Source organism: Stegodyphus dumicola, chromosome 7, assembly GCF_044657685.1.
Source record: "Stegodyphus dumicola isolate Sdum_Otavi_A_Nest chromosome 7, ASM4465768v1".
Classification (NCBI taxonomy): domain Eukaryota; kingdom Metazoa; phylum Arthropoda; class Arachnida; order Araneae; family Eresidae; genus Stegodyphus; species Stegodyphus dumicola.
Genome location: NC_140774.1, coordinates 112298990 through 112443168, shown reverse-complemented (window position 1 = coordinate 112443168; position 144179 = coordinate 112298990). Strand labels below are relative to the sequence as shown.

General features: G+C 32.9%; 1 protein-coding gene across 2 annotated transcripts; it reads right to left on the bottom strand.

Annotated features, from left to right (window-relative positions):
- Window positions 1-36814: 36814 nt before the first annotated feature.
- On the bottom strand, window positions 36815-136295 carry LOC118198065 (flavin-containing monooxygenase 5-like). 2 transcript variants are annotated; one of them, XM_085820728.1, is made up of 3 exons: window positions 136204-136295; window positions 42090-42735; window positions 36815-39549 (listed from the first exon to the last, which is right to left on the bottom strand). In XM_085820728.1, the coding sequence occupies exons 2-3, from the start codon at window positions 42723-42725 to the stop codon at window positions 38650-38652; spliced, it is 1536 nt and encodes a 511-aa protein (XP_085676854.1). In that variant the 5' UTR covers window positions 42726-42735; window positions 136204-136295; the 3' UTR covers window positions 36815-38649. The 2 variants fall into 2 exon arrangements, with proteins under 2 accessions (XP_085676854.1, XP_035225544.1); XM_035369653.2 differs by lacking the exon at window positions 136204-136295 and adding an exon at window positions 114698-115063.
- Window positions 136296-144179: the final 7884 nt, after the last annotated feature.

Here is a 144179-nt window from a genome sequence, read left to right as displayed (position 1 = left end):
GTATCAGTAACATCATTAGTAAAATATTGGTCATTTGAATAACGGCTTTGAAGAAGTTTCATTGTTATTAGATAATAAAAGCATTATATACATTTATGTTCATCAAATGCCTTCACAAGGAGTGAAAATAACAAAGCAGTAAAGTCGCTGAACTCTGGTAGTTCAGTCTGGCTTTGTGTTCAGGCGAATAGGCTAGCTACATGGGTATTTCCTGATTTCCTCAATGTGTAAGGTTCATACCTTGCCAGTGCTACTTAGAAAGTCTTCCATAAAGTCATCTTTTATGAAGAAAGCGCTCGTATAATTTACCATAATCACAGAAATTTTAAAGTAATAGCTTTAGTTCTTAGCACAAATTTTCCTTCTTGCGACTACTGCCTCTCCAAGATGCTTCAATATTTAAGAGAATATAAATGAACGTTGAACATCACCTGTTTAAGGTAATCAGTTCCATAAAAGACCAAAGACGTTTGGCTTTGACAATATGTGTAGCAATAATCCAAGATTTGAATAAACAGTCTAAATTAAAAGTAAGAAATAAGGATACATAATTATCACAGTTGGCAAGTAATTAGATATTCCAAGTGAACGACTACTTTCGGGTGGTTAGAGATAGCAAAGGAGTTCCAACAATTAATAAAAAAATTAAAGTTTTGAAATCAATTGTATTTAATTTTAAAAAGCGTTTTAAACGCAAATTGAAATTAACATTGGTCCCGAACGTAAGATTTTATACCGTTATAGAAAACTAATCATTTAATTATAATGGTTTTTAAAACAACATAATAGTAATTACTATTTATCCTTTAATTCGTATTGTTAAAAAACGTAATACATCTTCAGGTTTACCTCATTTTCTCAATTTTACCTCAACTTGATATTTATCCCATTTAATTACCAAAGAACTTTTCCGTCATATCAAACTGCCTATATATATATATAATCCAGATATAGCAGTTATATAAATATCAGGTAATCCACAATCAAAAAGGAAGAACAAAAATGAAATTTGAAACAAAAAGAAAAAAAATCAATAAAATAATATAAAAATAGTAATATAATATAACAGAAGATTGAAAATTCTTTAGTGTTTTCCAAGTAGCAGCCGAAAAATTTCAGCAAAGCCTCGTTTCTGAATTATATCTGCATGTTTATAAAAATGCAAACAAAAGCAAACTTAAATTAAATTTAAACAAGTGTAAGATAATTTGAAATGTAACGTAATTTAAAATTTAAGTAAATTAAATTTATTTAAATAAAATTCAAAAACAGTATTACAGAATTCCTTTTTAAAATTTTATTTTAATGAATCACCAAGATATAATCTGCTTTGACATAGCTCATCTGTACAAATAATTCTGTATAAAAATTAAGCAATAAAAATTAGAACACTACAATTAGAAAACAGAGAAACAAATTAGCTAATTAAAATAATTTGAAAAATTATTATTCGTTTAATAAATGTTAAACCTACGAAATGACAAAACTGCTAAAGGACTATTGTGAATCGAAAATAGTTAAAATTTAAGAAAATCTTCTTAAGTTAAAATTTAAGAAAATGAAATCAAATTATTTAAGGAGGCAATTTTCCTAAAAGAAAAAGGTGTATTTAATTATGGCAAAGCACACTAGGGCTATCTGTCTAAGGGGAGGGATGCCTTCGGGGAGGACTTTCTAAGGGAAACTGGCTCGTATACACGTTACACATGGGCAAAACCATGAAAACACCCATGCAGCCAGCCCGTTCGCGGGATTCGAAACTCGGACCGAATTACCAGTGCTCAGCGACTTTACCGCTCGGCCGCTGGTGGGCACTTTTCCTAAAAGAAAAGCCTCCAAAAAAAAACTTTTAAGATAATTTTACGTAAACAAAATATTTTCTAATTGAAAAAATAAAGGAAAATTCTAAAATGGCAATAAGCTAAAATTTGTGAAATATAACGAAAGGCAAGCTCTGTTTGTGCTGAGTGACTTTAATAATTCATATTATATATATATATATAGGAGTTTCCTATATGCATAAAGTGAACTTTCTTATTTTTTAGAAAGTATCTAAAGAAATGAAAATTGTCTTTAATGTAAAGTTATCGTACTTTCGGTATTAGTTTCATACAAAAGCAACTAAAAAGATAGGTCATAAAAACAATAGAAGACTATCATCTCCCGTCACTCTCTTTTAGATCGACTTCAAAGATTCATAGGAAATGAAGAATTGTACCTTACGTTAAATGTATCCGGTTTTTAAGATGAAAAACATATAAAATACATAACTAAAAAATATGATGTGTACACCACATGACTTTCTTGTACGGAATATTAAATTATACGCAATTTTCCTGAATTTCATTTAAACATCTTGAATTAACTGTTAACTAATTTTGAATTAAATGTACGTCTTCCATAGCGCATAAATCACAATAAAATAAATGCACTCTTTAAAGTTCAGTATATTAATTTACCATAGCGATACTTCGGCGCTAGGTTCACTTAACAGCGGTGCATTTCATTCATTCAATAAGTCAGCGTACACAAAAATTATATCATCTGAAGAATTACTCCATGCTCTCTTCAAATACTAAAATAAATCTAAAACGATGCATAAAAGAAAGTAAACAAATAAAAAAGAAACAGTGCTTCACAGACGATTCAGCGCCGCTTACCTAATGCGCATGGTTTACTAATTAATTCAGTTCTCGCTTCGCGACAAGGCAAAAATACATAAAAATTCATAATATTTTCATTAAATTTTGAAAGATATACAAAAACATAAAACACCAAGTACAGTTGAAAAAATTTAAAAAGCAGTTTTTGCAATTAAAATTAGTTTCTATGCAAAAACAAGCTAATAACTTAAATGGTAATTCCAGAATGAATTTAGCATAATTTAATTCGCAATAATAATAAGACGTTACTTTGCTGTTGGGGAGCTTAGTTTCTCTAAATTGGCAACAAATCCACTATTCTGCTAAGTTTCATATGTAAACAAATATGGCTGCTATCTAAAACAAAAATTAGGCTTAGCTGTGCTTGAAAAACTTTTAAACTGTTGATAGTTCCACAATTATATCATGCAGGTTAAGTAAAGGCATAAAAATCTTAACAAGAACAACATAATTCAATCCTTTTTAAATCAAAAAATGCACAATTTACAAACGTATAAGAATAAAGAAACTGAGCACAGCCGAGTAACAGAGTGAATATATATATTTATATACTTTTGGTGCGGCGATTGCAACCAAAATGGGATGTGCACATCTACATATTATAGCAGTCCTATATACAAAATTTCAATTTTGAGGCTACTCGTTTTTGAGTTATGCGAGATACTTACGTACGCCACGAAAAAAATCTCTTCAGAATTCATTTTAAATCTGTTTTATAATTGTTTTAGGAAAAAGAGTCCTTTATTTAATCCTTACGTACAGATGTCACACAAAAACATCGTTAATTTGCATTCGATAGCTGTCAAAATGGATATTTTCGTTGAAATATGACACCCGAAATTTTTCGCGATTTCAATACTTCCTTACTTCCTTTTTACTTCGTACAAGGAAGTAAAAATTGACAAAGTGGATTGAGTAAATGGGTAATACTTATTTTTCTTACTATAAATGTAATACTAGTCGGAAGATTTACCGGTTTGCTTGAATATATCAAAGCATACAAAGACTTTCTGCCTAAAGGGATGAATGTCTTAATGAGAAGCGTGAAGAGCTTGCTGAAGGGAATTCGAATGTTTACGGCACATATGTAAAACACAAAAACACAGTTGTAGCTATCTCTGTCTCCAGGATTCGATCCCAGATCTAAATATCAGTGTTGAATTGTCTTGTCAATGTGGCTACTAGTAGACTGTAGAGCTAAACTGCCGTTAATTTTCAAAGAACTAAATTGCCGCTTGTTTACATAACGCCAATTTTTTAAGAATGGAACTAAATTGCCGCTAGTTTTTATAACACAAAGTTTTAAGAATGCAACTAAATTGCCGGTAATTTTCATAATATTAATTTTCAAGAATAAGACTAAATTGCCGCTAGTTTTCAGGAATACAACTAAATTGCTACTATTTTGCTTAATATTTACTAAGATTTATTTCCGTTATTAAAAAAAAAGTGTTTGATTTTTTTTCAAACTTTGCATCATAGTTATCCTAAGCCACAAAGTGCAGTTCAAAAATTTTAAAAATAAACATAAATAATTAATAAAAACATATGATATCTATAGAATATTCTTTTCAATTGCTTATCAATAAGATTTGGTCTTTAAAAAAATATTTTGGACTGTTTAATAATTAAGAGCTCTATATTTTATTCAGTTAAAAAAACTGAAATCGTACAATGCTAAAAGTTATGCTTATACACGCACATAAAATAATAGAAACACAAGAAAGTCTTTAAGGAAATACAGCCCAATAAGAAAATTAATAGTCTTTCTCAGATTTGCTTTAGATCAAGAGCGTATTTCTTCCCCTTTTCTTCATTTAATAAGAATTTTCATTCACGTAAAAGGAATTTAAAATCTTAGAGAGATTTTGGGATTTTTAAAACCTTTACTGAAAATTTTAATTTATTTTTTACTATTCCTTTCTATTTTGGTTCCATTTAATTTTCGTTTCCTCGCGTTTTTGAGCAAATTTACATAAATAAGAGAAATCTAAATAGATGCATAAATTCACACGTTCAATGAGATTTTACACTTTTACACAGATTCAAGGCATGGCTTACGTATAAAGCAAATGATACCAAATGATAATTTGAAAATATCAACACCACAACTTAAACTAGGGGAAAGAAGACTAACTAAAAAGAGTGTAAAAATAAGAATATGAAGGAATTAGAATTGTTGAAGGGGAAAAAAAAACTTATTTTATTTGGAAATACTTGTTGAAGCTTGAAATAAACATTATTATGTTTGCTTATTTTGAACTTTCGTAAAAGAAATTATAGATAATTCTTCTAAAAACCGAAAAGTTCTAAAGAAAAAAATAATAAAATAAGCCTTGAGTGTGAATTATTGCCAAGTTCCGGTAAATGATCTTTTAAAAGTTTTTACAATGTAATTCATGTTGCATCAGATAATTATGCATGTTTTTGAGACTAGAGCATACATTAAACTGCAAGTTCCGGATTGATATGTGAATTCTTTAAATTCTCTCAGCAGTTTGCGCTTAAAAAACGATATTTGCTGGTTTTACATTATAGAAAATATTTTGCATATAAGCTCTGATTTAACAAAAAAAAGTTAACGATTACCTGCTTGATTTCTTGAAATAATTTTTAACAGGTGAACCCACAGCTAAAGATGAAATGAAAATGACTATTCAAGCCAGAGCTTCTATTCAAGGCATTGACTATTCAAGGCATTGACTATTCAAGGCAAGCTATTTGCATTCGGCCTTCCTTTAAGCAATATATTTCAAAAGGGAATACGTTACGATAAGCGTAACTTACAATGAATGTTTAAGAGAACGTTTATCATATTGAACAGTACTTGGTAATTAAATAATACATTTTTTAACCTGCATTCCTTCGACATTTGCATTTAGACCTAAAACTGCATTTACCAAAGAGATCGTTTCATTTTAATGACTTCACCTTTAAGTGAGGAAACAAATTTCTCGCCAATCTGTCGAAACTTTCAAAGTAAAGATGATCGTTAATAGTAATAGTACTTATAACAGCCAAACTGCAAGAATTCTTTATAACAGCTTTTAATAATATATAAGATAAACTGCAAGTAATTTGCACAGTTATTGTTATGTTGCTATGGTTAAGAAAAAACGTTTAAACGCTCATGCTGTTATATATCATTAAGTATGGTATGCTGCTCTTAAGCTTTTATTTTTTGGGTTTCTTTTGATTATGGAAAAGCAATCGAGAGCTTTCTGGATAATGGAAATGATGATTTCATGGAGGACGTTTTAAGGTAAAATAGCCTGTATTCATGTTACACATGAGGAAAGCCACGATAACGCCCATGCAGCCATTTCATTGGTAGATATTTGAATCCCGGACCGAACTACCAGTGTTCAGCGAATTTACCGCTCGACTGCTGGTGTTATCTTTAGCTTTTATTAGTATTGCATTTTTCGTTTTCAAAAAATGTTTGTTAGTTACTTTGTTTCCTGGGAATTGGAATCGATAATTTCAGAATGAACTTTAGAAATTTTGCTACTTATAAATATTATAGGGATTTTTAAACGCTTTTCTTTCAGCTAAATTAAACGGATTTTCTCCCCCGCACTAGAAACTTTGGAACTTTGGAACTTTGCGGTTATACTGGCTTTCAACAGGAAATTAAAATCCTGCTCTTGCCAGTTCCTGATGTGATCCCATGTGGAGCCTGACAGAGTAGAAACCTGAAAGAAATTTTCTCTCGTAGAGGTAGAAGTGTGCTGGAGAAAAGTATTGGTTTGGTTTACTGAGATTACAGCAAAGCACACTAAGGCTATTTGTCTAAGGGTCACTAGAAACCTAGCACTTAAAGGCTCTTGAATTGTCGTAGTTCATGGTGGGGTTGAACCCAGGCCGAACCAGGGCTGTCTGTATGGTTTGCTTTCCATATTTTCTTTCATGCACAAGGCATATCTGTAACATAAATCGAACCAGTTTCTCGTAGGAGGACCTCCACGAAAGCATTCATATTCTTAGGAAGATAGTCTTCAAACTGTTTTCCGTATTTAGATAACCAGATAGCTTTTCCATTATAAAGATAACAGACGCTAAGTAATTTTCTACTCTCTCTCTCTCACACACCCACACCCACCAAAAAAAAAAAAATACGTCAACGTTGTTGGAGGCCATAATTAAATTAAAGTTTGGAATGTGCTTATGAAAAAATTTATTTTTCCTCGTTGTAATTATCATGCTGGCACATGTACTTTTGAGAGGAAATTTAGTGGCATGTATTGTTCTATAACGAAAAGGGTGTGATGAAACTATATCCAATTCTGCGATGCCTTCAGTAAAGCAAAGATGTAATTAAAAAGTAGTTACTAAATTCTTCATTGAAAATAATAATAAAATCCTTCTGTGAGTAAATAATAATATTTGTGCTCTCCTCTCTTTAAAATTTCCTAAAATTTTCTGCGAGACTTATTTCATACTCACGGGCAAAAGACAATAATTCCTTCCAAAAAATGGCATTTTATGTGGCGCTATTTTAATTGTTAGCTCTGTTTGAGTTATCCTAAATGTTAAGAAATATAGCGAGACTTTAATTCATAATTTATGTTTTGCGAATCAAACTCCTGAATACATACATATATATATATAATGTTAGAAGAGAATAGTTTACTTATGTTTAGTTTAGTTAAGGTGAGAACCTTATGAAGAATTTTAGAAAGTAATATTTAAAGTAGAGTATCAGCACTCCGAAAGTGGTTCACACCTTGGAATTTTATTCCTAAAGCAAAGATTGTATTTAAAATGTAAACAGGATGAATACAACTAAGAGATTTATTACAATTATACGTAGAGCTAATATATTTTCATGGACAAAAACAACAGAACATGCCAGTTTATGAGGCAGTAACAAACTACATATATGAATAAAATTTCGTTGAACAAAACGAGGAAATACGCTCATTCTTAAATGAAAATTCTTAAATATTAATAAAACAATAATTGCATTCAATTAGAAAATGAAATTTTACATTTTGTGTAAAATTTAGTTATCTGAAAGAAAGGAATGCTTTGAAAAATTTTCATAAAAATAAAAACAAATATTAATCAAAATAGGTTAATAAGCAAGTTTTACTTCTGAATTCACAGCAGATCAACAGATATATTAATTAGACCACTGGTGACATTAATAGTGACTTAGGGTTAGATTTACCTTGAAGAAAAACTGTATTCGTCAAATAATACTAATTGCAGTACAACTGGCAAACTATCTACTACTTGGCGATATTTATCTCCTCATTTGGTGATACACATTTACATCAAAGTAAACTTTACTAAAACCTATAAACTTAAAAGATGCACGAGGTTTGTAAAAGAAATCGGTATAGAGCAAATCATCTATGTATAACTTAAATAAAATTAAATAACATAAGTAATTCGAGTAAAGTAAAATTTATGAAAGAGCGAAAGAAAAATTATAACTCTTAGGGAATCGAATAAGGTAATTATACGAATAGCGCTTTATATATAATGCATAGCTCTGCGGTCAAAAGAGAAACTGAGTTCAAACTTATAAATGTAAAAACGTTGCAATACCAGATATGAAGGGAAAAAATTAAAACACTGGGGGTACAAAACAGACGCGAAAACTTTGCGCGGCATTTCAATTTTGGTCTACAACTCTGCCATATTCAATTTCCGCATTGCTTAATTTCTATTAGAATATGTTTTCTCTTCTTGTTTGTATGTCGCCATTTTTTTTAGTGTTAAATAAAAGTTATTGCTGTGTTCCATCATTGGAGTTGCTTCATTTCGCCAAAGAAGCATCACAGTCTTAATTATTTTGGAGACACTGACCGAGATCGAATAATCGTGCGTATTTTTATTTTATTAGTTCATCACTGAACATAATATTAGTGATACCAGATTATTACTTAATGTTTATATAGAATTGCTTTATGTTATTAGTTCATCACTGAACGCAATATTAGTGATACCAGATTATTACTTCCTGTTAATAATAAATTGTCTTATTTTATTACCGTATTTGATATTCATTTTAGTTGTCCAGACGGTAGATATATATATTGCTCTATGTTATTATTCTTATTTTAATCACAATTAATGTGGTACAGAGAATGAACTTCATATAATTTAAATATTTCATTTTTGAGGTATACGTACTTAACAAAGTGCATTTAATTTCGTGATTCCTGACTGCATTAATTAACTAAAGTAATTGAATTGAGCTATTTTGAGTAAATATAAAGAACACAGTGTTCGTTTATTTTAAACATAAAAAAATGTCCTACTTGGGAAGAGCTCGTAAGGAAGATTTGCAAAATCTCGCGGCTGAACTAGGAGTTCATGTGACTGCAGATATGGAAATAGTCGATTTAAAACAGAAAATTGTTTGAAAGTAGTGATTATGATAAAGTATTCATCAAAGGAGTCTTAGACACAATAATAGAAGAACGGAAAGAGAGGGATAAAAGAGAAAAAGAGAGAGAGGAAAGAGAAGAACGGAAAGAGAAAGAGGAAAGGGAAAGAGAAGAACGGAAAGAGAGGGAGGAAAGGGAAAGAGAAGAACGGAAAGAGAGGGAGGAAAGAGAAGAACGTAAGAGACAGGAAGAAGCAGAAGAGCGGAGAAGGAACGAACAGTATGAATTAGAGAGATTAAGACTTGAAGCAGAGACAAAGTCTCAAAATACTGGACAGATCCGGCCGAAAACGGAGCTGCGTCACCTTATGCAGAAATTCGATGACAAGAAAGGAGATATCAGTCTATATTTGCTATTGTTTGAAAGGCAAGCAGAATGGGCTAAAATTGATAAAGAAGAATTTGTATCTCATTTACTAGGACTACTTCTTTACGAAGTAACCCAGTTAATAGCTAGAGAACCCTCCGATAAAGCTAAAGATTATGAAAAATTTATTGTTAAGACACGTGAAAAATTTATTGTTAAGACGGTTTAAACTGAGCCCGGAAAAGTTTAGGCAGAAATTTATGAAACATCAAAAGAGTACCGAATCCACATGGGTGGATTTCAATTATGAAATAGAAAATTATTGCAAAGAATGGGTGACTGGTCTAAGAGTTAAGAGTTTTGATCAGTTGCTAGATTTGATGGTGCTTGACCAACTTAAACGTCGAGTTCCTCCTGAAATTCGAGATCATTTTCTTGATGAATGGGTAGAGATGATTTCATCTAAAGAATTAGCTGAAAAACTTGATGCCTATGAAAACGTTTGCGGAAACTTTCAAAAAAGGCCTGTAGTGGATCAGCAGAAAGAAAGATACAATGCACTAACTCAAGGTAAATTGAGTTCAGATAATAAAAATAAAACTAAAAAAAAATTGTCATCAGGATTTAATTCGCAAAGCTGGTTTCATAGACCTAGAAGTCCACGTCCAGATGATAAATATGAAAAATGAAAAACGCCACAATGCTATCAGTGTGGGTCCTATCAACATTTAAGACCCCAATGTCCAAAACTTAAGAATAGTACTGAATCTCCTGCTAATCTTTACAGAATTAGTGCAAAATCAGAGGATAAATTTCTATTTCCTTATACTAGCATGGGTTACGTAAATGGTCATAAAATTCTTATATTAAGGGATTCAGGTGCTAGTATTGATATAGTTTGTCGCAAATAAATCACGCCGGAAATGCTGACAGGTGAAAATGTGTGGGTGCAACAGCCATTAGATTTGAATCCAACCTGTTTACCATTGGCTGAGATCGAACTAAATTGCGATCTTGGGCGAGTAATAACTAAGGCTGCCATTATTAGAAATGAACTCGACAAAGGGAGGTATTTATTAGGCAATCGAACTTTTGCACTGTTGAATAAACAAAGAAAGGAACCTGATAGTCATCCTTATCAGGTTAATGCCGTCTCTACTAGATCTCAAAGGAAAAGAAAAATAGCTGAAGAGAAGATCTTGGAACCGATGAAGGAAGAAAATAAAGCATCCAGAGATGTCTTTGAAGAAGTAAAATCACCGGAATTAAACGTGGATGATGTTCACGAAAAACTGGAAAACGATAAAGAAATTAATATTGGGAATCATTTTGCAATGCAGCGTTATCATCATCTTTCGGCTTTTGATTTAATATCAAAGCCACTACTAATAAACGAAGAAAACAATTGTCGAAAGCAAATGACAAATGAATATTATCCGAAAGGCACAGATGAACTGAGGAAAGGCTTTGTTGTGAATTATAGCCGAGGAATTGGTGTCCACCATAGAAGAGATCTAGGCGCCGTCAAGGAAAAACGGAAGACTAATTTGTTCATTTTGCATCTTTTTCTACTTAAATGTGGTATAAAAATATTTGTTTAAAACTTAAAAATTTTGGCCTGAAATTTGGAAACTTATAAGAGAAATTATCTTTTCTCTTTAAGCAATTGAGCAAGCAGAGCTTATTTAACTGTCAAATTTTACAGAACTTTTCCCTTCGGTAAAAGTCTCTCCGTTGGGGGAGAGGTTTTAACAGCTTTAAATAATATTAAAATCTTGTAGTTTAAATAATTTAAATAGATGAACATTAATGTATTTGTGAATGGCAATATTTGAAACCAGACTCGAGTGCCTCGTGCGACTCTCGCATGAAGAATGTAATTTATTTTTAAATGTTAGAATATGTTTTCTCTTCTTGTTTGTATGTCGCCATTTTTTTGAGTGTTAAATAAAAGTTATTGCTGTGTTCCATCATTGGAGTTGCTTCATTTTGCCAAAGAAGCATCACAAGACTCACGAAGAAATGTATCGATAAAGGATTTATGTTGATCAATGTTAAAATTTTATTAAATATCCAACTTTAGGAACAAAATAAAATAGTTACTGAGGTATATCTATTTTGCAAACAAAATATTTCTCTGTAAATTTTTCTTGAAATAATCTATCTTCGTAAGTTCTTTTTTTTTTTTTTTATGCCTTTTGAAGGTGTTTTATTAAGATTCTGGGAAATACAACTCTGCCAATATACGCTTGAAATAGTCAAAAAATAAAAAAGTAACTACACCAAAAAGTAACTACACATATATGAATGTAACTACACCGAATTCCGCGCAAATGCTATGCAAGATTAATTAAAGTCATGCACAAAATGAATGCGCATCTATGATCGTGCATTCGGCTGCGGTAAGTGTCTAACAGATGTACTAAAATTGACACAAAATTAAAGTTTTATATGACATGTTGGAATGTAAATTTTAACATGCATTTGAGAAATGCGAAACATTTGCAAAGAGCAATTGACATTTGATAAAACTAGATTTTGCCGTTAAAAACGTTTTTTAAAAAGAAAATCGACGATTATTATTGAATAATTGATACTTGTTGAAAGAAAATGCTACTATCATTAGATTTTTTTTGGTGCTGGAAACAGTGTACAAGTTGGAGTTAGAGCGATATTTTGTAAGCGAGAGTAGTAACCGGAAGCCCAAAGGATGCCGCCATGACGTAATAGAACAATGGATGACGCAACGGGGCGTGGACTCCGCCATCTTGGATCACGTGACAACCGGAAGTGACGTAGATGGATGGGAGGACGCAATCGAGTTGAGTTTCTTTTTTATGGTGTGGCAACGATTTTATGGGTATTTTTCAGTTAAGTTACAATGAATCCGTTAAAAGTATTCCAAGTTAACAAATTTTTATTTTCCAAGTTGGGAAAAAGGCGATAAAATTTCATTTCTATGGTTGAATATTAATTCCATGTGTATTATAGACTTTAAGTTCTCCTGCACAAAATTTCACTATAATTCAAATTTAAAATAATACGTTACAATGTGGATATTCTTCTCTGTAGTTAAAATATAATTCAATCTTCTGTACCTTGTTAAGAGAGTAAGGCTGTGATAAGTTCAAATAGAGTCGTGTTTATAAAATTCTGCGGTAAATAGTGGAATCATATTAAGAATCCGAGTGACGTTTTCACATGAAGGAAAAATCAAGGTTCAGTGTATGTTTGGTGATTTAAGTAGGATGTGTGCAAGAAAATACAAGATATTTTTGTAAAATATTTCAAAGAGTTAGCAAAATTTGTGTTAGTAGTGTAAATGAATCTTACTGAATAAAAGGGAGTGTTCTGAATATATATGTATAAATGTCTGTAGAGTAAAATAAGAAGAAATGAAGTACTATTGGTACTGTTACGAATTTGGTATTTAAAAAGCTAATGTTAGTTCAATTATAAATTAAATGGTTTTATTTCTCGCGCAGTGCAGCGCGTGACGAATATTAAAAGAAAGCTAAGCCGGAAAATTGAAAATACAAGAGCGCGTGCATTAAATAAATAAATATCTCTTTTTGATTTCGAGAAAGTACTGGAAAATTCTAGCGCGTGATTTTAAAATCTTATAAAAGGAGGAAAACATCTCAGTTTGTAGTAGTTGCTTAGTTTGTTGTTGTTTAGAAAACTACTGTTGTTGATTACAGCGAATTCGCGGATTAGCGTTCTTTAGCTGTTTTGAATGACGTTCTATTGGACATTTGAGTAGTTAAAAGAAAACTACTGTGAGATATTGTAATACTGCATGATAATTTGAGAAAATTTAAGCATTTTTGTTGTGATAATAATAAATTTTTGTTCATTTTTCATCGGACTTGTGCATTCATTTCATAACGAACCCGTACGCACGCAACAATTTTTGGTGTCAGAAGTGGGATTTGAATGCCAATAACAAGAGCGATGGAAGAACAATTGAGACAGCTCATTAGTGCTTTTGCTGCATTCCAAGAAAAGATGGAAGCTGGCCAAGCATCGTTTAAAGAAGAGATGAAAGACTCTGTTAAAGCAGAGATTAGGTCCGTTAAAGCAGAAATGAAATTGGGCCAGGAATCCGTTAAGGACGAAATGAAAGCCGTTCAAGCTGGTCAAGAAGAAATGAAAAGAGAAATTACTTGCATAATAGAAAATAAATTTGAAGCTATGGAAGGCAGAATTGACGCAGTTGAAAATAAAGTTGGACATATTGAAGAAAGAGTTTCTTCGGTGAAAGAAAAAATAGAAGAAAGAGTCTCTTCTGTAAAAGAACATATAGAAGGGAGAGTTTCTGCTGTGGAGGAACGAATTGAAGGAAGAGTTTGTGCCGTCCAACACCAAATCGAACAACAAATTTATGAGAGAGTTTCTGCAGTTGCCAAAGAAATGGATACTTTAAAGAAATTCGTAGCGTCGGCAGGGAGCAGGAGTGATGATTTTAAATTCTTACCAATGTCTGCTCGTCCACCTCTGAAGCTATCCACATATGATGGGAAGACCTCCTGGCAGGTGTATAAGACACAATTTTCTATCGTGGCGGATGCGAATGGATGAGATTCCCAAGCTAACGCCTGTCATCTCGCCGCTTCTCTAAGAGCCGACGCAGCGGATATCCTTCAGACTCTTCCCGAAAACAAAAGGTTAGATTTCGAAGCTCTGTCCGGCGCCTTGGAGTTGCGCTTTGGGGAGAAGTGTTTAAAAGACTACAGCAGGCTCCAATTAAAATCTCGTCAACAGAAGCCTACCGAAACACTTCAGGAGCTCGCCGCGGATGTTGAAAGGCTGTCCCATCTCGTCTCTTCGGAATGCCCGACAGAAACAAGGGAAATCCTGTCCTTGCAATACTTTATCGACGGCATACGAGATACTGAAATACAGAAAGCTCTACGAATGGCGGATGTGAAAGATTTAAAAAGTGCTCTAGTGTACGCCATGAAATTTGAGGCAGCCCAGCAAGCCACTCGTCGAGACCGCCACCCAGTCAGAGCTGCTCAAGTCCAGGAGCCAGGGGATCAAGTCACCGCTCGACTTGACGATTTAACTAGACAACTGAACGCCTTGAGACGGAATATTGGTGAGAAGAAACCGACCGTTAAGTGCTGGAACTGCGGTGTTGAAGGACACATACGACGAAACTGCAAAACACCCCAGGGTACTGATGTTAAGACCGCTTCTAACAAGCAGCAGGGAAACTAATTAGTGGCCATCTCGCGGGGCGGAGGTTGCCAGATAATGAAAAGCCCCCGTTTAAAGCGCTTCAGATTTCTGCAGTGAGAGGCGGCAGTAATGGACTTTTCATAATAGGACATATTAATGGAGTTCCGTGCAATATGACTATAGATACAGGAGCCAACGTCACCATCATCCGAAAAGATTTGGCTCAACAACTAGGAAACAAACTTATCTGGACGCCGCCCTGCGTTACCCTCCAGACTATGTCCGGTGAGAAGATCGACATCGACGGAAAAGTAAATGTTAACATCACGTTTGGATGTGCCGCCTACCATCACACGGCATATGTAGCAGAGATCACTGATTCTTGCATACTCGAATTGGACTTTCTAAGGAAATACAATTTTTCCTTGGATTTTAAAAATAACGAATTGCATTCTACATCTGAGGACATAGCGTTATTTCTCGTTAATGATAAAGAAGTTAAATCTGTCCATAAAATCATAGCACAAGACTATATTACAATACCGGCAAGAACAGAAATTTTACTTCCTGGATCCATAGCCGAAAATAGAAATTTCCGCTACGGTATCATAGAATATCCCAATAACTGTAATATTCCAAAAGGAGTATTAGTAGCCTCAACACTCGTCGACCTATCCAGAACGGTTATCCCGGTGAGAGTCGCCAATGTAACTGAAAAGTCGAGAGTTATTAAGAAAGGTGAAGTGGTTGCAACATGTACTCCAGTAACCAGCGTTGAAAAAAAGAGTAACATCCCAGAATCCGTGTCCTCAGAGAGCATTACATCGGACTTATTGCAGAATGCACAATTAAACGATAAAGAGAAAAATGCTGCCGATCGCGTCATTAAAAATCTTCAAGTTGTTTTCTCCCGCTCGTCTTCTGACGTGGGTCGAACTAGTTTGACACAACATAGAATAGATACTGGTCATCCCCCGATCAAGCAACATCCAAGACGTCTACCGTTTGCTAAACAGGAAGAGGTGCGAACACTGTTAAAAGATATGGAAGAAGGCGATGTCATCGAGCCTTCAGCGAGTCCATGGGCATCTCCCATCGTTCTCGTCAGAAAGAAAGACGGCTCAACAAGATTTTGCGTTGACTATCGCCGGTTGAATGAGGTTACGAAGAAAGACAGTTACCCTCTTCCTAGAATTGATGACATTCTAGACACTCTTTCTGGAAGCAAGTGGTTCTCAACACTTGATTTAAAGAGTGGGTATTGGCAGGTAGAAATCCATCCTGATGACCGAGAAAAGACGGCATTTACTACGGGACAAGGACTTTGGCAGTTCAAAGTGATGCCGTTTGCACTGTGTAATGCGCCAGCAACATTCGAACGTCTTATGGAGACTGTTTTGAAAGGCCTTTCTTACGAAGCCTGTCTGATATACCTGGACGATATCATCATCGTCGGAAAGAGTTTTGAAGAGCATCTAGAAAATCTTAGAAAGGTGCTTCAGAAACTGAAAGAGGCCAATCTGAAGCTGACTCCCGCTAAATGCAAATTGTTTCGAAAGGAAGTGACTTACCTGGGACATGTCATCTCTGCAGAAGGTGTGCGCACGGATCCTGAAAAGGTATCAGCGGTTAAATCCTGGACGCATCCCGAAAATGTCCATCAGCTGAGAAGCTTCCTAGGGCTTTGCACCTACTATAGGAGATTCGTGAAGAACTTTTCTTCCATCGCAAGACCACTTCACAAGCTTACAGAGAGCAAGCAAAGATTCTTGTGGACAAAGGAATGCGAGGATGCATTTAACAACTTAAAGGAAGCTTTAACATCTGCTCCAATCCTGACGTATCCTCAGCTCGACAGACCATTTATTCTCGACACCGACGCGAGCAATGAAAGTGTCGGTGCTGTTTTGTCCCAAGAAATAGACGGCCAAGAACGTGTAGTAGCTTACTGGAGCAAGTGCCTGTCTAAACCGGAGAGGAATTACTGTGTCACAAGGAAAGAGTTGCTCGCCATAGTCAAAGCTGTAGAACATTTCCATCATTATCTATACGGGAGAAAATTCCTCCTCCGCACGGACCATGCCTCATTGGCCTGGCTTTTAAATTTCAAAAATCCTGAGAGTCAAATAGCCAGGTGGATACAGAGACTCCAAGAATATGACATCACTGTCCGTCATCGTAAGGGATCATCACACGGAAACGCCGACGCCCTGTCTAGAAGACCTTGCCAAGAAAGCTGTCGATATTGTTCCAGGGTGGAAGCGAAATACGAGCTGCTGACTCCGGTCGCAAGACAAATTACAACATCAACATCGGCTGATCGAGACCCGTGGAGTGATGATGAAGTCAGGAAAGACCAGCTGGAAGACCGCGACATTAAACCCATACTTGATTTAATAGAGTCATCAAACAGAAAACCTACATGGCAGGACATTTCTATCTGTAGTCCTACAACTAAACAATACTGGGCACTCTGGGATTCACTTCACATTCGAAACGGCGTCTTATACCGGAAATTCGAGTCGGATGATGGGAAGACGTTCCGATGGCAACTGATACTTCCAAGATCCCGGATTCCTGATGTCCTCAAAGAACTACATAACAGCCCTACAGGAGGTCACTTTGGAATTATGAAGACCTTACAGAGAGTTCGTGAGCGCTTTACTGGAATAATGCAAAGAATGACGTGCAAAAGTGGTGCCGATCTTGCGATGCCTGTGCAGGTCGGAAAGGACCGAGGAAACGCAGCCGAGGCAGACTGCAACGTTACAACGTAGGTGGGCCTTTTGAACGTATCGCCTTTGACATCCTGGGACCTCTGCCACGAACTGCTGATGGCAACAAATACATACTCGTTGTTATTGATTACTTCACCAAGTGGCCTGAAGCGTACCCTGTTCCTGATCAAGAGGCTGTCACAGTAGCTGAGGTAATGATACAGCACAGGATTTCCAGGTTCGGAGTGCCTCTTCAGTTACATTCCGATCAGGGAAGGAATTTTGCCTCGGCAGTAATCAAAGAACTATGCAAACTACTTGGCATTGACAAAACTCAAACGACGCCATTGCATCCCCAGTCGGACGGCATGGTAGAGAGGTTCAATCGAACCATCCTTAATAACCTCTCATTAGTGGTTTCCAGAAACCAACAGGACTGGGACAAGAAATTACCACTCTTTTTACTGGCTTACCGCAGTGCTGTCCACGAGACTACCGGCTATTCTCCATCACAGATGCTCTTCGGTCGTGACCTTCGTCTGCCTTGTGATCTATTGTTTGGCCGCCCTCCGGATGCTCCTTCATCGTCTGAGGAATATATTCAAGATCTCCAGGCCCGGTTTGAAGTGATGCACAATTTTGCACGAGAGCAAGTCAACTTGGCGACGGAGAAGATGAAGACCCGATACGACACAAGAGCTACTGAACATCAATTCCACGAAGGAGACAAGGTGTGGTTGTGGAATCCGACTCGACGGAAAGGACTTTGTCCGAAATTACAGTCACCTTGGGATGGGCCGTACACAGTCCTAAACAGGCTGAATGACGTCGTGGTTCGGATTCGTAAGTCTTCGAACTCTAAACCTAAAGTCGTTCATTACGACAGGTTAGCTCATTACTATGGCCATAGTACATAATGTAAATAATTGTAAATAGTATAAGACCATGGTCCATTTTGTTTTTAAATGTGTATTTGATTTGTATTTGATAGCATTTGAGTTGTTTTATGTATTGCATTTATTGTTCATGTTGTTTATTATTGTAATGTAATGCTTATTAATGCATTTATGCCACAGTTGTAAGTTTAGCTTCCTGTCCAGGGATTGTACTGCCCGGGACGTGCAGTCCTTGGGAAGGGGGCAGTGTTACGAATTTGGTATTTAAAAAGCTAATGTTAGTTCAATTATAAATTAAATGGTTTTATTTCTCGCGCAGTGCAGCGCGTGACGAATATTAAAAGAAAGCTAAGCCGGAAAATTGAAAATACAAGAGCGCGTGCATTAAATAAATAAATATCTCTTTTTGATTTCGAGAAAGTACTGGAAAATTCTAGCGCGTGATTTTAAAATCTTATAAAAGGAGGAAAACATCTCAGTTTGTAGTAGTTGCTTAGTTTGTTGTTGTTTAGAAAACTACTGTTGTTGATTGTAGCGAATTCGCGGATTAGCGTTCTTTAGCTGTTTTGAATTACGTTCTATTGGACATTTGAGTAGTTAAAAGAAAACTACTGTGAGATATTGTAATACTGCATGATAATTTGAGAAAATTTAAGCATTTTTGTTGTGATAATAATAAATTTTTGTTCATTTTTCATCGGACTTGTGCATTCATTTCATAACGAACCCGTACGCACGCAACAGTACGTATCTAAACTTAACTGGGTAGAAATGCTCCATGCATTGGTTTGAGTGGGCTTCATACCATGAAAATTTATTGCTCCTTATAAGATTTGTTTAAAGTTAGTAGGTCTTACAATAAAGAGAAGACATGTGTAAGTCTGTATTTATTATGGGGAAAAGGAATCAGAAATACAGCATGAATATATTTTATAACATAAGGGTAAATAGAAAGTGTAAAAATTACATTTGTCAGACATAGTTTGGTGAATCCTTTGAATAAAAGATAAAAGACGTGTAAAAGGAATTCAACAAAGTTTTGTATAGTTGGCCAAAAAGTTAATACAGTCATTAATAGTACAATACATTAGAAGGAAAAGATCTGAGTATCTCCAACTTAGTAGTAAAAAAGTAAGAAATGTAATATTCCAGTTAAACTATATAGAATGAACATTGTGTATATTGGTTACAGAAAATTGTATAAAGTTACAGAAAATATTATCTAGTGAAGTAATATGCATGTAAATTCCAGCTTAAAATTTCAAAGACAGAGAAATGTAGGTAAGTTTACTTTTGGAGAAATGGAAATGTAACATCATATTGTATTTAAAACAAGTGAAAAAGTTAAGGGTAAAATAAAAATGTAACAAAAAAATTAAGGGAAAAAAATGAAATTTACTTTTGGAAGTAAAATACATAAGGGAAAAACAAAAAAAAACTGCATTTGTGTAAACAAAAAACTCAAAAAAATTAAAATTATGCAATTAAATATTACTTTTGTACAAAAATAAAGTTAAAAATGTAGTAACACCTTTTTTTTAAAATAAAAAGCGGAAGGGAAAAATTAAATTTGTAAAAATAAATATTACTTTTGTAAAACCAAAAAAGTTTAAACAAAAAATTAAAATAAAGTAAAAATATAAAAAGGAATAAATTTTGGGAAAAAAAAACTTTTGCAAAATAAAAAAGTAAAAAGGAAAAATTCAATTCGTAAAAATAAATATTACTTTTGCAAAACCAAAAAGAAAGTTAAATATAAAAAAATAAAGTAAAAATACGAAAAGAAATAAATTTTGGAAAAAAAAAAACTTTTGCAAAATAAAAAAGTGAAAAGGAAAAATTCAGTTCGTAAAAATAAATATTACTTTTTTGAAACCAAAAAGAAAGTTAAATATACAAAAATAACGTAAAAATACGAAAAGGAATAAATTTTGAAAAAAAAAAACTTTTGCAAAATAAAAAAGTGAAAAGGAAAAATTCAATTCGTAAAAATAATTATTACTTTTGTAAAACTAAAAAGAAAGTTAAATATAAAAAAATAAAGTAAAAATACGAAAAGGAATAAATTTGAAAGAAAAAAAAAGAAAAAAAAACTTTTGCAATGTAAAAAGAAAATGTAAATCCACTTTTGTAGAAATAAACGTCAATTTGCGAAAGTTAAAAAGAAAATTTATGTTTGGGAAAGGAAAAACATAATAAATCAGAAATTAATAAATTAACTAATAACTTAAAAAATAGTAAGAATAAGATGAAAAATGAAAACATTGGCTGAAATAAGATAGATATTGGTAGCGAAATGCTGATTGGTTGTTAAGATTGTATACGTTCGGCAGGGAAGATGTAGAAAGGGTGAAGCGGTTTCGGCATGCTGCAACGTGAAAGAGATGACGTTTGCCTGTTTCCCCCAGCCTCTTGACGTCATGATGATTTTCCCTCCAAACGGAAAAATATCAGGTTTGATAACATGAAGGGCTTAGCCGAGCGGTAAAACGCTAGACCTCCCATCTCAGAGCGAGTTCGAATCTCAGCCGTGGAGTTATTTTTAAAATTGATTAAAAATGGATTAAAATATAATGGAGTCAATTAAAACTAATTAAAAATAATGACGGATTAAATAATTAAAAAGGATGATTCATAATTAAATAATGAAACATAATTAAAAAATAATGAATAAAAAAGATTAAATAACTAAAATAATAAAGGAAAATAATTGGTAAATAAGAAAAATAATAAAGTTGACGTCACGTGGTTTAAGCGACCGTCGCCACAAGCATAAAAATATCGTCGTTGCCACAAAAAATGAAACATAAAATTGTTGCCACACCATAAAAAAGAAACTCAACTCGATTACGTCCTCACATCCATCTACGTCACTTCCGGTTGTCACGTGATCCAAGATGACGGAGGCCACGCCCCGTTGCGTCATCCATTGTTCTATTACGTCATGGCGGCATCCTTTAAGCTCCCGGTTACCTCCGGTTACTACTAGCGAGATTTTTCATGACTTCAGAAAGGATTTTTATTATACTAGTGATGAGGAATTCCCTGCCATAGAAATGCCTCGGTATATCATTTAGGAAAGTATAATACTCGGAAAGATATGATTTGCTGAAGTTAAAGCAATAAGACTTATAGGATCTCTTTAAATAACAAATATAATCATTTACTTAAGCTTTTTTCCCTAAATTTGCATAAAATATATTATGTAATGTACACAGTATATTGTATTTTTACTTGAAATGTGAAAAATATTTTGACTAATATATGGCATTGCAAAAGCCACCAACTAATTGACTAATTTTCGAAAGAAATTAGGTTTTGTATTTTATTAACTTGGTGCTGCTTGCTTACATTCATGATACACATGCAGGAAAACTCGAAATCTCCCTTTGGTACCGCCGGTGATTTAAGCCTGAGTCTAACTATAGTAATCAGCGATTCGCTTGGGGGCTAATGCGTCCTCAAAAGCTTAGAAATCATTAGATATTAATTCGTTTTTCAAATTTACATTTAATGACCTCAAAATTCCATATCATATATTTAGCATAACTCAATAAATTAGCAAAAGCAGATTTCCATTGAAACATGAAATATGCATGTAAATCATCTAATTCTTGAAAGCTAATTTTTGGATCTTAGAAATAAATTTAAAAAAATAAATAAATAAAGCTTTTCCCCTTGTCCCTTTCCTTTCATTTTCTTTTTATTATTTCAATTTTTATCCTAAGGCAATTTCATATCCATTTTTGCTATGCAGGCCGATCCTTAGATCAGAGTACCTAAGTTATTTGTTTTAGTTGTTATATATTGCACTGTAAAGATTCATTAAATGCACTGAATAGCATAAACTGACAAGTTTTAAACTGAAATTTCTATCAATAAACAATCTTTTTTAGATGAATTTATAAAATGATACATCAATTTCACTCTCCAAATAGTCTGAATAAACGTCTTCCAAATTTATATGCGGTGTATAGAGATGTTAGGAAAAAGTAGTTAAATTGATGTTAGGTCTTTTTAAAAGTATATTATAGAGATATTCTTTTATAAAACTATTACTGGAGTTTCTGAAAATATGTTAAAATTATGGACATCATTTTTAAAATAAAAATAGATTTTTTAAGGTTCTGTAAAATAAAAATTTCAATTCGTAAAATATGCATTACGCTCGAAATGCGAGTGCTCATTAATTAAATTTTCAATAATCCTAGCTGTAAATATGATGTGGTATTTTGCATTATAAATGGAAGTTTTGGTGAGCCACTGGCAAAATTGTTCACCTTTATTTAGTATCTTTTGATCTTTATTTTTTTTTGCGTTCTTCTTCCCTTCCTTTCTGTAGTAAGTAATCCCAAGCAGCATTAATTGGAAGCGCTAAAAATAAATCCCTACAGAACTCTGACTGGACCAAGAATAAAATCCATTTCGTTTTATAATCTTAAGCATTCCTTACGCTGTGTTTTGCGGACCACAAGTGGTCCTCGAAACCTACATTCGCGGTTCCCTTAGATTTGAAAAAGTATCCTGTTACTTATAATCTAAATTAACAAGATTATGCGTCCTTTATTGCTGTTACTTATAATTAAAATTAACAAGCTTATGCATCATTTACTGCTGATGGTGTGTGGCTAAGCACACTGGCATACCTTTCAGATGCATTCTAAAAACTAAATGAGCTAAAATTCTGTTCATAAAATGATTCTTTCATTTCCGTGGCCATGAGAAATTAATGAATTTTGGAAGGAAACTTGTTTTTCGGATTATTTATGTGGAAAAGAGAATTCGTTCATAGTGCTCGACTTTAGAATCTTTACATCATTACTGGAAAAGAATTATGCGACGACATATGTTTGCATTTCGAAACTCTGAGGTCACAGTTTGAAACTTATTAAGCAGTAAATGTAACGAATTTTCATGGGTTCGTGATACTTTCCACATCGATTTTAAAAATAACAATATGTTACTGAGTAAAAGAGAACAATTAATTGAAGTATACAATGACACTTTGATTATCAAGATATTCCAAGCAGAAGGTATAATTAATTTCTAGACCTCATTACCAATAAAAACGGAACAGAGTGTAATACAGTATATTGTATGCATTGTATAGTGAACTATACAATTGTACAGTAAAGATTTACCCAGTTTACTTCTACTTGTTTGTGTAAGTAAGGATTTTCATCACTAGCTCAAATAAAAACAAAGAACCTTGTTCGACTTGATGATTGTGCTGATTTCAAACTGAAGCTTACCATAATTCATCCTAACGCAGAACACCTGTGCAAGAAATAGTGTCATTAATGTGAGTACCAATAGTGTTTTCTTTTAATTTTCAGTGTACAATTATTAACTTATTAATTATAACCATGTAAAATTACTTAATTTTAATTCGGTAACGCATGTTAAAACCCTTTAAGAGGCAAGGCCGTATATACAGCCTAGAATATTTTTTGTGATATCTGTAAGAACGTATATATATATGTGCATATTAAAATATGTGAAAGAAATTAAGGCAATATATCAAAATAAAACAAATCCGAGTATGAAATACCAGGATAGTTTTTACATTAAAATAGAAAAAAATGTTCTCATAGTAGTTTTGGGAAATTTGTGCTTTCTTAGCGAAATCCTGGCCGCTCAGGGGGTTAAAAAATGTGCGTTCTAAGGGGCCAAGCATAATTTGGTCCACAGAATGTTCTGCTTCATAAACTTGAAAAACATTTGAAAAACCCTGCCTTAACGGATTGTAAGAACCCTCTCAACAGTTGTAAGACAGTATGTTTTTTTTTTTTTTTTTTTTTTTTTTTTTTTTTTTTTTTTAAATTTATTTTTAAGATCCCAAAAATCTTGTAGTAGTTCCTTTAGCGAAATGCGAGATGTTTGTACGCACAACGTTATTGTGAAACAAGGATATTTTATATTAAACCAAAAAAAGGAATAGAGTCATTTGAGTTTTAGTTTTTCTTCTTGTATCAGTATTGTTATTCTGCATTTTATTAACTAGCGTGCAAAACGTAAGCAACTTCTCTGATTTGGGCCTTTATTCTAGAGAAAATAAGAAGAATGACACGGAGTTCATACTACACAGGTACAATGTAATACTTAAAAGATGAGGAAAATATAGTAGCAAAAAATGTAAAGTTCATATAAAGTGCGGAATGTATAGAAAAAGACTTTATTGTCAGAATTCTGTCGAAGCAAAAAACTGTCGAACGAGAAGGGAGAACAACAAACCAAAAAGCCTTAATAAGGGATATGTGTCCTCCTAACTGCAATGGTTGGTTACTTTGCAAAGTCTGCCGATACTCAACACCAAATAACCTAACAGTTCTATGAGTAAGATTTTCTCTGATTCAAGGAGCACCTCTTTCAGCTGCTTGGTGTTCTTGTGACGGTAAGATCCTGCCGTCAAACATCTTCCTATAGTAGCCCACACATGTTCAATGAGATTTAAATTATGCAAACTGGCCAATCCATTCTGTGAATATCTTCACTTTCCAGGAGCTCCTCAACAGCATATATCCTGCTTGGTCGTGCATTATCATCCATAAAAAAAGTCGAGATTAAAGGATCCCTAAACCGACACATGTGTGGAAGGATAATTTCATCACAGTAACAATCTCCGGTAAGCGAATATCTGTCGAAAATAAGGAGCTTTGTCTGCCCGTTCACCATAATGTCAGGCATCCCAGGATTACCCAACGGTCTCTTTTCCTGATGTTAATGGAATGAAAACGTGTTTCTGACTCTCTTCGTATCAAATGGCGCCGAGAATCGTTTTTCCAGTCTGAAACAAACATTCAAAAGATGACGTGACCTCCTATAATCCTTTGCCGCCGATGGGTTGCTGTTAATTGTATGCGGCATGAATAACGGCGGTTGAGCAGGTCACCTTTATGAAGTCGTCTTGCTACAATAAAACGGAACAAATGCCGTTCCGCTACCGTGAGCAATTGCTGATCACTGTTACCGGCTGTCTTATTTCGATTTCTTTTCGCCTGCAGGGAGATGCCATCAATTAGCGCTGATTTCCTTGTCCATGCATAACCAATCTATTTTACACTTGCACCATTCGTTTGTAGGGTTTATATTTATTTTAACTAACATTTATTTTAAGTTTAAACTATCTTTCCTGTCAAGCCTTACTTTCCCCTGGAACTGCCAATGCCAGAGTATGTAAATTTTAGTAGAACGCGCAAGGATTCAAATTATCAGCGGAAGTATTCTGAGTTAAATAGAAAGGAAACGAGTTCGAGATGTGCTGTTCTTACTTCACGAGCGCGGAGGTAGTTAGCTAGAAATTGAAGAACCACGCGTTTCGGCCTGTGTGCTTGTCTCGGCCAATTGTTAATCGTTCAACGTGCTATTCAAAGTTTGCTGAATTAGCAGCGCTATTGTAAAACTCGGTGAGGTTAGTTACGTTTAGAGAGCCTCGTAGTTAGTCTCTTGTTATTATTTCTTTTCAGGCTCTTATTTTTTATTTTAACCGCCGGGTCGGCGTAGTTTGTGAGCGTCAAGAGCACGTATTTGTAATTTTTAAGTTGAATAAAAAGGGACTTAAACCCTTCTCAGGACTCTGTCTAATTTACAGTTTCAGCTGTCACCACTTGGTTGCGTTCAGGTTGGAGGCGCGCAATTGTACATTGGCGCCCGAACACTTATCGAACTGAAATGGCCGAAAATCGGATGGAAGCCGCGGGACAACAACAAGAAATGGCAAGCTAATTGGAAGGATTTGGATACCTGGTCCAGACGTTGAGAGCGTCAATTAAGCCAAACGTCAATTTCGACGGAAAAAATTCGGTGGCGATATTTCTAGAAGGCCTAGAAAATCACTTCCAGATCTACCCTGTGCCTGAAAGACAAAAATGTTGCCATCGCCACATCTGCACTAAGAGGACAGGCCGCGCTATGGTGGAAGAATATAGGCAAATTTTTATTAGGGGAATTTGGAAGCCAGACATATACATTTGAAAATTTCAAAAAATCGTTAGTAAAGGCCTTCCCCATAGTGAAAGATAGAGCAAGGCTGGAAGCCGAACTATATAGTTTCTATCAACGGAATATAGAAGAGTTGACGGACTTTATTCCGCGAAAAATTAAACTGACGGATATGCTGTATGGGAAGAAACCCGACGCGGAGATTATTGAAATAATCTTACCAAGATTGTTACCTGCTGTTCAAGACTACTTCGAAATTAGAAACCCAAGCACATTGCAGGAGCTCTTCGAATTGGCGGTGAAGTTTCAAAATCGCAGAATAGGGGAAAAAGCTAGAGGGGCATCGTATTCTCAAAGTACCCGAAGGCAATCTTCAAATGAGCAGACCAGAAATGCAAACCGCTCTTATGGGGGAAAGAGCTATCAAGCTAACTCATCGAACCTCGAAGGTCAAGGCCCAAAAAGGAAATTCGAAAACAAACATCCGCGTACCCAGAAGGCAGAAGTTAAAAAGGTTCCTGTGAAAGCGAGGGTCCAGACCCCAGAAGTTTTAAAAAAACCCTCAAAAAGACACTTAAATTCGGTCATCGTAAAGAACTCACATCTACCAATTATACAAGTCCTGGTTGGCGATGTACCAGTACAAGCCCTCATCGATACAGGAGCAGAAGGTAATTTTATGAGTGAGACATTCTTCAAAAGGAATTTTTATAGGTTACGATTATTTAAAAACAAAAACACAGAAATTATAGAGGCGCAAGGAAAAACCTGTCACTGCATCGGGAAAGTATCATTAAACATACAGGTAAAAGAGGAAAGCCTCAAGGTATTAATTTTTGTGGTAAAACATCTGCAAAATCCTCTTATTTTAGGTATGGAGTTTTTAAGGGCCGCGAGGGCCAAATTGAATTTTCAGGACGGTTCTATTGTGCTGGAGATGGACCAGAGGGTGGTGGAACCTGTGGAACAACCGCAAGTTGACCTTAGCCATTTGAATGACCATGAAAGTCAAGCCATCCAGCAAGTGGTGAGTAATTTTTCTAACTTGTTTTCAGAAAAGCCTGGTAGCTGTCAAATAGTTACGCATCAGATACAGTTAACTGCCGAAAAACCTTGTAGGACTAAACCGTATCGTTATGATAAACAAAAAGACCTAATCATCGAAGAACAAATTCAGGAAATGTTAAAGAACAAAATAATAACGCCCATAAATAGTGAGTCCGCGAGTCCAGTCGTACTATGTAGGAAAAAGAACGAGTTTCCTCCTTCGGATAAAAGGGCTTGGAGGTTTGCTATCGATTACAGAAAACTGAATAGTATTACTAAATTCCCAGTTTACCCTTCGCCGTTTATAGAGGAAATTATTAGAAACATTAAATCTACTAGACACATGACTACTTTGGACTTAACGTCTGGCTACTATCAAATAGCTATGAAACCCGAAGACATACATAAAACCGCGTTTATAACAAAATCGGGCACTTATGCATTTTTACGCATGCCCTTTGGGTTGTGTGGGGCCCCATCAACATTCCAGAGAGCTATGGACATTGTTCTAAAGCCTGTCCAAGGAAAATCAACTTTAATCTATTTAGATGATATAATTATAACGAGTAGTACGTTGGAACAACATATTAAAGTTCTAGAAGAAGATTTTAAATTATTAAAAGAGGCCGGTCTTACAATTAACGCCTCAAAATGCAAGTTCGCAACTAAAGAACTTAAATATCTGGGTTATAAAATTTCGCAAAAGGGTATAGAAACTCAAGATTCAAAAATAAAAGCAATCAAGAATTTCCCACCGCCGAACACCGCCAAGAAACTTTCTTCTTTCCTTGGGTTATGTTCTTACTATCGGTCATTCATAAAAGATTTCGCTAATATTGTTGAACCACTGTTAGTAATTAAAAGAGAGAAAAGTAAATTTACGTGGACAGCGGAAGCAAATACCGCATTTGAAAGATTAAAAGAAGCGCTCATCAATGCCCCTGTTTTGAAATTCCCGGAGGGGGACGAAAACCTGGAAATTGCAGCAGATGCGTCGGACTATGCGGTGGGTGCGGTTCTTATGCAAAATAGCCATCCTCTGGCATTTTTTAGTAAAACGTTGAATCACACACAAAGGAATTATACAGCTACAGAGAGAGAAACATTAGCCGTATTGATGGCTGTACACAAATTTCGAGTTTATTTCGGCAAAGCGCCAGTAACAGTCTTTTCGGATCATGCGGCTGTTGGTAGACTTTACTCGGGTAAAAACCTAACGCCCAGGTTAATAAGATGGGCTTTAAAACTCCAAGAATATAATCTAATAATAAAATATAAACCGGGTAAGGAAAACAATGTAGCTGACGCACTTTCTCGTATAAAACTGGACGATGAAGGTAATGAACTTAAATGTGCTGTGTTGACTTCAAAAATTTTAGATTCTAGAGATACAATTATCGCTGAACTGAAAGCTGATCCTGAATTTGGAAGTATCTATGCATATTTGAAAGACCCCGAATGCTTTGAGCACACAGATATCGATGCGATAAGAAATAGAGCAGAAAACTATGAAATAATAGATAATTTATTATTTTATACGAAACCAACAAACGAAAATCTCGAGTACAAACCATTCATCCCAGCCTCGCTTCGATTAAGCATTTTGAAGGGATTACACGACGCGAAAACAGCGGGTCAATTAGGGGTCAGAAAGACTTTAAAAAGGGTACGCGAGGCGGTATATTTCCCGCAATTATACAAAATAGTAACTGCTTATGTCAAGTCCTGAAATCAATGTCAGTTAATAAATGACATTAATTACAGCCCGGCCGGGTACTTAAATAGCATTCGCGCTACATTTCCGAATGAAATTTTAGGCATAGATCTGCTTGGTCCCTTCACCCAGAGTGAGTTAAATAAAAATCGTTTTCTTTTAGTAATAGTAGATCATTTTTCAAAATGGACAGAAATTGTTCCACTTAAACGCGCGTCAGCCAAAAGAGTCGCAGATGCATTCTTACACAGATACATTTTAAAATACGGTGCACCGATAAAAGTCATTAGCGATAACGGTAAACAATTCATTAGTAAAATATATTTGAAAACACATGCACTGGACTTGGCATACGCCATATCAAAATGGTTCCGTATAGACCACAGGCAAACATAGCAGAAAGAGTTAATAAAAACATCGTAAAAATAATTCGCAGTTACGTTAGCACACATCACAAGCGCTGGGATGGCTACATAAATGAGTTAGCTTATGCTTTAAGAACGGCAAATCACGATACTACAGGAAAAAACCCAGCAGAATTATTTTTAGGCCGAAAGTTATTTACGCCTTTAGATAAATTATTCTTTGTGCAACAAAGAGAGCAAGAGTTTAAACAGAAAGATGTGCAAAAACTTATTGATCAGGCGCTTAAAAGCTCGGATACGGCAAGAAATAAGCAAAAAATATATTACGATAGAAGACGCCGTGAAGCAGATTTTAATGTTGGGGATAAAGTATTGAAGCGGAAATTTTCTTTATCAAGTGCCCCAGACAATTTTACTGCAAAGTTAGCTCCAAAATATGACGGACCCTATGTAATTCAGGAAATCAAAGGAGTCGTATTGTACCTTAAGAACGGGAGAGGGGAAATCTGTAAAGCAAGTCCCGACCAGGTGAAAAAATACTATAATCAAAATGATTTTGAAATCCTTAAAAGTTTCTTGCAGGACACAAGCGTAAAAGAAGTAGAAGGTCCCGAAATAACGTCACCCGTTCCACCACCCAAGAAGCAGAGAACTGAAGAGAGACCTAGCCCTTCTACAACCCAGGCGCGGAACCGAAAAGAAAAAATAAAAACTTTCAAACTGCAGCATTTAAGAAAAACAAGAAGGCAGATGCACCGCGTAAAGAAACCGTGGTAAAGAGTAAAACACCACATACAACGTATCGCAGGAGAAATTATACATCAAGGAGAAAGCGCCCAGGGCCAGAGAGTCAGGTGCCAGCAAGGCCGCCGTTCCGGAAACTGAAACGGCAGCAGGAGGAACAAAAATACCAGGAACAACAGAAGAAATTCAAGAAGGACTCCAGACCGGAGGACGTCAAGACCAGCCGTCCTATGGAAAAACGGAAACGACAACAACCCGACGATTACTCCGCCAAGAGGCCAGCATGCAGAGGACGCAAAAGAAAATGTGGACGACACTCGGAGGTCAGTAAGGAGAAGATTGACGTCCATGAAACCTATCACGTGGGAACAGTTCTGCCAGAAAAGAATGACGGAGTTTCAATCATCGAAAACTCAAAGATAAGTTAAAATCTTCTATAAAAGTTTTCTCTTGTTCCGAAATGTTATGCGTAAGTACGAAGTTCTATGTTTTGACGAAAGTCAATATGTCTCGGTTGAGACTTAGTTTTGTTTTACTTTATTTAGCTAAGGCAAAAGTATTATTTTCTTTAAGTATAAAATCTAAGAACAAGCAGTTTCTGTTGGTCGAAAGACTGTTAAAACCTGTTATGTTAAAACCAAAATTTGGCCGAAGATAAAAATAACTTCGTATTCTTGTATTAATAAAAACTTTAGATTCAGTGCCGCCAGCTTGGCGGAGAAGGAGTAAAGTAAAAATTATTTTCTCTTATTCATTTTATGGTAAATTGTAAAAATCATATGTCTTAGAATTTTGTAAATATACGTAAATACTTGAATGTTATGTAAAAGTAGAATTTAGTCTAGAAGCATAAAATTTTAGATGCTAAAAGTAAATGCTCAAAAGCAGTGAATTCAAAATTTAAGTATTAAACTGTAGATAAAATCATGCTTTAGAGCGAAAGCCTGCATTTCTAAAGATGAATGAGGGGGAAGTTAGAATGAATGTGTTTTGTAGGGTTCTCCACCTACACTTGAATTTTAAGAATGTTAAAGTAGCTCATCGAGTTGTAGAATGTCGAGTAAGGTGTGTCTATTTGGTCGTTGAATTTTAACAAATCATGGTGGTTAGGGGAAGTGTTATAATACTAAAACACGAATATTCCCGGTTGACACCACACATGGTGGAGAGCCAGGGTAAAGCTAAATTAATGTTTGAATACTTGAATGAATGTGAAGTAAACAGTAACTAAGGAAAATAAATCGTTTAAAAACAAAAATGTATTCAGTGTCAAGAAAGTGTAAATTATAATGTATTTAGAAAGATACTGATACATATTCCTTCCAGATGCTGGAAGGAAAAGAACAAGATTGATTGCTGACGTCCAGGAAAAGTTGCTGTAAGAAGAGAGATTTAATTAAGTATACTCAGAAATTTTATTATCCTTTTGTGAGATAAGATTTTTTTATGTAAACGAGGCTCTTAAAAGTAGTTCAGAATTGTAGAAACCTTTCAACAGGTCGTTTGTAGGACCTGCTTTCCAAGTTTTCCAAATTCTGGCAGCGGCAAATGTAGGGTTTATATTTATTTTAACTAACATTTATTTTAAGTTTAAACTATCTTTCCTGTCAAGCTTTACTTTCCCCTGGAACTGCCAATGCCAGAGTATGTAAATTTTAGTAGAACGCGCAAGGATTGAAATAATCAGCGGAAGTATTCTGAGTTAAATAGAAAGGAAACGAGTTCGAGATGTGCTGTTCTTACTTCACGAGCGCGGAGGTAGTTAGCCAGAAATTGAAGAACCACGCGTTTCGGCTTGTGTGCTTGTCTCGGCCAATTGTTAATCGTTCAACGTGCTATTCAAAGTTTGCTGAATCAGCAGCGGTATTGTAAAACGCGGTGTGGTTATTTACGTTTAGAGAGCCTCGTAGTTAGTCTCTTGTTATTATTTCTTTTCAGGTTCTTATTTTTTATTTTAACCGCCGGGTCGGCGTAGTTTGTGAGCGTCAAGAGCACGCATTTGTAATTTCTAAAGTTGAATAAAAAGGGACTTAAACCCTTCGAAAGACTCTGTCTAATTTCCAGTTTCAGCTGTCACCACTTGGTTGCGTGCAGGTTGGAGGCGCGCAACTGTACACGTTTAAAAGGCTTTCAAAAGCTCGTTAAACAACACCTTTTCGGTTGCATATTCTTAGACGATAGACATCAAATTACGCCCCTTATGACAGCTCACCAATTATTCTAGCACATGTAAAGGCGTCCTGATGTTGAATTGGGGCCATACTGCACGTATCTGTGCCATCACTTTCATTTACAGAAGAAATGCCTTTAAATGCGCCTTCTTTTCTTCTTTTTAATTTGCCTTCCGCTGCGCGGGCGGACTTCTCTCATTTTGTGTACTCTAGCGTACACTTTGAAATTTCGGTGCTGATATTTACATATACATGGACTTTTTACTTAGATGAGTTTTCATTGTATTGAATGCAAAAAGCTCTTTAAAACAATTTCATGGTTATATTTTGAAATATGAATTTGTTGTTTAAATTTTGCATACTAGTTTAACTGTGCGTAACAAAAATATTTATAATATTGCGATGCGCATGGTATATAAGATATTTGGATAAGACTGGATTATTTAATTAAAACATATATGTGATTCTAACATAAGTTTCATTACACTTTTAATGGGGATCTTCCGAGGATTACGATTTATAGTTCTCGCATTCCCTTCTTTTCCCACCACTAACGTCTTCAGAAGACTTTCAGATAGACAGATTTTCGGTTCCCCTGATCAGAGCTAATGTGAAACTACTTAATTTAAGTGATGCTTTATGTAAATAATGAAAAATGTCTCCCAACTTATCGACTGCGCCAAGTATCAAACTGAGGAACTACAAGTGTTCCGTTGTTCTGAATATTTATTGCTAAAGCATCAAATAAAATTAATTTAATGCTAAAATTTCTGAACTTTATAGTTATATCTAAGTACAACACTTCCTGGTTAAGTTTTGACTCAAGCGAGTTTATCCACACAATTTTACCCTCAAGCGACTCAATTTTATCCAGCAAGCAGCTTTTTCAAATTAGTGCATTTATCTGAAGGATTTTGAGTTTCTAGTATGAACATGATATTGTGATTTGACTGTTTTGAGAATATTTTGGTAGGCTTGTATTAGAACAGATATAAGCAATTTTGTGCCTCGGAATGAAAGTGTAAACTAAGTAGTCCTTTGAATGTAAAAGAATTCAAATTTTTTCTTGAAGTATGTTTGTAATTTGTTTTATACAAGCAAAGTGTTCTGTTTACTGTTTTGTGAAAGTTAACTGTTCTGAGGTGTGTACGATAAATTTAAGTACGAGCTAACAAGTGATAACAAGTTAAATCAAAGTAAAAGCTAACGCAATGAGTGTAAGTAGTTAAAAGTTAAGTTCTCAAACGTACAGTTATCAGGTATTTCCTCCTTCCTTTCCTCATGCCTTCGTGGTGTACTTAAAAGCAAGCTCGACGCGTTTTCGCAAGGTCCGGAGTTCGAATCACGGCGATGGTATTGCACATTTTTCACGTTACTGCAGTGATTGACTCTACAAGGTACCGTGAGAACTAAAGTGGTGGACGATTATTTGTCACCATCAGGATTTGACTATTGGGTCCCCTAATCCCCAGTCGGCTTTTAAAAAGGGGGTTGTATGAGGTTTTTCCTCCTTGCTTTCCACATGCCTTCGTAAATGGGAGCACTGTCGAAGCGTAATCGGGAGATCCGTTGCTCAAATCCCAGCGAAATCCGTTGCTGATTTCTCCAGTTTTCTGATTTCGAAGAATTGTAAAAAGCTCTACAGGTGGCAACCAAACTAAAAGATGGTGGACAATAATTTGTCACCACCAAGATTTGGCAGTTGGGTACTCTCATCCGCAGACATCCTTTCTAAAGGATAGCTTTAAAAGTATTTTCTCCCGAATTTCTTCATGCCTTTATGGTGTAACTGGAAGCACGCTCGATGCATATTTGGGAGAGTTCGTATCGTGGCAAAGGCACTGCACGTTCTTCACTTTCCTAAATCCATAAAAGCTAACGATTATAAAGGTGTTCGTGAAATCTAGTTTCTCTAAATGATTAACGCTTAGGATTTCGGTTAGGAGGTAGTTGTTGCAAACTTTGTATACTTTTCAAACGCAAGTGCATACATAGCAATGCTGGTGTGAAAAATTAATTGTGGACAGAGTGTAAAAGATTTTGATGAAGTTGAACGGCAAAGTGAAATATAGAAATATTTTAAGATGTGTTTGCTAAAATATTTTTCCTTACAGATGCCTGAAAGAAGATAAGATGAAACAAAAAAGAGTATTGATATCCTGCATTATATCCTCGGAAAGTGAATCTTCTGTAAAATTTAAATTTAGTTTTAGACTTTATAAAACATGCGCTTATAAGTCTAAAACTAAATTTAAATTTCACAAATTTTAGATTTTATAAACTAAAACTTTTATAAACTTATGTTTATAAAAGTTGGCTCATATGTAGGTTTAGAATTAAAATCTTAGCAAGGTCGCTAAAGACCACCTTTGTGATTGCTTAAATTCTGGTGGAGAATATTATAAGATTATTATTTAAATTAAGCAGTTATATATAATTTCAGCCTTGATTATACTCTTTCCTTTTCGTTTCGTCACCAGACTGCAAATCAGTTAGCTAGCATTTTAGCTGAGGTTTTTGAATTTGGAACAAAGCGTGTTTCTGGCCTGCGTGGGCGCGCTGTGTTAGTTCCTGCCAGCTCTGTTAATATGTAAGTATTCGGCCTTATAGGTTCTCGCTGCCCGCATTTGAATTTGATAAGCCAGTTAGGATTTCTGAGCAAGCTTAGAGTCCTTTTTAAATTGCGTAATCTTTGACTGCTACTTCAAGTTAAATTTGCATTTGTCTGTCCCTTTAGTTGCATCTCAACGAGCTGTGATTGATTTTGTTACCGCGTGTAGTTGAACACGCATTTAATTTTGAGAAGCTTAACGGTTTGGCTATTTTTCTAGTTACCCGAGACACAATGTAAAAGAAAATAGACTATTTCAGAATGACTTTCTTAATGACATCTCTGCCTTTAGATAGACAATCTGTTTGATTTGCCATATTTAATCTACAGTAAAGTGCTATGTTGTTTAAGTTATGGGTTAATCAGTTTAATACGCTATATGCTGTTGCATTTATTATATGCAGTAGCACTTTTTACCTCCTTGTGCGAAGTAAAAAGGAAGTATTGTTATCGCGAAAAACTTCAGCAGGCATCGTATTTTAACGAAAATATCCATTTTGACAGCTATCGAATGCAATTTAACGATATTTTCGCGTAAAATCCGTACGTAAGGACGGAATAAAGGACTCTTTCCCCCCAAAAAATTATAAAACTTATTTAAGATGAATTCTGAGGAGAAATTTTCGTGGCGTCTGTGCGTACGTACGTATTTCGCATAACTCAAAAATGAGTAGTCTCAGAACGTTGAAAATTTCTATAAAGGATTGCTATAACATGTAGTTGTGCACCTTGTATTTTTATTGCAATCAGCCGCACCAAAAGTGTATATCAACTCTGTTACTCGGATCAGTAATTTCAGTTCCTTTATTCTTATATGTTTGTAAATCGTGTATTCTTTTGCTTTAAAATTGATTGAATTATGTTGTTCTTATCTTCCGGTTAAGGTTTTTAGGCCTTTAGTAAATATGCATGCAATATTTTTAGAATTATCAAAAATTTAAAAGTTGTTTAAGTGCCGCTAAGACTTACTATTTTTCCCATGGCGGCCATTTTTGTTTATATTTGAAACGGCAGTATAGTAGATTTGTTGCCAATCTAGAGAAAGTAAGCTTGGCAATAACGAAGATAACGCCTTTTTTATTATTGTGACTTAAATCATGCTTAATCCATTTTGGAATTTATTCGAGGAAATAAGTGTTTAAGATTTACTTCATAATTTTCAATACAGATATTTTGAGTTTTTCTGTATTTTTGCCTTGTCGCGAAGTAAAAAGTGAATTAATTTAATGAGAAATACTAAATCGTCTGAGAAAAACTGTTTTTTTTCATTTGTTTGCTTAGTTTTTTTCATACATCGTTTTAAATTTACTATAGTATTTGAATAGAACATGTAGCAGCGATTAGATAATTCATAAGATGATATAAATTTCGTGCATTCTGAGGTAAAAAAATAATATACCTTGTACAAAAATGTTTCTCTTTTTTGCAACTTATTTTTATGCTCTTCACTGTATTTATGCCAAATAGAATTTGTCTCAAGAATCTACGTCAAGGAAAATCTACTTCTTCAAAGTTATGGCATAGATATGCTATTGCTTATGATTTAGCCCATGGAATCCGATGGCGCCACATGAACGTCACTCCAAAGATATTACCATTACTGAAGATTCTGCAGAAGTCAAGAGATGGCGTCGTACGTCTTTCTCTTATGAGATCCGCACTCAGTGCTTTAAGACTTTCCGCTTGTTCGGATTTTTTTTCTCATCTTGATGCCATTGGAAACTTCAGGAATATAGACTAGTAAAAGCCTCAACAGGCCGCATACCTTTTACAAGAATGATGATCTGTGATCTGTTAAAAAATGAATGAAATGTAATGCTGTAAAGTGAACCTAGGACCAGAGTGTCGCTATGGTAAAAAAATATAGTGAATTTTAAAGAGTGCATTTATTCTATTACGGCTTATGCGCTATCGACGAAATAAATTTATTTCAATACAATATGTTTAAATTAAATTCAAGAAAAAAATGCTTCTAATTTAATATTCCGTACAAGGAAGTCATGTGATGTACACATCAGATTTTAAAATTTAAACAAACTGTTTATAGTGTGGAATGAAAGGACAAAAATTAGTGAAATTTATTACAAAAATGAACATTCATATTTACATTTTGTACAAAAGAAGATTTCAAAACAATTTATTCAGTAACTGTATTTACAACAACAAATTAAACAACTGATGCTGTACAACTTCAATGAAAATGACAGGATCTGATTTAAGGAAATAAAAGGAGTGAGTCCTAAATTACGATGCGAAATGTGAGAGCTTATTATTTTTCGCACGTTAAAATGAAGTTTTTTAATGTTGCAAAAATTATAAGAGAATTAATGGCATTCTGTGGCTTAAATTCTGAAACCTAAGCTTAGTTGGATCACGCAGCCTAGATATAAGTGATGTTTCTATATGCGTTTACGCATATTTTATGTTAAAATTATATGTACTTCATAAGAACGTGAAGTGTATAAATATATACGGAGCACCTACTTAGTAGAACATAAAATATATACATAGTAAACTAATGAGTACATATGTTGTAAACTATAAATACATTCATTCCGATTTTATCAAAAGTATATTTTTAAAATTTGCAATATATTTTAATAGGGAAAAATTTCATTACTTTTTATAATGTATGCCAAATAATTAATTGCTGAATAATTATCAAGTATTTTACTATTTTTAGAGTGTTATTAATACTTTTGGTAACAAAAATAATGAAATAAGTAATTTATTTCCATTATTTTATGTAATTATAGAACCTCGTGTTAAACTGAATAATATTATGGATATAGTCTGTAGAATTTTAATTTGCATGAATTTGCTCGTTTCGTTGCTGTTTTCTTAATTTTATCTGCGATATCCTGATAGTTTTTGCCCAGCTAAGAAATAACTACTTCTATTTCGCTATGACTTACAGGTAGCCAATACATGCATTTGTTGACATTAATTATATCACTTTATTGGAATGCACGTAATTAATTTCGAAAGAATAAATTTTAATGGTGTCAAAATTATATTACTTAACAGTTTAGAGAGTGCAGAAATTTTTTAAAATATCGGCATTCATCGTTTAATATCCTTAATATTCTTAAGGATATTAATAATGCTTTATAATAAATTACATAAACTTCTATAACTTATAAAAGTGTGAGTCACGTGAAAGTGATACAGAGTGTTCTGCTGCAAAATGGTGTAACTGGCTGTTCAGAGTATACTCATTCGATATGCCTGTATTTGAAGGAGTGATTGTGACAACAGTTACTATGGCATCTGATTTGTGCTCGTTTGAATGCAGTATTGCATCATCCTGAAGACTTCAACAGATGTGTGGTAAGAGTTTTTATGGATGAAAAAAGTGGGATGAAAAAAAAAATAGTTTGCTTTCAATATACCTTGTGTGCTGCAGCAACAGAACAGATGACACTTTGAACAGTAATACATTCTATTTTTTCTATTTTTTTAGATATGGTCTTTGTATATGGTATTTAGTTATCGAATTCATGAATTAACTCACGTTTCTGAAGAATGTTGATAAATATCATATTTACGAAAGCAAGGTCATATAATTCTAATTTAAAGAAATTTTCTGCTTTCATTTCCTCTTACTGTTCTTAGCAAGTAAAGAGAACAATATTCTTTCTTCAGCTTTCATCAGAGCCTCTCTAGCACCTTCCGAACTGTGGGGGACCTCGAAGCCAATACTGATAAGGATAGCATGACCCCCATGACACTTTCAATTATAATAATTCCATTTTTTTACGATAGGTTTTGGTCTTTGTAAATTTAGCTATCAAATTCAGTGATTTAACACGCACTTCTGAGGGACGTTGGTAAATACCATATTTTACAAAAACAAAGTCTCATGATTCTGTTCAGAACTTCATATATTTCATTTACTCTTACAGTTTTTAGCACGTAAAGGAAATAATATTCTTTCTTCTGCTTTCATGATAGCATCTCTAGCACCTTCCCAACTGTGGGGACCTTGAAGACGATACTGATAAGGGTAGCATGGTCCCCAGTATAGCTTCCAGAATAGTTTGATGTCTGTGAAAAACAACTTTAATAAGTTTGGTTTAACACCAAAACGAGAAGCTATTTCATCCATATATTGAACATAATCGACACGCAGAGTCATTTTTTCACTTGGAGCATATCGCCTTTTGTTCATATTATGTCGTCTGTTAATGTCTTTCAGCATTATTTCTTTCGATGGCAAAGAGCCTTTTCCAGCGAAAATGTGTGCAGCCCATCTGCATTGTAGTTCACCAAGGGGCATCCCTGGTCCAAAAGGTAATATGAAACCAATTATTGCCAAAGTGGGGTGCTTCAAGTGAGGTGGATACATTAATTTATATAAATTAATTTTCCCATCTTTTTCTGTAACTATTCCTTTTTCAAGAAAAGGAAAATCCCACGTGTATCCAGTTGCCATAATTACCTTATCAACTTTAGTTACTCGATCTTCTCCCTTAAAAATGACACCATCTTCTGTGAATTCATCAATATCATTTTGCTGAATTACAGATCCTGACAATAGTTTAGCTCCTATGTAGTCACTAACTATTGGATCTTTGGATAAAACATGGTACTTTGGAGGTACTGCATATAATGTATGATGGAACTTGGAATCTATAAGGGATTTTTCCAGGAAGTAACTGCAAAAGTTAGTTGGCAGAATATCCATTAGATTAGCTACGAATCGTCTGAGAAATACTGTGTCCACAGGATAGCCAAAGGGTCCTAATCTGCCTAGAACATATGCTCCAGTTCTTGTACTCATATAAATCTAAGAAATAAAGAACATGGTTAAAAATTAGGGATACGATATAAGTGTTATCAAAGCAAGGTAAAAATTAAAAGTAGTATGCATTTGTTTTAACAGATAAGGCTTTACATAGCACAGAAATAAGAATGTATGTCTAACTGTTTGGTCTACGAATACTTGTACATCTGTCTGTCTAATGCAAATAAATTTCTCTTTCTATCTTCTTTTTTCATTACCTATGCATGTCCTTTATAAAATGGGTTGGCTACTTACGATTCTAATTTCGAACATTTTCCTAATTTTAAAATTTCACTTGACAATAGAACAAATATTTGCTATTAATGAAAAGAAAAAAAAATATTTAGGCGCAAATTCAAAACTGACAAATACTGTTCAAAATAAACTAATAGAATTATGAACACGCCTGACACTCACACGTAATTTATACAATTAAACCATATTTAGAAATTTAAATAAGAACTTCATTTATTTGCAGATATAGAGAAGTCATCAAATTCTGTCAAGTTTTCAGATAATTATTATGATTTATGTTTTTTTACTACGAATCAATGAGGGTTATAAAAATGCGTAATAAATATGATCAGTTATTTTAAACAAATTTTTATTTGTTTCAGTTCTCCTCAGAAATAGTTATTGTATTTAGGGTGAAGTATAAATTATAAATTGGATTTAAAACGTTTTAAACATAACATTGAATTTTATGCAAAGACATGCCCATTAAATAAGCTTAAAACACTGGTTTTCAGATATAAATTATTGTACATTAAAATTGAAAAGAACAAATTCTATTATTCTATTTAACCGCATATAAAGCATGTTTGATTATTGCTAAATTCTATAAAGTATTTTTGGTTAATATATGAATACCAGCACTTGTATTTAAGGGTATTAATTATTATTTTTTCAAATATTATTATGCCTAGCTATTAAATTGCAGCTGATTTCTAAGTGTCTTTTGATTATGCATGATACAAACGTGGATTAAATTCCTTAGAAAATACCTTCTAAACACAATGACGCAAGCACCGATTAATTTCTTTAAATAACGCTTTAAATCCAATGACAGAAGCAAAGGTGAATAGCCTTAGAAGACAACTTGAAAAAGCAAAATTTCACAAAATACTACTACTTATTTGCTTTTCTATAAAAATTAGCTTAATGTTTTTGTAATTATTTCTTTAGAAGACAGTAAAATCGATTTGCGAGATACAAATTCACACCATCCCTACTATAGCATGTTAGTAAGAAAGCGTTGAAGATATTGAATTGTTGCAACTAAAATGTTCCTTTGCAGTGACCGGTACTGACCTATTTTTCAAATCGAATATAATAACTTTATGCTGCTTTAAACTGGTATCCATTCTAGTACCTACTTTCAAAAATGTATCGAAAGAAACAGGTTATCTTATTAAGCATTTCTCCCGCCTTCTTAGCATGCCTTCGTGGTGTGGTGGTCTGCACGCTGGGCGCGTATTCCAGAGGTCAGCGGTTAGATTCCCGGCGAAGGCGTTTGCTCATTTCACATCTCCTGCTTCCAAAAAATACCAAATGCATATATGTATTTTTCAGGTTGTGGAAAGGATGTGGGGGAAATTAACTTCTAGTAGTGGTGAAAGGGGTACTTGGGGCCAAAAAAAGTTTGAGAACCACTGATCTAGTGGGAAAAGAAGAAGTTCGTTTGCAGAAAATGTTTCTTTTAGATTCACATGTCATTTAATGCGATAACCCCCTTATTCTTTTCATGTTACACACAATTTATCATTAATTTAATATTATTTGCTTTAGAAGTCGCACATTTTCGCTCTTAATTTTCAAGTGCATTCTATTTTCCAGAAGCATTATTCTATTCTAAGTCTTCTGCAGACGCTTCCTTCTGACTGTGAATCTGGTATATAGTGTGACATTATTTCGTGTAAATTTATTATACAGATAATTGAAGGGGCGTGGAACAAATAATAGTCCGTATCTCCAATTCTTAGCTAACACAGTGTTCTGATCTTGACCTGTTACAATTTTTCAAGTACTTCCGAAATGGGCCATGTTCTGTTACCAGCTAGTAAAATAATCCATTTGCAATGATGGTGAAATCCTCAGATTTTGGGATCAGCTGCCTATTTCGTTCCCTTGGTTTGTTTTAGCCAAAACCTGCTGACAGCCTTAGTTCAATGAATTCTTGGTTTAGATGTGATTTTGGCCATCATATATTTACTTCTTCAGCTGCAATATTTTAGTACTTTGTCTTTTCAAATTTTCTGCATGTTTATTTCTTGTGCTTTAAAACGTGTGTTCCCCCCATGGAGATGTGCACCCTGATTTGGAAGTTACAAGACGAATGGAAAATAGCTAGCTTTCAGAATGCTGTTGTTTGACGTTACATAAGATCTAGGCACTTTTTTAATTAAAGCTGTTTAATAAACTAATTAAGTAATTAAGTGATTTAATGTCGTAATTTTGAAAACAAACTTCAGCGATAACATACAAACAATAACTGATTTAGAAATTATTAAATAATATTCTGAATATGTAATCTTTTAACTTACCTGCTCAGCCACACTGCTTGTTTCCACTGCTGCATCTAACGCAGAACATCCCGTGCCCACAACCAAAACTCTCTGGTCTTTGAATTCTGACACGTCTTTGAGACTATGTGTATGCATAACTTTCCCTTTGAATTTATTCAGTCCAGGAAAATCTGGAATTTGAGGTCTGTTGATGTGCCCTACGCATACCATGACACCATCAAATTCATCTGTGAATTCTTCTCCAGTTACAGTATTTTTTGCTGTGACCCTCCATCTTCCAGTTTGATCGTAATCTTCAGTGCGTTTAACTTCAATTACTTCCATGTTAAATTGAATATGCTTCATGCAGTCATACTTCTCGCAGTACATCTTGAAATATTCATACAGTTGCCAATGTCGCATATAATTGGGATATTCTTTCGGTGGAGGAAATGTGCTAAAGCCCCCCATTTCTTTGCTGTTGTTTATAATCGTGGTAGGCATTATGGACGCAACGCCATCTATTATGTCTTCACGATAGCACCATGTGCCACCAAGCTTGTCTGTTTTTTCGAAGCAAACGGGATCCATATTTTCTTCTTTGAGCATTATTATTGATCCAGCTCCTGAAAATCCACCACCAATGATAGCTATGCGCTTCTTTTTCTCGGACATATTCTGTGATCTGAAAAGAAATAAAATTTTAAGATTTGTAGTTATGACGTATTTCACTTATTACATCAAAACGAATTTTACTGTGGCAAGGATTACGTCCGTCACTAACATGCGCCTTGGGCACCTGATATGTAATATAAAGTGCCCACTTCGGGTCAGATTGTGAAGGATAATTCCCTGGAGAAGAGCAAACGCGTTTCCCACCCCACCACTCTATCACCAAATCACTCGCAAGACTATTTGCTCACCGTGTATTTTAAGTACTTCCACCGCCAAAACACTAACAAACATCGAAGCTTTTTTCGGGAATTTAGGTCAAACTATAAGGCAGTCAGCAACCTAACCACTACACCAATCAAGGCAGTAAGATGAAATGTTAATGTAAAATACAAGGTTTCTGCTAAATGTAACGAACTGCGATTAGCGAGTCTGAATTTGCTTCACATTCATCTTCACAGCAAAAATTAAACATGAAACTTCGATTTAACGAATGTTTTATTAAGTATTGATTGATTGTTAAAAATCTTCAAATTTTGCTACATTTGAATTATTGAAAAAAACTTTTACTTCTATTTAATCCCCACCAGCGGCCGAGCGGTAAAGTCGCTGATCACTGGTAGTTCGGTCCGAGGTTCAAATCCCGCGAACGGGCTGGCTGCATGGGCGTTTTTGTGGTTTTCCCCATGTGTAACGTGTATGCGAGCCAGTTTCCATTAGAAAGTCCTCCACGAAGGCATCCCTTCCCTTTGGCAGATAGCCCTCGTGTGCTTCGCCATAATTAAATACACCACTTCTATTTAATCGGTTAAATAATGACTTTTAAATTAAAAATAAACGTTACTCATATATAATTTGGAACAAAAATAGATTCAAGCTTTGGAATACAAAAATTGGGTTCGAGCCGTTTTTTGCGATGTTGATGTGCTTAAAGGGAAGGTAATTTTAGATACATCGCATTCTGTTCTGTCTGCAGTCTGTCGTAAACCACTGGAGAAAAAACAATATGAGTCCTATTCATATCTTGGAGATTCGAACTACTCGCTTATTTTGGCACACTGAAGGAACAGTAAGCCAATGCTAACTTTTGATTTCTTTTATTACGAGAGAGAAACAAGGGTAAAAAATGGCAGCTTGGGAAGAGGGTTGGAGGCGGTATGGAATTTCTAAACACTTCAGATTGCAGTCTACCACCTGAAGAAAAGTTTGTTATTAAAAGTTTTCAAAAAATTAAGTTATTATAATCTTGTCTATGTATTCGGATATCAATTAAAACGCAGGAAACACTTTTAAAATGAGTGTTTAAAAAATTTGCTAGTTTGGCAATTATTCTTTATGAATTCCAAGTATGCAAACTAAGTATTTGTGTTTTAACGGAAGGACTTCATAACGGTGCTTCGGTATAACATGTATCGAACTTACATGCTAGTCGATCACTGTTCAGAGAGATAGAAATCTTCATAATGTTATTGCTGCATAAAGGAGCATGCACAAGCCGAAGATCGCAGTTTCCCGCTCTGAAATGATTGTCGGCAACCTTAATGCCAATCCTGCGTTTTTCGAAAAGGTTTGCACACCTTTATGTAAGACTAACTAATCATGCAGGGAATGAAAAAAATCGCAGAAATTTAGAAAGCTTCCCGCAGCTTTAGAAAGAACGGTAGAACGGTAGATTGACATAAATGTAACCGAACCTTTATGAAAAACCCGAATTGTGTAAGGGTCAATCAGAACAATTTTTCGGTGAGCGCTTCTCAGAAGAGGACTCTGGTATTTCAATAAACTAAACCAGCGGTTCTTAACCTTTTGACTAACGCCTACCATCTATTTTTGACTAACGCGTATCATCTAAACAAAAATTGAAAATTTTCACTAACACCATTACATTTTACAATCATTACTTTTCAATTTTTGAATACAAATATTAAAAAAATTATATTACTCTCAAAGATGCGTTTTTTAATGTTTTGTGTGTTATCTTTATTTATTAAATATCATGTTCTTCGCACTTAAACCATACATCTCATTTATTTTCGTATAGTGTTGCCACTGCTCGCTTTGAAATTATTGAGTTTCTTCGTCAAAAATTCGTTAGTTACAAAATATAAAATCGCTAATAAAACAAATTCCAAGTTAGGGCATCCAAATGCCCGTATTCGGTGGAGGATTACGTTATTCAAAACTGGACGGCTCTGTTGTTTTATCACAATGCGAGAAACATACATGCATTTATGCAGATCCTTCATTTTAAATTTCTTTAAATATAACACATGGTGATAATAGTCGGTGGCAACAATTTGAAAAGTGAAACGGGCTTGCTAATAAATCGATAAACTCTAAGAAAATTTATGAGATACTATTATATTTTTTGGTAGGGACTTATTTTTATTTTCTACTAAGAACAGCATTAATTTTTTTCACTCTTTTTAGGAAATCAATACTGGAAAATTCTGTTATGTCTACGGCTAAAAGAATAGAAAGCAATGAACATGGCTGAATAAATTGCCATGCAGACAGATCGTTTGCCTCCTGCAAAAGTCTATAAGCGGCTATTGACCTTGAGCAAAATTCAGATCGCATAAATTAACGAGTGTTAGACTAAAAATTCAATCAGGATGTTGGGGTTTTAATTTTTGAATTTAATAGCTAAAAATACTTTGCTTCGTTGCGTAACACCAGTGGTACGCGTAGCACCGGTTGAGAACCCCTGAACTAAACTATACTTTCATCAAAATGACCCACTGCTATACGCATATAAGTGTATATACTTATTTTCTTTCCTTATTTATTTTTCAAAAGTAACCTATTTCTTTTTATTCGAATAAATATAGACCGTAAACTTGATAAAAGTCTGTTAAACTAACTCTTTAATATTCTACCCAATATTATATTTTTCATGTGTTCACGCAGTAGTTTAATTATTGCATCTGTTTTTCATTGGCTATTATTGTACACTACGGGAGGGAAAAAAAAAAAAAAAAAAAAAGGGGGAGAGACAGTTCTATATCTCCCGTTCTACTAGGCCGATTGACGAAATTCAAATTGCGTTTTTCATCTCTCGAAAGCGCGACCTAGGATATGTATTAGATTTATATATAGCATTTTTCTAATACAGATATTTTTACTCCAAATCGGACTTCTGAAATAACATGCCATTTTTTTCCCCAAAATATGCCAAACTGCCAAATTTTGTAAAACTCGCATGAGTAGTTTTTAAAAAATTAGCTCTCAAAATTTTAGCTTCTCATCAGTGTTAATTGAATTTTATATATATTTATTAACATGTATTTTTTAATTAAACTTGCATGATTCGTTCTTCCAGAATTCAAAATTTAGGCCTAATCCAAATATAATTCGCCCATTTTTTATGATTTATTTTTGAAATTTATATTTTTTATAATTTTTTCTAAGAACATTTTGTGTTATAACCTATAAAATTTTTAACATGAGCTTAAAGAAGATATATTTCTAGGCACAATTGCAAAAAATGAGAATATTTTTATTCAAAATTTTTTAAGATAAACATGAATTTACATATTGGAGCTTTTGGAAATTTGTCATCTTTTTTTTGAGCGATAATAACGACAAACGATAATACGTACTTTGTTAAAATTATTTAAAAGTATGAACAATAACATTTTCCCCGTCGTCTACAATGAAAAGTAGAAAAGAAAAATAGATTACTATAATTTAAGAAATTCGCCAAATAAATTATTCTTGGCGCAATTTGAAAAAAATTACGCCAAGATAAAGTTTTGAATTTCTCCGTAAATTTCGCACCAAATTTTACAAAATTTAATATTTAGGTATCATTTCAGTCGTAGAATCGAAATATGGAAAAACACTAGCATGTCATTTCAGTAAAAGTCCGATTTTTTTGTCAAAATACCTATGTTAGAATTATATTATATATAAATCTAATATATATCCTAAGTCGCACTTTCGAGACACGAAAAACGCAATTTGAATTTCGTCAATTGTCCCAGTAGAACGGGAGATATAGAATTGTCCTTTTTTCTTTTTCTTTTTTTTTTTTTTTTTTTTTTTTGCTTTCTTTTGTTTTGTGTGTGTATGTGTGCGAAGTGTATAAGCGATTTCAAATATAACGAACTATTTACTGTTAGTAATGGAATATCTCGAATCCTTCCCCATTTAATATTTTTGTTTGTAGTGTTCCCAAATCTTTTAGCATCACGACCTGCGAGCTTGCTAGAAAGGAGGAAGTTGCTTTCTCGAAATTCTCTAGAAGGATTTTTCCTTCTCTGTGAAAGAGAAAGAAGGAATTTAAAACGAAATTATGAAAAGAAAAATTGTTACAACGATTTAATAATAATACATATGAACAACTATCAATAATCGATTAATAAGTATAAATTCAATAATATAAATAAAATAATATCCATAATATACAATAAATAACATAGCAGTAAAATATAAATGTACATTCTTGTAAAATATAAATATACATACCTATAAATAAATATACATACCTGAAATAAATATACATACCTGTAAAACAAAACAAAAATTGTTCAAATAGCTTTTCACTCCTCAACGAAAATTATTTCTCGACGCAACCCATGTTATAAGAAACACCATTCTAGTTACTCAGTATATGAAATCTGCGTTTCGAGAAAGCAGAGCCAGCTATTTCTATGAATGAAAACAGATGCGCAAATTTATCAAAAATGTTGGATTTGCATTTAGACAGCAATTATCAGTTTCAAGCGAGAAATTGATCTTCAGTTTATGTTCACTTACTCATCCTGCGGTATACTCTGAAGATTTATAATTTTTTGAACAGCGACCGTGAGACACCGTTATGAAGCAGTCGCTGATTCAGTTTGTAATCGCTCCCTAATGCTTGGGCATAATATGAAGATTTATATCTTTCCGTTATGGAGTGGGCGCTGTTTAAACGAGCTGCTCTAAATAGAGGTGCTAACCGGTAAGCAAAGGTAATTCTTGTCGTATTATTCTTCCGTAAATTAGAACGACATACCAATAATTTATTCTTTTTTGATAATAAAGAATTGATTTATTTATTCAAGATGAAGTGTGCCTTGGTAACCTGCACAGGAGCGTGAGGTAACAACATTCCCATTTTGCACACCAAATTCTCTTACTGAAAGCAATAACACCCGATTACAAATTCAAAAGTAAATTTATTAAACCAATATTTAGCATGCTGGCGTCTACGCTTTAAATAAAATTCTTTTTCTATTTTTTCGAGGCTCGAGAAATTGTCTGGCATAGTTCTTTTTTAAATGCAATAGATTGGGGCTAGGAGTTAACTCCGAGGTCTAGTAAAAATATTCATCATGAATTATCTTTAGCTTAAAGACGTTAATCTCTCAAAAGTAATAAAAGACAGCGATAAGCGTAAACTTGCGCGCCTTTCCACGAGGGAATTTGTGGGCTTGGGCTGACTATAGTTCAGAACAGTGAGCATAAGCAACAAGAACAGTCTAGAAAATTAATTGATGTATTGTTTTTAAAATGATAAAAGATTGTGTGCAACATTTGTGGAAGGATAACTATATCATCAAATATTGTAGGTGGACGCTCTCTAAAATTTGGAAATTTTTGTCATTTTTCGTAGTGAACTATCATTCACTTGAAGCTCAGCAATACTAGGCAAATGAAAAATAAATGGCAGAAATGATTTTCAGGTTTATTTATGCTGAGTACTTTCAAGCGCAAACACATTTTGTGGAATAATGGATTTGTCACCACCTTTTAATCTGAAAGCTTACAACTCATTGAATTAAAGAGATAAAAAATGTCTGTCTTTGGTCACTAGAAGAGCATGTCTTAGGGTGTCAAAGAAGTAATTAAGTGTAAGAATGATAATTCGAATTTGACTGTCAGTGGTGATGGTACCTGGAAGACACGCCATACCCCTTTAGTTGGAATGTGTCCAGTAATAAAAGCATTCTGAGGAAGGGTGGTTGATGTGGAAAGTAACGTTTTTGCAAAGTAACGATTTTATTTATTCGAAAGACGGGAAATTTAGAAAACAATATGAGAAGTGTCAACACATCGCTTTCAAACAGCCGAATCCGTGGATTTAAATTGAAAAAGAAATATCTTATATTTTTGCCGAATGGCAATAGTGCAGAGTGGAGGATTACGTGTATTAAAATTTCGCTGAGTGGAGGATTACGTGTATTAAAAATTCGCTGAATCTAGGGGCCGTTGTTTTCAAACAATACAAGAAACTAGTTATTCGAAAGGTGCGAGATTTGGAAAATAATATCAGGGGTAGAAAACAGAACATTACAGCAAACAAACCTAAAAAAGTGGTTCTGTGCAATGTTGGGAGTTGTCGGATTTCTGCCATTTTTTTATTTTTCTAATGTCATACATATTGTGCGATGTGATGTTGCTGCGAAACCATTCAGTGATGTTCAGAACTTCATGGTGAAGATTTGGGAGTTTTTAAATTTGAATGTGTTAGGCATATTCAGAAAAGAATTGGTATTAAGAGCATTAAACCTCTCAGTGGAATATGTCGCAGAACGGATGGTATAATAAAGAAAATGACAATTTATTATGGAAATGCCATTAGCAAGTATTGCAGTTCTGTAAAAGATATGCAGAAGTCGAAGGTGAACAATATTTTCTCCAAATTTTGATTTATGTGGAACCTACTCCTCATTTTTGCCGAATAGATGATGATTCGTTTCGTACATATTTCACAAGCTGGGCGGATAGAAATCTGAAATCGTATAAGCATAAAAATTCGATGATATGAAAGATATGCTTAAAGATTTTAGTATGCCATTATTTAAAAAAAAAAATGCTAAGGAGGACATACACAGAGCCTAAATAAATCGTTGAATACTTTGATTCGAAAACTGTATTCTGAGAGTTTTGACTGTGGCTATGACATAACAGTAGTGAATGAGGCAGTTATATATATGCGGCTTAAGTGTGTGTCGCCGATACTTTATTGGTTGCTTGCGGAACTGTAAATTGTTCTATTCCCCCTGCAGTGCAGCGCGTGACGAATATTATAAGAATGCTAAGCCGGAAAAATTAAAAATACAAAGTCACGCGCATTTAACATTTAATAAATAAATTTAACATCTGTTTGTCGCCGATAGTTTATTGGCTGCTTGCGTAACTGTAAATTGTTTTATCCCCGTGCAGTGCAGCGCGTGACGAATATTATGAGAAAGGTAAATTAAAAATACAAGAACACGTGCATTTAACATTTAATAAATAAATTTAACATCTATATATAATAGAATTCGGAAATATGCAACCGGTAAGGATGAAAAAACAAATGAAATAAATAAATATCTTTATTATATGCGGCTTAAGTGTCTGTTTGTCGCCGATAGTTTATTGGTTGCTTGCGTAACTGTACTAGCCAATGGGGTGAAGATACCACGGCACAAGGTTACCGTTTCAATTGAGACGTAGACAATTTCCTGTAAAACTTGCCTTTGCTATGATCATTCATAAGTCTCAAGGGTCAAACGCTTAAGCGTGTTGGCGTTTTTTTACCTGAGCTTGCATTTAACCACGGTCAACTTCATGTTGCCTGTTCGAGAGTTCTTGAAAGAACGGACGTAAAATTAAAAATAATGGATGGTCCTCTGCAAGGCGAGCTAATGAATAAAAAATAATAAATAAAGCTTAAAAATGATAGAAAGATCTACACAAGAAATGTTGTGTACAAAAAGATCTTTGGCATGTGAATTAACATTTTATTATTTAAATCACCTTTATTTATTGAGCTAGCGGTGGCTTCCTTCATTGCACTCTACTTTAAGCAATTAAGCAAGTAGAAGGGGGAAACTCCGTGGGGCAGTAAGCAAAGGGGCGTCCTCGCCGCCTGCCCTGGGTAATTCAGTTTGAATTAGCTGACACCTTTGCACAAATCATTTTAATTAGAATTTATAATATCTAGAACAGCAGTCATTTCGTATGACCGCCGGGCTTTCTAGTTATATATAATGATGGTCAAGCTGGGCGGTTACATGTTATGAATGCACTTAGATGCGGAATTGGGGATAATGCAGTCAAGTTTGCAGCAAACAATGGTCAGCGTAGCCGAAAAAAAAGGAAAGGCTGTTTACAAGAGATGCTCGCAGAGCAAAGAAACGTGTCAAACTGGCTGCAGTAAACCTGTATTGAAGAAAAGGTAGGAATGGTGTTTGCAGCTGAGCAATTTTAGTGCTATTTCTGAGTTATCTCTGAAGGAACATTAAAATCGCTATATTGGAAGCATTTCCTCAAAGTGGTAATTTTGGTATTTTCGCTCACTGTTTAAAAAACGTGTTATAGCTACTGATTTAAAAATGTCGAAATAAGTACGTGATGATATTGCTAATAAAATGCACATAATAGCTGAAAAATTATTCTTTAAATGCTTGTATGATTTTACATGGAATTTTTTTATATGCTATTTCTGTTTCAGATCTTATCGTCATGGTGTTAATATTTTCTGATAGATTAAAATTTCAATAGGTAAAGAATTCCATTTAATATGTTTTTCATCACAAAGTTGTGAAAATTATTACTGTAACTATTGTACTGCTGTTAAATTTGCGCTTTGAAACAAATTTGAAATTTTTAAAAAAATACATTTTACTTTTTCTTCGTAAAAAAATTCTAATCTACTATTAGTAAAATTAATTAAGGAATATAATTAGATATTATAAAAATGTACCACTGGAACGTTCATGACCATAACATTGTAACTTATTAACATTCGAAAATAAGTCAAATTTTTCACTTTTCGCGCTGAGTAAAAGGAAAAACTCCTCTTAATCATGAAACGGATTAGCAAACTATAACTGGTTTTGTATGCATTTAGACACACAAACACTGCTATCCACACACTGATGTTTCATACGTAACATGCGGACGCACGAGGCATATATTTGTTCCTTAAACCTGAAAATCGTTTTGGAAGCTAATAATTCAGAGCGTTATGGAGGACGATATAATACGGATATTTTGGTTTAAAATCATATTGCTTATAATTTATTTACTGAGAAAGAAGTGAGAAAAACAAAAAAGTACGAAAAATGTATTATTTAGAATATGCACGATTTACGTTTCGGATACTAGATGGCGCCACTCTAAACGGGACGAAAGACAAATGGCCTTTTTTCTAAATCATTGTGTTTCGGTATAATTTTAATAAACTTAAAATTTTATGAGCTTATTAATTTAACTGAAAATATTATGTACATGGAAAAAGAATGCTCCTTTAACCAGCGAAAATAGGCTGTTTAATGGAAACTCAAAGGTGAAATATAAAAAGGTGGGGAAGAAAGAAATGAAAGGTATTTTTAAAATAAAATTTGCTGCAAGAAATTTCATTTCCAGGATAGCCTTCTTTACATCATGATTTTATTCTTGATTAACCTTGTATTGTTCTTTGCAATAAAATGTAATATTTTTAAATCTGAAGGCACGATAATAAATTCTTTTTTTGAGGCGACGGGGTGGCGAACATGTTTGTAGTTGTCTGCGGCCAAGAAAGGTTCCTTTTCCATTATATATAGAATTTTTAATTTATTATTTGCGTGCCTGAGAAAATACCAGTTCTTGAAATGTGATGAAGATGTTTAATTTCTTTTAGGAGTTAAAGTAATATAATCCTTATCTAAGAGATTTAAGAGCGAAAATTCTTCGTCCTCATATCTGTTTTATTCATTTATGGTTTTTAAATTTTTCGAATTATCTGTAATTTATGTAACTAACTGCTTATGCATTCAGACACCTGTAGCAGCTATTATGAAAAAAAATTATATAACGATATTAATAAATCCAGCTGGTGCAATTTAACGTCTCCGGTTACTCATTAATAATCACAGAGATGAAAAGTCGCATTTATTGCTTTTAAATAGTTTAGTTACTAGGTACATAATACGCATATTAATACGACAATATAGATAAGTCCCATTTTTCTTTTCTCTTTCCAGTGTTAATTTCATCTTTCCTACAGGGTTCAAATCCGGCAAACAAGGTGGCTGCTTAGAAATGTTCGTATTTTTTTCTTTATGTGTGACCTTGAATACGATCCAGTTTCATTTAAGAAACCTTCTATGAAGGCAGATTACCTCTTAGGATGATAGTTCTCATGAGCTTTCCTTTATGGCAAAATAACAAATATTAATACATACTAATTGCAAGAAATGCAGCAATTTAAGAAAATTATTGACTTGTGAATATATGCATGGCTTCATGTAAGCAAGGCTTACAAAATTAAAAGTGATGTAAAATTAGAAATGCTGGTGCCCTACAGAAGGCAGTTAGTAAAGGTAAAAAAATCAAAATTAAATAAAAATTTAAATAATGAATTTAAATAATTAAAATTAAATAATGAATTTAAATTTAATAAACTTAAAAATTAAATAATGAATAATGAAATTTAATAAAACAGAAAGAAATAAGTAAAAATTAATGTTTTATGTTAAATTACTAGCAAGTAATTAAATAATAAATTAAAAATACTCTTATCTCATTTTATGTTGGGCTTCAGCTGGAATTTCATTTTATTCAAAATCTCAGAAATACTGAAATCGGGTTTCTGGTAACTTTAAGGCCTGCATATACGACTTAAGAGTATATAAGTATTTTTCTCTCCTTTGTGCACGCCTTCGTGGTGTAATGTGTAACTGTAAACATATTCAAAGCCTATTCGAGAGATCCAGGGTTCGAGACCCGGCGAATGCATTGCACGTTTTTCATCTCTTTTCTGTACCCCCCCCCAAAAAAAAAAAAGTTTGTAGGTGGTGCCCGAGCTAAATGCTGATGGACGATAATTCGTCACCACCAGGATTTGGCAACTGGATCCGCTAATTTCTTTGTCCTAATTCACGGCCTCCTTTTAAAAGTGGAAATATATAGGGTATTTTCTACCTTCTTTCCGCATGCCTTCGTGGTGTAATTGAGAGTCTACTCAGCGCTTATTGGAGAAGTCCGGAGTTCGAGTCCGGGCGATGAAAATGCACATTTTTCATCTCTCCTGCTTTAAAAAAAAATTAATGGCTCTGCAAGTCCTCACTGAAAATTTCTTGAGCCGTTTAGAAATAAAAAATTGCTGAAACTTCAACTATATTGGAGCTGGTTGAGAAAATAACTTTTTATCTACACAATAATTAATTTATCAGCTGCTTAGATACGTAGTATGTTTAATTTAAATTCTTGAAGTTTCTATTTGTTTATTGAAACTTGGTGACATATGAGCTAAGTTACATATGATTTACGTCACAACTTTAGTTGATTAAAATGTGTGCTTCGATCAACATCTATAAAATGCGGCTTTTATTTTTAAAACTTTGAAAAAAATGTATGAATCATAATATCTAAATATAAGATATGTATACCCCTTAAAATATATGTAGACTTCACGAAAAATGGGCGTATAAATGCAGTAGCAAATTTAGTAAAAAAAAAAAAAAAATAGTTGATTCACGCAATTAATTTGCGAGTATGCAATGATTAAACTAACATTTCATCAAAAAATATATAAATTCTTAATCTGCGTGTATTATATATAAAAGCAGCGAATAAAGCGCGATCCTTCACATGAATATACGTAAATTTTGCATATAATATAGGAATAGTATAAGATAAAAATATACGTAAATATCTACTATTTTTTTTCTGGTTACATGTTATGATACTTTTATGTTCAATTTTTGCGTTTTTTATACAAAGAGTTATTCGTAATTGCACTTAATTTTCGATTGCATTTTACGAATACATGCTACTTAAGTAGAGTTTAAAACACAGTCTCGAAACATATTTTGAGGACTCTTCTGATGGGAAACACAAATAATTTTATATGATTGGTAAAAAAAGCGTCCCGTGATTTATTGCTTAAATAGCCCTGATATTTTGTATCTGCTGTCCAAAAACATGAGTTTATTCAAAAAAACTTTCAAAACGAATGACACTTCTTTGAATCCACAAATACTTCTAAAGTTTAGGGAAGGGTTTGTAAACCATATTTATAATTCCGGTATGTAAGTCTAAAGCTTGCACACACAGATATGTTCAGAAATAGGTTGCTTAACTTGCCACTGCGTAAACAACCCTGCATTAAATAGCTAGTTCTCTGTCATTTAATGTTTCGGCGTATATCGCTTACCATTAGTGGTAATCATGAAGAGAGAATGACTTAGCTGTACAATCTAGCAGTTAATGTGGTACTTAGTGAGATGTCATCCCTCTCGGAAATGTTAGTGATATATGTTAGCATGACACATAAATGCAGGCGAAGTTATTATAAGGCATTTGCAGCAAGCAGTCTACATAAAAGGAAAATTGGCGGAAGTGTTTCTAATAAAGAATCAGTCAGCACTAACGGGAAAGTTACAGGGCTAAAGATGCAAATTAATACTCAGTAATGTATCCATATCCGTGGGCTTTACGGTATGAGCATGTATCGGAATGCTATACTTAAGACCATATTATTGTAGCGAGACACAGAAAATTACGCCAACAAGGTATTAAATGAAACAAAATTAAATGATATAAAGAACGTTATGAACAATTTTGCATTTGTAACGTACTTTGTTTCTCTGTGACTTGTAAATATGAAATTAAAGTACCTTATCTTTTCAACCTAGTCCTAAATGCCTATTCCTAGTCCTAAATGCCATTTCCAAGGATGACAGAATTCATGAGATCACTACATTCCCTCAGAACACTTCATAAGTATTAAATCATTCTTTCGAAAAGCGGATGAGCTTATGTGCTTTTTGTCAGTATTGGCTTCCGAAAATAATACTGGAATGACGCAGTTTAACATGCTAGTACCGTTCTCGCTTGGTGGATGTTTTTAAATTAGAAAGGACTTCAACGGAGAATTTCCACAATGTTTCTCTATTTCGTTGCATTATTTTGCATTAACATTCCCTCTAATAATTTCGTGATTTGACGAGTGTTACAATTTTCTCGAGAATTCGCGAAATTTAATAAATTAGATTATCAGATGCTCTAGCAAACATCTTGTTTCCAGAATACTTACATTCGACGCAGAAAAAACTTTTAATTTATTTTTCAAATTTTAAGTTCATTACTTAGTAGACTGAGCACTTCAAAAAAATAAATGTATTACTAATAACCAACTTTTTTAATTTTAACGATGTATTTATATAAAATTAAAATGAATTAATTTTTAATACCTAAAACTGATAATTGATTCTGTTCTTTGCGTTTGTTCGTTTTATTTATGTACGTAACATTTAATGTTTTAGTTAACTTACTTCTGTAAACTCCGTGTTGTACATATGCGGGGTACTTGACGATACATCTGATTTACATCCATAAAATAACGTTTCCCGCAAAAAATGCCAACCCTAAAATTATTTTCTTTTTATTAATTCTTGTTCTGATTTCTTATTGATGTTTAGAATATATTTTTACAATTACTATTCCTGAAGCTATCTAGTAGGGTTTTGCAATGCTTTTACGTTTCTATCAAAAATGTTTTGTTTGTTCTAGTATAACTCGACTGTTTCAGTGAAGATCCTTTCTTCCGTTTCTCCGTTTCTCTCTCGAGAAAGATAAATTTCTGTCTGCAAAGTCGCATATTATTTGGCTTCAAATATTTCGAGGGTCGTAGCAGAATTGTGGCAACCTACACATAAAAGCTTAGATATAAAATATGTTTTTGAAAAAGTATGTTATTTTTTATGAGAATACATTGCATTTTTGATATGAAAATGGGCATCTCCCAAAATTCAGAGGGGACTGCGGATTTATCTTATATCCATCTATCTAGCTGCGGCAGGATGGAAATATATAATCGTTATATATGTTGCTAGAAGCTTTTTTTTACATTGCCATCCAAGGACTGTTCTGCATTAGACAATAGTTTAGAAATAAATGTATTCTGAAATGCGAGATTAATTGAAAATACATATTTGTTATTTTATAACTTCATAAGCTATTTTCATATATCTGCTACTTTTATAACTTCATTTTTCGTAAGTAAGATATTAATATTTTTTTGTAAAACGTTTTAATGCACGTACATAACATATTAAATAAATACTGGCAGTCAGTTTTAGTTTTTCTTCACCAGAGAAATTTAATGTTTAAATTAGAATTTTACTCATATTTCAGTTTTGCATTTTATATATTTTATATATATATATATCTATAGCATTTTGTCTTTAATCAAAACAAAGACAATGAATTGACGATTAATATACAAATGCATTCTGTCTACTCGTGAGGCGAAGTCTGTTAAGTAAAAGATAAATGAATAAATATCACTTTTGCATTTTATGTGATTTTTGTTCCTAGGGGTATTTCATTATGAAATTTTTAGTGGATAATAAAATCCCAACCAAAAGCTTGAATTACACTTTTATTAAATAACACGAAAGCAAAACGTTATGAGAAATGAGGATGAATTCAGTACATATTAATACAACTGCATTTCGAAAACATCCTCTTATGACAGTTTTGTGTTTTCAAAAAGCGCTCGTTGTCTATCATCATATGCAATGAAAAATTAAATCTTAGAGAGTATTATGAGAAATGTATTGAGATACTATCAGAATTTAAAGGAACAACAGAAATGTTAGTTTAAGAAATTATATATATCAGATTAACTTAATTAAAAATCCGTAGAAATTTCTATTTAAAATTGTTATATTATTTTTAATTATAAGCGAAAACATATTTTCTTATTTATTAAAATTTTTAATTGAAAAAAACTGGTTTCTGAATGTTCACATCTGTTTTTAATAATAATTAGAATGCTCTCTTGAAGTTTAAGAAAAGAACATGAGAGAACATTCTAGATCTAGGGGAAATGAGAAAGAATAATTTTAAATGTTTTCCTTTTTGGAATTAGAGAATGTGTGGTCCTCATCTAATGAATACAGAACCCTCGAGAACGTGAAGTGCATAGATTATCTTTTAAAGTAAACAAACTTGTTGCTTGCTGTGAGAGAGTGGCCATGGACGAAGCGCATCCCCTTTTTTGGTCATGGCGACGAACCCATTAGTAAATAAATACTTCTATTTCGACAAAGAAAAAAGATTCATTGGAGAACGAGGCATCAATGCTTCAAAGTTGCTGTTCATTGGCCAAGACAGATACAAAAAAGTTAACAACCTATCGCTTTTTAGCGAAAATAATTATCGCTAGTCTATAAATTATTGTGTGGTGTTTTTGGAAAAGAAATTTCACAAAATTTACTTTATACCAACGTCATCTTTATTGCCCTTATTTTGACTGAAGCATAGTAAAAAACCTTAAAGTTTAAAAATGTTAATTTGAAAATTTTATTCTTTGCAATGTAATTTAAACTGCACGAAGTTTTAGAATTTTATATTTGTTTCGTTTTTATTAGAGTTCATACATTCTAGTTTTCAAAACTAAGGTATTTCATCGTTAATAATGTATACAAACATATGGACAGCTTTATAAATATTCTAGACCAATATTTATCGTGTTTAAAATGTATATTAGACCTATTTTAACTTATTACTGCGAGCCTCTTATAACATGTAGTAAAAAGGTAATGAATAAATTGGAAGCTGCTTAGAATCAAATCCTGAGACTGATTACTGGGGCAGTTAAAACTACTCCAATTCAGGCTATGTTATTGTTTACCGATAACTGGCCAACAGAAGAGATTATTTAGGAAAAGGCCTTGTGTCTTTATGACAAATTAATCCAGATAACACCCAGACAGGATTAATCGTCTTCCAGGTAACACTTAATGGTGAAATTATGACATAAGGAAGAATAAAAAATTAAAAACACAGACAGGTCCTATCCAGAGAATCCTGACCGTACGAGAGAACTGATATCCTTCCTGCTGCTGAAATGTTTCCAAATCAATTAGACCTTCGGTGTGTTTGATGTTTGGAGGGTCGAATCTACTTTCACAGGACTAGTTTCGATGGTTTTACTAGTTTTGCATTATCCTCAACTGCAAAAGCGCAAATGAACGAAGTAAGATATAATGATAAGGTAAGATAAGAAAGCCTGGACAGGAGACAAGCAACAGATGGCTCCAGTAGCTTATCTCCTGTCCAGGTTTTATTATCTTATCTTATCATTACATCTTAGTTTTTTCATTTACGCTTTTGCAGCTGAGGATGTTGGTTCGGTAAAACCATCGAAACTTGTCCTGTGAAAATTTGAAAATATAAGGCTGATTTTTGTTGTTTGACTTCTAAATTACTTGCTTACTAGGTGTGAGAGTTTTGATAATGCTGTTATTTTGTCAGATTCTATGTCTGCAATACAGGCTTTGAAACCTGAAATTCTCTTTGAAACCTGTCAACTCGCAAAGTATTAAAGACTGGATATCTAATTTAAGTATTAAAGACGCAAAGTATTAAAGACTGGATATCTAATTTAAGTACATTACAACATTACAAACCTTACATAAAAGTTATTTTGCAGTGGGTTCCGGCTCACTGTGAACTATTTGGTAATGAAATAGCTGACTTTTAGCTAAAAAAGGAATCAAAATCCTACTGATTCCATCAAATCCTATCCCTTATTCTACTGTAATGCGAGTAATAAAAGAATGTATGAATAATGACTTTTAATCCAGGCAAGCAGAACAAATTAAAGAGTTGGAGGAATTCTCTTTTAAAATTGCCTACTGCCCCAAGACAAATCGCTGTTGTAACCTTTCGGTTAGAGACTGGACATAATTGCCTTGAGGGTTATTTATTTAGATTTGGCATTATTTCGTCCCCTAACTGTATATTATGTGGGAGAGACACTGTTATGGATGCTTCTGATCTTAAGGAATGCCTTAAAGTGAGTGAACATCTATATGACAGATACTGGCAGGCAAGAGAGAGGCTTTAAGATCTTCTGACTGTTTGAGTTTTTCCCTCTGACCAAATTATATTCCAAATTTCTGCATTTTGGTCTTTTTCATGTGTTTGTGTTGAGTGTACTTGTCACACTCTAGTCAATGAATTGTATGTTCAAGTGCTCCTACTAAAAATAAAAAATATATAAACTTTGGTATCTGTAAGCTATTTTTGTTGTTCAAACGTATCGACAGCTAGAAACTAAATTTTCAGCTTGATATTTATTTCAACTAATTCTAATATGTTAATTAAACATTAAGAAACTTACTTTAAATTAAGTTCAAAAAACAAATTTTTAAAAATTCCTAAGTTTTATAAAAAGAGTAAACCTTTTAAATAGGCACAATTTTGGAATACATGCTGACGACCTAATTTTTTCTTCTATTCATTAACAGAATACATATGCTTGTATGCAAATAATTATAAACTTCTTTATTTTTTTACCGCAACTTGACATTTTATGGCATTCTGATTCTGATAAGTCCATAGCTTTGGAGGAATGTTACTAAAATAGCTTTCATTAGGGATTGTAGACGCTCATCTTTTAATTTCTGATTAATCATTTGTTATTAATTTTAAAATGTGAAAACAAGCTGTTTACATGTAAATGTGTTTTTATACAAAGGGGTTGTTTATTAGTGCAAAAATTTAATAAACGAACTTTTTCATTTTATGGCAAGGACGAATAAAAGCTTTTTAAATCTGTGTCTTCAAAACTTTGAATAAGATTTATAATATAGTGTAAAATAATTAGTGACATTTATGGCTTTTTCGGGTAAGTTATTCACTTTCGATTTTAGTAGCAATGAAAATAGTATTGTACACTAGAGTTAAAATAATTAAGATCTCAAAATCTTTGCAGTACAGTATTTGCAGGCCATAAAAATTTGCTTCTGGAGCAGCGGCCGGCCCATGGACCCCCAGTTTAAGACTATATGATAATTGTTTCGTAATAATGTTAAGTAAAATTTCCCTTCGATATTATTGAGTAATACTGAAATACGGAAAATTTACTCTGGTATTTTATTTGCAACTATATATGTTAGAAAGAGTACATAACAATACATTAATGAAATACACGGACGGTAAAAAATCCTATAAAATTAATAAATGATATTAAATTAAAAAAACAATGAACCTAAATACTTTTTTATTTACTTTGTACTGACATTGATAGCACTGAAAAAAATGAAAATTAATTTACCTTGCTGTTTTAGAAAATATATGAAAGATTATCCTTTTATGTATACTTACTCCTTATTACAATAATTACTTTTCTATTTAACGCGCATAACGTTAGTATATAAATTTTAATATATTAATTATTAAATTTATACATTAATGCCATCTAACAATGCACATTGCCAATTATGTAAATTTGAAATAACTTGTTATAAACTTCTTTGAATTTAATAAAAAATATTATAAATTTATTCTTAACGTATGAATTAAAGTAGCGAAATATTTTCTCGGAAGTCATCAACAATTTGAAGAAATATATGACTTAACGATACTACACTTTTTTGAGAATCTATAATTTTATAACTAAGCAATGAAGGCTAAATTAAAATTCTCTTCGGCTAATAAAAATATGTTTTTTCTTCGAATTTATTTCAAATTCAAATGCATAAAATACATTTTTAAATTCAGTACCTTGTATAGTTTATGGACATGCTAGAATTTCGCTATTTTTTGAAAATTTATACAAACTAGGCAATTGTATTAGTGGGTACTTAAATCTATAGCTTTAAGCTCTTTTATATATTTATTTATGTTGAAGAAAAACGTAATTCTGGAAAATGCTCCCTCTCTCTGAATGTTTTTAACTGACCTTTTCTATGCCTGTAAAAAATATAAGTTTGTGTTTTAAAAGGAATGGAAAGATGATATTTTATATATATAACACATTTTGCTTTTTATTTCAAGAATGTAAATACTTTAAAGTAGTGCGCAAGAAGCTGCGCATCAACGATATCGCTTCTGAAATCTCCATTTCAAAATTTGGAAACTTCCCAACAATTGCTACACCGATATAACATGAATTATACCTAGACTTCCAGAGGAAATATCCTTTTCCGATTGCACAAGTAGAAAGATTGCAAGAATTTCCATACTTTTGCTTCCGTAGTCCAGTGATTTTTCGACACGTGAAGTCTTGTTGGGCTCTCTCTGGGAACGATAACGCAAGAAATCAAATGCAAATGTGCCCAAAATAGTAAAGCGTAGCAAGTAAACGGGATATTTTGAAGTTAGGAGAAAAAGACTAAAAAACCATTTCCACTTTCTTCCATTCCCGAAATTGGAAAAAATTCACCTCTATCAACTGTGGCGTAACTTCTTTTCTCGGGTTTTTGAGAAACGTAAAGAAATGTTCAGATATTAGATACGAAAAGCGCTCCCCTAGGGTGGTAAATTTTTATCAAATCCCTATGCCATCAAATATAATTTGTGTTGCTTAAAATTATGACTTTCTTCGGAGTTTCTTTAGTTACACTGTGGGCAACAAAATTTATCATATGGAAACGTAAACCTCAAATAATGAATTTCATAATATGTTTTGCACTATATTCAAATCAAGTATTAAAATCTGAGTTCCAATAATAAAATTTTCTTGTATGGCACTGTTTCTGAATAATTAAGTTATCATGATTATTGTTATTTTGCATATATAAATGAGCCACTGAAATTAACAAATTCTACGAGTTTTGTATATATGTAAGCAATTTTAGCGAAACTGTATGTAAAATTATAGTATCAAATGTAGGATGTAACATGAAAGATCTCAAGACAATGAAGCTTCGCCGCAAAAATAAGGTTACAGGAACAAATCCGTTTAACATTGAGAATAATGGTTAGCCAAGCTGGCGATGGTTTAGGCAATTAATTTTTGCCGTCGAATTTGGCGATGAACCACCAAAAGTCGACAAATTTGGGTTCAGTTCTGACTTTTTAAGGCAGAGTTGAGTTCGTAGTATTGATATATCTCCGTGAGAACTTCGCTCTCTACGCACAATGCTCGTCTCGCACAATGTTCGTTGTGTTTGACGTTCTAGAAGCTTGAAAAGATAATTGCTGATTGTGCTCTTTCATACTGAGAAGAGCTGTACGAATACTTTCTGAAAAGTTCTAGCACTGTAAAGCGTTTTTATTGGGAAAACAAATTTTATCAAGCTATCATCGGTTTTGTGTGCATGCAATCCATTACGAACGCGTACACATGTTACAGTATATTAGTAGGAGTATTTTAATTTAAGCACTCTAATGACTTTTGATGTACATCACTTGCAGATTACCATTATGAGGACCGATTTTATTCCTTAACACATTTTCACATGTACAGAGTGTAAGAAGATCGAAAATTTCAAATTAGAGGTGATAGAACATGGCAAAAGTAACAACTTTCGTAACAAAACATGTGGCGGAATGTGAAATTTAAACGCTGAAACATAGTAAGTACGAACAACATGGGGAGGAGAAAAGTTGTTATAATTACGGATATTTGCAATAAATAGCATTTCGTCACTGCGTTCACATTTTGCATTCCCGCACACATTTTATTACAAGGATATTACCTTTATCGTGTTCTACCACCCCTAAAGTTAACGTTAGGAAATTTGTTACAATTTGTATGTGTATATAATAATGTTGATTTATTGACTGCATAAATGTCAATCTATATTTAGGAATAACTGAAGTTATATGTAGGTACAAATAGAAGTACATAAAATGATCTTGCAATTATATCGAATTAAATATTTCCTTTAAGCGGCCACAAATAACATGGCACAATAATTAAGACTGTTTAAGAATTTTTATATTTGTGATTTCATTACTTTATGATGATACATGGCAGCAAATCAGAAGGTTCGAAAAGAGAAAAGCAAGTACATCTTCTAATATATAGATCTGGTTCAAAAGGGTATGGTTCCCAAGAAGGATAAATTTTCCTCGAAATCTTATTCGATGATTTGCTAAAACGTAATTGCATTAGAAGCGTTATGTACGGTAGTATGGCATAGATTTATTTGATATAATGCAGTTCAGACAGACACATAATCTCACACGCATAAGCCGCACGTCTTTTCACAAACACACATGCACACACACAAAAAGAAAAAAAAATTTGAAAGCTTTCAGATTTTATATTACGCCCGAAAGGCCGTTTTTTTAATGTTTTGCGTGTTATCTTTATTTATATCTGCCATGTTCTTCGCGGTTAAAAACTTAATAATTCAATTCAACAGCAATATCACAAAATGTTTAAAAACGGCATATCTTTAGAATTTCCGGTAGGCAGTCCCGCGCGCTAAATATACGGAGCGATGTAATGTAGGACGATAATATTCGGTGGCAACAATTTTAAAAGTTATTCAGCCTTTTACAGTGATTCAACGCAAATTCCCGTGTCGAGATTAGTTGCCCTTCTGAGATAAGGCTCCTTTGAGATATATATATATATATATATATATAAAATCCAGAAAGGTTTTAGATTTTAAATTACGTCCAAAGAGGTTTTTTTAACATTTTGTGTTTATTAATGTTCTTTGCACACCATAAAATTCAGTTCAAGACCAATATCACAAAATATGAAATCCTTGAGTTTATTAATCAAAAATTCGCTGAAGCGTTACAAAACATGGAATCGATAGTAAAAAAAAATTCAAATTAGGGCTTCCACATGCCCATATTCTATGGAAGATTACGTTATTTAATTTTGATGGCTCTAGGTACCTTTGTTTTATCACAATGAAACATACATATATTCAAACATACATACATTCAAACATACATACATATATTCAACATACATATATTCAAACAGAAACATACATATATTCAAACAGATTCTTCATTACTTAATTTCTTTAAATATAATACAGGGCGATAATATTTGGTGGCAACAATTTTAAAAGTGAAACAACGCTTATCGTGAATCGGCGTAAAATTCCGAAACGAAATTAATAGTCCTTCTGGGCAAATTGCCCCTTTGGACTAAAAAGAAAATCAAAGATGTGACTTATATAATCGAATTTTTAGAAATAGTTGCATACAAACTATTGGCAATATAGCAGTGCATGCAACATAGCACACGTCATTTAACAATTCATTATAAAATACGTTGTTGTTGGCTGAAAGTCACATAGAATCGTACAAATTTAATTGTGGTTGCACGGTTAATTTGAAGAAAAATGTTTAGCAAACAATTTAGATACGACGCACATTTTAAACTGCAAGATGTGCTAAACACAAAATCATGTTTGTATTGACCCATAGTAAAAAGTTTGCGTCATAGTGCGATAAGAACTCTTTTCCTTTTACTTAATTTTAAAACCTCCAAAATGAAAAAGAATATTGTAGATAGTAGGCAGGCAATCTACGAGGTATTCCCTGAGAATTAGAGGTAAAATTTAAGAGTGATGCTTTTACACGCGAGAATAGGGTCTTATAAACAGTTTCTATTTTTAGGATAGAAATGGGAAATACCAGAACCAAAATGAAGAATATAAGGGACCTATCGGCCAATTAAAATTAGAAGTTTGCTTTATATATTTTTCATGTTATACACACACATGCATATCTCTCTCTCTCTGTCTCTCTTTCTCTCTCTATATATAGAGAGAGACAGACTTTATGCATAAAGTATATATATATACTATAGTATGTATATATACTATACACTATATGTATGTATATATACTATACACTATATGTATGTATATATACTATACACTTGTAACAGACCTATTTAAGTGTAATTGAACTATTTTATTCACGCTATGAACTCATGAACTGTAACCGAACTATTTTATTTAAACGCCATCTCGTGGCGATATGAAAAAACGTCAGTCGACCTCCAGCCGCCATGATGAAAGCTTACTATGTTATGTTATTCTCAATGTTTGATGTTCCATTTGGTATATGTTTCATTTTTTATGTATATTTCTTTTGTTTGTAACCGTTCCTGTGTGCTCTGTTAATAAATCCTTTTAAAGCTAGCCGGCATTAGTGTCTATTGAGGAACGGCTACATCACATTGGCGCCCAACTAAATTTGAATCCAAAATGGCGCAACAAAATGTTTAGAATTTCTGTTTGGCTTTAACAAGCTCTTACTCCCGAATTTAACTTTTAGTTGCTGGAGATCGGCTCAGTTTCTTTTCAGGTGTGGACTACTGGTCAAATATTCTGGAAACCAATTCTGGAATTAAAATTGTCATACCGTGCTGCTAGCACATCGAATCATCAACTGGACAATTTCAACGGAAAAGATAAGTTTCGTTTACATTATCGTTTAATCTGAGTTTAAAGTTCTTTTAAACTGATTATTTATTATAAGCTGCTTCTTAAAGTAAATGTAAATTCTTTACTGAAATCTCATTTATTGATACTACATAAGAGTATTAAACGAAAGCAAATGGCTTTCTGTTAACCAAACGTTATTTCTTGAACTGTAATTTGTTATTTTAAAATGTTAATGCGCATATTAAATTAATTTGTAGATAATATTGTTTCACTGAATACATGTTTTGATGTTAAAGTTTGAATATATTCATTGACGTTGTTCATTAGAATTTATTAGTTTCGCTTCTGACATACAGCAGCAGATGTTTTCCCCCCGCGGAAATGTTTAGACTAGCGATGATTTATGATGTGTTTACGTCAAATCTTTTATTATTTTTATTTCCTTTGAGTGCTGTTGTTCCTTATTAAATGTTTTATTCTACATAAAATAAAATATTGTACTTGTTGATTTATCTTTCGACGAACATTTTGAGAAAATGATTATAGTATAATACTTTAAGAAAATACGATTGTTTTCCTTTAATGAATGCATGTCTTGAAAATATTTCTTGAAGCGAAAGAAAATAATTATGAATAAAATCGAATGACTATTTAAATAAAGTAAAAGAGTTACTAAGTGTGTGTTGCTTAATCAGCTTAATATTTTGTTAAGATTAAGATTTCGAAGAATTCAGCTTAAATATAAAAGCTTATGGTAAGACATTTATGTATGTTTTTGTATGTTTTGCTAAGTAGTAAACAATTTTTGAGCAATTTATTATATGTTATTTTCTTGATACAAGTTGAATTTATGAGGGCATTTATTGATATTTTTACGACTTCGAAATAATAAACTTTGTGAATATTATTGTTTACATTTATAAATACTGTTTAATAGTGGTATATAAATGTACGAGTAACATTGTTTACATTCATACATGCTGTTTAATAGGGGTATATACATTTTACTTAAAGGTATAATTATTAATTCTAAAATACTGTATTGTGAATAAAATCGAAATAACAACAAATTCAACTTCATATTTTCCCTTCCCCCTGACCTCTCATATAATTATGGCTTACCTTGCCAAAGCACGAAAAGAGGATTTAAAAACTCTCGCTGCAGAACTGGGTTTCACTGTAAACGACACTATGCGAGTAATAGATCTTAAAGATCTTATTGTCAATTCTGACACTTATGATGAGGCTTTTACCAGGAATCTTCTGGAAACTTTAATCGAAACTAGACAACAAAAACAACGTGAAAGCAACGATCTGGAGACACGTCAAAGAAAAGAACAAGAACTTTTATTAGAATTGGAACGTTTAAAATTAAACCTGACAGCTGCTAGCTCAAACCCTAACTATGCCGCCTTTGCTTCAAATGCAGCTATTGGAACAAATATTCAACACCTAATCCCTAAATTTACAGGAACTTCTGACATTGCAACCTACCTGAAAATTTTTGAAAGACAATGTGAGAAAGTTAATATAAAACAAATAGATTACATCACTCATCTCCTACCTCTTCTGCCTATAGACATTTCGCAAATTATTTTAAGAGAACCAAAAGACAAATTAGAAGATTATTCTTACATCAAGAAGATTCTGCTACAAAGATTCAAATTAAATGCTGAATCATTTCGAATTAAATTTACTACACACCAAAAACACCCTGGGTCTTTATGGAAAGATTTTACTTACGAATTAAACAATTATCTCGAAGAGTGGCTCCATAGTCTCGATGTTACAGACTTTGAATCACTCAAAGACTTGGTCCTGACGGATCAGCTTAAAAGAAGAGTCAGTAGTGACGTTAAGGAGCATTTTATTGATACTTGGGGAAAAATAAAGAGTTCATCTGAATTAGTACAGAAATTGGATGATTATGAAGCTGTACGTGTTAAAAATACGAACTATAAAACTGAACTTCCTGGCAGGCGGAACTATTCTTACAAACCGACTAATCCATCCAAACACAAAGTAGAAAATCGAACAAGTGACATACAGGGAACTCATAAAACCTTTTCAAATCGTGTTCAGGAACAAACAGAGGAAAAGCGACCTCCTTTAACATGCTATGGGTGCGGAAAAACTGGTTTTATCAAGTCTAAATGTCCAGACTGTAACCCCCCAAAGACTTCAAATTCATCAAATTTTGGCACTATCCAAATCCGATCCTGTTTATCTTCCACTCGGACTGTTGTATTTCCAATTAGTATTGGTGGTGTTTCCGGTACAGCTTTCGCCGACACTGGTGCTAGTCACTCAATTGCAAGTGAATCCCTTTATCATATTCTGCAAAAACAAGATGCAGTATTTGAAAAGATAACACTACAGGTGTCTTTCGCTGATGGTTTGGTATCTGAAAAAGAGGTACTTCGCACCGAACAAATCATTCTTCTCGAAGGCAGAGCGTTCAAAACTCCGCTCCTTGTGTTGCCTGATGCCAAAAATAACTCGACTCTGTTAGGAACTGACTTTCTTCAAAAAGCTAAAATTGTTTTAAATCTTGCTGAAAATAAGTGGAACTTTTCTGATGAACCTCGAAGAAAATATAGCTTCGTGAAACCTCATCAATCCCAAGTACTGGAAGAAACCCCAGTTGTTGTAAACAACTGCGAACTACGATAAAATGAAGGACAACAATTAACTGCAGCCCAACGGCTTGCAACTGATGCATTGCTTAACAAATATCACACTTCAAAGTAGGGGGAGAAGCCACTCCATTCATTGAACACCATATTAACACAAGAAACAGCCCCCCTGTTTCAGTCCCTCCATATCGAATGAGCCCAAGTAAGAAAGAACTGTTGAAAAAGGAACTTGATTCCCTTCTAAAACAAGGTATCATAAAAGAATGTGAAAGCCCCTATGCCTCTCCTGTGGTTCTGATTCCCAAGGCAAATGGAAAAGTACGGTTATGCATTGATTATCGTAACCTAAATGCTCAAACCGTTCCAGACACTTATCCTTTGCCACGTATAGATGATTTGTTGAGTGAAGCAAAACCGACATCTTATATGTCAACTATTGATTTGAGATCCGGTTATCATCAGGTGAGAGTAGCTGAAGAAGATCAAAATAAGACTGCTTTTGTTTGCCCTTTTGGTACATATAAATTTACGCGAATGCCCTTCGGATTGAGAAATGTTCCTGCCACTTTTTCTAGATTGATAGATAGGTTCCGTTCTGGACTTAATAATGTGTTTGCTTTGACATATTTAGATGATATCATCGTGCTGTCATCTAGCTTTGAAAAGCACCTTTCTGACTTAGAACAAGTTTTCCAACGTCTATCGTTATTCAAGCTCAATGCTAATCGTGAGAAGTGCCACTTCTGTTGTGAAAAAGTGAAATATTTAGGGCATTACATTACTAAGCATGGTATAGCTGTTGATCCACACAAGACTGCTGCCATTGCAGACATGCCATCGCCGAAAACTGTTAAGCAAGTGCAATCGTTCGTACAAACGTGTTCCTGGTATCGTCGATATATTCCAAATTTTTCTCAAATAGCCAAACCGTTAACGGATTTAACAAAGAAAAAAGCGCTGTGGAAGTGGGAAGCACAACAAGAAAATGCTTTCCAAGAGCTGAAATCCAAATTAATTAGCCCGCCGATTCTTAAGCAAGCTGATGGAACGAAGCCTTTTATCATTCGCACAGATGCTAGCAATGTAGCCATTGGAGCAGTGTTGCTACAAGGGGAGAAAAATGAAGAACACCCTATAGAATATGCCAGCCGCTTGCTGACTGCATCAGAACGAAACTATTCCACCATAGAAAAAGAAGCCTTAGCAGTAGTATGGGCACTCAACAAATTTAGAGGATATGTTGAAAGCCAGTCTATCACAATCACCTCTGACCACCAACCATTGAAATGGCTGATGTCTTTAAAGTCACCAACTGGTAGGCTCGCAAGATGGGACTTAAAAATCCAATCCTACAATCTGACTATCAATTACATTCCTGGACGATTGAACTATATTGCTGATCTATTGTCTCGTCCTATTTGTGAACACTCAAGTACAGATTCTTGTCAAGTATGTGCTGTCTCTGTCGAAATCCCTACTATTAGCCCTGCAGAATTAAGACAATCACAGCTAGAAGATGATGATCTTCGGAAGATCATCGAAACTTTTGAGAGTCCAGAGAAAGAAGCAGACTGTGGAACTTGGACTGGAAGAGGCTACGTTATGAACAGAGGAGTTTTGTACCGATATTCTCCTGATTCAGAAGAGGAAGAAGCTCAACTAGTTATACCTCAAAAAAGAAAAGCAGAAATCTTGAAAGAATATCATGATTCGCCAAGGGCCGGTCACTATGGATCTGAAGGAACATTTTATCGAATAGCAAAAAGATACTACTGGGTTGGAATGAGAAAGGATATAGCAGAATATGTCAAAAGCTGTCTCGAATGCTGTCGTTATAAAGCCACTAATCAAAAGCCATCTGGTTTACTTCAAACTCCAGTCTATGCTCAACGTTTTGAAACCTTGTCAATTGATCTTTTCGGTACCCTTCCTGAAACACCGTCTGGTGAAAAATGGATTTTTATTGTGCAGGACTGTGCTACGAAGTGGACAGAACTATTTGCTTTAAAGGAAGCCACGGCCAGAGAATGTGCCACTATTCTTTTGGAGGAAGTTGCCCTTCGATTTGGGTTACCCAGGAAAATAATAAGTGATAATGGTACCCAGTTTACTAGTGCTGTTATGCAACAACTATGCTATATCTTGAACATTGATCAAAGTCTTACTCCTGTCTATCACCCACAATCTAACTCAGTTGAAAGGAAGAATAGAGATCTGAAACCACGTTTAGCAATACTTGTTGGTAACGACCATCAGTCATGGAAGGATAAACTGCCATTAATAAGGTTTGCTTTGAATACAGCCAAATGTGATTCAACTGGACATTCTGCTGCTTTTCTTCAATTTGCACGAGAGTTACGAACCTTAGATGATGTAAAGCATGATATAAAAGCCGTAATTGAGAACGATAATTTTGTTCCCGAAATTACTCCATATTTGAACGTTTTGCAAGAAATGTACAACAGGTACGAGAAAGAGTCGAAATGCATCAAGATAAGCAGAAACGATATGCTGACAAAAAACGAAGAGAAACACCGAAATTCGTTCCTGGAGATAAAGTTTGGGTCACCCTCCACCCAATCAGCAAAAGTCCACTGAAGAAAACTGCTAAATTCATGCCCAAGAGAGATGGTCCTTATGTGATAGTGACTACAAGATCTCCAACCACTTATGATATTGCCGATCCTCATGAACCAGACAAAATTCTCGGCAAGTATCATGTTTCAGCCTTGAAACCATATCAAGATCGAAATAAGTTTCAAAACACAGCTCGTGTAACTCCAGTGGTTCCCTTAAAGAAAAGAGGACGCCCGAAACGTGTAATACCACCCGAATCTGCACCTGTTACACAAGGTGCTGGTGACGCTAAATTTCCTGCTTGTCAAACTGGAGCCCATTCATCTGATTCTCCGCCCGCTGCACAAAGTAGACAAAGGTCAGTTCCTGACTTCTTGCCGAGACGTCTACGAAGTCAGAGGGGGAGGATGTAACAGACCTATTTCAGTGTAATTGAACTATTTTATTCACGCTATGAACTCATGAACTGTAACCGAACTATTTTATTTAAACGCCATCTCGTGGCGATATGAAAAAACGTCAGTCGACCTCCAGCCGCCATGATGAAAGCTTACTATGTTATGTTATTCTCAATGTTTGATGTTCCATTTGGTATATGTTTCATTTTTTATGTATATTTCTTTTGTTTGTAACCGTTCCTGTGTGCTCTGTTAATAAATCCTTTTAAAGCTAGCCGGCATTAGTGTCTATTGAGGAACGGCTACATCACACACTATATGTATGTATATATACTATATAGTATACTCTATACATACATAAAGTAAAAAATGTAAAATGGACCTTCAAACCTAATATCCCACACCAGCTCAACTATAAATTTAATTATTAAAATAGCGATAATTATTGATTATTTTATCAAAAAGGACTAATTGTCCTTGAAAAATCAGCTTGTGTCCATGCAGTGATCAATAAGTAAGTTTTACTTTGTCTTCATATTATAAAAATTTAAATACATTGCCTACTAAGTTTCATAATTTCCATAGCTTAAACCTCATTTTCCTAGAAGATTCACTTTTAATAAATTTCATGTTAAAATAGTGTTCACTGTTCATTTTCTAGAGGATAATCGATATTAACAATAAAATTTTTTCATATATATTATATAGTAAAGAAATATAAACGTGCAGGGAGAGTAGTGAAAGAATAGAGGGTACCCATAGGAAGAAAAGTAAATGAAAAGGTCTTTTCCAATGCCCTGATCAAGATGTACCAAATATTGTAAAATTTATCTGCCCTTATCTTGCTTTATGAATTAAAAACAATATTGTAGTAAGTTTTGCATAAATTTAATTTTTTCATACTTTGGTTTATCTGAGGATTTTAGAACAGGTCTAGTTTAATATCTTTACAATAGTATTTCGCATCTGTAAAATAATTTCATTATTCTAAAATTAATATGATTTGAATTTATTTAGCAAAACTTATGAGAGATAGCGCTGTATATATACATATATATATAGTATATGTAAGATAAAAAATATGAATGCAAACTTCTAAATTTAATTCACTATAACTTCTTTTACTTTTTATTTCATTTGGGAACTTCATCTATCTGTCCTAAAAATAGCGCTTTAAGTCTAAACTATGACATTCAAATTAATCATGCGATCTTTCGTAACCCTTAATGCAGATGCCTCTTGACCAGTCATCAAACTGTAAGCCAAAACTAAAACTGAAGCTTTTGACTCCCTCCCTTCATATATGAACTTATGCGTCACTATTACTTGTGCTTTCCTCTTCGCCAGATGCCTTTCTGCAATCATGGGTGTCCTGCTACTTTCGCTTCTATGGCAATAATATCAAAATTGTAAATGATCTTTAATAGGCACGAGGAGAGTGTTAAGTGAATTGTGGCCACAAAATGAGAATTTAATTAGAAAAGGTATTTCATTTGGCTCGACTGCTTCTTCAAAGTGGAAGCATCAAGTATCTACGCAATCAGCATTTCTATGCATCTACGTCTCAGTGTTCGTATTTCAGTTCCTCCAAAAATGTTCTGTGATTACATTCCTCGACCAGTTTTAATTATGAAGAAATCTACATGGGTTTGTTATTGTGTGTTCATAGTAAATCATGGGAAAAGTCCTGTTTCACCGAAAATTTTTGCAAGTTTGTGCCGCATTCTCAAACAAATCATTCGTGTTGTGTCACCAAACCACAGTGTCATTACAATAATATGGCGCAGCCGATTTTCGACCCTACAGGCGTGGAACTTCAGTGCAGTTTATTTCAACTGATCTCACATCGTTTAACGAATGGATAAAATAAAAAAGGAAACTATTCATCTGAATTCCCAATCAGGCCAAGGTCACTGTAACATCGAAATATGGTGTGTGAACAAATATGAAAGTGATTTAACGGCGTCATCAAAAATGGTATTGAAGTGTGATTAATTTCTTTGGTTCTAAATTTATTCTTGTTTCCATCCAGAAAATTAAGTGTCGATATTCCAAAAATGTGTTTTGATGATAAAATGTTTTGAGTTTTTCTCCAACTGCATCATTATAAATAACTTGCTCAGCACTGGAAATGTGATGTTTTCTTACAAAATGATTTTAATTCGAGGAATATAATAAAAATGTGGCACTGCTTTAGCAAAATATCCAAATGGATAAGTATTCTAATATTTTATTCAGAGAAGATTTTTAGATTTTATTTTTATTAGTAATTATAAATTTTGTCAAAAATTTTTGAATTAATGTTTTAAATTTAGGAATTATTTTGTTGGCAAGATAAGAATTTTGAAATTATTTTGTAATTAATATTATTGTTTAAAAATTTGAATTTTAGGAATTTTATAGTTATTTTGAGAATGATGCCTACATGAAGTATAAATGAAATAATTATTAAATGGGACAATGTTAAATATTGTTAAAATTAATATACAATTACCAAAGATTTAAGAAATTGAATAATCGTAATAGCATTTATATGAGAATTTAATTAAGAGTAAATTGTACTAACATTTGTTTGGAATTATGGTAAGTTAATGTTATAATTATCAATAACTGTATGTTAAATATGACGTATGATGAGAGAGTACTGGTTCAGAAATAGAGGCCTGTTTTACCTCTGCATAATTGTTTCTTTTACCCTCCTCATATAATATAAACTTTGAAGGCTCCCACTTTATTTAATTTATTATATAGAATTTTTATTTTTTCATATAATGACTATAATTTTTTTAACATAATGGAATGTTGTAGCGCAATTCACTAACCACTCATGAAAACTTAATACATGAGTCTTTTTTAAGGGAATTTTCCCAAATAACTGGATGTGTGTACTAGGAGAAAGCTGTGGGGTCTTCTAGTTTGTGTAAAATAAAATTGTAAAATGTAGTAAAAAATATAAAACCATAATTTTAATCATGCTTTTGAAATGATAAGTATTACTTATAAATGTGAAAATTATGTGTAAAATTTTAAGATTTATGATCATTCGTAATAACTAATGGGTAATTAAAATTTTATAATTGTGATATTGTGTGTACAAATTTTTGGAAATCCTTCTTTGAAGTTTCAAAATTATGATGTGAATATGCCAGAAAAAAGACATTTCTACAGATTGGACACAAATCTCCATAGAACTTTTTAAAATTATAACTGAATCTAAAATTTTAGCTATTCTAATTTTTATTGTTCAAAAGCTAATATTATATATCTTATGTTTTGCTACTCTAATGCTTTTTCTCTCAAAAAGGCTTCTCTATCGCTCCGCCCTTTTTCTTTCGAAAGGGGAGAATGTGTAACATACAAAATAGGAAAGCAAACTTCTAAATTTAATTCACTATAGCCTCTTTTATTTTTTCTTTCATTTGGGAACTTTTATCTACCTGTCCTAAAAATAGCGCTTTAAGTCTAAACTATGACATTCAAATTAATCATGCGATCTTTCGTAACCCTTAATGCAGATGCCTCTTGACCAGTCATCAAACTGTAAGCCAAAACTAAAACTGAAGCTTTTGACTCCCTCCCTTCATATATGAACTTATGCGTCACTATTACTTGTGCTTTCCTCTTCGCCAGATGCCTTTCTGCAATCATGGGTGTCCTGCTACTTTCGCTTCTATGGCAATAATATCAAAATTGTAAATGATCTTTAATAGGCACGAGGAGAGTGTTAAGTGAATTGTGGCCACAAAATGAGAATTTAATTAGAAAAGGTATTTCATTTGGCTCGACTGCTTCTTCAAAGTGGAAGCATCAAGTATCTACGCAATCAGCATTTCTATGCATCTACGTCTCAGTGTTCGTATTTCAGTTCCTCCAAAAATGTTCTGTGATTACATTCCTCGACCAGTTTTAATTATGAAGAAATCTACATGGGTTTGTTATTGTGTGTTCATAGTAAATCATGGGAAAAGTCCTGTTTCACCGAAAATTTTTGCAAGTTTGTGCCGCATTCTCAAACAAATCATTCGTGTTGTGTCACCAAACCACAGTGTCATTACAATAATATGGCGCAGCCGATTTTCGACCCTACAGGCGTGGAACTTCAGTGCAGTTTATTTCAACTGATCTCACATCGTTTAACGAATGGATAAAATAAAAAAGGAAACTATTCATCTGAATTCCCAATCAGGCCAAGGTCACTGTAACATCGAAATATGGTGTGTGAACAAATATGAAAGTGATTTAACGGCGTCATCAAAAATGGTATTGAAGTGTGATTAATTTCTTTGGTTCTAAATTTATTCTTGTTTCCATCCAGAAAATTAAGTGTCGATATTCCAAAAATGTGTTTTGATGATAAAATGTTTTGAGTTTTTCTCCAACTGCATCATTATAAATAACTTGCTCAGCACTGGAAATGTGATGTTTTCTTACAAAATGATTTTAATTCGAGGAATATAATAAAAATGTGGCACTGCTTTAGCAAAATATCCAAATGGATAAGTATTCTAATATTTTATTCAGAGAAGATTTTTAGATTTTATTTTTATTAGTAATTATAAATTTTGTCAAAAATTTTTGAATTAATGTTTTAAATTTAGGAATTATTTTGTTGGCAAGATAAGAATTTTGAAATTATTTTGTAATTAATATTATTGTTTAAAAATTTGAATTTTAGGAATTTTATAGTTATTTTGAGAATGATGCCTACATGAAGTATAAATGAAATAATTATTAAATGGGACAATGTTAAATATTGTTAAAATTAATATACAATTACCAAAGATTTAAGAAATTGAATAATCGTAATAGCATTTATATGAGAATTTAATTAAGAGTAAATTGTACTAACATTTGTTTGGAATTATGGTAAGTTAATGTTATAATTATCAATAACTGTATGTTAAATATGACGTATGATGAGAGAGTACTGGTTCAGAAATAGAGGCCTGTTTTACCTCTGCATAATTGTTTCTTTTACCCTCCTCATATAATATAAACTTTGAAGGCTCCCACTTTATTTAATTTATTATATAGAATTTTTATTTTTTCATATAATGACTATAATTTTTTTAACATAATGGAATGTTGTAGCGCAATTCACTAACCACTCATGAAAACTTAATACATGAGTCTTTTTTAAGGGAATTTTCCCAAATAACTGGATGTGTGTACTAGGAGAAAGCTGTGGGGTCTTCTAGTTTGTGTAAAATAAAATTGTAAAATGTAGTAAAAAATATAAAACCATAATTTTAATCATGCTTTTGAAATGATAAGTATTACTTATAAATGTGAAAATTATGTGTAAAATTTTAAGATTTATGATCATTCGTAATAACTAATGGGTAATTAAAATTTTATAATTGTGATATTGTGTGTACAAATTTTTGGAAATCCTTCTTTGAAGTTTCAAAATTATGATGTGAATATGCCAGAAAAAAGACATTTCTACAGATTGGACACAAATCTCCATAGAACTTTTTAAAATTATAACTGAATCTAAAATTTTAGCTATTCTAATTTTTATTGTTCAAAAGCTAATATTATATATCTTATGTTTTGCTACTCTAATGCTTTTTCTCTCAAAAAGGCTTCTCTATCGCTCCGCCCTTTTTCTTTCGAAAGGGGAGAATGTGTAACATACAAAATAGGAAAGCAAACTTCTAAATTTAATTCACTATAGCCTCTTTTATTTTTTCTTTCATTTGGGAACTTTTATCTACCTGTCCTAAAAATAGCGCTTTAAGTCTAAACTATGACATTCAAATTAATCATGCGATCTTTCGTAACCCTTAATGCAGATGCCTCTTGACCAGTCATCAAACTGTAAGCCAAAACTAAAACTGAAGCTTTTGACTCCCTCCCTTCATATATGAACTTATGCGTCACTATTACTTGTGCTTTCCTCTTCGCCAGATGCCTTTCTGCAATCATGTGTGTGCTGCTACTTTCGCTTCTATGAGAATAATATCAAAATTGTAAATGTTCTTTAATAGGCACGAGTAGAGTGCTAAGTGAATTGTGGCCACAAAATGAGAATTTAAATAAAAAAAGGTATTTAATCTGACTCGACTGCTTCTTCTTCAAAATGGATGGACACTCTAAGCATAAATTATCTACGCAATCAGCATTTCTACGCATCTACGTCTCAGTGTTCGTATTTCAGTGCTTCCAAAATTTGTGCTATCATTACACACACATATATATATACATATATGCACAGATATAGATATATATAAAATTTTTGGAAGTATTTAAACCAATACATATTCAACCTGGATTCAAAAATCGGTAAATTTAAAAGAACCAAAAAAATGTTTGCAGATGCAATATATCGCTGTAAGAAAATCATAAACATCTCTAACATTGATATTCAATAAATGCGTATATGCATAAAAATAGTGCAAAAATTTAAAAATCATAAACATATTGCAAACGATAAAGAATTTACGTCTCTCAGCACATTATCTCGGCACTAGATATACCAAGAGAAATAAATGAATCAGCCTGCTTCTTCAGTTAAATATACAGTCGACGGCCTGAAGACACGGATCATGTAAATTATTTATTGTTTGCACTATATTTATGTTTTTTTTTATATTTTCTATACTGTTTGTTATGCATTTACGCGCTTCGCGTGACGACGTTGTAAGGATTGGTTACTTGATTGGTTTGCGGTTTGGTTAGGTTGCGTTTATTTAAGTTGGATACTATTTCCTGAAAATTCTGTCCTCATTATGTGAAGTCTCTCTAATTCAGATATTTTGGTCTGTCTGAAAGAATCTGAAGACTGAATTATTCAAGCCCTCTTGATTTTTCAGTTGTATTACATGTCCTCTGATTCTTTTTAGTTGAAATGATATCAAAAGTGAAATATGATAGTTGGTTATTTGGCCTTGTGACTTCGAGAGACCTTGATGGCAAACTATGTGCAGATCGCTAAAATCTTCTGACACCGGTCGTGAAGTTATGACTCTTGAGGGCCGTTCCCACTAGGGTTTATCTGAGCTAACGAACACAACTAACGTAGTCGACCCATCTCCAATTTTTCCCCATAAGGGCAGCAAGTTGAAAAATCAGAACTGCAGGCACAGCGGAGCTACTCGGCACATGAAACCGACAACGTTAGCTCAAAAACACCCCAGTGGGAACGGCGCTTTATAGTGTTAAGTGTTGGCACTACTGAACAAGTTATTGCATCTGCGATGTCAGAGCATGTCGTCTCACGTCGTCACAGGTTCTCGTAACAGGTCGGAGACTGCGACTTGTGGGGGACCTCACATATGAATTTCCTATCGTCATGTGGTCCGCTGCACACTGAATCTAAGTTATGGACATGCTTATTATTTGTTTTCACGGTGATTTATGGCATTTAAAAATAATTTCTTTATTAACGCCTTACCTCATATCAAATATGTATTGGGTTTAAAGGATTTTAAAATTTTTCTATATTACCAACAGTTATTGCAGATTACAGTGCATAACTGAATATTGGTTTAGAACATTTTCATTTGTTTTGTATATATATATATATATATATGATATAATAAAAGCAAAGAAAGGAAAAGACGGAGCACTGTTGATGCGTAGTTATCCTATATTGAAGTGGAAGTATTTTGATTGCGTCGTAAGATAATGTGTTGACTTCGTAAATAAAACTTGGCAGTCGAGGCGATTTTAATTCGATTTTTATTTCCAACTGACATTATGTGGCCACAGATCACTTGGCACCTTATTCGTACATGTTCAAGAACATTTACATTATTGATATTTCTGCAATAGGAAGCAGCATAGCGAAATTGCGGACAAGCACAGCACAGACAGAAGCTGAAGTGCGCAGTTATGAAAGATGGAAGCACGCGAAGAGAAAAGTCTTGGTTTACAATTTGGTGATTAGTCCAGAGGCATCTGCATTAACGGTTACGTAAGATCGCATGATTAATTTGAATGAGGCAGTTTAAACTTAAGCGCTATTTGTAGGACAGGTAGATGAAGTTCCCAAATGAAATAAAAAAATAGAAGAGGTTGTAGTGAATTAAATTTAGAAATTTGCTATCATATTTTTTATCTTAAATATATATAGGTGTATGTCTGTGTAATATATATAAATACACACGTTCGTAAACCCATTTTTCAAGGAAAAATTCAATAAGTCAGCTAAAACTTTTTTTAAAAGCCACTTAAAAATTAGCGAAATATTTTTGGATTTTGAATTACAACGAGAGTGAATTAGTGCTGATACGATATCGGGGATTTCTCTAAAGAACTCCGACGTCAGAACAATTAATCAACATTTATTATTTCATTATTATATAAGTTTTTATTGAACTTTAACCAACAGCCTAGGTTTTTTTTTTTTTTTTTTTTTTTTTTTTTTTGTACTTTTGCAAGTTACCGGCTCTAATGTTCTGCATTCTTTTTTTAATTTTATGGGATCTCAGGAAGTAACTTATTCATTTTTTTATAGTTTGATTGTAAATTATTAATGCTGCATTTGCGCTAAATTAATACAAAATATTTACTAAATTGTATTCGTAGTTTTAGTTTAAACACGCATATAAATATATATATATCAGCATTTTACTCGTATATTTCTTCCCTTAGCCTCTATTTTTACCATACTTCTGAAAAGCTTTTAAATATATACGTAATTTTTCCCTTCCTCAAGACGCTGAGAAAGCGTTACAATTTAAAACGAATTCACGTAATGTTTGTTTTTGTCTTTGTATAATTGTTGTTGTGTAATTGATTTGCTCTTTGATTTTCGATGCATAAGCTCTGATTGATAAATCTGAAAATAATTACACGAAGGAACACAGACTAAACGGTGATAAAGAAGATAGCAACGGTGATGATGGTGACGACTTGCAAGCTGTAGAAGATGACACATTTTCAGCAGCACTGAATGATTCGATGTCAGGGGAGTAGCTGTGAACAACAAAAAGAGCGTTCCAGATTCAAGACACATGGAAATAAAAATGAATATATCGTATTAGATACAGTTAATATTACTATTTATTTTATTGGAATTTATTTTTTTAATAAACATTTTCATAGTTATATATAGTTTATTCATGAATACTTTTCATTTGCTATTTTCTTACTATAACCGATAACTTCCGAAATTAAATTACGCACATAATTTTCCCTTTTGACTTTCATACGATAAAATTAGTTTAAAAAAGAGCAAAAGATACGCTGCTAAATACGGTAAGAAATTTAGAATCCATTCTACGCAAAGGTGAAATTCAATACCAATTATTTTCAAAATATCCTATAAATATACAAAATAAGAATTAAAGAAGTGTGAAATTAAAGCCTAAAAATTATAAATACCTTAAAGAATGTACGAAGATCAGAAAAATAAATAAAGACGAGGAATTTAGGTTAAAATAACATGCCAAACAATGATTAATTTAACAAACGACAAAAATCAGCGTTATATTTGCAAATTTTCCAGGACTAGTTTCTATGGTTTCACCGAACCATAGAAACCATCACCCTCAGCTGCCAAAGTGCAAATGAACGAGACAAAATATGGTGATAAGATACGAATGGGTAGACTGGAGTTAAGCTACTGGCGCCATCTATTGATGTAACAAGAAAACTGAAACATATTTCCTTAAAGGTTGAGGGTAGAGATGGATTGGAATTAGGGTCTTTAACTAGAACAGAGAGAATTTTTTTAATGCGAAACACCTATAGAAACTCTAATTCACCAATGGAAGATGTTTCTTGAATACATTTGGCTGCAGAAAATTGGAAAATATGGTTTTCGGACCAACAATGCTGGGCAACAGAGGACTTCTGTGTATCCTTTTTCCTAATTTATGCCTCATGTTCTTTAACGTGAAAAATTTGTGCCTTGTTCTAATTAACAACCCTAATTACATGGGCACCTGGAAGCCCGAATTTTGAGTTTCTAATTTGTTTTATTATCTATCTCATATTTTGTAGAACTTTAACAAATTTTTGATTAACAAACTCAAGCATTTCAGAGCGTGCCATTGCAACATTGTACGGAAAAAGATTTTTATCACCAACGCGCGAGACTGTCTGTCGGATATTTTAAAGATATGCTGTTTTTAAATATTTTGTGATATTGCCGTTGAATTTAATGTAATGTAGTTTAAATGCGATGAACATGATATTTTAAAATAAAATCCCTTTGGTCGTATTATAAATTTTGAAACCTTTTGGATTTTGTTATTTTTAATATTTAATTTAATTTTATTTAAAAAAAATTTAAGATTCAATTTTTTTAACTTTTAATTGTTTTTAATTTTAGCCCAATAAATTAGAAACAATTAGTTACCTTCAGGTTTCAGGCACTAAACAAAATAACTTTTAATGTTTCTGTTGTGCATTTAAAAAAAAAAAAAAATCGTTGCTTTTTTTGAAGTAAAGTGTGTTTTCTATTTTGATTCTACGGATATATGTATTCGTATAATATTTCATTTCTTTTTTACTACATAGTCCTTCTTAAACAAATTATAACAGACACTAAAAAAGGTGCCTATTTGAATTAATATTAAGTAATCTGCCTTGCCCAATGAAAAGGTGATAAATTTTTCCGGATTTTTCAAACGTCCATGTGAACTGAATTCACGAGCAACTTGGAAATAGTAATTCTGCTGTGCTGGTAGAATATTTTTTGTATAAATTAGAATAATTTTTTATCTCCCTTCCTTGCACACCGAAAGAATTCCATGCGCAAATTAAACTTCGTCTTCACATTAGCCTTCGTGAGATTTTCTTAAAAATCAAGTCCATTAAAATATTTAATATGTTTCTATGAATTTATTTATCAATCATATTTGCGTAGAGTTTTATATTTTAATAGGTGATAAATAATTATCGCTTCAAATCATATTCTATTCAAATCGCAGTAAATCTAATTATCTGACACACATCAGAAATCTTGCTACTTGAAATCAGGACATCAGTCTTCGAATTCGCATTAATAATTTTTCATTTTAACGCATTATAGTTATTCCCGGTTATAATAATGATGCCATTGAACATGATAAAAAAATATGTTTTAATATTTAATGTAATGAATTTTAAAACAGATTCATAATCTGAGCCTCCTTAAAAAATATTTATGATAACGGAATTTTTTCAAATAACTTTAAGCATAGAATCGAAAATGCCTAAATTTAATGAATAAAAACTTACGCAGATGCTTGATTTCTTTTAATAAAAAACTCAGTTCTTTAAAATTTTTAGAATTTGATTGACTGTGATTCTTTTTATCTTTATTACGTTACTTACTTAAATCGTCATTCGGTTCTCTGAAGTGTTAGGTCACGGCTGCAGTGCCAGGTACGTCGACGTACGTCTGGCCAGATGTTTGCTTTTTAGTTAATACGTAGGTCGGTTGTTATGGCAACAGACTCCTTGATAAGATTTGAAGCAGCAGAACACACTTAGACGTTAAAATTCAGCCAGTGTAATATATCCACATTTGAATCGCAAACATAAATAGGGTAAATAGTTTGACCCAGAATTGCGTAAAATGAATGCATAATTATCGCTCATTTCGTTAAACTTATTTAATAATACACCAATTATTGCACTTCTTCATGAAGTAATAATAAATATTGAAATTTCACTTTTGGTACTTCACATTTTTATGTGTAATAAAAGAATAGCGCACTCAATACTGAATAAACCCAAAATGTGTACATAACCCAAACATATCTGTTTGGTGTTAAAAATAGTTATCGTAGGTTGGTTATAAATACAAGCAAATTATGCGTAACGAGGGTGTCATGTTAGAAGCAAATATTGCATTACATAGGATTTAGTCTGCATAGAAAATATGTTGGTTTAGGGTCTTAAGGAATTGATTCACGTAAAAGTGCACATCATACATCAAATGAAGGAATACAAAAATATAGTTTTATTAATTAATTTTTATTTAATTAACTCTATTTAAGAAAACACAGGTAATAAACAATTTTAAATAAATAAAAATAAAAAGAATTTCTGTGTTGTAATTGCAGTTTAATAACTCGAAGAGTCAACCATCAAAGCTTCGAAAAGCTTAAAAAAGGGAACAGATTAAAAATACAAAAATTGTGAGATTAAAAGGAAACTGAAGTTTAATCTTGGTATGCAGATATATGCTTAATATCTGAAGCAATTTTAAGGCAAGCAGTTACAAAAAGGCCTAACAATTTAAAAATGTATCCTCCAGAAATGAATGATATTTACTAGTTGCCGCTTAATGTCAATGATCGCGGTTAATGTTTTTTTTTTTTTTTTTTTTTTTTTTTTTTTTTTTTTTTAATCATTCGGATATTATTATCGAATTTCCGAAGCCTTTTCCTTTTGTATACGAAAACATGAGAAATAATTTGCTTATTGTGGTGATATGTTCGGTTAATGTGATCCAAATATTATACAATAATTTTTTAAAGCTGAAATAAAGTCGCCAAATAAGGTAAAAAAGTGATTAGAAATATTGCCAAGTGACAGAAATATGTCCCCAAGTAAGGCATTAAGGGGACTCATATACTTTAAAACCCATAAGATCTTCGAATATGTGGCGTTTTCAAGAATTGAGATAGCTTATTTATTTTAAGAGCAATTACTTCCAGCATTTTACAGCTGACTTCATAATATAACTGCTTTCTGAAATAGTAATCAGAAAGTTTGTGTTGCTACAAATATTTTTATAATTTAATCCGCCTTGTGACAAAATGTTTCGTCATGATTCCACCTTGCGTGCTCAGTTTAAAACATCTGTTAAATAATTTAATTTCATATTTAATATATAGCTTTTCTAACACTTGGAAACTACTGTGAACCAAAAATCCTAAGAACTTCATGTTAAATTTTTATTTTATTTGGTGTTGAGTTTATAAAATGTATTTTATTAAAAAAATCTCTAATGTTTTAGTGCACAAATTTTTTTAATATTAAAATATTCGTCAAATTTTTAGTTCAGTTAGAAAATAGTGCCCATATAAAGAATTTCGTCAAATTTCAAGTATGCATCATTAGCCATTTTTAAAATATCATGCGTGCAAGGTGGAAATATGATGAACAATTTTGTCACAAAGCAGATTAAATTACAAAAATATTTGTGGCAACACAAACTTTCTGGTTACGAGTTCCCTAAGCAGCTATATTGTATAGTCAGCTGTAAAACGTTGGAAGCAATTGCCTTTACTTTAAAGGCCATATTTAAACTAAATAAAATATCCCAGTTCTTGCAACAATCACATATTCGAAGATCATGAGGGGTTTAAGGTGTATGAGCCCCCTTAAGTCGTTAATAGCTTTTTTGTCAATTTTAATGTGACATTTAAAATTAGTCAAAAAAGCAACCTTAGTTTAACATAGATTATGAGTAACTCTTATCGATTTTAAATGCTGATCAAACACAAGTCTCCCTTCTTCAGGAGCAAAAATATTTCTGTAGAGTTTGCTTTGCAATATATTAGAGGTCTTTCAATAATATTTTTTTTTTGCTTGCTGCTTTGCACTTTTTTATTTATTCTGCTACATAATGTCAGAAAACTTTCTATTTTTGTCTGAACTATTCTAGAGCGCTCCTAAAACGAAATATTTCCGTTAAAGAATTTCCCAGCTTGTTTGCGAAATTCAATCAGTCTTTTAATAATGTGAATTTTTAAATCAGTCAGCAGGGCTAAGTCATACTGCAATTTTGGAAATCATTTATCTCAAAATCGCATCGGGTAAATGCCATATTTCATGAGGATTATCTGTATATAAGGAGTTCTAACGTTCTCGAAATATGTTTTTGTTTTATTCTGTTACGCTTTGTTTTACGGGCGTTTTAACCCATAAACTGGCATTTGTACATGCATAGAGACTTATCCTCCTGAAACTGCTTAATCAGGCGTAGCTAAAGCCTGCATTATTATTAAATCTCCTCATTGATCTTAAGTGCCCTTTTATTTGTATACATAGAAAATGTAGTTTAGCCACTTCAGTTTCGGAAGCATACTTTTAAGTTCTGAAATTAATAACGTACACAAACCAAATAAAAAATAAGCTTCAATTTAAATAGTTAGTGATTGCTTAAAGAAACAGGTGTTTAAATCTAGAAATCGTCCTTTCACAGAAAAGCACAAGACCTGCTTTGTTTCTGATACGTACAAAGAGATTTCGAGAACTGAATAAGTTCTACAAATTTCGTCAGGTGGCGAAACGTAAGAAGTGCTGTTGCCATGAAATAGTTTCAAAAAGTTGTCCTCCGGTAAATTTTCTTCTTTCGTCTAGGATTTCCGCTTGGAATTTCAAAGCCTTATTTAAAATAATAATGTTTTGGTAGATTAGAAGTTATGGTAAACTTCCATTTTTATGTTCCTGAACATTTACACTGATAAGAGAGTTTGCTTTAAATGTGTAAGTTAGAATATAGTATCTCGTGGTTGTTATTTATTTAAAACTGTGTTGTAATATACTAAATTAATCGTTGTTATGACATGATTTAGATGATAATATTAATTCAAAATATTGAAAGATTGCAACGGGTAGCAAAATATAACAAAAAAGTTAATTTTAAAATTCTTCATTCCTTAGACATGTTGCGAGAAGTTTTTTATTGTATACTGTACATTTTCAAAGATCTAGGAATGAGTAAGTAAAAACATAGGAAAGCAACGTTATCATGTTAAAGAGATTATCCTAATTAGAGTTGAGCCTATGGCATACAGTGTACTTCAAACTAAAGGTATGGAGCACCTTTAAGGAGTTAGGCTCTAAAGAAAGCTTTTTCGTCCATCTTTGCATTTATACACCGATTTATTCCAAGTCACTAATGACTATTCATGGACCGGGAATTCACGATTCAACCAAGAATATCTATCGCGTGAAGCTTGATTTATCCGGCTAAATGAAAATAAGGTTATTGAAGACCTGTCTGTCTGAAGCTTTTAAGGGCATGATGAGAAAACGGAATAAAGAAGTGAGACGATCCTATCTCATTTAAAAGAACATTGATGACTTAAGAGGACTCACGGGCAATTGTAAATTAAAACCCATCCAATATAAAACTCATAAATTAAGAATCAAAGCCATGCAGAACCGGGCAACGCACACAGGTAAAATACAGGAAAAAGTACAAAATCAAAAGTAAAAAATAAAAAAATGCATGCGAAAATCACCGCTTTTACACACATGCTTAAAAGCGCTCATACATGTGCTTGCATGTGTTACGGCTTGTGGAAAGAAAGTGTCTTTAAAATCTGCTTATTGCGCAAGCGCGATTTCTATAAAGAAACGTGTTTTTCTGGGTGTGTGCGGTCATCCTTTAAAGTTTGTTCCATTAACCTTGAAATACACTGTACCTTCCATCTATTGATACTAATCTTTTAATCCGCTTAACAACGTTTTTGGATTTTTTTTGTATCAGTTGCTGAAATAGTCTTTGATTCCACAATTGCAGTTTCTTGAATTTCTGAATGATTCAAGAAATGGCCAAGCTTTAAAGTTATAATTTGATTATAAAGAAATTAGTTCACAACTGTCCTATTTGAAAAAGAGGCTACAATTTGGAAAGCAGCAATTCAGTTTCATTTTTGTCTTGAAATTTATGAAATGTGTACATTATAATTATACAAGTCGACTACAGGGAAAAGCGGTTAGTGACGCTGACTGCCATACCTAAGGGCTGAGTTCGAACCCCATAGAAGGCATGGATGTTTGTAAATGTATAGCGTCTGGGCGGCATGGAACACTCAAAATATGCGTAAACTGACCTGCAAAATTGTGGAGCTCAAAGTCATGCAGTCACCTATATGGTGTTCAAGACTCATATCAATGACAGGTGCCATGTTGCATCCCTTGTTAGAATTAAATTCGTGAGCTTATCCTGTTAAATCAGACAAGTGAGATTAGCCACAAACACATTATTATATTATTATATAATGATGTGTAATATTAATTATACTAAGACATATTATACCAAGATAAAATTTTCAGTAATCCAAACTTCCATGGAAGATTGGACTACTAAAAATAATACTACTGACAATAATTTTCTGAAATCTCTCACCGTAAATTAGTGCGTCTGAAATAACGTGGCATATGGCGAATAATGTCTGTTTAAATATAAGAGTGCATTTCTGAGAATTTTGAAACTCTGTTAAGTAGAAAATATAGCCATATATCATGATCATTTTGTTCGCTAGCTTTATTTTAAATTTGTCGTGTTAGTTCATATTATTTGAGATCATGTATTCTGTAAACAACTAGAAACAAATATATACCTACTTGATTTGTTAGTATTTCAGTGAATGTGATATTTTAATAAAATATTTTTCTTACACTTTAAAATAATAATGTAGTTTTAGTGGAAGAATCACAGCGTGCTGTGAACCCTTTTACCGCAAGTGAATTTCAGAAGACACAGATAATAAAAGCTATTGCTTAAGAACACCATCAACACTAACACAGAGGTTTATCTTTCCTCTCGAGCTTAATTCAATTGCCTTTTCTCCATCATCCACCCTGCAAAAGGTTCTCGGTGATCGGATGGGTAAATAACCATTCTTGATACCTATTGGCAATATCGGCCACATGCGACAAATGCATTAAATTATAATTTTTGAACAACAGCACTCGTATCTGTGATTTTGACATGAGGCTTTGTGAATTCATAGATTTTAATACATTTATGGAAACATTTTTCAGCTACTAAAAGTTAAGTTATCATTGTTATATAATTTGAACACATGCGGGAAATGTAGGATTAAACGATTAAATTTGGCATTTTACTTCTACAGACTTTCCAATCTATGTATCAATTACAGGTTACGCTTAGGTGCTCTTTACTTTTTTACATAGGTAAAGGTTTACATAGGTAATGTTTCAGGTGCCAAACTTTGATAATGAGTTTTCAGAGAATACGCACCAATTAAGCTCTCCACAACCTATTTTTACTGCTGAACAGTGATATATGTCTGTCTGCGTGTACGTATGTGATGGTTCTCTCATACAAAGTAACTATTATATCGAACTTAAAGAAAAATTGCTGTTTTACGTAAAGCCTTCTGCTGTTATATAAGGAATTGATTACATTTTCGGCAAAAATAGACAAACGAATGTGGTACTTTACTTGAAACGCACAACAATTTTCAACGAAATAATTACATTAAAAAATTTTAATAAAAATAAAATAAACATAAAAAATTCAGATTTTAAATTACGTCCAAAGAGGCGTTTATTTAACAGTTTGTGTGTTACCTTTTTTTTATTAAATATCATGTTCTTCGCATTTAAATCATAAAATTCAGTTCAAGAGCAATATCGCAAAATAATTTTAAACTGAGCATATCTTTAGAATTTCCAATGTATAGACTCACGCGCTGGAAATAAACATGTTTTTTTCTGTACAACATTGCCATTGCTCGCTTTGAAATCCTTGAGTTTGTTAATCAAAAGTACGTTAAAGTTTTACAAAATATGAAATCAATAATAATGCAAATTCCAAATTTCAAATTTGGGTTTCCACATGCCCATATTCGCAGCAAGATTACGTGATTGGATGGCTTTAAGTACCGTTGTTTTATCACATTGCGAGAAACATGCATACATTTATGCAGATTCTTAATTATTTAATTTATTCAAATATAATGCAGGGCGATAATATTTGGTGGCAACAGTTTGAAAAGTGAAATGTACATTCAGCGTGATTAGTCTCAAAATCGCAAAACGAAAACTACAGTCCCTCAGGGACAAAGCCTCTTTGGACTAAATATAATTCGAAACTTTCAATTTCAGTATTTAAGACTACTAAGAACATACTAGAAGTAGGCTAAAATTGATAAACGTTATGTGATGCTGTACTTGAGCATCTCAAATATGATGTGTAAAACTCGTATATAATTGAGAACAATAGATTTTGACTATATATGAGAAATAGAAAGTGGTACTTTACTAAAAAGGTTTAACAGATTTTTGTGGAAAAATGTAAAATTACTATATAAGAGTGTGGCAGACAGGTTTGTCAAAATGTGCCGACGGTGCATGGACGCGCTATATTCAGATTTGGAACAGAAGTAACCAATCACATTCGAAAAACATAACACCAATTAAGTTATACATTATTCAAAAGCCTAATAAAATACAATTAAAAATAAAGAAATATGATTATGATAGCATACATTTACTGTTTTTACAAGTCATATATTTTTCAACAGCCCAACAAAATATACAACTAAAAAACTAAAGGGGTAAACATGTTATTATGTTAGCACAAATGTAGGTAAACTAAGTTTTGTACACGAATAACTATAGCTTATACAATATAGCCCCAAATTTCGTATTCCAAAATTAAATATTTATTTGAATGATAAATTACATTTTGTTCACAATATAACAAAAAAGTTTCATTGCTATTGAAAATATTAAATTGGAGAAGTGCTTGCCACTTCAGAAGCTTTATTTTTAATTACTATACTATTCTATTAAAATTAATTGTCATACTAATATTTTACGTTCGCATGTCTTCTTGAAGTTAATATTTTATTTCATTATATATAATTTTTAGTATACACTTTTTGATCAATTACAGGTTACTCTTAGGTGCACTTTCGTAAATGTGTCTTATCTATAAATTTCGTACTCGATTACTATTTGTATATTGTACTTAATTACTACTAGTCAAAATTTTAAACTGGGGGAACACTTTTAATTTTAATTTTGATTCATGTATTATTTAGTTTGAGATACACGTATGTCTAATTTATAATCAACGATGAATTTGCTTTACGAGTTTATTCCATTTTGTCCAATAGTTTTGCAATAATTTAGCAGTTTGTTAATTCCATTTTGTCCAATAATTTGAGCTTCTTATTATTTATTATGTCTACCAAATATTAGTCTGGTGATGTGCTAAAATTTGCATGTAAACTTTTTCAGATTTTCGTAATAATTTTTCTGCACTTTTTTTCGCTCCTTTGGGAACCAACTACTCGTAGTAATTGCCGTATGCGGTCAAAGGTCGTCATCACAATCAATCTCTGATGGAATGAAGTGCGTCGCCTAATGACGCGGCCTCTATCTATCAATCCCAAAACCGCATTATTATATTCTCGTCGATCACCAAGTGGGAAGTCGAGCGAATCCCTTTTCTTTCTGCGCGATATTAGTTTCGGGGAAATATAATGAATTGCTTTTAATAAAATGGCAGCAGACCGTAGTTGTTTACTCACAGCTATATTCTTTGCTCAAGTTAATTGATCTGTAAAAGTTCAGTCTGTATGCGAAGTTTATTGAAATTAAGAAATGATTTTCGGAGTCATGTCAAGAATTCATTGGTAATTGTGAGAAGATACAACTAAAATAAAATAAATAGTTTTTAATGTTGAATAGTAGTCTTAGCCTATCATGAAACTTGCAATATTTACGTTATACATTGTAAAAGTATTAATATATTGCTGAATATGTTTTTTAAATTAAAGATTCTTATACTCAGTTTGTATGAAATTTACAACAGCCATACATATAACCCAAGCTTACAGCTCAAATACTAGACATCTTCTTAGCTAGAAATTTGTACTACGTACGATAAGTGGTATTCTCGTAACGGTTGACCTACCCGACCAGCAACCTACCGGCCATAAACCATGACTAAAACCAAAGAAACTGTTATATTGCAATACGAAACCACACGAAGAGCAGAAGCACATGAATCAATCATTGAATAAATGCAAAGAACATACTTTTTACATTACCAAATTATTATATTGTTAACTTATACAACATAACTGGAAGAATGCATTGATAAAGCCCTAAAAACAAACTAAAATATCTCTGGATGGTCGTCATAATAATTTAAACATATCGAAAAAGCACTTCAAATGATTATAATTGGCATATGGTGAACTGAAAGAATTTTATTTCATATTTGTCAATAGTCACTATTTTACTACTACAACTGGATATAAACTATACTGATATTCAACTCTATTTTATATTCACACCGATACTGTCGTGATGTCTCTCAGGAGGGCCAAGAATTTGTGTCCATTGTTAAAGATTGCCATCACAGTTCAACAAGTTGACGAACCAGCATAGCAAGTGTTGTTTCTCTCATATTCTGTACAATTATTTCTTTAAGGTTATCTCACAGACATTCTTTCATCTGAGTGTTGGCACCAGAGAATCATTAACAAAATTCGTCTGTTGATTTACATCACATGGGTTTGTCACGTGAATCATACTAATTAACAAAGGCAAAAATAGGGTAGGTCATATATGGCTGAAAAGGTCATTTGTTGCAAGAATACCGATACGTTTGTAGTTTGGAGCTCTCAAATAGTCAGAAATCTTGACTGCTATAGTGGCGTGCATATTAATAAATTAGCCATAAAGCTTTTTTCATTGATGAATTGGATTTTCTCAGAAATTTTCACACAAATATCTACTTCGTGCAATTAATGAATTTAGTTCCAATCTAGTTCTTCCTAACGCTTTTAAAATTCTATTAGCTTAATTTTTCAGTTTTCGTTACTATTTCCGTCAACATATGGAACATTCCGTCAACATATGGAACACGTGCAAAAAAAAAAAAAAATCTAGTTATAACCACGTGCAGTGCTGATAAGGACCACGTGTTTCTGTGACTCCTTCTCCTTTATTTTCGTCTTTCTAGGTATTTCTTTCTCCTGATGAGGAGGGACCTTTAGCTGCCTTCGAAATCGATTGAGCGTTTCATTATACCTACGCTAAATACAAGGTTGTTTTTACGATTTTGATTATTACATTTATTTAATTAGTGATTTTTGAAATAAAAATCATTAATTTCAATATTTAACTCCATTTATGAAAGAACTTCAGTGATTAGATGAAGTACCTATTTTAGGAAGATTTTCTATATATGTACCTTCAAATTAAAATTTCTGTCATGTATCATTCCACCGTTGTTCAAATATGTTTCAATTAATTGTGATAAAAAGCATTTTTCTGCGTTAAGATTGCATGTTGCTAAAGCCCAGTACCTAAAATGTTCACCACAAAACAATGGGATAACCCCCATATGAAGAAAATTTAAGCAAAATTTTCTTTCTAGAATGAAATAACCTAATTATGTGTTTAAAGTGTATCTTTTGTTGATTTTTTCTATGATGATGGATTTAAAAGCACAGGATGTAATTCTTTCACTTCAGTGATAAAACTGTTAATAGATAACTTATGACTATATTAACCTTTTGACCATTATTTCGCATACCAGTCAAAATTATCTTCTCGAAATGCATAATTGAGAGCAAAGGCGTGTAGCACATGTGTCACATCTGTTGTTCTTTCATTAAATTTAAAGATTGATGTTCATTGTCAAATGTTAATGAGTTCCTCTCACGAATGCTAAGTTGTGCAGTACAAAAGACTCTTTATATAGCATTATTCTTCGCGCAAAGTTTCCGCAAGATTCGTTTTTCACCTGTTCTATGATTACGGTGCTTAAAACAATGCCTGGCAATTTTAGTCGCGGAGAAAACGGGGGAAAATTGTTTTCAGAAACTTGGAATTGCTTTAGAGGTTAACTGCATTGAGATGCTCAGACCTCTCGAGACAAAGGATTAGTATGTGAAGAAAATTGATCTATAACATCGTCGTTCTTTTATAACTTTGCAGAAACTATTCCTGAATTTTGTTCTCACTTCATTCTGCTTTTTGGAGGGAATAAATAGATAATTCGATTCCCAGAAGTAGTAAAAAGGTTAAATTCAGGAAACAGAATAGAAATAATATTATATTTTAAATTGTAAAAGAATTATAAGAACCCCAATTCCAAATAAAGGGAAAGGGAAAGTATGAAACTCTGGATAAGCTGCAAGATAAAGTTACAAAATGTACAATAATTTCAAACGAATATTGAAAATTAATACATGTCTATTTTGATGCAGTACGGGCGCTTAAAATAGGGTCACGGGAGCCAGCAGGCACAGAACTCTCAATCTCACGCCGTCCAGAAGCCTAGACCTTCAAAGCACTGGATTACAGCACCACGCCACCGGTGCCAGTCAGTTAGATACAATCAGTCAGTCAGTTACAATGACATTGACTTGAATCAGTTAATTACAGGTTATGGGAGATTTACCTTTTATCTGAAAAGATTCCATGTTCAAGATAATTATTTATGTAAAGTATGTACAAAAGTAGGAGACAATGTCCACTTTATTACAGAATGTAAGTTAACCAGATTCATTGATGGAGCGAACATAGATTTTATGAAAAATGGTTTACTTAGGGCAAGAGGAATAGCGCATAAGATTATGAAGATTATTAACAACAATAAATAAGCCATTGGCATTGTGTGATTCGTGTATTTGTATAGTTGTGTGGTGATTTTTGTACTAGCGTAGCCCGTATATGGTCATAGTGGAAACTTTGTTTTGCAAGGTGGACCGGGCTGCGCCCTAACAAAACAAAACATGTCTATTTTAAATATGTTTTTTTCACATTACCTTCCCTTAACGCAACTTGTATGCCTTTTTATCAAAGTGTTATATAACTTGTATAATATTTTGATGCTATTTAGAGTTTAACTATTATCTGCCTGCCCATTCTATACAATTGCACTTATAGTTACATGCGTCTTACATATGTGCATATGTAAACAAATGTAAGATAAACCGTTCTTTAGTTTTTGATTATAATACTTTTCCATTCTAAAAATAGTAACATTTCATAATATTTTGCTCTCAAGTGTATCATTTCAAAATTAATCCTTCATGTATTATCCTTATACAATGATAATGGGGCAGATACTTACATAAAGGGTCCAGCCAATAATAATTTTAAGTTTTTACAATGGGAGCTAGAACAAACAATCTAAATAAATTAACTTAAAAAAACTGATTTATTTTAAAATTGTTGATGATCAAATAGATGAATGGTTAAAGGATAGGATTATAAAGCCATCTTGCTCAGAATATGCTTCGAGAATTGTTTTGTGTAGAAAAAAAATCGGGCAAGACACGAATCTGTGTTGATTTCAGGCAGCTAAATAAAAAAATAGTTAAGGATTCTTTTCCCATGGCACAAGTAGAAGAGGTTTTAGATCATTTGGGTGAAGCAAAAGTGTTTTCGACATTAGACTTAAAAAATAGGTTTTTTTTTTCATCTTCCAGTGGAGGAAAACTGCACTAAATATTTGGCATTCATTACTCATGCAGGCTTGTACGAATTCCTAAAAGCACCATTTGGTTTGTGCACGTCCCCTAGTGTATTCCAAAGATTTATTTATAATGTATTTAGAGATTTAATTCGGGTTGACACTGCTGTTACTTACATGGATGATTTTATTATTCCAGCACGAAACGAGAATGAAGGTTTGGAAAAGTTAAAACGCGTTTTAGAAGTAGCCAAAGGATACGGTTTGAAGATCAATTTTAAGAAATGCCAATTTTTGAAAAGAAAAATAGAATTTCTCGTGTATGTTATTGAGAATGGTACAATTCGCTCCTCTACCAAAAAACCCAGGGCTGTTCAAAATTTTCCGAAACCTAAAAACCTTAAGCAGATACAGAGTTTCTTGGGTCTTACTGGGTATTTTAGGAAATTTATTGCCAACTATTCAAAAATATCCAAACCACTAAGGATCTTCTTCGTAACCGGAGCAGAATTCAAATTTGGGCCTGAACAAAAAGAAGCACTTAATAAATTGAAAGAACTTTTATCGACAAGTCCGATTCTTCATATTTTTAAACAAGGAGCACCATTAGAATTGCATACAGACGCAAGCAGTCATGGTTTCGGCGCTGTATTGCTACAAAAGTCAGATGACGGACAGTTAAACTCCATTTACTTCATGAGTAAAAAAACTAGCCAATAACAAAAAAAGCTATCTAGTTATGAGCTTGAAGTTTTAGCTATAGTAGAAGCTCTAAAGAAATTCAGGAATTACGGATTGCGAATAATAATTACGGAATAATTACGGATTGCCATGCTTTACAGAAGACTATATTCAAGAAGGATCAAACTCCTAAAGTGGCGAGATGAGCGTTACTTCTAGAAGAATTTGACTAAATTGAAAATTGAAATAATTTGAAATTGTTCACAGATCTGGGCAGCAAATGAAGTATGTGGATTCTTTAAAAAGAAACGCTGTCATGATAGTTACTTGTTCTCAGGGAGAAATTACAGCCAAAATTGCAGCTGCGCAAAGAAGTGATGAGCATCTCCAGTTGCTAAAATCCTTAGTCGAGCAAGGACTAAAGAAATATTTCCTAGTGAAGAATCGTATACTATACAAGTTCGACAGTGGTCGTGAGTTACTTGTTGTACCCGAAGCATTAGAGCTAAAACTCATACGTAGTATCCACAACAAGGGACACTTCGCAGTGTCTAAAACGGAAGATCTGCTGAAAATCGATTTTTATATTCCTAACCTTAGAAAACGAATTGAACAAGTCATTTGAAATTGTGTAGAATGTATTTTGTGCGACAAAAAAACGAGGTAAGGTGACGACAGAAAACGAGGTGAAATTTTATCTCCTGAAAAAAAAAATAAATAAATAAAAATAAAAATAAATTAACAGAAATTTCCTGTGATCGAACACTAACTGAAGATTTCAAAAATAACAACACACTTAACAACTTTGGGCTGAACTGAAAAAACGAATTTAAGGGTATTTCAAATAAAGCTATTAAATTTTTATTGCCTTTTTGCAAAACCTATTTGTGTGAACAAGGATTTTCTTCCATGTTGGATTTGAAAAATTACAGAAAAATACAGAGCAAAATTAAAAGTTAAAAATTCTAATTTATGGTTAACGTTAAGTAAAATAAGACCACAAAGAAATTGATCTTTCTTAAACAGGCCCAAATTTCCCACTAAATTTTAAAATTAATTTAGAATTAAAATATCATAACTTAAACTTTGATAATTAAAATGGTAACCAATTTTTAATTTAATATTTTTATCTGTGAATATTTATTACAAATAGCCAATAGGCTGCGCAAATGCCACTAAGTTGTGAAAATCGGAAAAAAATATTTTTTTTAAAGATATTTGTATCGTGAAACTGAAAAGTAATTATTGTAAAAGGTAGTGATAGTACTAAAGATTTTCAATTTTTGTTTAGGTGGTACGCATTGGTCAAAAGGTTGAAAACAGCTGCTCTAAACTATGATTTGGCCTTCTATGTAGAACCTCAAGACAGTGGTACTAGAATAGGTATATAGTGTTATATATGAAACTTTACGGCACCATTGTTAAATAAGAAACTACTTGCCGTGAAAGGTTTCTACTTCCTCTTAGGGAGGAAACTAAACTCTTAAGAATTTGCTAATTACCAAACTTTTAGTGATCGTATGGTGAAACGGTAAAGCATTTTGCGTTGTGAAAAAATGCATCCCGGGACCGCGCCGTGAGAGGATCGAAAACACAAGAAAAACATATACAAGATATATAGGAAAAACATATTAAATATATAAAGAAAACATACTGTAATAGGTTTCCAGATTAAATATCAGTTTATTCAATTTCATCACAATAAAATAAAATCTTATCCTCATCAGAGAGTCTAAGGAGAATTCTTCAATTTGTCATTTACTTTTTTTTTTATTTAAATTCATATAAAAAAACTTAAGGTTTGTCTTGGTAATTAATTAATTTAAGATTCGACGCTGTTTTTAACTTACTTAAAGTTCAAACACACACAAAAAAAAATAAAACTTATCTTGGTTGGACATCTTGAAGTGGAGGACTCGTATCCTAATAAGCGTTGACGTCGGCGGGGCTCATCTTTACGGTCACAAAATAGAAGTTTCAGAAGACATCGTCCTGTCCAGGCACTATTTGCGAAAACACACACACAGGTAACTGGTTTTCATAATGACGAAGCTATTTTTAAGTCTGGAAAACAGAAAACAGGAGCACTGCTGCCCAGCACGGCTATCCGCTTGGTCTTGAAAGTCTTAAGTCAACACGCAGGTAACTGGTTCAAATTTCGCCTTTTTACCCGAACGCGGCAAGGGAGCATGTTTGCAGCTCCCGGCCAGAAACGTTTTCCTAGGCAATTACGGTTCGCCTGTTCTTGCTCTTCCCAAGAGTAACGTCCAAAGTAAGTTCCACAAGCCAGTCAGTAAGTCTCGCCTCTTAACCAAAACGCGGCCGGGGAGCATATTTGCCGCTCCCCGCCGGAAAACATCTCTCTTCGTAATTACATCTTGTCTCTCGCTTTCCAGCAAGTTTCCAGAGTAACGTCCAAAAGTCCAGCAAGCCCGTAAGTCTCTCCAAGTCTCGCACGAAAAGGTGTTACACCAAAAAGTCTTTCCAAGAGTAAGTGAGTAAAGTCCTTAAGTCTTTCAGCAAATATTCCTACCTCTTCAATCTCGCCTCTTAACCCAAAACGCGGCCGGGGAGCATATTTGCCGCTCCCCGCCGGGAAACCTCTCGTCGTAAATTACATCTTGTCTATCGCTTTCAACCCAGTTTTCAAGAGTAACGTCCCAAAAGTAAGTTCAGCCAGTCAGTAAGTGATTCCAACTCGAATTTTCTTCGTCTCCTTCACAAACGCGGGCTCCCACTATAGCTTCAATTATCGCCCCCTTAATTATGGCAAAATTTGCGTTATCAACCCCTGAATGCGGAAATAAGGGTGATAGCGCATGCGCACCCTTCTTCACTTAGCCAACAACCGGACCCTCAATCGCCAAAAACCTGAATGACTTACATTGAAAGACAAGTAGCAACCTTTGACCTTTTTGTCACGTACTTCCTCTTTAAGGTCAACTACACAATGAAAATCCTTCTAGAACATTCTAAAGGAAAAATCGCGCGAAATCATGACTTGGCAAAAAAATTGCTTCCCTTTCCCTGCTTCTTTCACAATGAATCAAAGCTTGTACAAAATTTGCAAATAAAAGAAAATAAATAATATTCTTTTAAACTAAATAATATTCCCAGAAGCATCTGTTTTTCCCCAAAATTAAAGCCTTAAAATAAATAATTCAGAATCAAATAAAATTAAAATTTCCATAAATCAGAAAATCATTCACCTAGTTTTTATACCGCTATCAGACAAATTCTCTACACAACAATAGTGGCAGCAAATGTCTGGAATTTGGATAACGTAACTTTTAAAACTCATTGAACAAAACTTATTATTCTACGTGTCTGGGCTACATTCTAGATGTTTCGAAACCGTCAGATTTCTTTGCTGGTCTCTGCATAATCTACCAAATCTTTAACAGTCTAGTTAAAGCATAGCGCCATTTCATAAAAGTATGTAGAAATCATCAAATGACTAGCATTAAAAAATCTCTCATGGTTCATACACCTCTTGACAAGTGTGTGTGTAGTACTGCTTTCATATTTTGCAGCCGTTCAACTACGCGTGATATAAGACTATATTTAACTCTACTCTTTTGCAGATTTCGATTTTTAAAGAGATCATCTTCATAGAGAAAACACTTTAAGGAAGAAACCATTGATAGAAGATATCAATATGTTTGATAAAATGTGCGTAGAGACATTAGGTACTTTGAAAGCAGGAGAGATAAAAAATGAGCAACGCCTTCGCCGGGAATCGAACCACGGACCTCTGGAATATGCGCCCAGCGTGTAGTTTATATCCCCCTTTTTAAAAGGTGACTGGGGTTTTTAGAGGACCCAATCGCCATATCCTGGGATGTGGAGAATCATCATCCACCACCCTTTTATTTCGGGCGCCTCTGTAGAGTCATTATGTATTTTTTGAAAGCGGGAAAGATGAAAAATGAGCAGAGCCTTCGCCGGCAATCGAACCACGGACCTCTGGAATACGCGCCCAGCGTGCAGTCCTCTACACCACGAAGGTACGCTAAGAAGACGTGAGAAATACCTTATATACTCCTCCTTTTTAAAGGACGACTGGGGTCTTAGAGGACCCAATCGCCAAATCCTGGGTGTGGAGAATCATCATTCACCTCCCTTTTAGTTCGCACTACACTGAAGAGACATTAGGTACTTTGGAAGCAGGAGAGATAAAAAATGAGCAACGCCTTCGCCGAGAATCGAACCACGGACCTCTGGAATACGCATCCAGCATGCAGATCACTACATCACGAAGGTACGCTAAGAAGGCGGAAGAAATACCTTATAACTGGGGTAAGTAAATATTGACATAGCTAATAGAACTCCAGCTATGGAATTTTCGCACCGCAGTTGCTCACAATAAAACTTGTTTTCAAAATTTATTTCTGTTTCATGAAATTTAGCAAAGATGGGCTATGTTGATATGAAAGGCAGAAATCATGAGTTCGTTACCTTCAAAATGGGAAAATGTATGGGTTCTTCCAGTATATCTCTTCAAGGATTAAACTCCAGCTCTTGAAGCCATTAACAGTTCTTTATTCATGACTTAAACCTTTTTACCATAAAGCTACCAATTTCTTTCGTGATGTGCTTTGTGAATTCTCACCAGGTGAGCGTACCTAGGATTTCTGTGTACTCTAATTTACATTGAACACGAATTCTTTTCAATCCTTCATCTTCAACACGTGCGAAGGAAGGAATGGATGGAGTAATTACCGGTCGGAGAAGTTCGAAACTTCTACTTCCTTACCCATTCCATTGTGGATTTAAAGGAAAAAGTTTCCAAATACGTAACTAGCTGCCTATCAGAGTTCTAAATTCTTCATGAATATTTTATTCTGAATTTCTTTCAGGAAAGGGTTTAACTAAAATTCGAGGAAATTCTTTGGTTAAAATATTCCAATGAAAAGTTACGCTGAGATCTTCTTTTGTGTTCCGTGCAGTTTTGGTATGTATCGCAGTCTGAGGCAGGTTAAGTGAAAGACTTAAATACACGCATATCTATATCTATTTATATATAATTAATTATGACGTAATGTTTCCTGGATTAGTTATAAAAATTGCTTAAATAATTTATGTTTAATCACGTGCAAAATGTTGCTAAAAATGTTTGTTAATGTAATGAAAATCTAAAGTGTTTTCCTCATATTGGATACCCGATCGCACAATTAAATGCTTGTCACGGATGGACTCGAAAGTTTGCTTGTTGGTAAATAGCAGGTCGAATTTCAGCTTTGCTTCTAAGCTAAAAATCACACACACATGAAAAAAAAAAGGGGGGGGAGAAAAGAATTTCTCCCTTGAAAGCCTTCTGAATCTGAAAGCCTTCAGATTTTACATTACGCCCAAAGGAGCGTTGTTTTAACATTTTGTGTGTTACCTTTATTTATTAAACATCATTTTCGCACTTAAACCATAAAATATAATTCAACCGCTGTACGCAATATAATTTTAAATTCAGCATATCTTTAGAATTTCAGATACCTAGTTGCGCTGGAGATGCAATATTTTTTTCATGGACAATCTCCGCTTTGTGTTGCCAATCTCCGCTTTGAAATCGCTGAGTTTGTTAATCAAAAATTCTTTAATGTCTGAGAAAATATGAAATCGATAATAAAAAAATTCCATATTCCATATTCAATATTCCAAACAAATTCCATCTTTCCAAATGCCCATATTCGATGGAAGATTACGTGATTCAAAATTTGATGGCTTTAGCTAACGTTCTTTTATCACAATGCAAGAAACATGCATACATGTATGGAGATTCTTCATTATTTAATTTCTTTGAATGTAATACAGGGCGATAATATTTGGTGGTAACAATTTGAAAAGAAAGTCTCCGTTTATACTGAATTGACGCAGAATGCCAAAGCGAAATTAGTAGCCTGTTTGGGCTAATAATCTTTGGGCTAAAAAAAGAGGCGAAAGAAATAAAAGGACGAGAAGCAGACGGGTTTCACAAATACAAATTTAATAAGCCTGTGATTACCAATCGAATGCGGAAAACACCACACCTATTTCATAATTACCGTAGCATGAAGTTCACATGAAATGCAGCTGCCATCAAAATGAAATGAAGGAATGCGATGCTCTTAATGATGAAAACAGAAAATAATGAATTTTTTAGTTATCGATAAATGGCAGTCGCAAGAATTATGATTTAAAAGATATTCTTATTTAATGATGAAGGGGATGAAATTCTGTATTTGTGAGAATACACAGAAAAAGTGCCTTTTATAACGGTTCCTAGAAATCCATATACGCTAATTTTTTTCACAGACCTATAATTTAGCATAATTGGGCAGCCCTATAGCAATGCATATCTATAGTACAAAACTCTCATTAACTCAAAATGTATCTGGAAATTAACATGGCCATATTTACTAATCGCTCCCCTTTAATCTGAATACAGTAGGTTTCCTATTAATCGGCATAATAGGGAGGAATGACGTCTAAGGTTAAGACAAAATTACGGTTAATGCGACAGCAGTTACAATGGACACTGGAAAGGGAAGTAATCTATAATAAAAGTAACAGATAAAAGACTATTAACAGTTTACCTGTATTTTAATAAACCTGTATTAAATTTTAATTTACCTGCTTATTTATTTTAGCGAATTAATTCATTTAGTTATGTAAATCTATTTGGATAGGACAAAAGATTAATGATTGTACACTTAACTTATTTTTACGATTTATCAGTTTGTTTTAAATGGATAATTAAACAGTGTTTATACGCTCCAAACTGATAAGCCTCCAATTCTCTAACAAACAGAACAACCGAACGCGTGAAACTTGCAACAATATAAATTTCATGGAACGAGAAATGTGAGAATTAAAAAGTTCGAGATTATATATGTATATACATTTTGAGACTTGGCGAAAAGATTAAACGAAATGAAATGATAAATAAATAATATTAAATAAAGATTAAATAAAGGTAGATCAGTTATTTTATTGTTTTGTTTTACAGCTTCACTGAAAGTTAGCGCAACAATAAGCAGTAAAATTAACAAAATAAATCAACTTATGAAATTAATGAAAAATTTCCCTGTGTACAATATTTCGGATAAAAACATGGTTAAACATTTTTGAACATTAATAATAATGCCTGAAACTTAATAATAAGTGGCCTCAAATTTAATGTGAAAAGATGCAGTTCGACCTGATATGATTAGCGCACCACATGCAAATAGGGAAAAATGTGACCGCTCTTTTATGCTGCGAGAAGACAAGAGGGTAGAGTTTTATTGCCTTTCACTTTGTATGATCAGCTGAGTGCGTCAAAGTCACACGCATTCTTTTTTTCTTTTCGGCTTTTCGAATATAAGATTAAATTAAATAATATTATTTATAAAAACAACTCCTAAATACTATGACATCATCTGTTATCATTACCATTATTCTATAAATTTTCTTCTCCTTTTAATACTTCGCGTAGAAATTCTGCTTTATTCTGATGATTTGTGATAGCAGTTTTTTTACTAGTTCTTTAATATACAAATCAACATTTAAGACGCAAGAGAAAGACGCCGATGTGGAAAATAAAACGGGCAAATCGACAATATTGTATTTGGCGTAGATTTTGCAAAATCCCAATCGATCAGGAGCAAAATATTCTGCAGAATGTTTTGCTCCTGATGAAAGGGACCCGTTTTGCCCTTGAAATCGATTGGGATTTTACAAAATCAACGCCGAAAACACGGTTGTCGATTTGCCTGTTTTATAAATCAACATTTATTTGTTTTTTTTATTTATTTATTTATTAACACACGCTATATTAATCCGATGAATGTTACTCGAATGTCGACTATATCACATTATTCTCCTGAATATGATCCGGGCGGATAGGTTATTAATACAATACTTCACTCAGATTTCTCGAAACTACTCAAAATTGGTAAACATTGAACGAACTCCCGCAAGTGTGTTTTTATTGTAAATTCTAGAGTTGAAGAAAAATTGCTTGAAAGCTCAGAAATACGTAAAATGAAATTTGTAGAAAGTATTTTAATTACAGATATTCCGATGCTATTCGGATATCCTGCCACTTACATCGCGCAAACACGCAAGGGGGAATGCAATAATTCCTCATAAAGCTTTTTCAACAAAGAGGGCTTGATTTTTATTGCTGCTTTTATAAAGTTGTTCAAATTATTATCTTTGCAGTTTCCTGAAATTATATTCAAAAGTAAGTCAACAACTGTTTCTTTTTTTTTTTTTTTTTTCTTTTTTTCTGTTATGATAAATCAAAAATTTTTATCAATTGAATTATTTTGTAGCAATTCCTCCCTCGAACACACAAACCCAAAAGTACATTAAATTTTCGCCGCAATAAATTTTCCTCTGATTTAATGTAATATATGCGACTTTGCTTTCATCGGCAGTTAGCAAAAACTGAAGAAAATGTTTAAATGACATATACCCGTGAAGACGAAAATTTAAAGCCAAAAACTACATTTAGCCTTTAGAAAATTGCATGATTACATGAGCAGATTTCAAGTATCTTTTACCTATTTCGTGTAAAGGATGGGTGTGGAAATCTTTAAAAAAACTGCTGGAAAATATGCAAAACTTGAAAAAGGAATTAAGGAAGGTAAATGGAAAATTTTCAAAAACTTTAAACTAGCTTAAGTAAGCATTTTCCACATTGATCTTCTTTAGAAATATTCAAATATAGTCATACATATATAAATGTACATGACATAATTTTTATCTCGCCAGACAAGTTTGAAACAGTTTTGATTTGACTAAGAATTTTGAGCTTAATAAATTTTGCAGTTGATCCTCATATACAATTGGTTTTCAGCGTTAATTACAAAACGCATTTTCTAAATGTCTTCTGAAATAATCTATTAAAATTTATATCTAATACTTGCTCAGATTCTGTGTATTTGTATGAAAGAGGTGAAGAAAAAGTATAAGTACATTTGAAGTAAATGAAGTGCACGATTTAACCAAACTGGCTCTTTTGCAAAGCAGACGTTTGCGTAACGTTTTTTTCTTGACCCCGTGAAATCGAAGAGATTTGAGAGAGACTATCCAGCATTGTTGCTGTTGTTGCAGGATATATATAAAGTAGAGGGGATATATATGAAATAGACGGGAAGTGGTTAGTGAGCTTTTTCACCGTATCGAAGGGTCTGGGTTCGAATCCTAAGAAAGGCATGGATGTAATTAGTAGGTCCTTTCTTAGGAGGCAACAGTGCAGCCTCCATAATAAAGAGACCACTACTTCCGGCCTTAACAGCGACTAACGCCTATAAATCGTTCGCTCTTGGGGGGAAAAATGCATCTGAAATAGTGAACCTCTCAAAAGCGTTGTAGAACTGTGAAATAGATCGAAACGGCAAGATTTTTAAGCGTTTTAGGCAATTATAGTAAGTCTGATTGATAGTGTTGTACACTGTTGTTCACTTGGAAGACTTGGCTTTGCAATGACAGTAGTTTACTTTGCCCAGATGTCATAGTGTTAACATACACGTAGCCATATTTCTAGCTCACCTTGAAATTTTGCATGTTTTTGAAAGGTAATATCTAGAGCTCTGAGAAGATTTAATTCGGTTGATAATAATTAAGCGTTTTGTGAGTTCTGGCGGGAATCTTCTTCAAAAGGTTTATGTCTCTCAAACTATTAAATTTAGAAACATATTTGAGCTTCAATAAAGGTCAGACATTACAACATTTAAATTTACAATATTTAAAGCAAATTAAAAAAAATAACCAAAAAGATTCTTAAAATCAATATCTCTCTTCTCATCTTCTCTTTCTCAAAGCTGTCTTAACATTTCTAGCGGGGGTGAAATTTCGCGTTATGAATCATTCTAATGGGGAACAGAAGTGAAGCATTTCGCTTTTCACATTAATTGTTTAACATAATTTTGAGAAAGACAGGAAAGAAATTAAAGAATGATTATTTTTTTCTCACGCGATTATCGTAATTTTTCCAGAAGTAAATTATGAAAATATTTTTTTCAGGAAACTCCAATTACCTTTTAAACGCAAAGTGTTCCGTACGAGAAATTTTGATTAAACGCAGAATATTACTTTAAACATAAATAAGGTAATAAACAAAGTCTTTCAAAGCAAATAAAAGACAGTAATTTGGTGACGTGCGCTAACAATTAAGAATATTTGCCTTTGAATAGCAGATTAGCTGAAAGATCTAAAATCTCTACAATAGTATATTCTGATACAGAAGCCAGGACTAACGTATTTCATGAGTATAACGTAGAGTTTAGTGAGTTTAGAATGATGTTTTAAACGAAACTTAAAACTATTCGAATTTAATTTAATAGAAGAGAAGAATTTGATAGATTTCAACTTAAAATGTTAATTTAAAAATGAAGAACTTTTATCACTAAATCTGGAGGTACTGAAGGGGTAGTTTCCTTTATTGTCTATCTTCTAAGATGATATAATATATGAATACATTAAAACTTCTATACATATTTCTTTTGTTGATATTTTAATAGTTTCATTCATTTTATTGCTGGAATTCTCTTTTGGATAGTTATACTTTATCTGCTATTTAAAATATTCAATATTCCTTCGTTTCACAGCTTTAGATGCGCTTCGCTAAACGTAGAAAGAAACATCAGAATAAAAATGAACACTCTTGAATTTCATTGTGTGTTATGAATATATGAATTAAATATTTTCAAAATAATCATTGTAATTGGTCTTCTCAGCTCTCTCTGATGGCAGAATATTTCTATGGAATATGAAATCTATTTCAGTAATAGGTTGATTTAAAATTCAAATTTATTGATCACTTCATTTTTTAAGTCCGTAGGTATTTTTTATGCAAGATAGGGGGTATTTTGCTTGGGATTTGGATTTCAATTCCAGTTTCTTTCCCTTTCCTTTCCATATATTTACGTCAAAGCTCTCATTTACTTGTTTTTGCCTCAATTAGGAGTTTACTCTCAGTTTTAGGTGATCACATTTGTTTCGAAATAGCATTATATCACAGATATGTTTCGATAATTTTCAAAAATAAAAATTTTTACTGTTAAATTGTAGTTACCATAAGTTTGTAGAGTCAGTAGGTTAATCGAAACATGAACAATGCGCAGTGCCGTCACCAGGAGTCGTACTCCAGACCTTTCGATTGCTCGTCTTACGTGCTTTCCAGCTATACCATGAAGGCATACGGCAAGAAAAGAGAAAATACCTTACACGTTATTAAAGCAAAGAGTGCAAATAAAATAAAAATTTTACTATCCGAATTTGTCATTTCTTACTGTTCTTTATTTCCGTAAAATACGTATGAATATACGTTTGTGTAAGTTACCAGTATCTTAAAAGGAATTTTCGCGCACTGAAATGACAGATTACATTTACATCACGGAACTAATATGCGAGAGTTGAAACAAACCTTGCGAAACTTTACTTTGTCCACGAATATTCAGTATTGACGCAATTATAACCGATGATAGTTTTGATGGAAAAACTGATAAACGTGGATGTCTCTATTAGACATAGAAATATTCGTAATATACTTGACTTACTTTTGGTAGTATGCATATCATGATAAATATTAACCAAATGTTACAGATATCATCTCATATTAAATTTGATATTGACATTTGACTTGAGCATTCAATATAATTTCTTGAGAACTCATGATACTTTTTCTTTTTGGTGGTTAGCTCAAGCTTCAAACTATCATAATCCACTTGTAAAAACTGTGTTAGAATTTGCAAAGTTTAATGAATCCAAAATAACGCCTATGTCCACTGTTTTCTGGTATTTTATTACTTTTACACATATTCAAGGAAAATTATAAATAATGTCACGTAATGCCTCAATAAAATGCAAATTTAGGCTATGATTTCATAACAGCTATTCATATACACTGGTGTGCAAAAATTAAAGACGAGACGGTTTTTTCAATATAACTTTGTACAAAAGATTTCCAAATCAACACATTTAATACCGTAAGATCCCCAATACGTAAGGACATGAGTAATGTAAACAACACTTAATAAAGAGAAATCAGAGGGATAAAAAGAAGTTTTATTGAAAACGTAGCATGCAGCGCAATGCGACTGAAGGCTGAAACATCCCTGTGATGGGTGTCCAGCAAGAAACATCCGGGCTTTAATACGGGATATGATCTCCCCTGACTGCTAGACAGGTTTCACAGCGTCTGCCCATGCTGAGAATGAGGGTGTCAATGAGTTGTTGAGGCATTGCTGCCCATTCGTCTTGAAGCGCCAATCGAAGCTCCGGAATCATTACTGGTGGTAAGGTAAGAGCTGCCAAGCGTCTGCCTAGAAATTCCCATACATGCTCGACGGGATTGAGATCCGGAGATCGTGCCGGCCAATCCATACGTTCAATATCCTCACTCTCTAAGAGCTGATCGGCAGCTACTGTGCGATGACATGCTGCATTGTCGTCCATGAAAAGGAACTGCGGACCCATAGCGCCTCTAAAAAGACGCACATTGGAAGAAGAATCTCGTTACAATAACGGGTCCCGTTGACTGAACCTGCGTCGAAGATGTGAAGGTCTGTACGATTACCAAGCATGATGCCTCCCCAAACGAGAACACCGCCACCTCCATACCTGTCCCTTTCAATGATGTTCGAGGGATGATTGCGGCTTCCCCGCTCTCTCCAGATGAGTATGCGATGAGAATCGCTACTCAGACTGAATCTGCTCTCATCTGTAAAGAGTACTCGTCCCCATTCATTGTCTCTCCAATTCCGGTGTTCCCGGCACCACAGAGAACGCCTTCTCCGATGGGCAGGTGTTAGAGGTATACACCGTACTGGGCGTCGTGCAAACATACCACCACCGTGCAGTCTTCTGGCCACGGTAAAACGCGATATCTGTCGTCCAGTCGCCTGTGTCGTGTGTCTAGCGATTTCTCCCACTGTCTGCCGCCTGTTCCTTCTGGCGTGTAAGACAATATACCGGTCATCTGCGGGTGTGGTTCCTCGTGGACGACCACTACTAAACCCCCGGATAGCTGTTCCTGTAGTTTGAAATTGTCTCCAAAGTCGTGAAACGATGCTGTGATGCAATTCCGAACTCTGCAGCCACACTTGTCACACTGCGGCCTTCCTCCAACTTCCCAATGATTCGACCTCGGGTAAAAGCATCCAGATGTCGTCTAACAGATTGATTATTCGCCATTTCTCGCTGAGGCAGAAACTCGGTGTGATTTTAACTGCTATACGGCGTGCAATCTCTTTGCCAGAAATACTGATCTTACACCGACAACATGCTTTATACTACTCAGACACTCCCCCATTACGACTACCTGCATATCTGCGCATGTGCTACCGTACATCACCTTACTTAATCTCGTGATTGGTCTTTCTGTCCGCTCTGCCTCTTCTTTCAGCTGATATGCTAATTTTTCGACTTCGTCCTTAATTATTGCACACCAGTGTATATTATATACATATTCATAACAGCTATTTATAAGCTTATGTGTATGTCCTTAATCTTAATCAATAATACGTTTAAATAAATTTAGCTCTTGCTAAAGGCAAAAGGTATCGAATCAAGAGTAGAACAGGTTTACAGCGCTTAGCGAGTGAGAGGACTCAATTTTGGCAGCCAAAATCTGTATGCTTCTCCCTGAATTTACTGTTACCATATAACCATTAGGAAACCCTTGGCACTCGAAATTTCAATTTAGAACTCTGCTTGGAGGCTATGGAATTAATTTAAATATCTGTTAATAATCAGTTGACTTAGAGCGAGGTACACACTAAATGATTTATCCTGCACCGTACTAGATATTGAGATAGCGATGCTACAGGCGTTTAATTTGTCTGTGTTTGCATTGCAATATTAATTCCCTTGGATAAACCAGGCTGAGGATTTATCGAATCAAGAATTAAGCAATATTTAATAACTATAAGAGTTTGTTTTCAGTTTCTAAAACAAGGTTCCTTCTAGCTGTTAGAATATCTAGAATTACGTTCCAGTTACATTTTAATTATAAATTCGCCAAAATATTTTTAAAATTATTATTATATTTAAAATTTAATTTAAATATTTGAATAAACGTTCAAATATTCAAATATATGTAACTGCAGTCAAACCCCGCTCTAGCAAATCTGTCTTATCACCACCGCAGAATAAACAATATCTTCAGTGCCTTCCATTTCTTAATAATATTAGCTTATACAATTACAATAAATCTCCAAACTCTGAATATCCCATATAAAAACAATTTACTGATATTTTCGGTTTTTCACCTCCCGCTAGCCTATATACATAGGTAATGTTTTCGGTTTAAAAATTCGATAGTGAGTTTTCTGTGAATAAGCACAAACCATATTTCCCGCAACTTACCTTTACTGTTTTTAGAATGATGTCTGCCTGTGTACAACTTTTTTGTCCACGATAAATTTCATATCAAACTTCTAAAATTTTTGTTTTCCGTATTTAAACTTTCTTCACTCATATGAAGAGTTGATTAAACTTTGGGTAAAACTGGACAACCGGAATTGGCATTTTAGTTGAAGCCCCTAGTAGACTTGGTGACCAACAGGAAGTGGTACTTTGCTTGAAGCCCATAACAGTTTTGCAGCAATTAACATAACGCTTTAATGCATATATTAATTGTAACATATTATTGTAGTGGAACAAAACGTTTTACCGATATCCGAATATCGCGAAGATGTACTACATGCAGATTAGTTTTGTTGATACTGTAGAAATAATATAGAAGAAAATTAAATTATGATATTCGTTTAAAAATAATTATTACTTATCATAAAAACTTATTTTTTTTCATTGAAAATGAATTAAATTATATGACGAATAAAACACTGCTTTGAAACAAAATAAAGATGCAAACATTTGATCATACTGGTGTGAACTTAGTAAAACCAGTTTTTATACATGGCCAGTTACACCAAATAAAAGTTAATCTGAAATTTCGTATTACAGAGCTTTCTTTTTATTGGGACAACAACTTGGATTTTGTTTACAAACAAAACCGGAGGTGATAATTTACTCAAAGCTCATTGCTGTTTAAACTATGGAAATGGCAGAAGGTCATGTGCTAGCCAAATGAGATTTTTTAAAAATATTTTTAGCTACTTATTGTTATACTAAAATTTTTAGCTACTATATGTTTATTCATTTATTTGCTTATTTTCAGAGTTGCAAATTTTAACTTAAAACTTTCTAGTTTTAAAATCAGTAGATACCGCGGGACATTTTCAGGAGACATGAAGAATCAACTATGCCCTCTTGAGATTCGAATCAAGAACCTTTTAGTTATTATCAAGACGTGCGTACATCTTATATAAGGATAGAAAGAACAGGAGAATGTCATAATCCTTTTCATTCTTTCATACTTATAGAGCTAAATCTATCAGCAGTTATACAATATAGTTATCACAATTTAGTCGATTGGATCTTGTACCCCTTGCAGTCAAATGAATACAGATGTAAAAATTTATATTCCACCCTCATTTCAGTTTAAAGGAGATTCATTAGGTTTTGAAACTGAGAAACATCAAAATCCATTATGCCTTAATACATTGGAATTCGAGTCATTGATCTTTCAGTTGCTAGCTGAACGTGCTAAACACTTAAGAACAGCTGCGCGCTGAGGAATGGGACGATCCCGTTTTAAATCATCAGTGCTTAAAAGAAATGAGTAACTGTAAATAACTGTAGGTTAGTGTAGCGGTTGTCATATACCTTTCTTTTAAGCCAAAAGTGAGTCCCTACAAAACTGGTGCAACTCTCAGTTGTTGAAAGCTGAGGTTATAGAATAATCTTATCTTGGAGAGCAGAGGAATGCGTTACGATTGTACTCTGGCCAGACAGTCTAATGACAAAATAATATTTCTTTCTCGATGGACGAAGTATTTTTTCCTTGCTCTTTATGCGTATATATTTTATTGTTTGTATCGGTGAAACTTTATTGTACTAAAATTTCATCCGGATGGCAAGCCATAAGTAATACTCAACGTATCGAAACTGTGCAAATTATGTTAATAAAAAAGTATATAAAATGATAATTATTAAAAAAAATAAAAATAGGTGTAGCAATCTGTTAGATATGCGATGTGTTTGGATCCATAGCGTACCACGTGGAAAAAGCTTGGCGTTAGGTATTTTGAAATTTTTGATTGCAATCGAAAGATGGAGAAAGACCCAAGAATAAAGATGTTGAAGAAGTACTGCTGAAATGGTTCAGGATTTATATTAGCCGCTTACGAGCAGTACTTGGGTAATAGTTGCAAATAAAAGTTGATGAATGTTTCCCAAGTTTCGAAAAACTGCCTTTTGGGGCAAAATGTCTAAGTTAGAACAGCAAACTCTCTTAAGTGGGAAGTTTGTGGAGAATCGGAGAATATTTTAGCGTCTGGACACGGAGACATGGAAAATATTACGACTCCAAAACAAAGAATAAAATTATAATTAATGGAAAATTGTCAAGAGTGGGAATCAGAACGTTAACTCCAAATGAAAGAAAATTAACATTCTAGATTCTGGTAACTGGAAAAACTCAAAAGCCTAGATAATTAGAAAATGCTAGACGTTTTTCTGTTTCCTATAAAACCAGTTGCAAGTTGCACATAAGAAGCAGTTTGTTCGCGCTGGGGAAAGCTTCAAAAGTGGGATGAAGAATTTTCAGCTAATAAGCGAAGGATTATTGGATCTTGATTGAAAATCACACTGTACGCTGAAGCGATATGAGGTTTCGCTGTCTGATGTTTTGTTATTTATCGCGATTTACTAATGATACGCTAGAGAGATTAAATGGCACTTCAACATCTTCAGAAGTTGCCATCCAGATTTAGAAAACACACAACGGCGTTTCTTTAAAGGTCAAAATGATGAAAATATTGTGATAAAGTTAAATTGAAAAATGTTTACGTCCAGTCTTTTTTATCTGATATTAATGATGGCGATGCAATGTAAACAGAATGGATAACAAATTCCTCATTGTAGCAGACGCTAAAGTAGCGATGAGTGTATTTCTCCAAACAAACTGAAGACCCGAGCCTAATGAAGTTTTATATTTTAGATAAAATTATGGATAAAATTTTTCTGCAACCTGCACACGCAAGAGGGGCGTTAGTGATTATTTCTGCATTTTGAAGCAATACAAAAATTATAGGAAAATTTTGGGATTTTCTTTACTCATGTTTATTTATTTTATATTTTCTGCGTGCATTCATGATTATGAACGTGGAATTGAGAGGGCGAATACGGATTTAAAGGAAGATTTTGCACTATTACGTTTATTCGAAATAAATTGTATAATTGCTATCAGATGGCTAAGCCGAAAAACACCAAAAATGTATTTAAGTTCTACCTAATATAATTATTATTTTTAATCTTGTTAATGTTTCTCAAATGTGTTGTTATTCAAGTTTCTTGGTAAATGATATAATATTTTAATTTTTAACGATTAATGAGTATATTCATTCTCCTTTTTTAGATTTCCCATTTTACTAATAACGACCTATTACTGCAACTTTATTGGTTTTCGATCCATTTCACTTGTGAAAGTTGGTATTTTGATTCTAAACGCAATCAGCTCTCTTCAACTAATGTACCGAGGATTCATCAAAACACTCAAGATTTATTACACCAGAAATAATTTTATCAGACCAAACGATACGTTGTTTGTTTCTAGAAGATGTTCGACGTACTTCAGGTTTTTAGATGCCGTAAAATTCGTTGGAGAATCTTTGGAATAATATCTTGGATAGTGTCTGGAAGAAAATGTTTCCATTTGTTTCCAAAAGCAAAACAGTTACAAGACCAGGAATTTACCATATCGGATTAGAATTAGATCAAAAGCAGATTTTGAAGTTTGGAAGGTGATAGCGATGACGTCAGCCAGCTGTTGGATTGACGTGTCAAGCAACGTATGGTGGAAAATGAGCATATCGGTAATCAAGGTGATGATGTCTCAAACCCAGATCCACCATAAAAGCATATGACAGTTGAAATCCTCATACTCATAGAAGATCTCAGTTCAGTTGAAAAAGACATTATGGACACATTCACACATTTTGGAAAATTTGAGGAACGCGCTATAGCTACAAGGCAAGGAATAAAAACAAATATTAACTTCTAATGAAAATATTTTACATGACTTAAAAAAATGCTGTGAAGTTAGTTACGTTTGTTAAATTTTATAAATCCGCAGGTATTAAAACAATCCGCTTACATACCACATTTATTTTAGTACTGTTTTTATTTATATGCAAAAAACTGCATAATTTTCTTCTAAACATGCAATTTTAGCTCTTCTTCCTACCTAAGATTCATATGTACTGTATTCATTTGTATTTATATTATAAATATTGCTTAGAAACTGCAATGTGTTGAGTTTTTAAATTGCAATGTACTATTGAGCATTCATTTGTATTTATATTATAAATATTGCTTAGAAACTGCAATGTATTGAGATTTTAAATATATCAATTAATTTACATCAAAGTATATATCTTCGATTTTTTACGTTTTCCAGTCGGTGCTTAGTTTTCGGTAATACGTTTAACTATTTCATTACGGGATGAACTTTGTTATTCGTATAGCTAAATACCTTTACTTCGTTAAATAACATAGGCAGAAATAATTATAATTATATAATTGATTTTCATATCGATAGATGGCATATAGTGTTTTTATATAAAAAAGGAAAAAATTAAAAAAAAAATCTGAAAGATTTTCAGATTTTATATTACGCCCAAAAGGGCGTTTTTTTTAACGTTTTGTGTATTTCCTTCATTTATTAAATATCACGGTCTTTGCACTTAAAGCATAAAATTCAGTTCAACAACAGTATCGCAAAATATTTAAAAGAGCATATCTATAGAATTTCCGGCATACTGTCTCGCGCGCTGGGGATAATTATTTTTTCGTAGAGTGTTTTCGTTGTTCGCTTTGAAATCGTTGAGTTTGTTAATCAAAAATTCGTTGAAGTTTTACAAAATATGAAATAGATAATAAACCAAATTCAAAATCTGGGCTTCCAGATATCATATTCGAGTGAAGGAGTACATTATTTAAAATCTGATGTTTCTAGGTACCGCTGTTTCTTCACAATGCGGAAAACATACATTAATGCAGATTCTTCATTATTTAATTTCTTGAAATATCACGCAGGGCTCTAATATTCGTGTCAACTATTTGAAAAGAGGAACGCCGTTTTATAGCGAACGAAATACAAAATGCTAAACCGAAATTAATAGCTCTTCTGGGCTAAAAATTTTGAAACATCAAAATGTCCAGTTTGTATATTAAAGCTAGTCGTAAATTAAAATTAAAAAGGAATATTCATTAAATTAAACAACACCTGAAAATTAAACAAACAATACCACATTTTGAACATTAAAATCTAGTATAATATAAATAAAATAACTACTAACAACAGATTAGTATCACAGAGACAATGTACAGTAAGTATATAGAATAAGAAAAATCCGCAAAGATTTCTTAATCTATTCATAGCTGATATTAACGTAATTAGACAAACTGATGTTAAATTACTTACCCGCATTTTGATGAACCAAAACCGATGTAATTCAAGTACAGAAGCGTCGGCAGACTGTACAAAGCGTTAAGTAAGCCCATATGTTAGTCAAAGGAACACAGTAATCAGTCAACTCAGAGAAATTTCGTATCCGTTAAACCTCTCGTATATTTAGAACTCGTTTAAAAATTTCTTGAGACACAAAATGAAATAAAAAGAGCAGAACTAGTGAACTAATTACAATTAAAGGGCGAAACCTTGACCAATATAATAAGAACCTTGAAATCAGTCTCAGTGTCATCGTTTACACGAGGATAAATCATTATCTAATAACAAAAACAATTTCTTATGCATATTTTAATCTTTTCTTGGTCTTTTCTGAAATTGCAATAACACATATTTGCTTGTTTCATAACGAAGATATCTAAAAGCCTGTAAAAATCTAGCATCTGAAATGATTTAAATAGCTATATTTATCCTTGATAACTACATCTTATGCTTGCTAAACTGTCATTTTTATAGCTTTTACTTATCTTAATAATCCTATTTGAATAAGAAATTACCAAATACCGAGTTGGTAGCCTTGACTGCAAGCAACTAAACTCTGCCCTAGATCCTTGGAAACAAAAGATAAAATTTAACCTAAACTTTAAAATTTTAATTTGGCACTTGAAACGGGTTACAGAAGAGTGTCTTTGCGGTATGAGAATTTAAGAGTCGAAATCAAATTAAGATTTTTAATGGAAAACGTATATTTATTTATACGTTTAATATGTAAATATAAAAAAATGAATCTTTTGCAGTTATAAAATATTGACATGACTCTATTTATACCGTATGAATTATAAAAAAATGAAATAAATTTTAATAACAGAAGTATTTTTTGAAATTACATATGCACTAAATAATTTGAAACTATAGAAACTCTGACGCTGAGTTGTTTGAAATACCAAAACTCAAAAAATCATGATTCATGAGTTTCGCTTCTTTTTTCAAGATAAAAGAAAATCTCATTCATCATCTAACAAAACCGTGAGAAATACAACCGTGAAAAATAAGTTTTTACGGTTTAAATAAGATTAAGAGAAAAAAAATAAAACGTACCTATAACTGCCCTTAATTTATTGCTGTAAATGTACATGCATTCACTTTTGATGCAACTAATGCGCCCGTAGGAGAGGTAGAAAAATTATGCATCAAAATGCATAATTTCAAAAGAAACGTATTTTCTAATAATACTAAAGTTACCAATAAAGTAATTAATCTTCAGAAAAATGCAACATTAAACTTATGACATTTGAAACACTGTAAGAAATTTTATTATGGTATATAAGAGCAAATAAACTATAATAATTTTGTTTGCAAGACATTATGTAGTATTGAATTTTGTTTTTAAGAGCCTTATTGTGCAATTTTTAATAGCTAAATTCCCGTATTTACTTACGTTTATAAATTTACTTGCTTTAATATTTACATAACTTTAAGAAATATATTATTGTAGTTTAAAGCTTTCTAAAAGCTTATTTACCGAAAGTACTGACGTATCTTCCTATTTTCCCCTGATATGATTTTCTTAGCAAAATGGAAAAAGTAACATTTGTTTTCACATATAAAAAGGTTCATTTTATGAATATTGAAAACATTTTATGGCAATAAAATTTAATTTTTAAATTTTGGGGGCCTTTTCAGATTTTAATCGTTAAACAAGTTTTTTAAAGAACTAAAAATTTTAAAATATCAAAAATAATTTGCAGGATTTATTTACTTATATAATATCTATATGTTTATGTAGTTTGTATGTATAGGTCTATTTTGAGAAAGCGTGATGGATATATATAATTTATATAATAATATATATAATTATAACATATATATATAATTTGTTCAACGCTTGATGGATTGACATTTCTTCAAAAATTATGATAAATTCTTTGGTCATCTATAGCCACGAGAAACGTAAACAAGGGAGTGACTGTATACCAGCCAGGAAGGGGAAACCTCTGTCTCAGCTTTTAGAAAGGAACACTAGGATTTGGATAATAAAGTCCCTCACCCCACTTCCCAGACCTCTCGAAAGGACTATCGTTTTGACCGTGGAGGCAGAGTAGCTGCTTCGTTCCTCCGTCGTCTTGGCAAAATTTTAAATGCGTCCTCCATGGCGCAAAATGATACACTTACAAACATTCATGCTTCTTAGGGATTTTATTCTGAGTTCAAGCATGTGGCAAACTACTCTCCTACCCTTCTGCTGAAAGACCGGTATATATAAATAGATAATTATATGTTATGTATAACTGGTATTATTTACAAAAGCTACTCTGATTATTTGCACCCAGGTAGATAAAGATTATTAAAAATATAGATGAGTAGATTTATATTTTATTCAAAATAAGTTGGTAAAGGCTTTACTTTCGTAAATACTGTATGCGCAATCAATTAATCAGTTTCATAAAGAAAACAAATAATTGACATCGTTTCAACTCTGAGTATAGAAAATATCTTAGGAATAATTCATTCTAATTTTCATACGATCCCAGTAAATGTTGGATCAGTAAATCACATATCATGTTTCAAATAGTTAAAAAAATCCCCGTTTCTTTCGACGCTGGATTTGCAGAGATACTGTTAATAAATAATTTCAAGCGTTCAGTTGAAGAATTTATTAAAGAATGATGTTTTGCTAAAGGAAAAATTGGCACATAAAGGGCGTATCCACCGAAAACATCGCGGTGCAAAGCGTCATGAGAGAAAGAAAGAAAGGAAAAAAAAACATCGCAGTTCTAAAACATAGTGGTACAAACTTCATCGTTGAAAATAAAGTGGTTCGAAAACTTCGCAACTTAAAATCATCTTCGTCGATATTTTTCTTTCCATTGGCGGACACTTGCTTATTCAAAATGGTGGCCGTTTTATTGTGGAGGACCTAATAAGCGGCCACCGTTGCCTCCTTTAAAGGGACGAACAGTTACAATCATGCATGTTCCGGGTTTCGAACCCGGCTCCTCCAGTACCGCAGTAAGCTCCTCTAACCGCTATGCCGTCTGCGAGGCTCGTCGTCGAAAGCATGGTGGTAGAAATAAAGCATCTACAAAATCTCGCATGACGATAATATCGCAAACAGGCGTTTTTCAGGCTTTGAAAATCCTAACTGCACATTCGCATGTATTATTTGTAAGCGTAAGAGATATTTTTATTTCTGCGTATCATCTTTCTGAATTAACTAATACATTTTTTGCTGAAAAAGTAAAAAGGAAATTCATGCATTCAAAAACTGAAAATGTGTAGAAAATAATGTTACTTATAGGAATTAATAGAACCCAAATCACATACTTAAATATTATGTAGCTGACATGCTTCGCCATTACTGACAAATCGACATAAAAAAGACTAACTGCACGCTGTACATGAAAATGTTAATGACACTTTAAGAAAACGAATAGACTGAAAGAATACAAGATTTAATTATCATTAAAAGGATATCATATTAACAAAGGTGAAAGAAAATAATTTTTCAATTTGATCATTAATAAAGGAAATTTCATAATCTATTTCAGTTACTCATCTTTCTTTTTCTAATCTTTTTTAGATTAGATTTTTAAATGAAAATTTATCAATAAAACTTTATAAAAGTAATTAATTATTTATTGACCTTTATTAGTTAATTATATAAGTTTAAAATTCTTTAACTGCTATAAGTAGCATTCATTTTCTACTCGTTTTCATTTTTTGAATGTTGAAATTTCCTTCTTACTTTGTAGGGTTTATATTTATTTTAACTAACATTTATTTTAAGTTTAAACTATCTTTCCTGTCAAGCCTTACTTTCCCCTGGAACTGCCAATGCCAGAATATGTAAATTTGAGTAGAACGCGCAAGCATTCAAATTATCAGCGGAAGTATTCTGATTTAAATAGAAGGAAACAAGTTCGGTGTGAGTGATATTCTTACTTAGCGAGCGCGGAGGTAGTTAGCGAGAATTGAAGAACCCCGCGTTGCGGCCTATGTGCTTGGCGGGAAGTAGTGGAAATTGTTCCAGTGAGCTTCAAGTCTGCTGAATTAGCAGCGGTATTGTAAAACGCGGTGAGTTAGTTATTTTAGAGAGCCTCGTAGTTAGAATCTTGTCTTTACTTTCTTTTCAGGTTATTATTTTTATTTTGACTGCCAAGTTGGCACAGTTTGTAAGCGTCAAGAGGACGCAATTGTAATTTATTACGTTGAATAAAAAGGGACTTAAACCCTTTACAAGACTCTGTGGTTTATACAAGCTTTCACAGTCACCCTTGGTTGCGTGCAAGTTGGAGGCGCGCAACGTTATAACTTTCTCAGTAAAAAAAAAAAAAAAAAAAAAAAAAAAAAAAAAATATTATTTAATTAAAAATTATGAAATATGAAAATAAAGCTATTCCTGAGTCTTTATGCGAATATGTATTTGCAAATTTAATGTCTGATGAACTCATATCTGCGATGCTGCCGCCATTTGGTGAATAGTAAATGTTTTATTTTAGCAAAAAGGTAAACATAGTTTTACAACTTATCAATGAGATCAATGGCAAGGATTTTCAAATATCACTTCATGAAAATATTTTGCTGAAAATTTCAGATATATTAAATTTCGATTCAAGTTAATTACATTCGAATTTATGCTGGAATTGTTTATCTTCTTTTAAACGAAATGCATTATTAAATATTAGTTCTGAGCACAGAAGAATGACGTATTTTCTTTTCTTTGCCAATAAGCTTAACGGGAGTTTAGTTTTAATATACTTGACTTTTAACATTCATCCAAGTAAATAATTAACGTAAGAATATTTATTTTGGATATGTAAAACATAACTTAACCGCAATTAATTTTTATTGATTATTTAAAAGATATTTTTTTGCTTGAAATGATGCGACAAACATATGAACACTGAAGAGTTCAAGTGTGCTTTATTTTATGTAATTATAATTTTCAGATAAATCTCATTAAATCTGCTGACTTCATTAAAATAAACATGCGCTTTTACTTTTGTGTATTATATTGGTTTATTGATAATTTATTTCCGTCCTGATTTATTTCAATTGAAATTTGAAAATAAAAAGCCGAACTTTTATACTTAGAATCAAAAAATTAATTTTAATTTTAAATCCTTGTTTAAAGCTTGAAATGTTTTCGCTTTTAAACGGAACTGCATAAACGCATTTTAGCTCAAGCCATTTCCTTAATTAAGTTTATTTGCGAATATTTTAGGTTGGCTGCTTTCGTGGAAAGGTTCTTTTACGGAGTTATAAATGGACGATAAAAGTAATATATTCTGTTTTCTATATCCCTTGAGTAAATTTGTTAATGGTAATATTTTAAATTTAAAATACAGAAAAATAGCGCAGAATTATTTATGTATCTTTCGAAACATAGATTTACCTTCCGTAACTCAAGTGAAGATTTATTACATGAACAAACGAAAGTTACATTTTGTGCAACAAATTCAAATCTCTCCTTCATCATATTTAATACTATATTACTTTCGTATCATTTTAAAGCATAAAAATGTTTATTGAGTGTCGTAAATTATTTAAAAGCTGTGCTGATGCTTTTTTATTACTTTTCTACTTATGACAATCATAAATGCACTACTTATTAAAAAAAACACCAAAACTACCTAACATTTTTTGAAAACGACTGCTTCATTACGCCGAATACGTTTATTCTATAATTTTATAAAGTACTTTTCGTTATTTTGCCAATCAGATTGCTATAAATTATTTTCAAAAACACTTCAGCTTCTTTGAAAATAGTTTAGATGCATAGTCAGAGCCTGGTAATGTTCCTTATAATATCGTCGCTTTGTGTTGTGACTTATCTCGCTTGTCTGACAGTAACATTAGAACAAACCTATGAAATCCATCGTGGCAAGGGGTGCAAGATTTCGTCTGTAGTTTACAACAGCTTTGAGCGCCATACAGGCGACAGTACAACGTTGCTCATTTACGCCCCCAATTTTGATGGAGATCCTCCGGGGAACGGGTTCAAGAGTCCCTCGGGATGGGGAAAGAGTGGTCCTCCAACCCTTCTTCCCCAACCACCAATCTCTCGAGAGGACTTTCGGCTCACCGCATATTTAGAGTGCCCGCATGCTGTACGGACACTATACATTCCAAACACCCATGCCTTTTCCGAGATTCGAACTCGAGCCCTTCGGTGCCGCTGCAGGCTTCCCTAATCACCATACCGTCTTGGCGGAATATCGTCGCTTTTGAAGATCCTGTAATTTCTGATTAGCTGTACTTTGTGAGTTTGTATCTACGTAAGGAAAAATTATTTATATTACAATCAGTTCTAAAGATATCGTTTGATTACCCTTTTAGGGCAATAATGTGATTTTCCTCATTTTCGTTCCTCTAATATTCAAGCTGTTGACAAAATATCTTCTTTCGTTCTAGCATTAGTACCTCCTTGTGATGCACACGCAAGAAAATATCTCATTTAGTCAAAGTTTGTATGCTGCAAGGAATCGCTTAAAATTATAATTATAGTACTTAACGTTCGTTTACAATAATTATGTTCATTCATTTAACAATGCAAAACGCAGTATGCTTCAATTATTTGCATGCAGTTAGAAAGAATTAAAGACATATTCAGAAAACTATTTAGCATCTAATATGATAAAGCTTCTTGTTAAGATAATAATGCATAATAATAATTTAACGGTAAAATCGTAATGATGCATATAATGTTATAGAAAATTTATTTTTACCGAACTTTCCATAAAAATTAAATGAAATGAGATATGATTAAAGGATTTTGTTTCGCTGAGTAATTCGCAAATGCCCACAATTAGTGACGGGAAGGAAAAGATCCAGTGCTAAGCATGATTTCGAGATAAACCAAGATTAAATTTGACACTTCTTGAAAATGTCGCTGGCTGCCTAAGGCTAAGGCACAGCCTACGAAATGAATTTGTCGAAATTTCAACATTTCGTATATGTATTAAGCCCATCCGATTAAACTTTTCTGGACTTCTTACGAACTGTAGTTAGACAGGAGGTCATATCAAAAGTCCATGCACGTTACATTCAAATATCATAATGCAGCTTCTCATTGGAGTAAATAATTAAATTATGTTTGAGTAAATGCATAAGCTATGCAAAAACATTAATTAATTTCTTACTTTTTACTTAAAATTAAAGAAAATCTGAAGAGATGGATATTATTATAAGAGAAATATTTTGAACAGTTCATTACCTAATAATTCTCTTTTACTTTTTAGAGACATTAGTTTTTTACATCGCAGCAGGAGATAGGAAAAATTGCAGTGCTCTCTTCTGGAATCGAGGTTCGGACCTACCGTTTGTCAGCCAGGAGTAACTCCCAATTGCACTATAAATGCACGCGTTAAGGAGAGAGAAAATATCTTACAACTCTGTTGAAATGTTAAATGCATTACTTTATGATTGTATAAATGGGTTAGCTTTAATTCTAGTGCAATTTATAAAATAAGTTTTCAGTTATTATTATCGTCATCCCTTATATCGTCACCAATATCATAATTTTTCATCGTCATTGTTAGCAGATGAATAGGCTAACCTTCTTTTTCATGTATGAAACTAAAAACTAAAATATGACTGTTATTTTGAATGTTTGTGTATAAAACTATTTTCAATATTTTTATTAAATTCTTGTTTTAGTAATATTGTAAGGATCTTAAGTTTTACTAACGTTTATTTTATTTTAAATCTTTACTATCACTTCTTATTTTCTACTTCCGGCCAGAATTAAAAGCTTTAACTTATTTATGCAAATTTGTTGGCGAACGCCAAGTATTTAAGTTGTGACCTTTTGCCAAACAAAGGAGAGGAAGGAGTTAGTAGAAGCAGGCCGCTTGCCTTAGCAGTTTTACTCGGTTGCTGGTTGCCTTCCAGGCCAGAGGTTTAATCCTCTTAATAATTTTAAACGTATTGTAGTGTTAACAGTTCTCTGTACTACATACGGCTTCCTGTTAATATACGGCCAATCTTCTCGGAGGCCCTTGTTTGTTACTCCAAAGTTTAGTTAATATTTTTATATTCTTACGTTCAGACCACAAGTGGTTGGTCTCTGTATTCCGAAGTCCGGAAATCATTGTAAAGAGTGAAAAATAAAGGGTTTCGTATACCCTTCCTGTGTATCTTGTCTACTTCCCACATTTATTGAACATAGCTTTAGTAAGCTCCCTGTTCCGAGTCAGGCTCTTGAATGTTCCCAAAGCAAGTAAGGCGGAGCATTGAACCTGATAATATGATTTCAAAGCAATGGCGATAACTGTTCCTTTTAATATTTTCTGTTAATTCTTAAATAGGAAGAGAAAAATGTAAAGTACATAAACAAGCCTGATCAGTCCATTTTTTCAGACGCTAAATTTGTGTGACATCCCTGGGTACCGTAAAATAAACTTTCACTCTGTTATTTGTAATGACAAACTAGAAACAAACATGATTCTTAAAAATATATAAGTGCTTTTATTAGTTTGATTCATATTCCTTATTTTGTTAAAACTATATAAAGTTAGTGAACATCCCTAACCAGAAGAAGATTTTTGACGAATTTGATATTTTAGAATGCAGCGTGTTGCATCCATACATTTATCGAAATGTTTTTAAAGAAATGTAATTACAAAATGTTTATTAACATATTTAGCCAAAAAGCTTATGAATATAGTGTCGCTTTAACAGATAGAATTTTCTTCATGCTGTTTGTTTGATTAAATACTTTCCAAAAGATGCAAGAAAAATTAGTTTTACCTCAGATTTGGCCCTAGTAAATAAATATCAATTTATATGTATATGCTAGCTGAAAAAAATCGTTAGCGTTTTTAAAAACGAAATGCATTATAAATCATGCCTCATGTACTGTTTAATAAGATGGAAATTTTGTTTAGTTTTTATTTAAATATAATCTTACTATCAAAACTAGCAAAGGATAAATGTAAAAAACGAATATTCAATAACGTTTGAGATGAAATTTTATCACAATAAATTTCCTTTTTATTGATTCATTTTTATATATTGCATCTTTGAAGAAGCACCGATATATTTCAACAAGCGAACTTTCTTTCTAAAGCCTTCCAAAATAACAATGAATGCACTAGAATATTGCCGCTATTCTCAGTAAACGTTGTACTACATCAAGAATGATACCTGAAACGGAGTGTATTTCCATAAAATGAAGTACACATTGCATTTCCTAAAAGCACGCTTGCAAAAGTAGTGTCTGTAATAGATTCATAGATTGACGTAGCTTTCGACCCTCTGCTCAGAGAATTAAAATGTTCATGAACTTTTCTTTTATTGAAGTGAGATGCGATTCATTATCTAGCATATAGTTTCATTATTTATGAAAAAATGTAGTTTTGATCCTGAATCTGTTCGCATATCATTAATAATTTGATAAATGTTTAAATTAAATTCATGTATTATTCTCAACATATTTGCCTATAAAAATACATAATTTTAATAAAATACATAAAAATACATAATTCATTAATCTGCATTAAAATGTCTATTACTGTTTCAATTCCTTATGCAATCGCTTTGTTTGTTATGCAAAGGTATTCTTTCTAAAATAATGTCATTAAGAGATTACGATTATAATTATCAGTGAAATAAATAATAAGTACAAACGGCTTATGAAAGAAAATTAAATCTTTGAAAAGAAAATTAAATCATGAACTGAAGATTAAATAAAAAAGATTCAATATACGAAAAGAAAAGGCAATATTTCGTTTTCAAGTAGCTCTTCTCATGCTCGGATTATACATATCCCTGCATCAAATACAAATTTTCAAAATTTTGAATCATACAAAAATTCACATTTCGTTTAAAGGCAATCAAACTTTTATGCAATAAATATAGCAGAAACTTAGATTTCAATAGTGAAATCACAAGCAATCTTAGTAAATTATAGTAATTTATACTGGTTATTTAACAACATAAATCTCATTATAACACTTATTATAATATTATATAGTTAGATTTGCTAAAATCTTTGACGCTAGAAAATAATTTATTCAGAAATAAGGTGCTAATTGCATATATTTGTAATTTGTTACTTTTTGGTGATATATTTATTTCTTATTTCTCTTTCAATTTCTCAGCTAAATGCTTAAAAAAATTTGTATTGATGAGATATATATTCAGTGTTTTGGAATACTATACTTCTAATTTCTTGAGAGCTGTTAAAAAGATTAAATATATTAAAATACATAGTTCTTACACGGCTATAACAAAATAATTACATTCATGAATTTAAGTAAACTGAATACGTAATGTTTACATAAATTTATGACATTTTGAAAGAAATGCAAACATACTTATGTGCATGTTAAGAGAACCGCGTTAAGCTTCATTGAACCGGAAATAGAATTCAATTTAAAGTAAGAACAGCGTGAAATAAGCTTCCTCGAATCAAGGAAGTAAAGATACTTCAAAGCAAATATAGATTCAAAATTTACTTATGACAAAACATATTAACCTAGATACGTAACAATAAATGTTTAAACCTCTAACATTTACTTTCAAAACAATCATTTGTTTTCACTATCCGTTGCATAACAAAGTTTTCAGAGATGAATCCGCATGAAAGCACATCGTACCGAATTTTCATTTTCGCATTGTTTTATTTATCTCGCTTGAAAATACTTTAACATAAATAATAAATCTGATCCACCCATTTTGAGAATACGGAAAATGTAAACAGTTTGTTCAAGCCAAGGGAAAAAAGTTGAACTTCGCTATTGTGACAAATTTCATTTATAACTTGTGCAAATCAGAACCTACAGCTTCCGTTTACGATTACATCTTTTACCCGAGCAAGTTAAACCTCTGAAGGTAATAATTTAGATTAAATTTGGGAAAACAAACAAAAGTTCATAGTCGAGACAATAGGAGTTTCAGAGAAAATTTAAGTAACTCTTTGCCTCATATGTACATTTAAAACACAGGTTCTCAATTATGAAAGTTATTCTTCTCCGGGATTTCCACAGATGTTTTAAGCTCTTTGGTATGCTGACTACAATACAAGAAATTGACAAAGTTACTTAAATATTAGAAAATTCATACAATTCCTATAAGCAAATGAAGACTTGTTTTAGTTGCTGCATTATATTTCAGTTTAAACGAAAAATATGTTTATGTCAGGTAAAACAATTTAAAATTTTAATAATTACTGATTTTGCCGTCTAATATTATTTATTTGTTGTAAAATAGAAATTTTAATCATAAAATCATTAACGCTAATTCTGAAAATTTTAATAAATAAAATATACAAACAATAAGGTTCTTGTTAAAAAGTAAGAGTTATTGAATACAATAAATGCATTATATTAGAGCTTCTCTATCCTTATCAGCTATGAATAATTTCAATTCTTATTTCAAACGAGACCTAAGTATGTTGGCATGAAATAAAATCTGAAATTATTCGGAATCTTTATAGATTAATATTTGTTTACAATATCTTTCAATCTCGCAGAATTCATGGATTGTATAATTTCTTGTTTTTTCATCTTATGATTGGAGGTAATGGGGATTTGTCTTCAATGATTGAACGAAATCTTATTAGTAAATTAAACTAATTATTAACTATTTAATACCTGTCCAGTGGCATTTGATTAGTAAACTAGACGATGAATTAATTAGACTTTGTTTTGCGCATTTTAACTTCCATTTTATAACTATGTACTGTCAGAAAAAGATTTTACTCACAAACAGGGATTTAAACAGGAAAGCTCGTTTTACGACAGATACACATATTTCAGTAAAAGTGAGAAAGGCTTCAAAGCATAGATGACACTTCATTTGCATGATACGTATTAGCAAATGATTAATTGCTCAAAATTAAGCGCAACGGGAAACACAGCTATGCTAGTGTTAGATACATTTCTCCTAGAAAGAATCTATTAATTTTTTTGCGTCGAAGTGTCACACATAAAAAGCGCTTTAAAACTTACATTAATTATTCAGGGAAAGTACTTGAATTAAAAATTTAAGCATTATAAATTTGAAAATATTCTCAACTGAGGTTAGAATGAAAGTGTTGAAACTTTTAAAGTAACTACTATATTGGATCATTATTTGGAAATTTATGCCAATACTGCCTTTTATGCATGATTTTATTTATAACAGATTAAATGTCAAGTATTCTAAAGAAGCTGTGAGGGCTCAGTGTTAAATAAATAATGGTAATTTGAAAAGAGCATCTTTTAGCTTAAGTTAGAATGGATACGTTGAAAGGCTTTCGAGATCCATAAAAACTATTGATGATACTGGTTGAAAACAGTATTCCGAACTAGGGGAAAGGGGACAAGCTTTCATGTAATTCCTGAATTTTAATTCCATGTGTATTATATACTTCTCTTTTGAGTTCACCCTAGCAAATCTAGCTTTAATTTCAATTTAAAATGATATGTTACAGTGTTGATATCTTTTTAGTTAAAAATAATTCGTTTTCCTGTACCTTGTTAAAGAAATCAAGATAAGTTCAAATATATTAGTAGTTATGAGGCTGTGCATATTAAGAATCCGAGTGATGATTTCACAGAAAGGAAATTATGTTTCATCATATGTTTAGTGTTTAAGGTAGGATGCGTGCAAGAAAATTAAAAATATTTGTGTAAAGTGTTTCAGATATTTAATAGTTTATGATGTGCTTGTAAAGTAGTAAAGTAAATCAATTTTTTTGCTGAATAAACGAGAGCGTTTTGAGGATATTCGCTTTAGTGCCTCTAGAAAATTTAACAGAAACTTAAATGTAAAAAATAAAAAAATTCTAAAGTAAAAAAAAATATAAAATAAAGTTGTAAAACTTAAAATATGGAAGGAAACGAAACATCAAAATAAAATTTATATATGCATAGATAACAAAACAGTATGGAGGAGTGAAAATTAATTAATTTTATTTAGTAAACTGCGGGAAGGAAAAGAAAGTAGCAAAAATTTTGTTCGTAACTTAAAGAAATGAGAAAAGAAATTAAAAATGTAGAAAAATTGTACATCTAAAAAACAAGGAAAAATAAAACATTGTATTCATTCGCCTTTGCGGACGCACAAAGGCGTGAAATGGTTTGGGCACGTTGGAACAGTCATGCGCATGCACAATCCTGCAGGGTACTTACACCACAGTAATTTTTGCTGATAGACAGGGTCAAAAGAGCTGTTTCTTTGAGTGTGATGATGTGGCTTCGCGGTTGCGTGTACGGCTTCCATGCGAGAGGTTGCTGGTTCGACTCTCAGATTTTTTTTTTAATTTATGGAAAATGTATTATTATTAAAATAAATGACGGAATCAATTAAAAACAATGACAGCTTTAATAATTAAAAATAATAAAAGAAAATTAATATAAAGTGGTGTCATTCCAAGCACCTGGTTCAAGAAGTCGTTATTAAAAAATGAATAACATCATAGTTGCTACAAAATAAAAACTTTGAATATTGTTGTGGCCACAAAGTAAATAAAACTATCATGCATGATATCCTTCATTCCGCCTGCTTCATTTACGGGTATATCCAAGATAGCGATGTCATTTCCGGGTACCCAGAGTTGGCGGCATTGACTAGCCGCGGCCCCTTTGTTCTCTTCTTATATCGTATAGTATTCTATCACGTAATGGCTTCCGCCGTGTCATTCATGAGAACCTCCGCTTGCTACTGATGAACCATATGATAGTTTGTTATAAGTACATTACGTTTATATTCGATTTATAAGTCCACTTCCATTTTAATCCATGCAAATGATGTCTGTGTGTTTGAAATTTAGCACTAATGTTTATACTTATTGTTTCATAACAACATAATGCTCTCTTCATAATTGGTAAGATAAAGTCGCGTAAATTTTAAAATTATTCTAAATTGGGCCTTACAGAGAAAGTAAGATGTTTAATCTCACATTGAAAGCTCATAAAAATTCTCAACGGCGATCACGTTACATAAAGTTTCGAGAGTTTTTAACTATCTAAGCGGAAGCTTCTAAGAATCTCTAAAAGGCCATGTTTTTACATCTCAAGAAAGAAACGAGTCGAGGTGTAGCTGCAGATTCGGATGAGTTAATGCAAGAAGCATTTATCAGTTAGAATTACATAATCTGTGCTGCATAGTGATGAGCCCATGAAGGCCAGTCTTGAGTTTTGGAGAATTGAGGGATTAAAAGATAATAAACATAAAACAAAAAATCCTAAATCAGTTGCATAAAAATAGTGTAAGTTTTAATAAATTAATCAAAGAAGTTTGTGTGAAAACAGCTGATTTATTTTATCTCAGAGCAATTAATTCTTGAACAAGGTAATTATGAATGGTACCGAATTCACACGCTCTAGGAATTTTACATGTAACTTGCGATCTCACAAAAGATCAATTGCTATAAGTTTGCATAAAAAAAAAAAAAAAAAAAAAAAAAAAAAAAAAAAACTTCTTCGATGGCATAAATATTTCTACTGAGATATATTTTATGTTTATAATGCATTAAATTTGCATTCTTATCTCTTTCCGGCACGCTACCTTTTAAAGTCGGAGTTTTGATAAAAAAAAGGTAGGCAGTCTAATTAGGCCTAGAGGAGTACACAAGTAAACCTTCAACAAGTAACGTATAAATCCTTCAATTTTTCTGTGCGTATAGAAAAAAATTTTTCGGTGTGTCCAGACCGGACACACTATGCCGCAAAGGGTTAAAGATGAAAGTACAGAAAATGAAGAGATCTAGAAAATACATAACGAAGAAGAAAATAAATTTACATCAGAGATGGCCTATTTCTGTACCTACGAGAATCATTTTAGGATTAGCTTGAAATCATATGTTGCGCAGTATATTTTGCTTGGGCGTTATTTAGGAATACGCTATGAAATAATAAACGTAGTTGTTTCAAGATTGCAATACGTATTTCAAACTATGCTCCAGAAGTTTTGCAAAAAGGACATTCCGAGACGAAACGTAATTCGATACATATAAAAAGCAATGTTTTTAACTAATGCCAGGCACTTACCTTTTCAACACCGGCCACTCGAAGGGCGGGAGCTGTGGTCACTTTTAGAGGCACCTAATATGCAGCCATCGTTGCCTCCTATGAAGGTACGGACAGTTACAACCATGCCTGCTCAAGTATCCGAACCGGGGCTTTTTGGTATCGCAGTAGGTTCGCCTAAGCACTATAACGTTCAGGGGGCACATCAAAGATATAAAATCTATTTTGAATACAAAATTACGTAAAATTCCGAGAGTTTTACGGCTTGAAGATAAATAATTATATCTAAATAATAATGCGTAATAATGTGTAGTATTAAAAGCAATAATACTCTAAAGTAATAATGTGTAGATAGAATATACGTTACATCAGACATCATTGATAAGTTGCTTTCGTTGCGTCACCCATTCGTATGATAGAAGCCCCTCCTCTCCGGAATAGAGTAGATTGACTTATTGAATAGTGGAAAACGGGCCAGTGTATTTTATGGCTCCAGAGGCCGAAACTATAAAATTATAATATTAAACCAGTGCATAAGTGGATGGTGCATGATAAGTCCATTTAAGTTATGTAGTCCACGATCTCTGAATTACGGGACTACACAGACGGATCTCACACCTCGCATTAGGCGAGAGGTTGGAAAATCCTTAAAAAGTCCTCAAAAAGGATTACTCGCTGCACACTCATGAAATTCTTGCAATGGAATCCCCCCCCACTGCGGCGGAATTAAAAAAAAAAAATGAACTCTCTCTTTGCACCTCTCGCCGAACTGGCAACCCAGGGTCACCGATCCCAGGCACACGTAGACCATGAAGGGCGGAAACGTCTACTGAAGAACGGTAGTTCTGGACGTGACGCTAGCCCACTCAGATGGCCTAAGCCACGACCGTCCGGAATATCACTGTCTGTCTTTTCTGGCGATAAAATCCGGGTCTGTTTTATTGTGTCCGCTAAGCTGCTATTGTCATAGTAAAATACTAAGCCAGTGTGTGTAGCTCGAGTAGGTGGAGGAAAATAAAATAAAGTTTATTCACTGTGCATTTGCAGCGGATAGCTTGTTTTCAACACAAATATTGAGATTTTCGTGATAATTCTTTTTCCTCGCAGATATAGTTTTAATAGAAAAGTCTTTTCCCTAGCAGAACGATTAACTGGACATTTTACAGACAAATCCTAATAATATTTTGAGTTGTATTGATAAATGTCTGTAAACTAGTGAACTTTAATTAAAATTTAATGTTCATACAGAATACGGACTCCTGATCTTTGATTGCTAAATGCAGATTATGTTAAAGGGATATGTTACGCATAAATTCGCGTAAGAGAAACAACATTTCAATCCGGTCTAATCGGACTTCTGCATTGGCTACACACCGGTAGCTATCTGTACATGGAGAAGGCTAAAAATGATATCATAGTGAAAAAATGCCTTGAGATTTCATATTACTGTATCAAAAATTATGTATGATATGACGTTTCTCTGAACAGATACTTTGTTTCTTCTATCAATTAAAATCTGCGGGGTAAAAGCGCCCTTTTCCTTTTTATCCTCACTACTACCTGTCATATGTCTTGCTTATGTTCGTCTACTCACCTTCTTGTCTGAGTTACGCATCCATGAACTTTCTATTTGCAGGAATTATTGTTATCTAAAATTCCTATTGTTATTTAAATCTCAGGCTTATTGAAAATATGTAATAAAGATACTGTAATAATTCTTGAAACGTTATTTAAATTAATAATTTAGTAATTATGATAATTCAAAGTAATGATTTAAAAATATATATCATGATTTTGCAGCTTACCTGCTTAAAATAATGGCAATATTTCAGACACGAAATTTCAGCATCTTATCCGTTATTCCTTAGTATTTCTTTAGATTTATTAAAAATATTAGTGTAAGTTCTTAAACTTCTGTGCTCTGACGATAGGTTTTGGAGACTGAACTGCAGAGTAACCTTGAACCCCAAAATAGCATGCTGTAGCTAAACGTTATTTTAAACAGAGTAATGCCATGGTATTATTCAACAGATTTAAGATTTTGGATATATATATATGTGTATTTGGATACAAAATTCCCCGTATATAAAAAATTTGACACATAAAATATATCACTAATGCTAAACAGTCAATTTTATTCAAAACTTAATCATTTGTTTTAGTTAAAGAAAATTAATTTTATGGAATTCAAAATTGGGAAATGTTTGTCAAATTCGACATCTAAACATTTCAAAAGACTTAAACGCACAACAGTTAAAAAACTAATTTTGATAATCAATGAAAGAAATCTTTGGGACATATCCTAAGTCAATCTTGATACTTCTATATAAATTTTAAGCCAATAAATCATCTCTTGGATAAAATATTTTTAGTAGTCTGTAGACAAAAATATAAAAAAGGAAACTCTGATTCTCATTCTCTGTTTTAAAAAGGTTTGTTATTAAGCTTTATTATTATTGCTATAGGGAAATTAGGGTACTTTGAAGCAAGAGACATGAGAAATGAGCAATGCCCTCGCCGAGATTCCAACAGGGACCTCTCGAATGCGCTCTGAGTGCGTTACCGTTACACCACGAAGACATGCGGAAAAGGAGAGAGAAAATACCTTATACACCCCCCTTTTAAAGGGCGACTGGGGATTAGGTGACCCAGTCACGAAATCCTATTGGTGACGAATGACGAATCTTCAGTCAGCACCTTTTAGTTTGGCCGTCACTGTAGAGGCATTAAATTATTTTCTTTTTGAAGCGGTATATATAAATAGATAATTATATGTTATATAACTGGTATTATTTTACAAAAGCTACTCTGATTATTTGCACTCAGGTAGATACAGATTACTAAAAATATAGATGAGTAGATTTACATTTTATTCAAAATAACTTAGTAAAGGTTTTATTTTCTTAAATACTGGATGCAAAATCAGTTCGAAAATTTTATAAAGGAAACAAATTATTGACATCGTTTCAAATCTGAATGTAGAAAATATCCTAAGAATAATTCATTCTAACTTTCATACGATCCCAATAAATGTTTAATCAGTAAATCATATATTATGTTTCAATTAGTTAAAAAAAATCCCCGTTTCTTTCGATGTTGAATTTGCAGAGATATTGGCAACGAACAATATCAAGCTCTCAGCTACGAGTTTATTAAAGAATGATGTTTTGCCGTAGGAAAAATTGGCCAGTAAATAGATGTATCCGCCGGAAACATTGCGAAGCGAAGCGTCAAGGGAGAAAGAAAGCAAGAAAAAACATCGCAGTTCTAAAACATAGTGGTACGAAACACCATAATTGAAAATAAAGTGGTTCAAAAGTTTTGGTGGTGAAGAATCATCATCCAGCATCTTTTAGTTCGGGCGGCACACTGTAGAGACATTAGGTTATTTTTCTTTTAAAGCGGTATACATAAATAGATAATTTTATGTTATATGTAACTGGTATTATTTTACAAAAGCTACTCTAATTATTTATACTCAGGTAGATAAAGATTACGAAAAATATAGATGGGTAGATTTACATTTTATTCAGGCGCCACTGTAGAGACATTAGGTTTTTTTTTTTTTTTTTTTTTTTTTTTTTTTTTTTTTTTTTTCGAATATGCGCCGAGTCTACTACCGTTACATCACGAAGGCCTGAAGTAAGGAGGGAGAAAATATCTTATATTGCAAGCACCCTAATGCATTTAACAATAGACAAATATAGAATTTCTCAAAATATATACTTCGTTCAACCTGAATAATTGTTAATGAAAGAAAGAACATATAATTACTACTGGAATTCTATGTATACATCTTTACGTAGAGCTCATCAAATTAAAAGGAACAGACATTACAGTTTCTCCAGTTGCTGCTGTCAGTTATATTTTCTCTAGAAAGGGGTAAATAAGTTTAGAAATATGCCTTGTCAGTTGCATTATTTGAAAAGGTACTGAATGATTTGCTTATCTTCAGTACAAGCTGTGAAGTGTTGTTGACTAAAAATGACAGTTTTAAAATGAAACATTCACGATGCGAGAGTTACACGGTTTTTAAAAAAGATTTAAAAACAAAATAAAAAGGAAAGAATGAAAAAGAGGGGAAATGGAAAAAGGAACTGATACATATCTTTTAGAATAAGCATAACTCTTCAGAAATTTGAAATACGAAGACGTGCGAACTGATTGTATTTTAGTAACAGATAATCTAAGATCATGAAATGTATTCCCTTCCCTTTCTTCCAAAAAAAAAGTTTTGTCTAAGCCTTAAAGTAAGAAATGACATTATTGGAAAATTGAATTTGAAATTTTCCCTTGTGAAACTTCTCACTTTTATATATTTGTAAATATACGCTCTTACGTATATATTTGGTATGAAAATGCAAAAATACTTTTATTTCTCACGAATATATCTTGCATGTTTCGATGTTTTTCCATTTGCTAGAAAACTGCAAATGATTTGATGTCTTTGACAATTGCTTATTTCTAGTCACCTGCAATGATCATATCATTATTGTTTACATATTTATTCTTTTATTTCATTTTCTTTTATCCACCGAAATATACTGAATATATTAGAAATACTTTCATTCTGCATCAAAATAATACGCTTTTTAATAATTAAGGAGATAAAATTAAATATCGGTATCGATATGTCCATGGTGGCCTATTGAACTATTAGACAGCATAGCTCTCTCAGTCGCAAGGCTAAAAGAGCAATGATATGGAACAGAATGGTCTAGTTTCGATACCCAGAAAAAATTTTAGTCCATCTTCTATAATTTACATGTATTGCATGTATTGCTCTATATGCCTTTACTTATTTTTCACAGTATATTGTATACAGTGTTACCTTCCTTATGTTTGTTTCAGTGAATATTTCGTACATTCTGATTTGAGTTCAAGTCCCAGTGGTTTTATTGTTTTATGTTTCTAATTAAAATATTCTTTAACGAAGGAAAAACAATCGTTCAATAAAATCCATACAAATTATGACTCCAAATTTCCGGTATAGTTACATGTTTATGAAAATAACCCCTTTATAAAATTGAAAAATAATAAAAAATTAAAAAAGACAATAAAATAATTTTTGAAGGCTTTCAGATTTTACATTACGCCAAAAGGGGCGTTTTATTAACGTTTTATGGGTTACCTTTATATATTAAATATCGTGTTCTTCGCACTTAAACCATCAAATTTAGTTCAACAGCAATATCGCAGAATAACTTTAAAATGAGTATACCTTTAGAATTTCCGATACACAGTCTCGCGCGCTGGAGATAACTTTTTTTTTTTCGTACAGTGTTGTCTTTGCACGCTTTTAAACCGTTGAGTCTATTAATAATAATAATAATAAAAAAAAAAAAAAAAAAAAAAAAAAAAAAAAAAAAAAAAAAAAACACTTAAAGTTTACAGACAATGAAATAGTTCACAAAATAACTTTCAAATTCGGGCTTCGAGATGCTCATATTCGAGCGGAAACGTACGTTATTCAAAATTGACTCTAGGTACCGTGTTTTATCCCAATGTGAGAAACATACATACATTATGCAGATTCTTCATTATTTAATTTCCTTAAATATAATATAGGGCTGTAATATTTGGTGGCAACAGTTTGAAAAGCGAAACAACATTTAAAGTTTTCAACGCAAAATGCCAAAACGAAATTATTAGTCCTTCTGGGCTGCCGCCCTTTCGGCTAATGATAATAATGGCTCCTAATCACAATCCAAAATTCTTAATTTTTCACCAGTTTTTTTTTTTTTATATTTTAATCCAACGTTTCTTTTATCATTGAATCAAGTTATGCACTAAGCCAATAATACTGTATGAAGAGCTAATTTAATAGAATTTGATACTAAACAGAAAAAAAAAAAAAAAAAAAAAATATGCAAAACAAAAACCTTTTAAAAACTGAAATAAAACTGTCTATATTTCATAATTTTAAAATGTTACACTAGGCATTAATTTTTGTAAACTCATTGCACAAAAGGCGATTGATAAAATAGCTATGCAAAGTATTTAAGAAGAATCTTCAATACTTTTTTTATGTACTGATAAATTGTACAGTTTAGCAATTGGATTTTCAAGCAATTGGATTTTGCAAAGTGAGAAAAACAAAGTTTTTCCTTTCTTTTATCAGACAAAATAAGTATCCAGTTCTTCTTTAACATTCTAAAAATAATTTTTATTATATGACATTGACGTTTTTCTTAATTTAGTGTAACATATCTATTGGACGCATGAAAATTAATTTTTATATAATTAAATATGATGAACATTTTCTAAGCACTGCTCGTAATAAACGAATACATTGTTGATATAAATATGCAAGAATTAGTATTGTGGAATTCTTGCTGTAGCAAAGTTCTGTGTATAATATTTGACAGGCCTAGGCAGTATTCTAAAAGCTTATAGGTGATAGAAACTCTTGTCAGTATTATATATAATCAAGTAATCATTTTACACATTACCGTTACATATTATGCATTATATTCGTACAGTAAAATAAGAAATGAAAAAATATTAACTATGAAAATCTTAAGAGAAAATGAATTTGAAATACTAAAGAGTATTAACTGTTACCTAAACCTATGGTATCTGTTCTAAAACAAATCATTCGCCTGCATTAACCAAGGAGGTTAGAACTCATGGAGATGCCCGCCACTCAGTCAAAGTGAAACCAAAAAAGGGGGGAAAGCATGCCCTTAGTAGTCGTGGCTTAGAAAGATTGACGTGATCTAACCACACCCAATTTTGTTCCTGGTAGTCGAAAAGGATCGCAAATTCTTCACGCCCTCTTTCCTTTACTTTTATCACCATTTCATTTTATTTCTACATTATATAATTGCAATAATTTCTACATTATGTAATTGCATCCTGTAATTAATGAATAATAGCATTGTGAACACAAAACAGTAACTATGTGCTCAAACTATAATTTGATTATATTTTACGTATTCTAAGTATATATAATTCCCTAATTTTTTATGTTATAAATATTATTTATGTTTCGAAAAAACTTAATTTGAAAAAACAATGATAGAAAATGTAAATTTTATGTTGTTATTTTAAAACTCAGACAACAAATGTGACTAAAAATCAAATTCAGTTATTGTACTCGTATATTTACTTGAACACAAAATAAAATGTAGTTAAACACATAAAAGGTAACACACTTGTAATGTAATTATGATCAGAGATTAAAGTAAACTGTTTTCTTTTTCATGGAGAGCTAGCCACTCCCCCTCCCCTTGTTTACTTATCGTTTTGCCATCACATATATGTTAATTACGAATATCACATTTGTTATTATTATGAAAAGGTAAATCTGGGAACTATATATGTTTTTTCACAAAGAAAATACTCAAACTCTTTCTTGAAGGCCATTTAAACACACATTTCGATTATTCTACTTTTTTATGCATGTTCTAAAACATTCTTTTACATGGGCATGAAGTCGGAAATGTAGACATTATTTCGCTGTAACAATTCAGCGCCTTTCAGATCTAGACACACAAAATCAGAAAGCACACTGAGAACTTTAAACCAGCTGGCTTTTTACGTCACTTCGCTTAGTAAGGTAATCGTTTTCTTGCCCTCACGTGGCGTGGCTTATTTCCTTCCCCTGGCTTCACTTTCTTCGTACTGTGGTAGCAGAGACGCCATCTCCATGTATTCTAACCTCCTTGGCATTAACAGTAACACATTATAGACGATGCATGTTATTTATCAAAAAGGTTTCCTCAAGAACTCTTTATCTCAGAATCAGTTTAGCTGGTATTTTTGAGAATCTTGAAGAAAAATGGCTCACATTTCCTTTACACTTATGGAAGGGGTCGGCGTAAATACTGTGTTGCAGCACACTCAGTTTGTGAGAAAACAGACAGAACGAATCATGCTATGCAGTACGCAAGATTATTGGTAGGGTGATATATGACTTAAAACGCTGTAAACAGTATACATATTACTAACGATAGACACTGAAACTGCGAAGTCTTCATAATATATTTGGTGTGTACCGTATGGTATTTTATGACAGAACATATTAGCGTACACATATTATTTTACACAGAGATGAAATATCCATTTTTAGCCCAAAGGGGCGTTAGCCCAGAAAGATTATTAGTCTCTAAACGGCAGTTCGTGTCCATTCACTAAAAGCGTTAAATCAATTTTTAGACTGTTGCCACCAAATATTATCGCCCTATATTCTATTAAAAAATTAAATAATGAAGAATTTGCATTAATGTACGTATGTTTCTCGCACGGTGAAAAAACAACGATACCTATAGCGAAAAAATTTTGTATAACGTAGATCTACATTCGAATATGAACACCTTGGAAGCCCGAATCTTGTACTTTGAATTTGTTTAATTATTTATTTGATATCTTGTAAAACTTTAACGAATTTTTGATTAAAATTCTCAACGATTTCAAAGCGAGCGTATGGCAATAGCAACACTGTAGGGAATAAAACACTTTTATCTCTAGCACACGCGACGGTCTATCGGAAATTCTAAAGATATGATGTTTTTTTAGCCCAAAGGGTGGTAGGCCAAATGCTCTGAAACGCGTATGTGAGTGTAAATGTAAAAAACGATCTTTTGTGCGTAATGCAAAATCTTAAAGCTCTCAGATTTACTTGTTTATTTGTTTTATTGTTTCTTTATCTGTAGGTTTAGAGGCTTGTCAACCAGTTTCTCAAACTGCTGCAAAATTTCCAGTCTATCCACTGCAAAACGATATTTCGTGTAAGTTCGGAGCTCAAACTCGTGTTTTTAAAATGTCAGCTGTAATTTGGTTACTGAAAAAAATTAGGATTAAGTGGTTTCCTAATTTATATTATTAATACTACGTAATATGATTATGTAATAATATTTGTCATTCCTAGATCTAAATATTACAAAATAACTTTGGTATACAGAAGATATTACGTAATCGGATTCATTTATATAGATAATCCCGTTAGGCACACTCTTGTCTGAAAATATTGAGCAAATAAATAATATGACACTTTTCTCTCAAATAGTAATGGAGAAATTAGCATATGTGTGTTTGTTATATTTGATGGGTACAAAAGTAAAATGAACATGGAGTTTAGCCTTAAATTACTCAAATTCGAAGATTTTAATCTTAAAGACATATCACACAGGATACTTCAAAACTTATCATAGAAGAGATATTAGGAAATATAAAAATCAATTCCATAAAATCACTCCAAGTATCAAAAGAACACACTCAATACATTCAGTTTTCATCTTCGCCTTCACATAATTTCTTCTTTCTTATGAAAGCGAAAACTCGGTGTTTACCTATGCAAAAATATTGAAAAGTCAACACCGCACTTCAGACCCTGAAGGTATTCTTTCGCTTTACTTCCGAAATGATTTTCTTCGTAAATATTTATACGATTTAGTTCAAAATTTCAACTTCCAGACTTCCTGAAAAATACTTCTACACATTAGCTTCTTGCCTTAAAACAATAAAGAGGAATAGAAAAAAGTTACTCAAAACTGTTAAATACAAACATCGTTCTCTCTGAGCCCGAGGCTTTAAAATTTGCTTTTCAGTCCATTCCGATTGCATTTAGGGGTTCCGAAGCTGCTAGAATAAACATGAAGTCAAATATATCCAGTTCCCCGTGCATGGCTCCAAGCAAACACTTTGAGATCTCGACATTTGTGTAAGTTTCGTTTTTGGATTTCGAGTCAGTCTCTTTTCGAAAGTCTAAAGCCTGGAGGCTTAGACTCAGATGTGAAGAGATCTTCAGAACGTTAAAGTTGAGATTCTTTTATGTATTCGCTTTAAAATTGAGCAAAGAGATCTTCAAGAACTGTTATCTACGACAGAATTCGTATGTTACTCCCCTGGGCAAGGAATAGTAAGCATTTTTGATCCATCTGATTACTTTCAACTAGTAGAAATGTATCAGTCTTCTCTTATTATATACTGTCAAATAAATGTATTTCACATTTTAAATTTATTTGTTATTTCTTTCGTAACAGCATTTATGAATGACATTTCGGTTTCATTACCGGCATAGTTTACATGAATTCATGCTAGCATGAATTCTATTGAGTAATTTTCGCATAATTTTTCAATGTAGTGAAATATTCCATTATTAAATGCAACTGCTAATTTTTATCTTCCCCACAGTTATTTGGTCAAAAATATGAAAATATACACTGATTCCGTGTATTTCGTGAGAGAACTCGGAAGGAATATAGCGTCACTTGAGCAAGTAATTCCAAGAAATAAATACAAGTTCTTTGGAATAAAATTAGAATAAATATGACAACTCTAAAGTTTGTTCACATTTCCGTATTTTGCAAAAGTTACGAAAATCGAGGCTAAATGCTCGGAATTTGAGTGAGGAACTAGAAAGCATTATCTGTGCAGGGTGGGCAGGAAGGAGCACCATTGTCACTACTTCAAAAACATATTCAGAATATATGAATTGAAATACCTAGTATACGAACTTAATTCAGAATGTTACTCAAAACGTCTCCAATATTTTATGCCTTTATTCTTTAAGACATACATCAGATTCCTACAAATGGGTAGTTAATGATATACAGTAGTAAGTCGGTATACGTCAGCTTTGAAATACGTCTAACTTGGCATACGTCCTGTCTGAATGCGAAACATTTTGTTTAGTACACAATATTTGCTTCTAATAAGACTGCAGTTAGATGAGTCGCAATTGTACATACTACCCGTGTTTACCTCTTTCGAGAAAAATGCTTCTATAGTCCATGAGCGTCAGTACGACTGTTGTAATTCGTTTATCAATCTGAGCTATATATCTGAATTTTCATGTGATTATATGTGTTTTCGCCTATATTTTTTGTAAATACATTAGCAAAAAATTTCGAGGAGGTTAATAAAGAAGAGAGAAGTAACGAGAAATATTGTTAGGATCAACATAAGGTGAAAAAAGAATTTATTAAATACGAGTAGTATGAAGATGGTATATATATCGGGGACTTGGTTACTGTATATTGTATGCCGAGAACAACGATACCTGTGATTGAGAAAATTAACAACGCTATTAAATGAACTACATTGCAAAGGATGTGAAATCGATTACCAAAGATAGATCAGAGATATCAAAGAATGCTGAGAAATTACTTTTGATCTTGGTTATAGAAAAACATTTACTTACAGACTTCATTTACCTACGGTATGTATTTCACCCATTGCATTTGTATTTTGGTAAAAAACAGTTGTCACTAGGAATTTTTCAAAGAACAGTGTAATTATTTTGTTTTAATTTCTTATTGAAAACATTGATTTGGTATATGAACATCCAAGGCTCCGAAACGGATTAAGGACGTATATCAAGGTAGCAATATAAAATGGTTTCATTTTAGGTTAGACAGCATGGCACTGGTGCTTTGAGAGTGACCTGAGATCATCCCTTTGAGTGGTGGAAGATAATAATATAATCTCCCTTTTAAAGAGCAACTGAGGATTAGGGGACCCAATCGCCACATCCTGGTGGTGGAGAATCAACATCCTCCACCCTCGTTTTTGGTTCGGACGCCACTGTAGAGTTATTACGCTCTTTTGAAGCAAGAGACATGAAAAATGAGCAGTGCCCTCACCGAGACTCGAACCTCGGACATCGCGAATATGCGCTGAGTGTGCTGGCTATTACACAACAAAGGCATGTTAAGAAGGCTGGAGAAATACCTTATAAGACTTAACTTTGGGGACATATGACTCAAATGAATTTCTTGCCTAATTCGGGCTGTAAGCTGGGGTCATTTGTCGTTATCATTATCAGTTAACTCTGCGTAAGTTGAAATTTGTATCGATGTCATTTATTTGTGCATAACTGTACAACCGAATTTCGGGATATATCCTCTTCTTAAGACCCCCGAAGCATACACTGCATAATGTTTCATCACGAACATCACTATAGCCAACGTTCGTAATGTTAGCTACATGGGGTGCTTCTTCCACCACTCATAGTGATGAATTCAGTTCTCTCCTGAGCAGAACAGGCTGCGCTGGGTCACCTGGAATAAAGAAGTAGCAAGCTATTATAAATCATTTACTTTATTCATTATTATCTTCCTAAGGAACAGAGATTTAAAGATTTCAGAAACATACTAAACCATGTTGTTTTTAAGGGAATTATAATTTAAATTCGGGAAATCTCATTTCCCTGACTCAGTTAAAGATGGCCACCTTCAAATCAGAGACGACAATTTCTATAATCCCCTGGAGATACAGCCTTCTACACATTATCCACACCTACTGATTTTGAACAAGTTTATAGAGCAATATATAAAGCTATTTCTAAGAAAAATTGCACTGCAGACATAATTTAATACTTGTGCATCACATGCATTGTTTATACTTCAACAGGTACAAGCTAGAAAATCAACTCTCTAGATTGCTCAACGTAGATCACTGTTAAGCCTCCGCCCCAAATATGAGGTAGAAAATCCCAGAGAGCAGTTCGATTGTCTTCCACTTCTCGTCTCTTGACACAAACCTGTCTAGAGAAATTTCGGTTCGTCGCGTATTTTGAGTGCCCATGCCGTACAGACACTATACGCTTAAAAACATCCATGCTTTATTCGGGATTCGAGGCCGGGTCCATCGGAACGGCGTGCAGGATTACCAACGACAATAACTGCTGGGTGGCCTTATACTTCTACAGGGTATAATATCCTTATAAATTCATTTTAAAAGAAAATATCATTGCTGCTAAAATACGTAACGCATTTAGTGTACATTTAAAACACACAATACATTTAACATAGCTTAAGCTATAGTGATTTAAATATCTTCAAAGAACGTTTTGTCAGAAATATATTACATAAGGCATGTTTTTAATAACGTTTCGAAATCATCATATAATTAATTGAATACTGCAATAAAAGTAAGAAGCTAGGGTATGAACAGAGACTCATTAAAGTGTAATCAACTTTAAAACTGAATTGAGAGTCTTTCATAAATGGCAGCTCGATAATAGTTGAATAGTTTACAGCCGTTTGGCATCTTTAATGAGCTGTTGAGATTATAGTAGTGTACTGTATATCAATGCACCAAAGGAAACCAGTGGGCTTTTCAGTAATATTTCTATGCTCTCGCTGGCAAACTGTTAAAAAATATTTGTGAATTAAGCGGTGGTTTCTGTATAGCGGTTTTATTGTTATTCATGAATTTCAGTATCGTAGTTATTTATGCATCTCAAATTTAAGATATAAAATTATTATTTGAATATGATAATCGGCCTAAGTTCAATATTGTATACTCACCTACTTTATTATGATAATTACGATTCAAAGAATAACCCCAGCAACTGGTGATGATTTGGAGGGCGAAAAAACAAGCTGATAAATAAAATTGTTGTATTAAATTGGATTGGATTGGATTATTCAATTATGGCAAAGCACACGAAAGCTATCTGCCTAAAGGGAGGAATGCCTTCGTGGAGGACTTTCTAAGGGAAACTGGCTCATATACACGTTACACACGGGGAAAACCACGAAAACGCCCATGCAGCCAGCCCGTTCGCGTTGTGGTAGTAAAAATATCTTAGATATAATTTTTATTTTAAACAGTCAGAATGATATTTTATCGAACTGAATATTAAAACGATAATCACAGGTCTGTTCCAAAAATTCATAAAAATCATATTTAAAGTTTTAGCATTCACCTACTAATACACAGTGTACACAGTATATGCACAGTGTATAGGGAGAGATAACAAGATACATAAATTTATTCCTTGATTAATAATTTCTTATGACACATTTTCCCTTTTCACATTACTGTGGATGCAATAAGTACCCAGTTGTCCAGGTTTCGGCAATTCAAAATGAACAACTCCGCGAAAACTTCAGCAAACACACAGAAGCGACTTTTTGGGATGTAAACCCTTTGTAACCATTATTAAAACTGCTTTTTGAGTTTTGGATTATCATATAGGACCCATTTTTCGTCTCTAGTAATCAAATGATAAAAAAAAAAAAAAAAAAACGGTTTTGTATGGTGCCGTTATGCGGGATGGATACGTTGCATGTGATGGATCGGTTGGCTTTGTTTTCTTCGGACAGATTATGGGGGACTCAGACACCTGCTTTGCTTATTTTTCTATTCTGCTTTAAATGTTCTTGGATGGTCGACCAAAGTTGGTTAAGAGTGTTTGACATGGATATGCTTCCACTTCTGCCCTTAGCATGTTGTTGCATGCGCAGAAATGACATTACTTTCCGGTCCCCCTATTATATGTGCTCATTTGTCCAACCTTCACAGGCTTGAATCAGAGAGACATCTTGCCGAAATTCATATAAGGTTGTAATTCCGTAAATACAAAACTACAGAAACAGTATTAATATCCGGCATTTAATTTAAAATTTAAATATAACTAATGCAAATCAAGTCGAGCAGAATTAATTGTTAAACAAATATATAAACAACAATAAAAACGGTAAAATCTGTATTCTCTACCAGTCAATTTATTCGTCCTTAAACAAATGTTTAGATCGGTAATTAAAATTAATCTTGTGAAAAATTAATAACTCCAATAAATTAAGTAT

Coding starts and splice junctions, on each gene's coding strand:
- LOC118198065 (XM_035369653.2), bottom strand. CDS start 114,777: ATGGGCTTACTTAACGCTTTGTACAGTCTGCCGACGCTTCTGTACTTG. Junction 42,736..114,697: donor TTTGGTTCATCAAAATGCGG/GTAAGTAATTTA, acceptor ATTTCTTTTCAG/ATCACAGAATATGTCCGAGA. Junction 39,550..42,089: donor CAAGCAGTGTGGCTGAGCAG/GTAAGTTAAAAG, acceptor TTTATTTCTTAG/ATTTATATGAGTACAAGAAC.